Consider the following 132,761-nt stretch of genomic DNA (forward strand, 5'->3'; position numbering starts at 1 on the left):
ATTCTTCAGAGGTTCTTCAGGTTCTCCTCACTCATTTGATCTGCAGTCTCAGTCCATTTGAAGAGAAACATTGGTGTTACAGCAGTGGCATTTAACAAGGAACTTGATCCTGTACAGAAACTCTTCGTGGACAAGATTAGAGAATATAGAACCAAGCGCCAGATATCTGGAAGACCTGTTGATACTGGCCCAGAGTAGCCAGAAAGACCTGGAGAGGGAGCTTTTTAAGCTTAAGCAAATGTATGGTAAGGCAGACATGAATACGTTCCCTGATTTCAAATTTGAAGATCCCAAATTTGAAGTCTTGGACAAACCCCAGTTCTGAAGAAATAATGTAAAATTTATGTAGCAATTTGTCCTAGATTAGTTGTACAACCGGATCAGAATAAACTTCTCAACTGTCAAATGTTCTTTTAATTCTGATACCAAATAAATTATTTGGTGATGTTGGGTGTAAAAAAATATAAGTACTATGAGGGTTCTACTTTAGTTGACACAAAAACTTTGGCTCATGAGAGCTCTAAGCTATATTGATTAGACTCTATTGTTACTGGGCAGGTGAAAAAAATCAAACTTTGGATTCCTGTGTTTTAAAGCTCAGAAAATCAATTCTTTCTCTTTGACACATCTTTAGAATTGTTTTCTATTTTAGTACAGACTCTTTCTGGACTGTGGAAATTCTCCTACATAATGTAGTGCACATTCACTAAGATAGCTATCTGCAGCACGTGGGAAAACTGAAAGAACAAATGAATGATAACCAATTGTCTGCCTATACAATTCCACGGCGTTTGGCCCTGCCGGAGTGGCCAGCCTCTGATGAAAACACATTTGTGAGGTTCCCAGATGATCTCCCATGACTGTGATAATTGTCACGTGCCTATTTATTTTTCCCTTGAGAAACTGAATGAGTTAAAAAAAAAAAAAAGATCACAACTAAACAAAAGCATATCAATAACAGGAAACTGTTGGTGAGAAATACCCTGATGTTCCTGTAAATTCACGTCACCAGATTCCCCAGGGACAAAGGTGCATGAACTGCATGGGTAAATAATTATGATTTAATACAGAGACCTTGCAATGCTGTTTACAGTAAAACAACAAAAAAGAATTGTTTCTGGAGGCGCAAATAAGCAAATAATAGAAACACATATCAATATAATCAGGAAGTGGTGATGTTATGTCTAGGTCAGCTACTGAAAACAATCTGTAATCTATCAAAGTATCTCCTTTGCAATTGCAAGCAGTAGAAGGTGGGACCTTAAGAGGAAGAATCATCCCCAGGGTGATTAGAAATCAAGGACAAAAATGGAATATCCATCCTGGAGAATTTCTAAAAAGGTTTCTGCTTTGTGATACCTGTCTGTTTGCAGGGTTTTATTCTCATAGATGATAAGAGAGAGAATGACTCCATATTCTCCTTCCTTAAAAGGATTTCCAACTCGAGAGCTATGTCCACTTGAGCGTGCATGCGCGTAGGTGCATGTGTATCCCAACTATGAAAAGAAGGGAGTGGTGGTACTTCAACTGCTCGATTATGTTCGCCTATTTGAGGCCTTGTAACATCTCTTTTTATTATAAATGATGCTTTTCTCAACAAAGATGGGAAACCCACAATATTCTACTTTTCCTCACAATCTACATATTATAAAAAGCATGAAGGCATTTGTCTAGTAGCCTGAAGAGAAACCTAACATTTTGCTGGGAGTTTGGTCTTAGGCAAGAAGGGAAAAAGCCAGCAAGGAGTGAAAGTCTGCATAGAATCCACACCTAAAATCTCTCTGCTTTGCTTGGGTAATAGGATAAAACTCTGCAAGTCTCATTCTCAGGGTCTAAGCAATTTTTAAAATTTGCCCAGCTATTCAGCCAAGGGTAATTTCACTGTGATGTACTCTGCTACCATTTCTCCATTCTTAAAAGATTCTGTGGTAGGCAGAATAATGAACCCCCAAGGATATCCCATGCTAATCTCTGGAAAGTGTGACTACATTACACAACAAGACTACCTTACACAACAAGATAGACTTTGCCGATGAGATTAAATTCAAAACCTTGAGGAGGAAAGATTATTCTGGATTATCAGGATGGGTCCAATATAATTACAAGGGTCTAGGATGCTTGTAAGCATCTGAGAAGAAAATGTGACAGTGGAAGCAAGAGAGAAAGATTTTGCAGATGCTGGTTTTGAAGATGGAGGAAGGGACCACAAGCCAAGGAATTTAGCTGGTTTCCAGATGCCAGAAAAGACAAACAGATTCTCCCTTAGGGTCTCCAGAAGAAATGCAGCCCTGCCAACACCTTGATTTTAGTTCAGTAAAGCTCATTTTGGACTTTTCATCTCCCAAATTGTAAAATAATAAGCTTTTGTTGTTATAAGCTAACAGCTAAATTTGTGATATAGCAGCAATAAGAAATTAACATAGATCTAGGGGATCCCTGGGTGGCTCAGCGGTTTGGCACCTGCCTTTGGCCCAGGGCGTGATCCTGGAGTCCTGGGATCGAGTCCCGCGTCGGGGTCCCAGCATGGAGCCTGCTTCTCCCTCTGTCTGTGTCTCTGCCTCTCTCTCTCTCTCTCTCTCTCATAAATAAATAAATAAATCTTTTAAAAAAAGAAATTAACATAGATCTAAACTGTACTTTTTATGTCTAATGGCAGTAATAGGTCGTGAAATTATTTCTCAATTTTATAGTTTTAATACTAGATTATAGGCTGCATGTTGGAATCATTTAGGATACTTTAAAAAAAAATACAAAGGCCAAGGTTCCATCCCCAGTAACATAGATTTAGTAAATCTGAAATGGAGGTGATACACTGGTATTTTGTGGTGCTGGCAGATGATTCTAATAGTCAGCTAAGAATGAGAACACCATTGTTAGAGGGCTACCTCCTTTACATGATCTCTCGGCTCCTTAAACTCAGGGAATGAGGCTTTCACAATACAAATTACAGGATCATTTTACTACTACCAGCGCAGTAAAAAACAAAAACAAAAACAAAAACAAAAGCATAGTCAAATTTCTTTGGTCTTTAACGTTACATTTGATTTTCGTCTCCATCTGAACATAGTAGATGACTGGGAAACAAAGCCCCCTCCGTCTCCACTTCTTCCAATTCCTCTGGGTCTCATTTTCTATTCAGAGGCAGTCAAGGATGACTCCCCCAGCCAGAAGCCCTCACAGCAGTAGTCGTGACACTTACGTAAAAGAGGCATTGAGTGGCATGGAGTATATGGCAGGGATGGTGTCTTGGGATCAAGAGAGTGATACACAGAGAAGAGTCCACTCTCCCCTGAGCTTGTGTATTCCATAAGGGAAAGATGGAACTATGGCTTGGATATTCCAATTGGCCCTGTTTCCAATGAACATAATAGTGGAAAGGAACATGAACTGGTGCCAGGCAAACTGTGCTCTAATCCTGGCCTTGACACTTATATTAATAATACCAGCTCCTCCTCATTGGCTATAGGCACTGGACTGAGTATTTCACACAGTGATGATCTCGCTCAATCATCAGACATTTACACCTTCATTTTCTTGGTTCAGTTTTCAAAGAATGGACACTAGTGGTCTCTGGGATCCCTGGATGTTTTGGTCATAAGTAAGAGTCGTAAATTGAGATAATTGAAAATGTACATTATGAACTCTCCCAGACGGTAGAATTTTGTATACTCTACCATTCTTTGATTCTATATACCAGTCACCTTCTGACATCTTGTAACAGTAACTGATTTCTGTTGGGTCTTGTAGTTGTTTGGGTTGAGGAAGGAGAGGAAGGAGTTGAAGCAGCTGGCCCATGATCCATTTTCTCCCCATTACCGGAGGTAGAGTGGAAGGAATAGGGGGATGGCCCCAAGGGAAAGAAAAATAAAGCAGGTAACCTCATTGAATCTCTTTGTCAGCACAGTAACTGGAACTCTGGGAAATAACTAATGGCATTTTCTAGGAGGAGAGTCTTTTTCTGTGGATTGGTCTTAACTGGATGTCTTTGGTTTGTTTAGGGAAACATACCTGGGATCTATGTATTATGAAGCACTGTTCCCTGGAGAATGTCTTATAAGCAACACAATTTTCTTGATTATGAAATGGAGGTACATCTTTGTACCTCCATTAAATTCTTTGCTCCCTGTTATGTAAGGTGACCCATTACTGCACTTAGAGACTTTATCTACCCTGGCCAGAAAGTACACTTCTAGTGTGTGAGAAAGGACCTGGGGAGCCACATGGGATAATCCAACCACCCTCTGCTTTGTCTGTTCTTCCTGAATGCTCATATCCTTGAATTATTAATAAAGTTTGATATTGGATAAGATGTTTGATTCATGTGAATTTGATTTGAAAATCTAATCCTTTGCGTTACCTCAGTCTCCTATTAGACCATAAGTTCATGGAAGGCCAGAACTATACCAGCTTATGGACAGTTTTATGGTTTGGATCATTATTCATACACAACTGAATGGGCATGGCATTGTGTCTTTAGTATGGTAGCTGCTCAATAAATAAATACAAATCAATAAATTAAAGAATTGTTAGATATAAGAAATGCAGAAGGTGAAGGGCCAATAAAATATAGGAATATAAATTTGTACAGAGAAATGATGCACTTGCCAATACTCTATTATCATACCATTCTTTCTCCTCTGGGCATAATGTCTTTTAAATGTAAATGTAGTTCATTTCCACATAAAACTCAACATTTCTTTATATGAGTGCAATGAAAACTGTGAGATGGTCTGGGCTTTTAAGATTTTTTCCACTTAAATTGAATTATGGGGCTCGTAGACATATTTTGAATGCTGCTTGACCATTTTGGTTCATAGCAGGTCATCAATCAATGGTTGTATCTGGTAGTGCCAATTTTGACTTCTCTCAGCTTTAACCACATTCGCCATTTGCAGTTCAAATTGATTTCCACAGAGAAAAAGTAGTTTATATCTTTCCCTACTGAACAAAGCAGCTTGTTCAGGCATGGGACCTCCATGTGTTCCATTGTGGTTATAAGTGTAAATAGGAGGGCATATTCCCCTCTTCACATGGGGCAAAAGCCTGTACATATGAGTTTACATGGGTGTTTGGAGTATTTATAGATACTACGTGCCTGAAAGCGTCTCCACTATGGATGATAACTGTACTCCAAATAATCAACTCTCCTGTCACTCCTTTATATCAAGGACTTCTTTCTTATTTCTCTAGAAGGAGTATCTGTAATCACTCAAGTATAATCTAAAAATGGCAACTTAAAAATACAATGGCTTGTTGACAGAAGAATAGGTAATATCTCTTTGGACCTTTCCCTAAAGGCCGACATTTACACAGACTCTGATGCAGGCATTTTTTTCTCGGCAGTGATTCCAGGAATATGGGAGGAGGAAGAGGAGAAGGCCAGACAATGAAGAGAGAAAAGTCATTAAGAATTGTATTAAAGAGAATCACTACTGTTGGCAACTCCAGTTGAAGTTGAAAATCCTGTAAGAAAATTCAAGAAATGCACATTAGGACTATTCCTTTGGGACCAGATGCTTATGCCCTGAGACCCACCCTTTTGCGGCTGAGGGTTTCCTCTGAGGGAGTTTAATCCCTGGACCACCCAGGACACCTGTGCATGAATTAAATAAGCTCCTAAGGCACAGGAGAAAGATCCAAGCAGAGGGTAGCAGGATAGAAGTGCCAGATATGGACATAATGCGCAAGACTGCCCACTGCAACTGCAGGGAAACTCAAGGTGGGATCTGCCTCATTTGGTTCATCTTGTGATCTAGAACAAAAGTGTGAAAGAACAGAGCAGAGATCAGGTATGAGTTGTTTTGGGGAGAGGAGATGGAATGAGGGAGGGAAATGTGAACAAAGTTGGAATAATAGTCCTCGAAGACAGTTGAAGTGAGTTTTCAAAGTCCACAGCTCTAGCTTAAGAACGCCGGGGAGACAGAAGGAAACTGGAGGACATGCTTCGAAACTGGGGTAGAACCTGTCCTGATCCTCTCAGTCCTTCTGCACTTTGGGGATCCTGTCAACATAATGAGAGAGTAGGGCTGCTCTCCCTGGTCTCATCACTCATCATTAGCCTGCAAGTTCCTCAGCGCTCTCTTCCTTGGACTGTTGGGTATATCTGTGTGGGTGTGAGGCCAAGTGTACAAGACCCACCTTTCCATAGCGTGCTGAGCATGGGCACAGCTGCAAAACTGGCTGCCATTCACAACCCCCTTGCTCTCTGTCACCTAGCTCTTAAACTTTCAGGATGATCTGAGCCCCATAGATGTTTTCTCCCAGCAAGCCTATAGTGTTTTATTTGTACTAATATAGTTTTATTTCATTGTGACTTGTATCTCCTTTCTGTTGGATTCCTGGTTTAGGCTTCTACCCAAATTCTACCCAGGCCTTCACATTCTCCTGCTTAAAATGTAGCTGTGGCCTCGTAATCTGTCTACCTGCCTTCCACTTCCCCTCTTCCGACTTTTCTTACCTACTCTCTACTCCATCAACAGATTAACCTTTTCCTAGCAGATCTCAAATCACTCTACTTTCTTGCTCAAAAGTATTTGGTGGCTTTTTTAGTGAAAACCAATCTCAGCACAATTTTCAAGCCTAGAAATCAAGTTTTTTTTTTTCATAAAATGGCCCCAGCCCAACCATATTATGTTTCCCATTATGTCCTACTGTTAACACCACATTAGAAGTTGCAATAGGCCTCCAAGCTACTTACTCACAGTCTGCAGACTTTGTTCAGTTTGTCTTAAATTACTAATTTAAATTGCTGATTAAGATTGTTAATTATTACTCATTTAAATTACTGATTAAATTACTGTTTGTCTTAAATTACTAATTAATTGTTCACATTTAGACACTGAGGCATTTTGGGGCACCTGAGTGGCACACTTGATTAGGTGACTGACTTCTTGGTTTCAGCTCAGGACCTGATCTCAATGTCTTGAGATCAAGCCCTGCATCAGGCTCCTGCTTAGCATGGAATCTTAAAAGACTCTCTCTCCCTTTTCCCCTCTCCTTTGCTCACTCTCCCTCCCAAACAAATAAATCTTAAAAAAAAAAAAAAAAAAAAGAACACATTGAGGTTTCTCTCTCTCTCTCTCTCTCTCTCTCTCTCTCAGACACACACACAGATGTAGGTTTCTAGCTTCTGAAACATTGAAAGATCTGGCAATACTAGGTCCATACCTCCGCAAGGTCATCATCAGCTGGATCTTAGTAGTGGCTATCACTTTTAGATCATCAAGAGAACCCCAGCATCTCCCAGGCCCCTACCCACACATGTCACTTGTTTATATAACCTACTAAGCCTCTAAGGGCACTTGTGTCCCCAACTCTAAACATGCCCCAATTCCATGCTCAACTGCTTAATTCCTTGTTCTCCATGTAAGCCCTCACTTTTTGAGCAAATGCTGTCAGTGCTCAGCCCATAACTCCTTGACACTCATCATTGCCTTAGATATCAGTGACTCTCTACAGAAGTCATTGTGACTCTGCTGGAGGGATTCTCTGACTAGGAGCACCATCAGCCTACACAGAGAGCAGGCCTAAAGCCAAAGAGTTGATGCCACCAAGAGCAGCCCACAAGCAATGGCAATGAAAGTGAATGGAAGTGAAAGCCCACTTTTTCACCCTTCAGCAGGTGAGCCTGTGTGGTATGTTCTATGCAGTATGCAGTCTCCCAAGGTTTCCAGGGAGATCAGTGGCCACAGAGGTAACCTGCTCATGGGACTCATTTGAATGGGCTTCTTTCCCTTTCCTCTCTGACTTCCTCTCTTTTCTACTGAGCTTCTTGTGATCACCTCCCAAATTAACCATTGTATTCAAATCCTTGTCTAAAGATTTGCTTCTGGGGGAACCCGGCTAAGGTGCTTTTCTGCACTAACCCCCTGTCACCCTAGTCCTTGCTAGAATGAACCTCTGTTTTCCCTTATTCCACAAACTCCACTCCTTTTCCATACCCCACCATCACTCTGAGTTGGACTCAAATGTTTCCTCAGCCATGAACATTTCCCTGACCCCTTTATTCCCAATTTGCTTTCCCACTTCTTTCTCTGAATCCCACAAAGCACTAGGCTTAATGTTTTTCTAATGGTCCTTTTTTATCTATATCTTCATAACTTGTATCACTATCCAATTTATTCATTTTGTCAATCATTCCTTATACAATGCTTCATGTCCCCTCTTCCTTAACTGTCTCTTGTTCCAGAGAGTAGTCAGCTCTGTGAGGGCTGGGAGCAGCTCTGTGAGGGCTGGGAGTGCCTTTCATACTGGTACGCCAACTGGATCTTTCCTCATGCTCATTCCAATCTGCCTAGTCTTCAGCTGTGGGATTTCCCTGTGGGCTACTAAGCATGGAAGGCTCATGAACTTTGCTTCATAATGATGCAATCACAACCTAGAAGTGAGGAAAGTGAATCTTTGGCAAATGGAATACAAGAGCCAGTGAATCAACTACCTATCTTTCCTCCCTTGAATCAACTGTCTGTGATGTTATAAGGCTTCTCAGAGGATGATCCAGTGGTATTGCTTATCAGTCTCATTTAATAGCCACTAAATTGGTGACACAGATTGTGCATTGCCTCTTCTTTCTTCCCTGTGAGTCTCCCTTGTCTCTTACTACTGCTCTCCGGGCTTATGCTCCCTAATATTGTAGTAACATAAAGCCTTTGCCTCAAGACTCTGATTTCTGAGTCCTCAGGCTAAGACATCTATCATCTTGTTGACAAATACAGACAGTTCTTTGAGGGAAGGAAAAATGACTAAAGCTCAGTAAGAAAACTGAAACTCCTGGTGTTTTTAACATGCCTTATTCTCACACTCTGTTCCTCAGCTCAGTGGTAGCCTTGGGAGCCACAGCCTGCACACCTGGTACCGGATGGAACAGAATAAAGCCTGAGCTCTTTCAAAGCCTCATTCCCAAAGAACTGCTACTGTTTGATTTGTCTGGTGGTGCCCCCGGATACCCCAACCACAATACTTCCTTTATTTGACCTGACTTGAGAGCCTCCCTAAGACTAAAAACTTTTCCCTGGGATCATTTTTTGACAACATTTGAGGCTAAGTACAGCTATTTCACAGCTGCCCTGAGATGATGGGTGACAGTTGAGACAAATCATAAACAAAAGCTTAAAAGGACATGTTGAAGAACAAAGTATCCATAGGTGCACTGAAACGCCCCAATGTATTCCTGGAAACCTAGATGACCATGTGCATATGTGGGGCTGTGTGCATACTCATGAGTGACACTTGGAGGCCCCAAGCTCTCACCTCTGGTTGACTCTGAGGCTCTTCCTACATAGGAAGTGAAGTAATCTTCAAGGCAGGGTTGTAAACTCAATGTCCATTGCATGGCCCAACATGTACACAGGGCTCCACGGCAAAGACTGCAAGATTTTATTAGTTCCCTGCATTTAAGAAAATCTCTGTCCGATCATTAGCCAATTATAAAGCTGAGTAGAGACTTCAGTGATAACACATAACAAAAAACATATATTTTACAGAATTAGGAAAAGTCACTGAATAAACAAGAACTATAATAGGCAGCAACAGATGGGGGGGGCGGGGAGTGGATCTGATGTCCAGAGTTGTCACATTACATTATTTGAAACATCCAGGTTTCGACAAAATTTCTAAGACATGCAGAGACAAGAAAGCCTGACCCATACACAGAAAAAGAGAAAGAAAAAAAGAAAGAAAGAGCAATCAATTGCAACTCTCCTTTTGAAAGAGGAAGAAAAGCTGGTTGCTCCCCAATTTCAATCTTTTGAGTATCAACCAATTATCTCAGGAAGAGAAAGGGGAAGGTCTCTTCCCTGGAATGCAAGCAAGTGTTTGGCTCCTGAGGAGGTAAGTTTTATTACCCTATGAGTGAGAGCCTATGCCTTTAGATATGATACCCTTTAATTTCCAAAATGTGTCTTTTAACTCAGGTTTTAGTTTCTTTTGCTTGGAAAGTCCTAAGAGCGCAGAAAAGGAAAATATTTCCTCTACCATATCACACTCAGGCCAAGATGAGGGTCACCAAAAGAATGTCTTACAGGACATAATAATTGGATGATCTTACTTCTTGGCTTGCCTCAACAATAACCGGTTATGCCCCTTTTAGCTCAATTAATGCTTGTCAATGATTTGTTAGTGCCTACTTTCACCAGCAAAATCGTCCCAGGGTGATGATTAGTTATGCCATCACCTGACCTAAAACCCCACTGGCGCCCTTTACACATGGAAGGATGAAGGAAAGCCAGAGGGAAGGGGATGGAGCCTGTGGGTCCTGACTAATTCGTCAGCTGAGTGAGTCACACATTCACAGACCCTGATGTTTCACTTTACACAGCCAGTATTTCAAACTTGACCCTGTACTTCCATGTCAATTAATAAAATGAGCTGCTCATGAAATAACTGTGCCATTTTGAATGGAATAAGTCACAAAGTAAGGGAAGTCTAAAGTTCAGGAAATTATAGAAGGTAGATAAGCTTCAGCCAAAGACAATAACAAAGGAAATAGCACAAAATAGCATAGAAATGAACCCGCCCGGAATCACAGGTAAGAAGAAAAAAATAGCCCTTGGTCCATTTCAGAGATGTGAGACAGAGGGGAAAAAATGGTCCCAGAAGAGTTTGGCTTTTAGGGAAGCCCAAGAGTCAGTGAGTTTTGACTCTGACCTGTATTTTTCCTCAGGAAACACTTTGATATTAATGATGCAGTGGAGGGATATTAGATTCTTTGTATTATCTGAGCTAAGCTCCGGTGTTGTTGAATCCTGAGGGGCAAGCCTTCTGTTCGTCAGGAGTGGAATGATCTAAAGTTGAGGAGCTTATCCCAAAGCTTTCTTGTCCATGGATTTCCTTCATAGATGCCTAAAGGCTTATTGGGGCAACATCTCTGTGAGGCTCTTACTAATCTTCTTTGCCTCCTGGTTTCTCAAGCATTTTACCCAGACATCTACTGTAGATCGGTCCTATTTAATTGTTTATATATAGCATCTACCTCATGCACTTACAGGAACAGGGGCTGGATATTATTCACCATGGTAATATCTCAACATTTGGCCTCAAAATATGTCAAATACAGCTTGTTAAAATGAAACAAAAGTAGTAAAATGATCTTATGCCTCTGTTTCCAGACATTTGTGTGCCTTTGTGCCAGAATGGTGCATCTAAGCCTTTAATGTAGCAATGCCTGCCTCACACCTGCTTCCATTAGCAGTCCACCGCTAGGAGATAGTGGCTTAAATTTGCAACCAAAGAAAGCCTGGAGACGAGACATAAAGAAAAGGAAGACCCAGCTGTTAACTTCTCTCTGTTTGACCTTAGACATTTCTTTAGACATCTGTTTTGGGATAACAAGATAGTGGAGAACTCTGAATCCAGCTCTTAGATTCTTTACCCACACATACTCCTTTATCTTTTTATTCAATCACGCATGTGAAATAAGTCCAGAAGTACTAGATGACATGCTGCCACAGAAAGCCATCCAATTTTGTCAATACCAAAAAGATGGAAAATGAGTCACAGAGTTGTTGCTTGGAGGTGAGCCACTCACTCAAGATGACTGGTGTTGGACTGTTGGGATAGCCCAAAATAAATTTACTTGGATTGTTTGTCACAATGAGGAGCCTTCCTGGCCAATGTATCCTGCATGAGATCTCCATTCTGTAGATAGCTTTTTCTGTATGGCAGTGAAAATAGTTGTCACTGCCTCTGGGATGACCTGATTCCAGCAGAAAGAGAGTTTCCTACTCTGTGTCCACATATCAATGCCAAAACAGCTCTAATTATCTCTGATCAATGGCCCTATTCCTTGACCAATTATGGTTTCTAAGGTGATGAAATGGTGTGGTTTAGTGGTTACAAGTATGGATTCTCAAGCCAGACTGTCTGGATTCAAATTAGGCTGTATCATTTTCTATCTGGAATACTTTAGACTGGTTACTTAACCTCCTTATGTCTCCATTTATTCGTATGTAAAATGGGAATAATCAACAATACATTCTGCATTATTGCGAGGAGCAAATGAGTTAATATGTAGAGTTAGAACAGTCCCTAGGAGAGCAAGCACTTACACATTAGCCCAACTGGGTCATCTGTTACTGTGGCTAAGAATGTGTCTATGCTAAGAGATGTTGTAATTGAAACACCAAAAACAGAAATGTATTTGCAGTTTTCAAATTACTTTTTATATCTATTTTCTCATCTGATTCTTGCCTCAGTCTTGCAAAGAGGTCATAGAGGACACAGACCACACAATTAGTAAACAGCAGTGATGAATCATGAACCCAGAACCTAGGAGCTTTCTAAGATACCCTAAGTGATATGGATACCACCAGAGAGGTGGTGAGTACAGGCGCAGGCTGGCCTGAGCAGCTTGATAATGCACTGGATAATACAACACTTTGCAATCTGTGATTTGAAGTAGTTCTCAGGAAATTATTTACTGGATGCTGCAATGCACGTAGCATTCTCTCTACTTCAGGGAGCTGACATGTAGAGGCACTCAGCACCATACTTCCTATCTGCTATGGTGCTCATTGGTTTGATGTTTGGGTGGCTATGGTGTTTGATCTTTGGGGATATTACTCAGTGTTTGTAAGTTTACATAAAGAGTCTCATTAACTCAGTAGCACAAACAGGTTGCAAATACAAAATTATCTGGGCTTACAATATAATCCCTAATTCAAATGAAACTTTGCCATCTCTTTTTTTATGAATCTGAATGTGCTGATTAATATCATTTCATTTACACATAGTATCAGGAGTCTTTTAGCAAGCCAATATAACTACAAGTTAGAGTCAAGAAGTTGGGCACCTGACACAGATTTGATTCTTTGTTTTTGTTTTGAGTATCAGATTGATTGTCCTTTAGGATACATGAAAACAAATAAACTTAAAATACCAAAAAAGGTTAATATGCTCAGAGTGGGCATTAATTTTGGGCATGAGGAATGGGGAAAGGTGCTTGTAGACAAGGTCTTAAAGCTGTATAACGACAGGAAGTGTGGCAGAGAGTCTCTACATAAAGAAGCTGTCACTTCCTTCCCTGCTCACACATGCTGCTCCATCCACCAAGAGATGGGGTCCATTTCCCCTTCATTTGAGTATGAGCCAATCTTGTGACTTATGTTGACCAATAGAATGGGCTAAAGAATGCTTAGTTGATTCTAGGCCTACCTTTAAAGATCTCAGCAACTTTCCTTTCCCTCAGGAAGCCAGAAGCCATGCTGTAAAGAAGTGGACTAGATTACCAAAGGAGGAGTGATTGTGGGGAAAGAAGCCACACGAAGGATCACGAAGGTATCATATATGGTCACATGTCTTGTATGTGTAAGTGAAGTCTTGTTGGGCTGTGTAGCCCAGTCTGGCTGCCACCTAGAGGCAGCTGAGTCAGTGACACCAGCCAATGCCTGTGGAGCAGCCAAGCAAGTCCTAACTCAATATCTGACTCACAGGATTGTGAGAAAGAATAAATAATTATTTTAGCCAGTGTGAGGTGGTTTGTTACAAGTCATGAGATCTTTCAGAAACGTGGAGTATCCCTCAGTAGCCCCTGAAGGGAACTCAACCTGGTCTATACTCTTGACATGAATTCCAGAATGATGATGAAAGGAAAGTTAATCAACACAGAAAAATGTTTCAGGAGGATAGTAGTACTTTCAAAGATGAAGCCTTAGGAGTTACAGCCTCTGCCCATGTTTCTCTTCTGAAACAGTATCTTCTGATCACTGGATAATGGCATTTGCTGAGTCCCCCGAAGTGAATCCAAAAAATCTTCATTCAATTCTATTTAAAAAGTACAGAATAGGCCTCTTCTTTGTACCAAATTCTCTCCTAGGAACTGGAGGCACAGTACTGGACATAGGGACAAGGCCTCTACTCCAATGGAGCACAGATTCCAATAGAGGAGCCTGAGAAGAAATTACAAATATGGTGTTCTAGAAGGCACAAGGAGCAAAAAGTGGGAAGGTTTCTGTGAGGAAGTCCATTATAAGTTGGTACTGGATGAGGAGTAGAATCTGGCAAGGTGCAGGGGTGAAGGGAGGGAGGCGAAGGGGCAGGCGAGGGCCAGGCAGGGGCAGCAAGAGCAACAGAGACTGTCACCCAGCTGAGGAAGAGTGAGACCCAGCTCTCCAGAGCAGAGGCTGTTGTCACACAGTCTTGCACAGGTTTGCCGCACCATGTGGCCATTCCATATCCTCCATGTTCTCATTCTCCTTCCAGAATCAAAGCCTATTCAGGAGCTGGAAATGATTGTTTGGGGATATCCTTTCTTTCTAGTTCAGTCCTTTTTCCCTTCCAGATGTAGGTCCTGTCCCAATTCTCTCAGCACCTCAGGTGACTTGGTTTGCCCATTTAGGCGGATCCGTGGGCTCTGTCCACAGTGACCCTATGAGCAGTTGGCTGTTTGGCCTGGTACTTACACTCCCATTGTTTCCCTCAGCTCAGTCTCCTCCTTGAATCAGCACAAGTGGATTCATTCTCATTCTCTCTCTGTCTTTCTCTCTGTCTCTCTCATTCCCTTTACACACACACACAAACACACACACACACTGGTGACAGCAATATCTTTTCAAGAGAAGAGTTTGTGCTCTTCTTTTTCTTCATAAACCATTATGGTTCTCCTCTGGAAAGGTCATAGCTCTCTGGAATTTCTTTTCTCCCAGAGTCATCAAACATGAACTCGACCACTTACCCAAGATTATGAATCAATAGGTCACCTTTCTTATCTGAGATTCAGTTTCATCACTTATAAACCGGTAAAGAAAAAAAAAACCTGCCCCTCAGAGTTATGATGAGGAATAAATGGATTCATACTCATGAAAATACTATTCAGATGTTATCTCATCACTCTTTCTGGGCAGGGAATCCAAAGTAGCCTGTGTCTGATGACAGCATGAATCATGTTGGAAAGGTTAAAATAACAACTATGAGGTAACACATCAGGCAGATGGAAGCTGATCTCTGTGAAAAGCAGCTTCAGCCTCAGGCAACAATTCTAGATTAGTTAGTGAACATCTAAATGCTAGGGGCACTGGACAGTATGCTTGCTGGGTGGTCAGAATAGCACCGTACAGACAGTGGGAATTTAATGAATATATTCTGCTTCTGTGGCTGTTGATGATGGTGGCAATGATGATGATCCTATCACAGATCATCACATGTATGGAGACTGGTGCACAGAATTGATGCTGACAATTGCAAAGATTTCGCCTGGTAATGATGCTCCCTGAGGTCTTCTCATGTCTAGATTCAATGATGAGTGGGCAATTATTTTTCACTGGTCTGGCTCTACTCTTTGGCTTTCCAATTTATTGCCTGGCTGCAGAGCTAATCAGCAGATATTTGTAGCGGAGTCTTGCTGCTTGGCTGAACACTAGGCCTGACAGCTGGGTCTGGAGGACCACGGGCAATTAGTCACACAGTTTTCTTTCAATGAACCAATTTTCCAGGGACTCATGATGGGCTGATGTCTTCTGAAATAACCTTGTGGGTTTGGACAGAGGACAATGGGCCCACATTTCATGATTCAAGACACACGACCACCTTGACGGTAAAAAGTTCCAGGCAAATAGCCAGAAGATTTTTAGGAGAAAGCTAGAGGAAACAGGATATCACTGCATCATCAAGTGATACAAACCTGTTGTCTTTTAAGTATCTCTGGTGACATTTAAAGCTCCTGGAGAGAGTACATTGAGTTTTCTCTGCCAGGGTACAAGTTAGTGAGCTACTGCTATATTTCAATAAATTAACTCATGCTCTGGTGACAGTTCACATCTAGAGGCCAGTTTGATTCCTGCCTTATTTTAAAGTAACTCTTGTTTCTCAAGGGGGTACAGTAGGGCAGCAGTGATAATAAAATAATAATCCCTGTATCAGCCTCCACAAGCAAAGTCACCAGATCCTTAGTTGTGTCTGCTGCCACAGACGGAAAAATAATTCTCTTTTTTTTCCCCCTGGGCATCGGTGATCTGACACGTCATCAGTAATGGTTAATACCTCTCCCTCCTGGGATCCCTGGGTGGCGCAGCGGTTTGGCGCCTGCCTTTGGCCCAGGGCGCGATCCTGGAGACTCGGGATCGAATCCCACGTCAGGCTCCCGGTGCATGGAGCCTGCTTCTCCCTCTGCCTGTGTCTCTGCCTCTCTCTCTCTCACTGTGTGCCTATCATAAATAAATAAAATAAAATAAAATTAAAAAAAAAATACCTCTCCCTCCTAACTTTTTCACCTTTATTGGGCTTTCCAGTCTCTGGGAGATGAAGCTGCTTTGTACCTTGACCAACAGGTGGTCTAGGAGTCAGTGGATAGGCTTATGTTCCAGCTCAGTGACGTGGCCTTGGGTGTGACCACGCACCCAGCCCCCTGTGCCAAGGTTGGTTCAAAGTCCCCTTCTTCTCTGTTTACATTTTTGCCCTTGGCTGTCTCACAGCTAAAGCTATTAGTCTGCATCAATAATTCAATAGGCATTCAACTAATATTTAGTGACTGCTCACCACATGCCAAGCATCATTCTTAGTGTTTGCTGAAACACACACACACACACACACACACACACACAGCTTCTAGTGTCAGGAGAGGGATAATAAACAATTAACAGTAATTTAGTAAGCAAAGAAAATATGCAGGATGTCAGAGTGTGATAAGCCCTGGGGAGAAAAAACAAAAAAACAGGGCAAGGAGAGTCAGTTCGGGGTAGGGTTACTGTCACTTGGAAGTGAAGGGTTGCAGGAGGCCTTACCCAGAAAATGACGTTTGAGCAAAGTCCTCCAGCAGGCAGGGGAGTGAACCATCGGGATGAGCGGAAGGAGAGGCTCTCAGCAGGAGAAGCACCCCGGACAGAGGCCCAGGCTGTGGGTGGGCCTGGCTGACTTATAGTGTAGGCCGGAGGCTGGTGCTGCTGGAGCTGGGTCAGAGGGAATGGGGTGCTGGAGGGCAAGGTCTGAGGGTGATGACAGGGCTTCTGCCCATCAGGTGGGGTCAAGCAGGCTTCTATGAGGATTCGGACTTTTACTCGGAGTGTGGAGGGAGGCCATAGCCAGGCTCTAGCAAAGGCACAAACTGAATGACATCTTAGAAGGATGACATTGCCTACGGGTCAGGGGTGAGCCGGGGGTGCAAAACCTGAAACAGCCAAACCAGTTCAGAAGCATCTCTGATAATCAGGACCAAAAGCACTGGTGGCCCAGACCAGTTAGTGTGGTATGAGAGGAAATGAAACGAAGTGAAATTCAGGATAGTTTTTAAGTCCCGGCCAGCAGGATGGGCAAACACACATCTCCAGTTGGTTTGTCTCACCACCATCAGCCACATGATTTTAACTCCATCTGGAATGTCATTGTAATGCAACAAGTATGTCAGGCCCCAACCCCCTCCCACTCTAACCACCTCTCCTCTGAATATTTTTTTTTCCTGGACCTATATAGAATCAATCACATGTAAGTCTTTCTTGCTTTCACATATACTAGTCGATAATTCTAGATTTTTTTCGGCATCACCATTTGAATCCATACTTCCTTTCCAGCCCTACTGCCATAATTGTAGTTAGACTTCTCTATCTCCCTCTAGAAGATTCAATTCCTCATGTACGGAGTACCAGTGATGGGCAAGGCCCTGCTGGAAATGCAAGGAGGAGTTGGCTGCAATCCCAGCTCTCCAGGTGGCTGGCTAATAATGAGACGAGACCACAGTGAGATGGGAAGCCTCCAACTGGTCCCACAGCAGCACCCACAGGGCTTAGAGCCCAGCCCCCTGATCGGACCAGGGAGGGGAGGGCTTGCACCACCCACGAAGGCTGAGCTTGGGAGGAGGGCTGGAGCCACATCTCATCACTATTCCTCCCCAGCTCTGGCTCAGTGCTTGCTTGGGCTGCAGCTTCAAATCCCACAGCCATTTTCCCAGAAAGACAAGTCTCAGTGTAGTGAAAGGATCATAATCTTTGAATCATATACTCAGAACTTGCATCTCGGTTCTACCACCCTTTCACTCTAGGCCTAAAGGAGTTGCTTAATTCGCTCCAAGCAAGACTCCTGGAGTTTAAAGATAATAAATATATGGGCAGCCCGGGTGGCTCAGTGGTTTAGCGCCACCTTCGGCCCAGGGCGTGAGCCTGGAGTCCAGGGATCGAGTCCAACGAGTCCAGGGATTGAGTCCAATGTCGGGCTCCCTGCATGGAGCCTGCTTCTCCCTCTGCCTGTGTCTCTGCCTCATTCTCTTTCTGTGTCTCTCATGAATGAATAAATAAAAATCCTTAAAAATAAATAAATAAATAAATAAATAAATAAATAAATAAATAAATAAATAATAAAGATAATAAATATGAAGTGGCCATGTTCATGGAGTCAGCATTTGATAAACAATAATGAATATTGGATGCCAGGTTTTCCCCTCTCCTGATTAACCTTTACAATACTATTAGATTCATTTTCCTAAAATACAACTCTTGAGTTGTTATATTACTTGCAGGATAATTTACCTTCAAAGAAAAAGCCTCGAGGGTAGAGAATTTAATATGTGTGTGTTTTAATACTCATTATTGAGGTATAGTTGGTACACAAGGTTCTATTAGTCTCAGGTGTACAACATGGTGATTTGACAATTCTATTCAGTACCCAGTGTTCCCCAGGATAAGTACAGTCATTATCCATTACCATAGAACATTATTACAATATTATTGACTATATTCCCTATGCTTTGTGACTTATTTATGGTGTGTGTGTGTGTGTGTGTGTGTGTGTGTATGACAGTGGAATTTTACTTAGCCATAAAAAAGGATGAGATTTTGCCATTTACAACAACACAGAGGCACCTAAAGGGCATCAGGTAAAGGAAATAAGTCAGCTGGAGAAAGACAAACACCACACAATTCACTTATATATGGAATCTAAAAAACGGAAAGAGACTCATAAATACTGAGTGTGGGGGACTGGGCGAACTAGGTGGAGGAGATAAAGAAGAACTATGGTCCAGTATGTGTGTGTTTTTAAACTTGAATCCATATCTCTTTTCAAGTCTTTAACACCCTCAAGCCTTTTCACTAATAGAGATCAACTTCTTTTTCTTTAAAGACAAGCAAATGGAAGGAAACCTTTTTTTATCTTCTTATTTCTCTTTAGATAACTCAGTAAATTTGAAAACATTAATTATGTGTCTGATATGTTCCTGGGCTGGGCAATAGGAATGATAAAGATAGGGTATTTGTTCCTTGTTTTGGGGGGTCTTATAGTCCAGCAGGGAAAGCTGGATTCATATATGAAATGATTAGAGCAACATAATGGCAGAAGAAAATTTAAGAAATGAAATGATCATTTGGAAAAACAAAGAAAGCACCATGGAAGGCACGGACGTTGCACTGAGCACCAAGGATCGACTAGCACCAAGGTGGGAAGTCAGGGAAAGGAAATTCCAATTGGGATCGATGCTGCCCTATTCCGTTCTCTTTAACAGATATCTCTGTTCTGGTCTACTTCCCTATGGAGTGTCTCATTCTGAAGATTCTGCATGAACACTGATACACTTTCTTGAATTTGAAAATGCACTCTAGAGGCTTCGTACACTCTCTCCCGCGGGAGCCCTCTACAGCAGCTAGTCTGGGAATCTTGGCCTTCTATCTAATTTTCCACTAGTCCCTGCTGAAATAGGACCTGCGACAGGCAGACAGTACCTGATAAGGAAGCCGAGGTCACATAGCAGCTTTTCTTCTCTCTGGGAGTCTTCAAACCCCCAAGTAAAGCAGTTTTCCCCCATGGAACCCAAACGGTTTCAGTTTCCACTTTAAAATCAGAAGGCTCCTCTTATGCAATTTGTTCCCACTATTTTTCTCACTTGCCATTGGAATGTTGATCTTAGGCAACTGTCTCTTCTACAAAAATACACAGGGCATCTTTTAACACAGTATCCCTTTTTATTTCATTTGGCTGGGTAAAGGCAGCTTTGTAAAAGGGAATTTAGAACTTGTCAACTGGATCTTGGTTAATCCCACTTGAGTCTAAAGAGACTAGATTACTGTTTCCCTTCCGTTTCCTAGAAGTGAGACCTAAATTCAGTCTTATTTCATAGAACTCTTTGGATATAGATTGCATCCAAAGACAGCACTTTAAAGTAGCAGAAAGTTCTTTTCTTAAAACCTGATGGCGCCCTCAAGTGGCACATCCCATTTCAAGATCCCAAATCTAATGACAGCCCTTTCAGAAGCTTTGTTCCTTAGAAATTGGAGAGATTATTTTTCTAACAATCAAAATTACCGGATAGGGTTATTAACTTTTAAGATGACTACCCAAATTCTCCCTTATTAGTCGTTGATCCCTGGAGCACTTGAGATATTCCTTGCTACCTGCTGCCACGAGGACAAAACTTTCAGAGGCATACACAGATGCTGCAGAGCATGGTGAACAGTCTCCTGGGAAGGATGAAGTTGCTCCTATAACTAAGAGATTCATGCTCAGCTGATGTTTGAATAACATATTTTACCTAGAAAAAAATAAGTAAGGGCTTTGAAGCTAAGCATAGTGCAGACCTCTTCCTCCTACACATACAATCTCAAGAAGCCACAGTGATTTATACTTTACAGGGTGGCAAATCATGCTTCATTCTTTGGTTTCCGCTGAAGTGTCAGTGGTCAAGTTACTGGTAGGATGAAAGAACCACTCTAGTCATTATTTTTGACGGCTGACTTTGAACATAAAATCTTTGAAGCATTCTAAGTAGACACTTTCACAGCTTCCCACAGATTGGCCAATCATCCACCAGACCTCTTCACAACCCCCAGCACAGTAGGAATGAGGTAGCTGATATGAGAGACAGGAAGTCAGGGGCCATGGCTGGACAGTTCAATTTCTGTTGCATGGGTGTTTTATCAGTCACTTGAATAAAAAATTTAGCCCTCTAGAGGCTGGGAAGTACTGCACCGCACCCCCCTCCATCCAACAGGCTGGGTGGTTTGATCAGAAGTCAGCAGAAACCTAGCTTGGCAAATGTGGACATGATCTATGGACTGGGAGAACAAACAGCTCCCTCAACATCAGCCAGAGAAGAACCTAGAATGAGTCTCAGGCTTACACTTGCCCAATAATTTTGGTGTTTTATACACTTCACGTAAGGATCAAAGCAATTACCCAGGGGCTTAAAAACTACAGAAATAAGAAAGAAAAGCTCTAATAAAGCCCCTTCATTGTTTTGAGAATGGATGATCAACTTCAATAGGATGTCATAGAGATTTATGCTCAAGTAAGGATGTTGTCCGTTGGTTTCATAGACACCAGAAGGAGATTGATATTGTTGCTAAGCTCATTAATATTCCTAGGAGAGTAATGAAGATATCACTCTGCTGGTTTGGGGAGTACAAGCCCCCACACTGATTTGGTGTGTTTAGTTGGCACAAAAGATAAAGATGTCCCTGGTTTTCATGCTCCTTTTTTTTTTTTTGTAAAGATTTTATTTATTTATTCATGAGAGACACAGAAAGAAGCAAATACATAGGCAGAGAGAGAAGCAGGCTCACTGCAAGGAGCCCGGGATCACACATTGAGCCAAAGGCAGATGCTCAACCACTGAGCCACCCAGGTATCCCTTCATGCTCCCTCTTCAGGAAAAGGAACTTTGTACCTTTCTCTTGCCCCACAAAACTATTTCCCTAAAGTTAACAGACTGGGGAATTGAAGGAGTTTCATCATGAGGAGAGAAGCCTCACACTCCATGCTTTTACATAAATTCATGCGCATGGAGGAGACGACAGTACCTGTCAAGGATAGGACTCCCTTCCAGCTCTTCCACTGGCATTGAGCAGACAGTGGGGGAAAGATTGAGATCTGGAGACACACATTGGATTTAGGCTCCTGAGATTCACAATAGACACTGGAGGGTGCTCATGGGACTTAGACTTGCCATTAATCACTTCCCTGCAGCACCAGGACTGCAGGACTTCTAGCCATACAGGTGCAGCTCCACATATAACAGGGTTTCTCAACGTCTGCAGGCATTACCCAGTTAAACCCTAGATCCAGGGCTTCCAGGCTATGATATAGGTGTTTATCCCACTTTCTGCCTCTGCACCAGCCTATGCTCTCTCTTCAGAGCCTTCTCCTCCAGCTCTGCCAAAAAGTACAGACTTTTAGGAGGTGAGGCATTTTGTCCACTAATTTACACTAAGATTTGTCCTTCATCTTGGAATGTTTCATCACATTGTCATACTGAGGAGTATGTGCATTTGAATTGAGAGAATTGCCTGAAAGAGGGAGTGGTTTAAATGAATCTCTAACAGTAGAATTCCAGGTACCATGGAATCTATAAAACGGGGATATTAATAGCACTTATCTTATAAAGTTATAGTGTGGATTAAATGAGTAAAGCACTTATAAGAGCATCTGGCAAAAAGCAAACACTCTCAAAATACTAATTTTTGTTGTTATTATTACTAATTTTTTTTTATCAGTCCAAGAGACATGTTAGAAAGAGGTAGGCTAGCTTACAACCTGAACCAACTTCCCATTAAACTATTTTTGTCTCCACAGTCTGACCTGCATGCCTTTTCTAGATACCCGGAATAGACTCACCCAGGAGCAGATCTCCATGTGAAAAATTAAGCCACCTTGAAATTGTCCCTCTGGAGTCACTTTTGAATATTCTACCTGGGAATCCAAAAATCATTGAATGAGTGAATAAATAAACTATAGAGAAAAGGGAAACAAAAATTTGAGAAGCACCTACCCTCTGCAAGGTGCCATGAGGCTATCTAAAATATTAGACCTATCTGTGTGCTTTATAGTAACGATGTGGGCACTCAAATCATCAGGAAGCAGCAGAGCGAATGACAGTGGAGGAGCGGTTAAGGCGGACTGTATGGCATGACAGGAGGAGTGACCCCCACACAGCAGTTTGCTGCAGAAGGCATGTGACTGGTTGGGGAAAGAATGCACTGAGCCTTTATTTTCGGGCCCTGGGGTGTGATTGTGTAACCAGGAAGCCACGGCCCCTCAATCACAGAATCCCATACCCACCGCAGTGGGAGTTATTCATGTACCATTTGCGCAGGAGCATTTTTAGGATGTGAAACCCCAAACTCACACAAAGACCAAACAGCCTTTTCTGAACCTTCCAGTCATGCATACAGCATTCATGTTCTCTATTGTTTCTGAGAACTGCTCCATGGAGGGCAAATGAACTAAATCACAAGTTTTGCTGAGCCAGAGAAATAGGAGCCTCGTGAAAGTGCACACTGTTGCCTAATGTTCTCTGTTCCTTCCTATTCAAGCGGAGAAGTGTGTTGAAGATCTGTGTGCCTGTGTGCATGTGAGAGAGTGAGAGAGAGAGAAAGAGAGAGAGAAAGAGACAAAGAGAGGAGGGGGAAAGGAGGGAGTTACAAGAGAGAAATAGAGAAACAGAAATTGACAGCTAGTTGCTGTCAAGGAAGGTGAGAGCTACCCATGAGTGAGGGCCTTAAGTGGCAGCACTAGAGTCAATGTCATATTGTCCTTAGATTAATTTATTTTAGAATAACTTGAACTACAACTTTTTTGTACAAGTTCACTGTGAGCTTCATACGAGAGGTGATTAGTAGTTTTTGAAAATCACAGGGTTAGGGGATCCCTGGGTGGCGCAGTGGTTTGGCGCCTGCCTTTGGCCCAGGGCGCGATCCTGGAGACCCGGGATCGAATCCCATGTCAGGTTCCCGGTACATGGAGCCTGCTTCTCCCTCTGCCTGTGTCTCTGCCTCTCTCTCTCTCTCTGTGACTATCATAAATTAAAAAAAAAAAAAAAAAAAAGTATTTGAAAATCACAGGGTTATTAGTTATGCAGAATACTAAACAGAAATCTAAACCCCAGAAGTCGATTTCAGGGCACTTAAAGTATTCTTATTGAAATAAAACCTTTTAAAAAGGTTATTTTTAAACCTTTTATTTTAAACCATGCTAATTATTATTATTATTATTAAAAGGTTTTATTTCATGCTAATTATTATTTCATGCATGCTAATTAGCATAAGGGATGTCAGATAATTATGTGTTAAGTTTCATGGTGTGAGATAGAGTTTGATTTGGATTCTCTATAAGACTCGCTGTCCTTGAGGGCAACTGGGGAGCTCAGTGGTTGAGTGTCTGCCTTTGGCTCAGATCATGATCCCGGGGTCCTGGGATTGAGGACTCTGGGCTCCCTGCAGGGAGCCTGCTTCTCCCTTTGCCTGTGTCTCTGCCTCTCTCTCTCTGTGTGTGTGTCTTTCATGAATAAATAAACTAAATCTTTTAAAATTCTTTTTAAAAAGGTTCACTGTCCTTGAATGAACAGTGTTTAAAATTCTGCAAAGCCCAGGATTTTAATAATTGGTTTCCAGATCTAAAATCTCTTTGGACCTCCTTCCGAGGGCTATAAGGAGGGCTTTATCACTGGACTTAACTGTAAAGATGGGCACCCATTCACCTTGGAACAGGCTTTCATGTGAGGGTGGCTGTGTGACCAGGGCAGACATGGGGCCTCTTCTCCCCTACACAGGCTATGGGACTGAATTGTGACTTTGGGTGGAATTTGTCCCTTTCATTATCCCACCACCTGGTATTGGGTTATGATGAAGGTGGTGTCTATCCACCCTGGACCCCTACTTAGAACCACTGAAAGATCAGCTTCCAATATTTACCAAAAGAGAACCAGACATTTGCTGATGGTCAAATAAATTTACACCCATTTTCACAGTGTAAGCAGCCCTTCGATGGTGGTTCAGGGGACAGGGTGCTGCTCAAGAGTTCTCATTTGAATGTCTCTTGAGAAACCAGGCTTCATGAGGAAGGGGATCCCGCACGTTCTGTGAAGTGAATAATGGAGTGAGTCACCACCAGGAGGATCTCTCCAATCCTAAAAGTTTCAATAAGGAGGCACAGGGCAGCTTTCCCCCAGAACACACACTGTGTGTGGGTCCCAGCTGGCTCCTGGATACTGTTTCATTAGGTGACATTTTCCAAGCACCTGTGGATGCTCTAGCAGAGTACGTGGCCCAGTACAGCAGGTACGGGACCCAGTGCAGCATGACACCTCAGGGCCTTGGTTTTAGAGAGACTTGGCTTTTAGTCCTAACTCTTACTAGTGGACAGAGGGAGATTCATCACTCATCTCATAAGTTCTTTAGTCGCATTTCCCCCTAGATATGTGTCTTTCCCTCTTTTGATGTTAAAAACAGAAGCATCGCCCAATTCCTAATAGGAAGGAGAGATGGGAGGGCTAGAAGCTAGAGGAAGGCAGAGAAATGCAGATACATCATGAAGGTGTCACTTGGATTACCTCCTCTCAGTTTCAGCAACTGTTCTGGCACCCATGTGGCCACAAGGGTCTTCGGTGCTGCTGGTATTTTTGGGCTCACCGGGAATCTATTTTGGGCTAAAGGAAGCACCTGCTACCTCCCTGAGTCTCTGGAGCTGACTCTTAGAGGAAATAGAAGAAAATTTTCCACTGACTCCTATCTGTTTAACTTTCTTCCATCATTTTAAGGTCTTGCTCACCAACACTCTGAGAGAACAGTCCTTGAAGTGGCCAAGGCTGATCTCTATTTCCCAATGGGAAATCTCAGCTCCTATCTTCAGCATAGGTTTTCATTATGAGAAGTCATGAAGACAGCAGAGGAACAGAAAGGTCCCATGGGAGGAGGGGCAGGGCTGGCATTTTGGGGTAAGAGGAGGCATACTTCACTGATGTCTAAATTTTTCCTGGGGTCCCTGAGTTCTGCTGCAGAAGGAATTCCTGGCTCTCAAGTATTCTCCCATGAAATCAATAAACTGGCAACTCCAAATTGAAGAAAAGACTTCAAATTCATCCCTTCATCAAATATGTATTGAGTACCTGCTATGTGTCAGCCACTGTTTCAGATCCTCGGGATAGCCCACAGAGATGATGGTGACAAGTGTTGGGGAGCAGTAGCTCTGCAGTGAAGCAGGCTGATTCAGGTCACATTTATTTATTTATTTATTAAGACTATCTATTTATTCATAAAAGATGCAGAGAGAGAGGCAGAGATATAGGCAGAGAGAGAAGTAGCTCCCAGCAGGGCGCCTGATGTGGGACTCAATCCCAGGACCCCAAGATCATGCTCTGAGCCAAAGGCAGACACTCAACCACTGAGCCACCCAGGTGTCCCGGGTCATGTTAGAAGGAGAGAATCTGGGATATGAGGAACAGAGACTAATGATGAAGGCTGATTCCTAAGGTTGGACTTGAACCACTGGGTACATGTGGCTTTAGTTACAGAGATGAGGGAGGACCAGGTTTGGGGGCACAAGTGAAGGCTCCTATATTCATCATATTAATTTTGAGATGCCTATTTGATCTCTGAGAGAGGAGGCAAGTAAACTTTCCTTATGCAGCTCCAGGCTGCTATTGCAAAATACCATTGACTGGGTGTCTCACAAGATACACAAGTATTTCTCACATTTCTGGAGGCTGGGAAAGCCCAAGATCAAGGTGCCAGCAGATCTGGAGCCTGATCAGGACTTGCTTTCTGGTTTGCAGACAGCCCTCTTCTATCCACACATGGCTGAGAGCAGAGATAGGAGGACAAGCTTTCAGGTTCTTCATAAGTGCACTAGTCCTATCACGAGGGCTCCACCCTCATGTCCTAAGCAACTCCTCAATTCCCCTCCTCCTAATACCATCACACTGAAGAGTAGGATTTCAACACACGAATGGGGCCAGGGGTGGGCACAAGCATTCAGCCCACAGCAAGGCTTTAGGCAACAAGAATAAGGCTGAAACCCAGGGGAAGTTTCAGAACTAGAGATAGGAATTTGGGAGTTATTTCCATGTAATGCTTCAAACCAGGATGGAAAAGAGTTTGCAGAGGGAGAAGAAAAGAGGAGGCAGGGCTGACCTCTGGGGCTTATATTCCTCCTCTCTCAGCACAAGGAACCAGCAAAGGAGGCCATGAAGATGTAACTATGGAAGCAGCAGCCCAACCAGGAGCCTGTGCTGTACAGAAGCCAAGAAAGGTCAATGATTCAAGGAGGGAATCATCAACTTGAATGCCCCCAGAGGTAGGATATTATGAGAACAGAGACATGCCGTTGTGTAATCACTGGTGAGCATGATGCAAATAGATGTTGGAGAGCAGGGATGAGGAGGCCAGGTAAGAGTTGGCCAAAGAGTTTCCTTTTACTGTTATAGGAAGGGAGGCGTGTTCAGCTATAGAAACAGGATGAAATTTGGAGTCAGAAGACCAAATCCTAGGATCAAGGATCAGTACTCATGGATGTATTTTGAGCAAATACTGTTCCACATCTCAGCATCAATCTGCAACAATGATGCCTGCTCCACAGGGTTCTGGTTTTTGTTTTTAAATATTAATATCCTTTTTTTACAGCCTTGATCTCAGAAACTGAGCATAGCTTTCCTGCCCAACAAGAATTTTCCCATGTGGGAAACAGGCAACTCCTCTACTTATAACAAGATATAGTTACTCTCTTAGAATATCTCCCCAATTTGATCATGAGGACTTATCAAAATTCTCTGAAGACAGACATTGTGTTAATACTCTTAGTAACCTACTCATTCATTTATTTATTCACTTAAAAACTCATTATGGCCCAAGAATGGTTATAGACACTGGAGTTGTTGCAATGCCCAAACCAAGTCCCTGCCGCATGGAGTTCACATTATAGCGTGGGAAGACAGACAATAAACAAAGACACATGTATATCAGGTGCAGAGATAGGTGTTATGGAGAAAAATAAAGCAGGTTAAGTGGGATGAGGAGTTATTTTCCAAAGGTGACCAATTAAAGGATGTTTCAGCAGAGACCTGCAGGCAGTGAGGGACTAGCCATGAAGACACAGGAGTATCACAAGCAGAGGAAACGGGGAGTGTCAAGCCCCTGAGGAGGAGATGTACTTAGGGTAATTGTCTAGTGCAGAGTTGACTTTTCCTTATCACTCCACTCCAGACATATCTGGTGTCTTGTTCTTTAGAGCTTCAGGTTTCACAAACTGCTACTTAGGGGAAAGAAACAGAGCTTAGTAAAATGATAGGTTGCTGGAGTTTGACTAGGAAGCATTGTAATCTCTTTAAAAAGCCCACAATTGCCACTCCTTCCATGTGGCCTTTTGATGTTTGCTAATTTAGGGCTACCATATTTCCCATCCTCTGGCGATCCCTAGATTTCCCCTCCCTTGCCAATCTCAAGGTCCCTCTACCTCTGTCCGTGTTTCACAGAAATCCCACATCCCTCCTTTTGCATAAGGGCCACTCTCAGGTAGTGGTAGTTGGGGTCCCTCTTAGTTGTAAAACAAAGTTTTAACTTTGATGTGTTAAGGATCTGGGCTGCCGTATTTGCTGAACTTCTAGGCACTTCCTTCCTTCCTCCTTTCAGCAGTGAAATCTTCATGTAAATTCTAAGGCCATCTCCTTTTCCATAGAGGAGTAAACAAGGGGGAAGGGTGGAAGGTTGGAGGTGAACACATGTTATATGGGCCTTTGTAAATCCCTAAAATCATAAACTTTTCTGGTCTCCTTACTTGTATGTAGGTCACAGAAGCAGTATTGATGGATGTCATTGTCCTCATGCTACTCACTTGTTAGACTTTAAGATCTAATGAACACCTAGCCTTCTACTTCAACTTTTCTACCTAGGAAAGTGCCAACATTGGGTCAATATTATACTTCACCTCCTCTGTATCTGATGCAGGAGTTTGCACTAAGGAGAAAAGAATACAGGCTGATGAAAGATCAGTCTTTCACTCTCTCTCTCTCTTAAATTTATACTGATCCAACTGGGACGCTATATTGATAGAATGGTTACTATAAATAATTAAACCGTGAAAATAGACATATACCAGGACTGTCTTGGACATACCAGGAGTAACATCAATGTACAGACAAGCAATTTTATATTACCAAAGTGATATAGGAATGTCGAAGGGCATCCATTGTAGAAAGGCTCCACCTTTGCTGTTTTCCTGTTGGGCCCTGTTTACTCATTTTCTATATTTTACCTTGCATCTAGGCAAAAACCACTATGTTTCCACTCAAGGGAGGAAGCAAGAAAGTTAATCATTCTCTGAGTTTCTCCTAAACCCCAAACATCTGATAACATCCAAGAAGAGTTAAGTCCCAAATATATTTCAGGACTTTAGCTTCAAATAAACTCCAGTTAACATTGGCATCAGTGACCCCTACCTTCGAAGATTTATAAAATAACACCTATTGTTCACCTGTCACTCTGATCAGAGTTCACCTATCTCTGATCAGACCCGACCTTCGATTCCTGAAGGAACACGTACCCTGGACCTCCTTCCAGTATAAATCTCTAGCCCCAAGTGACGAAGAGACTCATTCTGCTTTCCTTTCTCAGTCTCCCAGGTACTCCATCTGCTATTCTCTATCTGTCACTCAAGCGATGCACTTTTTCACTTTTCACTTTTTCTGTTTTCACTGTTCACTGAACACTTTTCACTGTTTTCACTTTTCACTGTTTTCACTTTTTCTGGCTCGAGTTTGATTTCTATCCCGCATGAACCCAGGGAGCTTCTTGGCTGGTCCTGTGGGAGCCCTCTCTGGGTCCTTAGCCCCAGCCTGCCTGCATTGAAAGGAAAGGGAATGAGGATCAAACCAAGGATAATTCTAAGCCCTTCTGGCCTGTACTTAGCAGACACCTTTCATCCCATCTCATAGAAAAGATTGAGGCTACCAAGATCAATTCTCCTGCTCTGACCTAGACACTTGCCATATGCCTAAATTCATCTTCCCTTCCTCTCTCTCTCTCTCTCTCTCTCTCTTTTTTTTTCTTCCCTTCCTCTCTTTTTGTTCAGGACCAATCTGTACTTGTGTCTGGATCCCATTTCCTCCTGCCTCTTCCAGGGCTCACCTCTAGCGTCCTCTCTCCTGGGATCTTCCTTCTCTTCTTTTCGATTTCTCCCCACCTAAGAGCAAGCTCAAGTTCTAAAAAGGCCTTTCCTGATATTATGTTCCCCTCATTCCTACTCTTCGGTCAAAACACTTAGAGCGTGATCCATACATGATGTCCCTTCTTTGTGTCCCATCCACTCAGGGCACTATAATTTCTGTCTCCCACTGAGTTATTAGAACTACGCTCATCAAAATTAGCTTTATCTAAGTGGCCAAAACCACTGGATGGTTTTCATCTTTATCTTACTTGATTTTTTTTTTTTTATGCCTTTAGCACAGTTGAGCATTTGTAATAAACATTCTTGGCTTCTTCAATCCCCTATGCAACTAGAACCCCCCGCCCCCCGCCCTTGGCATCTTTCTCAAACTATTCCTATGTGGTGTCCTCCAGAGTCACTGTCACCAGTACTTATGAACTAATACCAGAGGAAGATATGAAATACTTGGCCATTTCTACTTCCTGCAGGTGGCACCAGAGACATAGGATCACAGGCAGGTGGGAGGAGAAGGGGCTGTGCAAAAGTTGGTATCACTCTTCATTGCTGCCTTGAAAATAGTGCTCTGGATCTGGAGTGGAAGAGCCACGTGGCCTAGGGGTCTCCTTAGGGCAAGTTTATCTTTCAAGGCTCACCAGTTGTGGGTGGAGGTAGGATTGAGTCACATGTATAGCTTGCATAAGGGGGAGGCCAAATGTAGCAGTAAATAGTCTTTGGAAAGCAGAGTTCAACAATTTAAAAATCAATTTTTTTCTTCTAAGATAGCCAAAAATGGTTACTCGTGGTTTCTTATGTTTCTTTAACTAGGGTTACCAGAACACAGCTTTGCATTAGAAATGCAAGTTCGGCAGAAATGTGTCTTCCCTAATGAGGCCTGGTGCCTATTGGTATTGTGTCTGAGTCCCTGGGGCTGTTCAGTGGGGGGTGGTGGCACTCTCTGATTTTCCAGTTGCTGAGAAGTCCACAGGCCTCCTGTGGACATTTAAAGTGGCCATAAACTACCCTGGAGCTTTGGGACTCAGCAACAGGGCTTCCACATGGGGCCTGACTCTACACAGGCCCTGTGGGTGGGTTTGTGGGGAGAGCTTCCCACTTAGAGCTGGCTGTGTGGACCCGTTGTCACTTGGTGGGTAACTTTACATCAAAGCCTGTGGCCTGATGGAGCCTTGATTCTGAATGAAGCTAAGCAGAAAATGGTGTAGTTGGAAGCAGAGGATTTACCACTTGTGGGAAGGTTACAAGAATTCCATTGTGGCTACAGACAAGAGTCAGCTTTGTGTGTTCTGAAAGGCCTCTGTAAAAGTCCATTTGTTCAAGGCAACATGGAATGTCAGAACTGGCAGGGACCTCAGAGACCAGCTAACCCAACCTTCTTGTTCTTTTTAATATAGGTTTCAAAATGCAGACTGTGGCTGGACCCTTATAATTGCATCCAGTCGCGTGACTTCAAAATTTTTTTACATCCCTTCGATGTTAAGCTATTTGTTACTGACAGTCAAACAAACAATGCCAGCCAGGTAAAACATGGGGATTTCTGAAGCTAAATTCTTTATACTGACTGCTTCCAGGACATCTCTCATTTCTTTATTAACCCATGGCCAGCCGATTTCTGTCCTCACTCTCTATAAAAACAGTTTTCAAGGCCTTTGGGTACCCCTTCCTCTTGGGTTCTTATGCCATCTCCACTGACCCATGCTTCAGAGTCTACCTCAATAACTAAAAAGGGCCTCTGCTCACCTCATGTTCATCATCTATGGCCTTCTGTTCTAGTTAAAATCCCTTTAGAGGGGTTCTGTTCCTTGCAAGCAAACTAATATGGGGGAGTATTATTTTTTTAATGAAACAAATCCCTGCATCCCTCCACACCCATCTATTTCTTTTTTCCCTTGGTCTCTGTATGTCATTGAACTGAATCATTCAAGGAGAGGATAGCTCACTTTGCTTAAAGGTAGGAATAGTTAGCAATCCAAAATGCTGCCTCCCATCATATACAAAGCACATTATGTAGATGGTCTCATTTAACCTAGAAATATCCATATGGAAGTAGATACTACACCATGTTCATATTTTTCAAATGATAAAACAGAGGCATATAGGTTAAATAGCTTGCCTTGCTGAGCACTGGAGCTGGGATTTGAACCTCTCACTACTCACCAGCAGAGGTTATAGAACCTACATGAAAAGCTGCCTTCACATGTTATCAAATTGCTGCTCAGATGTGTTATCCTTCTTCTCCCCTCCTTACAATTACTATTTAAACTTGGGCTAGGAGTTCTTTGACCTCCTGGGCTAAAAAGGGCTGAATGAGCATAGGTCCTGACAGTCAGACTGGCCCAATTCCAGTCTCAAGGTTTCCAAGCCTCCCCTGCCAACTACTGGCAAACATGCCTCAGCTTCCACATTATGAACTGTGGGTTCACTTCTGACGTAGAATCTCCCATAAAGTGTTTATCTTCCTACAACCAAGGAAGAGCAAAAAAACATTTGCCCTTTCCCACTTGGAGGAATGTCCCTTCTACTCAGAACAGCTATCCTGAAACAGTCACCTTGGGCTTGGCAGAGCTGTCCTCTGGCCTGGAAGGGAGACTCTGAGTGCGCCCCAGGCTACTATGGTATGTGAGTGTGGCATTAGTTTTGTGGGTTTGGCAAGGTAGGAAGTGACCTCTTGGTTGCTGGAGGTCTTTGGTTTGGCTGGAATCTCTCTGTCCCCCTTATGCAGTTCTGCTCTTTGAGAAATTCAGAATCCTTGACAGAGGTCCTTACTTTCCTCAGGCAGCTTTCTAGAACTCGGAGAATTTAATCTCTGCAGCAAACTAACAAGGTTGCATTTGCCCCTTCTTTCTGTTGACTTCCCAGGAGATTTCAAGCATCCTGAGATGTTCTTTTAAAAACCGGTATTCCTGAAGTTAGCAGTGACTTCTCAGAGTCCGCCTCATTTCCGAATATCAACCCTGCTGGGGTCACAGTCATTGCCTCAAAGAAATTGGTGCAAATTAGTCACCTTTAAACTAATCTGGGAGTAGGTTCCATGAGAGTTATTAGCCCTCCTGCATAGGCTCCTTAATATGGCAAATACAAATTCCAGTCTACATCTCAGATTTGCAAGAATGATAACTTTATTTTTCAATAATCAAACTCATACTTTTATATCCTATTCTGCTGAGTGACTAGCCTCCATCTTGATCTATGCAGTGTTTCTTCTCAACACCCAGCAGGCTGAGAGGAATAGAGTTTCCTGCCCTGGGAGAGCAGGATAATCAGAGAGAAGCAGTCAGAATGGTGGCATTGATGGATCTAAAGAAAGACAGGGCCCCATGGAAGTAGTACAATCCCTATATGTAGATTTATGAGCCTCAGGAAGATAGTAAAACACCAGGAGAGAAAATGTCTGTGGTGAGTCTTGGCAGCCAAGGCCTTACTCAACCTTACAATGAGTTCTACACCAGACTGGCTGAGAACATGCAGAATGGCTGGGGAGAAACAGAAGTTTCTGACAGAGCCATTCATGTGAGAGTGAGACTCTTTCTATGGAGCCTCTATGGACTCACATCCAAAGCCCACACGGGGTGATGAATATCTCAGAAGTCACACCCACAAGGGCACTGAACTGCAGATAACCCCCACACCTCTTCCTTCAGCTCTCCGTGATGCCTTGGCATGACATATGTCCCACAAGACTTCAGTACAACTTGGGGAGGGAGATGCAGGAGCAAAAATCTCAATTGACTGAGGCACAATTTTGCGTCCACCACAAATTGGGAGGTCAAAAGGGAAAGCTAGTTGAGTTTGGGAAAAATATAGAAATATGATCATTCATACACACCTGAATTTGTGAAGCTAGAGTTGTATACAAGCTCTAGTAGAGTGTGGATTTATCAAAAGAATTCAAAAGAATCTCATGGAAACAAAATTCTGGAGGTATAGCTGGGCTTCACGGGAATGAGAATGCCACTAGCAGCTACTGCAGGTGGCTCTGACTGTCCCTCATAATCAGCTTTACTCTGGGACATGGTACCAATGTCCCCTTTGCAAAGGCTGAGACAGAGGCAGGTGGCTTTCTCTCTGGACTCCTAATCCCTATTTCTCCATAACATTGGTGGACATGGGGTAGCCCTGGTGGCGCAGCGGTTTAGCGTCACCTGCAGCCCGGGGTGTGATACTGGGGACCCAGGATCGAGTCCCCCGTCAGGCTCCCTGCATGGAGCCTGCTTCTCCCTTTGCCTCTCTCTCTCAATAAATAAATAAATAAATAAATAAATAAATAAATAAATAAATAAATCTTAAAAACAAAACATTGGTGGACATGGGTCTTTGGTTGGTGCTCACTAAGGAGCCATCTCCGAGCCTCGTATTGGCTCTGTGACTGCTATGAAAATCATTGCATCCTTAGTGTCTCCCGGTTGAAAGTTTTGAGAGGGTATCACCTCTGACATTCTTGCCAGTTTGCCAGCGTAATGCCCTTTAGGTCAGGAACCCACCCTGCTTCAAGTCCGTGGGGTCGGAAGGTGAGGAATCAGTAAATCGGACATCAAACCAGTCATCAGAAGTAGATGGGTTGGAAAGTTTCAGAGAAGAGGGTCTTAGGCCCAGAGGCCTGGCCCAGTCTCTAATTTCCCTTTGTTAAAATTATTGCTGCACGTGCCTTATATCGCTCTCTACCTTATAACATCTGTGAAAGTAGAAGTTCTGATTCATTTGTGTATGCACCATGACATCTTTGTGTGCCTTTGGCATTTGGGAGAATTCAATGAATATTTGGTGAATGAGTATACATCTCTCTCCTCTTAGCCCTCTATTTCTCTATATTCATTCTCTATTCTTTATACCTTTTTTTCCTAGTGGGCAGTGTCCAGGTTAAAACCCAAATAGAATAATTCTCATTGCTGAGGAGTAATAGGTGAGTGCCAGCCAAAATGACTAGATTTGAGTGTGACCCTTATGCAGATGGATTTCCTGACCAGGCACTATAAAGAAACATCCTTTGCATCACCATATCTGTAATTGGGCTTTCCCTGACAACTGAACATCTTAATTTCTCATTATTTTAGAGCTGTCTTAACTGCTATGGAAATTGGCTGGAGACCACTTTCAATGTTTGAAGCATTTAAGTGATAGATTACAGCTAATTTAAAGAAGAGGAAGAAGTGGCACTCTGCAGAAGATCACTCCTAGTCTCTTTCTGACACTTGAAATGATTTTTCTAAATTAAAAGCTTCAAGTTTATTAACAATCATTGCCTTTGATTTGAGTAAAGAAATCCAAATATTTCAAGTTTCTCTGTGAGCTAAGTAAAAGAGCTCTATTTAAATGGCAGGGCTGTCCTGATGCCAATGATGACAAATGAGAATCATAAAATTTTGGGCCTGGAGTTTACATTTAATCCAACCCTTCCATTTTATAGGGGAGGACACTGAAATTGTTAATAAGATTTGTGATTGTCACCCTGCTAGAATCAGAGCTAAAATTCCCACCCACCGGGTCCAGGGTTCTTCAACCTCAAAAAAATCAGAACTGCTATGGGCAATGGGATAATGCTAGAAATTAATAACATGTTGTGATTTGTGATTTATAGTAAGAAATAAATAGATTGTCTTAATTTTTTACTTGTCCTAAGAGCCTTGAAAGTTCCTAGGTGATGAGAATGATAAAATGTATCCCTTTTGTTATGTTAATGAGGTGACTTTTGGAAAGCCCTAGGTAACCCTAAAGCTAGTGGCTGGTTGCCAGGGGAACTGATCATGTGATTAGATGGTAGGACCTTTCAGTCTCAGCCCCAGACCTCCAAGGAGGGGAAGGAAGGCCAGAAATTGAGTTCAATCACTAATGGCCAATGATTTCAGCAATCATGCTTATGTAATGAAGCCTCCACCGAAAACCAAAAGGAAGGGTTTGGAGAGTTTCCAGGTTGGTGAACTGGAACGTTTCCATGTGCCACTGGGCAGGGCCCCAAACTCCACCAGGACAGAAACTCCTTTGTGACCTTGCCTTATATATCTCTTCACCTGCATCTTCATTTCTATAACAAGTTGCAAGTTCAAGGTGATTCCTACAAGTTGATTCTTTCAAGTTCTCTCTGTGTAGCTGGGGTACCGGAGTACAAGAGTCCATGGCCCCAGGGGTCCCAGAAAGACCAGGTTCAGCCACTCACCACTGACAAAATCTGAAGGCAGAGAAATGAGTAGTGGTGAAATCAGAAAGGAATTTATTTCAGTGAGGCCAATGCCGAGAAGACAGTGGATTAGTGTTCCAAAGACAATCTCCAACGGCTGAAAATACTTTCCAGTGTATTTAAGGGAAAATGTGGGACAAAGATCGGGTGGGTTTGCACAGGTGGGCAGTAAAAGTCTGGTTAATCATTGTCTTGGAGTCCATCACAAGGAGTCTTGCTGGCTCAGGGCAGTCCTCACTGTTTGAGGGGGAAGTGTCGGTTGCCATCAGGGAATACTTTGCCCACAGGGTCTTTGGAAGGAGACTCAAATCAATTAGAAAGTTTGAGGTCAAAATGGAGGTAGTTGGAGTCCTCTTTCATGTGCACTAAGTAAAACAGTCCCTTCATATCCTTTAACATCTTTTGTAATTGAACAGGTTCAGGATAGGCCCTCCTCCCCAACCCTCCCTCCACCCCATGTGCCATTTTGACATGTAGATTATTTTGAGCTGAAGGCATTCGAGATCCTGCAGGTTCAAGAGATACTTCTGCTTCTCCCTTAACCGCAGAGAAGAATCTAAATTGGGCTTTTTTTTCCAGAGTAAGAGTTACAAACAGAGGTAAATTTTATCTGAGTCACCCATCTGTACAGTAGGGCAAACATGTAATTACCAAATATCTGCTTTTCTTATCAGGAATCATGAAATGCATTCCTTTCCTCTGAAATCCCAGACCCCCTACCCCTTTCTCCTTAGTTCAGAATGACAAACACTTCATTTTGCCTGTCTTTGGAATTTTCCGTCTCTATGTGGACTCCGTATATGTAAGCCTATTAATTTGAATTTCTCCTGTTAATCTGTCTCATATCAATTTGATTCTTAGTCCAGTTAGAAGGGCCTTTGAGGGAGCAGGAATTCTTATTTCCCAACATAATAAACCAGAATTTAGTGAGTAAACCCATTTCCTGAGTCCTGTGAGCCACTCTAGCAAATTAATTGATCCCGAGTAGGGGGTCATGGGAGTCTCTGATTTATAACCAGTCAGAAGGTCACGTAGCAATCTGGACCTGTGATTGGCATCTTTAGTGGATGGCAGTCTTGTGTGACTGAGCCTTTAACCTGTGGAATCTCATGTAGCTAGTGCCAGAATTGAGACCAGCTGAACCCAGCTGGTGTCAGAGTATGCCTGGTGGTGGGGAAAAAAAAAAACCACACGTTGACATCAGTATCAGAATTGTTACATGGATAGCATGAACAGTCTTATCAGTATATATGGCTAAGCTCATGGAAGGAAAATAAGACAGTCCTCCATCCTGAAGGAAAGATAAAAATGACTCATTTTCAGGACTGTGTATCTCTCCAGGGATGCTCAGAAATTAGCCAGAGAAGCCCAGCAGACCTGCCTGGGCCCCAAGGTGGAATGAACCAGTCACCGCGCTCAACAATCAATCCTCACGAGCTAGGTAAACCACACAACCACTAACTAGTACCCAAGCTGGGATCTTCACTCGGATCTCTTAAAGTACCAAGCCTGGGCTCTTAAGCAGAGGTGACATTTGAGTAGAGCCTCCTTGGTGCACACCGGGGCCTCTCTGGGGAATCTTGCTCTGCACCACCCGTATTTTAAATGTCTGTGCATACCTGAGCCTGCCAGGAGAAATTCTGCATGCCTGGACCAGTCTGAGCTGAACTGGCCTTTCAGCCCCAGGCCGACTTATATGATCAACTTCATCTCCAGCTCTTTGGCAGGATAGTGCCAGCCAGGTCCGGGGGGGGGGGGAGGCAGGGCAGGAGAGGGGCAAAAAGTAGGGTGCAGTTCCCCTAGAGAAGTAGGATAAAGCCGCTAGGAGAATGGAGGGGGGGGGGACTGTTGAGCAGGTGAAATGTGCTCAAGATCCAACAAATTACAGATTGCTGACAAAAAAGTCAAAGTTGGATTCTGCGCTTAAAAAAAACAAAACAAAACTATTACAGAACTAAAACAGGGAAAGGAAGGGGATATGAAGTCATCCTTAATTTTATTAGGAACAAAGTATCACTAGCATTGATTGCCCATGTAGCACATTCCTTGGCATTTTATTTTGTCAAACACCAGTGTTGCAGAGAACACAGCCAGGGAAACTCACCCGGCAGGGAAGTCGATCTAGAAGGCCCTTGGCTCTTATTGATCAAACCCTGTTGTTGCGGGATCCTGCTCAAGTCCACGTTACCAGAAACCTCATACCCGAGTGGAGGCTCTTCCTGTCTCGGAGCATGCGTGCGCCCCTAATCAGAAGGTGTGTATCTGCACACGACTCCTGGGCCTCGATTCATTCCTCTGATAGAGCCTCCAAAAAATTCAATGAAGAAACTTGAGGGATCGTCCTTTAAATACAAATGAGGTTCACATTTGATAAGGAATGATGGTGCCATCTTATCACCTCCCACTCTTGGTCATTCATCCACCCCGCATTTGCTGGTGCCAACGCGCCAGGTGTACATTGAAGATACAGCAATAAGCCCAACAACCAACCCCCCGCCCCCCGCCCTCCTGGATGGAGCTCAGTCGGGGCCGGGAAACCCGCTGCCTCAAGGCCCAGGTAGGGTCCCACCCCCTCCAGCAATCCTTCCCCGGCCTTCCTGGGTCACCGTCTCCGGCCAGCACATCTCACCCTCCCGGCTGGGCGGGGACCAGCCACCCCCCGCCCTGGGCGCCGGGCCCCGCTCCCCGCTCCCCGCTCCCGCCCGGTTTGGTAGGCGGCCCCGGAGGAAGCCCGGCCCCGGCTGGCGCTGGCGGCGCTGGCGGCCGCGGGGCGCAGAGGGCTCTCCCCGCCCCGGCCCAGCCCCCGCGCAGGCCTCGGGCTGTGGGCGGGGCAGTGGGCGGGGCAGTGGGCGGGGCCGCGGGCGCAGACGTCTCTCCCGGCCCAGTCCCCGAGCGGGCGTCCGGCCCGTGGGCGTGGCCTCGGAGCGGGCAGTGGGCGGGGCCTCGGGGGTCGGGGCAGTGGGCGGGGCCTCAGGGGCGGGGCTGCGGGCGGGGCGGCGGGGCGGAGGCGGGCCGGCGCAGGTGGCTGGGCGGCCGCCGGGGAGCGAGCGCGGGCGCCGGGCCGCCGCGGCGGGATGGGGCGGCTCGGGGCCCGCCGCCTCGTCCTGCTCGCCGCCTGCCTGGGGCTCTGCGGGGCGCGCGGGGCGCTCGGAGGTACGCGCCTGCCTTCCCCGTCCCGGGCCCCTCCCCGGCCGCGCGGCGCCCGCTAGCGGAGGGTGGGCGGGCCGGGACCCGGGGACCCGGGGGCTCGGGGAAGCCGCGCGGCGACCGGGAGGGACCCCAGGCCGGGCGTTCCTGGGCTGGGCGGCGGGAGGAGACGGCTCTGCCCTGCGCGGGGGGTGGGCGCCGCCTCGGGAAGCTTCCAGCTCCCGGCCCCCTCCCCGCGCGGCGCGGCCCGCCAGGTCCGGGGAGCCCCGGGGAGCCCGGGGGTGGGGACTGCCCCCGAAGGCCGCGCGGCCCTCGCCGCCCATCGGGGTTTCAGAGTTGGGCTCTTGGTCGCGCTCGGGCGAGCGGAGGAACGCGAGCGGCCGGCCTCCCTGCTGAGCCGTGCACCCTGCGCCTCCCGGGCCCGGGGACGGGTACTCGGCTGCGCCCGACCCGCCGGCCTTCGGGGCCTTAAACTCGTCCCGGGACTTCTCGGGTCCCGGGCCTGGCCTGTGTTCTCTAAGTACCGCCACAAGCCCACCCACATTTTCTGATTTACTGGGAATGGCGCTTTCCAAAAGTCGAGGATTACTAATAAAAGCATATTTAATTGTGTACGACTCTTTACAGAGTCCTGCACGTGGGCCTTCTCGTCCTCTGTGGCTCCTTGAAATTTAATTTAGTTCAATTAAAGACTTCCTTTGATGCTTTTTTTTTGTTTTAAGATAAAACATTCTTAATCAACGGCCTTATATCTCTTTGTAGGATTCGGATTAAATCCTGAACACTTATTTGCTTCATTTTAGGCATAGAGTAGACAGTGCCATTGCGGCCTACACCGCCTGATTTCACCAGGAGCCTGAGTAATGTTGCAGCCACGATGGCATCTGTAGTATGGACACTTGACTCTTAGCCCAGCTGCTCAGGGTCTTACTGCAGTTCCCCCAGCTCTGCTGCCACCCTGCCGTATGTGGGCCCTTCCTAGCTCTTTCTCCTGATTCCTTCCTGGCCGGAAGGGTCGATTAGGCCGGGAACTGCAGGTCTGGGGCTTTGATGTGGCTTTGAGAGAGAAGATTCCAGTTGCAGAACAGGGAGATCTGGGAGCACAGTGAATGGTACTGATTGGGTGGTGATCCATGATGGACCAGCAATCCAGTAGTGCTCAGTATAGGGTGATGGCAAGTCCATAACCTTAGAGTCAGAAGGACTAGGGCTTCGACCTGGGTGCTGTCATATGTTCTCAGAGTGGCTTTGGGAAAGTGACTTTTCCCTATCTAGTCTTAAATCTGTAGAATTGAAATAATAACTTCTGCAGAGAGGCTTGAATACAATAACTGTATAAGACTTCCTTACAGCCAGACAACTACGCAGTAGTGCTCATTTCCCTCCTTTTCTACTCATTAGCCTCTCTCCTCGTCATCTGTGCAATTACCTTGGGTATGAGGCTAAGAAGCCTATGGATTAGATACTTCTCATTGAGGGGCCCATGATGTGGATAGGGAGAGTTTCTTGGATAAAGAATTCCATGGCATACACAGCAGTTCCCCCTTATCCACGAGAGATATGCTCCAAGACCCCCAGTGGATGCCTGAAATCACAGATAGTACCAAACCCTATATGTACTATGTTTTTTCCTATACTACGTACTATAATAAAGTCTATTTTGTAAATTAGGCATAGTAAGAGATCGACGATAATAGCTAATAAAATAGAACAATTATAAAAATATACTATATTAAAAGTTATATGAATGTGGTCTCACTCTCTCAAGATACCTCATACTGCATTCATCCTTCTCATTGTGCTGTGAGATGGGAAAGGGTCTATGTGATGAGATGAACCAGGTGAATGGCGTAGGCATTGTGACGTAGCTTTGGGCTGCTATTACTCTTCTAAAGATAGGTCAGAAGGAGGATCATCTGTTTCTGGACAATGATTGACCATAGGTAACTGAAATCATAGATAAGGAAAAACTACAGTACTTTTAACATATATACTGTTCCTCACCCATGGCTCTTTTTTTTTTTTTTAAGATTTATTCATTTATTCATGACAGACACAGAGAGAGAGAGAGAGAGAGAGAGGCAAAGACAAAGGCAGAGAAGAAAGCAGGCTTCCCTCAGGGAGCCTGATGCGGGACTCAATCCCGGATCCTGGGATCACAACCTGAGCCAAAGGCAGGCTCCCAACCGCTGAGCCACCCAGGTGTCCCACCCATGGCTCTAATTGCAACACAAATATTGGATGCTGAGGTCTTATCAAAAGCTACTTTGAGATGCTTTGAAGAATATCTTCTTGACTAGCTAGATGTGTTATCTGATTTTAGTTTTCTTTCTTCCTTGGATGATTCAGGCTGTTGCTTTGAATAAATCTAATTGTCAAACATAGGAGAACTCTGTTCTCGGTGTTTGAGGGACATCGGGTGATGTGTCCTCAGCTTGGAGAGTCTCACCAAACAGGGAGCCACTTTGCCTGGTAAACAGATCCTGTCTCAATAAGAATATCCGTAGCATACACCCTCCGCACATCCCTATTTGCAAATCAAATATCAATACTACTATCACTAACCACTTTCTCAAGGTACAACATGTACTTAGCACTAGACCCATGTTGTCCATAGTTCAATGTCTCATTTTTGGCTCCCTTCTTATCAGATCCCATTAGAATATTATTGCTTTGACCTTGTACCAGCGCTGATGAAAAGCCTGAACAGGAAAAGAAGTGCCAGCACTTCCAGTTCCTTTTGCATTTACTGGTCCTCTCATTATTTCTATGTATTTTTAAGCTATGGCTGATTTGCAGGAATTTGAAAAAGCAATGGATCCTGTAAGAGAGGATTTGTTTAGTTAAGGTGAGATAACACAACTGTAAACCCCGTTGGCCAGGCAGATCCATGCGTGGTGTGTCACTAAATGGGAAAGAGAGTTCTACAACCTTCTGGGTTGTAGAATTTGTACTGCTCCCTCAGGGAGACTTGTGTACCTAGCAGGTGAGACACATGGCTAGGCTCACATGGGCAACTGAGGCAGGATGCCCATCAATCTGTAAATTAGATAAGAATAAAGAATTCTTATTTTTTTAGATGAAGGTAACCTGTGAATTCGTAATATTTTCTCCTGACTCCACAGTGAATGTCTTGGCACCCCACTTTGCCATTTCTGGTTTTTTTTTTTCCACTTTGCCATTTCTACCTGAAGCTGTGATGCCCAAACCCAAATGCTCACCATGGCCAGTGTGTCATGGTGAGCCAAGCAACAGCTGGTGTGGCAGGAGCTGCCAATGAGTGGTGGACCCCGGAGCTGGGACATCCAACCCTACTCATGGCTGCTGTGCTATGGGTATCAATAGGTCCCAGGATGGCCCGATCAGCTGACTCATGTGGGGAAGCCCAGAAGTTCAGGTGTTTGATTAAAATCTCCTTTCTTTAAAATATCTTAATTTAATATTTTTATTATATTAGAAATAGAGCTGCACCTGCCTTACAAACTCAACCAAACTCATAACCTCTGCTTCTGGGGACTTTCCCAGTGCTACGGCTTTATTCGGCTCCATCTTCCCAGCACTTAGTACAGTACCTACAAATGACAGGTGCTCAATCAATCCGAGCACCTGAAGGACAGAACACAGCTGGGGACCAGAGAAGACAGAATGACAGCTCCCCAGGGAAGTTCACATCGTGATTCCCAGAATAGAGACTATGTTGCTTTACATGGCAAAAGGGACTTTGCAGCTGTGATCCAATTAAGGATTTTGAGATGAGGGATTACATGGGATCATCTGTGTGGGCCCTAAGCAAACACAAAGTGTTAAAAAAGGGAGAAAATCTGCTGGAAGCAGGGGTTGGAGTGACATGATTGCTGGTGGGGGCCACAAGCCAAGAAATGTGGCAGTCTCTTACAAGTTACAAAAGGCCAGGAAACAGATTCTCCCCTCCAGCTGCCAGGAAAAAAACACAGCCCTGCAGACACCTTGATTTTAGCTCAGCAAGACCTATTTTTGGACTACTAGCCTCCAGAATTGTACAGCAGTAAATCTGTGTCATATGAAGCCATTACATTTGCGGTAATTTGGTGCAGCAGCAATAGGGGTTAAGAGTGGGAGAGTAAACATAGATTTGCACAAGGGCCACATGTGTCCAAGATAGGACATAGGTACTATGTCATGAAGAGGGAGTTTTCAGCTCAGTCAGTACCCAGCTAGGGACTAGGGCTGATTCCCCGCTTCATTCCAGGGGTGCTATGGGAAGCTACAGAGTCCACAGGAATAGCTACCGCTGGAGTGATGCGGGACACAGTCTACTTGACCCTATGCAGCAGGCATGAGGTAGAGAATGCCCCACCAGGAGAAGCTTGGTAAGTGCTGCTTTGCCCTTTGCCACCTGAGCAGTTGGCATGGCATGTTTGGAGGATGAATGAATGAAAAGTGAGAAGGTGTTGGGTCCTGTTCTACAAGAAGAGTAGAAGAGTTGCAGGGCCACAGATCACTTGGGCCCCACCTAAAAACCCAAGAACGGGCATCTTCATGGTGGCCCTGGGCCTACTACCAGTCCTTTCCCGCCCTCCTACAGTGCCAGCAACACATTTAACAGAGATGTGGTGCCAGAGGCCCCTGTGGTCCCCCAGCCCACTAAACAACAGCCCATCCCTGCAGCCATGGAGCAGACACCTCCTCACTCGTTGACTTTGTGTCCCAACTTCTATGTTAGTGGACCTGAGTTTTGTGGGAGAGACTCTTAGAGTTTCCCTCATTGGGGTTTGCTTCTAATGGACAAAGGAGGTTGGGCCTCTCGGGCAGGTTAGGTGTTTGTGCTGAGTTATTCCATACCTGGAAGTTTTCTTTCTCAGAGTGTTCTGGATGGTTAGCTATCTCTTGAATAAATGTTTGATTTGGTTTGGTTTGATAAAGCATGCAACGTCAGTGCCACAGTTAAATACTATAGATATTCCTCAGAGCAGATTTGTGAAGTAAAAATGTGGCTTTCCTTTCCAAGTGCTGTGACTCCCCTCACATGGTCAGCATGAGGAAGAGCTGCTTTATAATGCTGGCCCTCCTCCTAGCACCTCGTCTTAGACCTTTATATGAGGCCAATGCGGTAGCAGAGAAGTTCGTTTTTGTGGTTTTATATTTTAACTTTTAAAATAAGCTTCTATGCTTATGATATATCGTCTGTAGAATACATTTCAAAGAAACGCAATGCATAAAAGGTGCAGCGTAAAATTGTTGATAATGGGGCAGCCTGGGTGGCTCAGCGGTTTAGCACCGCCTTTGGCCCAGGGGCTGATTCTGGAGACCCAGGATCGAGTACCATGTCAGGCTCCCTGCATGGAGCCTGCTTCTCTCTCTGCCTCTTTCTCTCTCTCTCTCTCTCTCTGTCTCTCATGAATAAATGAATAAAATCTTTAAAAAAAAAATTGCCGACAATGTTATATTATGAAAAGGCAGCTGTAGTTTCCCAGGAAAGCAAACAGTTCCGAAATCTCTTTCTTGGGAATACTTTCCTAATTACTTTCTATCTCACTCTTGCTTTGCCCTCACACAGTCACCAGGCCAATCTTTCTAAAATTCAGAACTGATGTGTCTTCTCCCAACTAAAAACTGTATCTTCCCCATTGTGTGAAGAAGGAGATGCAACCTTTTTGAAGTGGTTTGTAAGACTCCCCTGCCCCTGTCAGTCGGTCCCTGACCATGAGGATCCAGTTGGCCAGTCAGCCATTTTCTCCCCAAACGTTCATTGAAAATCTCTAGTCATATATGTGCCAACAGAACAAAGCAAAACAAAACCAAGCTTCCCTCCTAGGAACCCTCTCTCCATAAGTGGATACCTAGCCAGAAACCTGGAAATTCATCTAGATTGCCCCTCTGTCTTCCCCTTCTCCCTCCTAGACAGTCCAGCTTTTAAAATCTGTTGAACCCACCCACCTACTTCTTCCCCTGCCTGCCTCCCTCATTGGGTGCCTCCTATGTGCCAGACACTCTTGTAGGTGCCAAGGATTGAGCAGAGACCAAGACTAGTAAAGCCTCCTGCCCTCAAAACCTCACATTCTCTTTGGGATGGTATGGGAGTGGAGCTGGATAATAATCCAGGAAACAAAGAAGGAAGGTAACTGGAGCTGACAATAAGGCCCTTGAAAGTTTAAACTGAAAGTTCAGGGAAGGCCTTTCAGCCCTCTGACCATTTGTCCCCTGCCCCCTCATACCTCTGCAGCTGCCACCCTCGCTGCTCCCCCCTCACACTGTGCTTGGCCAGACTGGACCTTTGGTTTCCTTGCCTCCTATCTCCCCTCGTTTTTCTCCTCTTGCTCTTTCCTGTTCCTCACTGGGTCTTTCTGGAAGCCCCTCAGTCCATCCCCCTTGACCTGGCTGAGTCCCTCTGTAGTGCTCTCGGTTTCCCAGGTACTAAGCCACTGTAGTTGCTTGATTGGCTGTCTATGTCATTCACCTTTGAATCCTTATATCTGTGGTATATTTGGTATATTTGTGGACAGCATAAGTACATGTAGGGTGGGCCACTGAAATCTGCTAGAGAGAGACACTTGATAGGCACAGTGCTCCTTCTTGCCTACCCCAGCAGGGCCCAAACAAGCTACTGTTGTAACAACTTTCTAACAGTGCCTGGATCAGACATACTCTTCTTTTTGATCAGCTTTCTCTTCTGATAGACTGGAAGGCCCCTTAGTCTCAGTAATTTCTTACCTCCAACTCCTGATAGTACCTGGCACATAGTAGGTGCTCAGTAAGCCATAAACCAAAATACCCCCAAACAAGGAAAACCAAAATCAAACAAAATAAAATCCAAGGAGATGTAGTTTGGAAAAAGAAATGTGAACCATTTCTAAGGTAGATAAAATGAGTCCATTAATCACCCCTGTGGGAGAAATTATAGAGGAATAGAAATGCTTACTTTCCCTGAAAAGTCTTTTACCTACCTTATTGCCAAACTTGGCTTCCATTCAATCATTTCACCTTTTTACATGAGCACATAAAACCAGGACGTTGCTCTGATTTCTGTTCACCTTGGCTTGCCCTACCCATGTAATACTGAAATTACACCTTTTCCTTTGCTGCAGGTGGAGATCACCTTTCTTTTTCTAGGACCCAGTTTTTCTTGTGCTTCGATTCGCTTCTTACTGTTATTTTGAGGTGCTTCACTAGGAGCCATAAAAGTTGAGGTCAGTTTGGAGATGTGTGAGGACATAACTGGTCGTAGGCTGTCACACCGGAACCTGCTTCCTTGTTTGTTCCCTGAGGCAATGGAAATTTCTAGCCACCAGCTGATCCTGGAATTGATTTAGTGCCAGGGAGGTGAACTGTGGGAAAATATAATATTACTTAGTCATTCTCAGCAGTAGATTTAATGATTTAGAAAACATTTCCTGGTTTTGAGAGCTTAACAATACAGCCTCTACGTCTGTCAAAAATCAGAGTGGGGGGTATTCAGTAACCGGAAGGCCAGGAGAACACATACACTACATAGGATTTGTAAAGACTTGTTTCGTCTTTCTGACCTAATGGCTACATTCTCGTTTTACCGAATTATTAATGGTAGTTTTTAACTAGAGAAGCATGCTTATACCTACGTGAGAAAGTTTGTAGAGATCATATTCATCTCTGTATCAGCTTCTTGTCTTGGTGAAAACACAGGATCGGAGGTGGGGAATGCTTGGTTTTTGTCTTAGCTCTGTTTTGAACTAACTGTTGATGGTACATGAGTCCCTAAGCCTCTCTAGGCCTGAGTTTACTCAACTATAAAGTGAGGGCCTCCTAGGTTCATATAGTTTGGTTCAAAAAATGCTTGTTTGCTACTGCTACTCATCTTAGATTGGGTTCCCTAAGGAAAGTGGCATAGGCAAGGATTCTTGTGCAAATAAATTGCTGAGTGAGGTGACCAGGAGAGAGCTGGAAGGAAGGAGAGAAGCATGATACCAAGCAAAGATCTAGTTTTAGCTGATCTATTCTCAGTCTGATCCCAGAGAAAACTCTAGAATATGAATGGCAACACAGAGCTCTACACATTTTAAATGTCTGTCTCAATCAGTCATTGGTTATAGGTTCCCCTCTAGGGCAGGGGGTGTAATTTCACTGAAATTCCTGGATAACACAGTGAAACAGCTGAAGGATGGGTATACCAGCTTGTTAAAAGGGATCTCAGTGGGCTACCAACAGAACCTATTAGGCACCTGTGGCCAGGCACTGTGCTAGGTATTGGAGAGGGAAAGATTAAAAAAAAGAGAGAGAGATGGTTCCTTATCATAGGAAACTCATGGAATAGTCCAGGAGATAGATGAATAAGCAAGTAAGTTCAGTACAACATGGTGAATGCTGGAATAAAAGAATATTCAGAGTGTTGTAGGAATTCAGGAAGGATTCAGGAAGCAGAATCTAAGATGGAGATAATCATGCTGGAGCCTTATTGAGGACTGTTCTTAGGATCAACATTTGCTCTCAGACGCAGATATTATATCTCCTGGAGACCCAGCAGGAGGTGTTTAAAGATCTATAATTTAAAGACCTTTAGAAGTAAAAATCTTTCTTTTGAAGTCTTAGAGGATAGAACCTCACTCCAGAAAAGTATTGCTTCTGAGCTAGTGATTCAATTGTACCTCCGTAAGGTTGTCCCAACACTCTGTCAGGTCCTATCATATATAATAGATGTAATATATGTTAGGACATTGGATCCTATGATCTTAGGTCCATTACTACACCTTCCTTGGAGTAAAGGGCATGTCTTTGGTTGGTGTGATGTTATTTGGCCTCCTTTATTAGTGGATTAAACACTCCATGAGCTCTTCATATAGGGGTGCTATCTGAGGCAACAAAGTCAAATATATACCCAGAATATGTGTTTATTTTATTTTTTGAAATGAACACTGGCCTTTCTGAGGAAGGGTTTCACTGAAGTCAGCTCAACATGAAGTGGACAGTTGGCCTCTCTTCAAGGGATAGTAACATCTTGGGAATTGGTGTTGGACTCTGTTGGAGGCATGTTGGGCATTCAGCAGTAGCAGTAGCTAGGAAAGCATTGGCAAGAGGGAACCCAGACTATTGGTTGCATATATAGTTTCAACACTGCCATCATGGCTACCTCTTTGTACCAACATATGGGGCGTAGATGACAGAGGCTGGCTGATGTAAACAGACCAAGTCACTCTATCTGCCTGGTTGTTTGACGCATATTCTGTGGTAGATGTTTTCTGGTGGGCATTAACATGCAGTATAAAGATCTTCCCACTTCCTGTGTCAATCCCAGACCTCCATATTCCTACTTTTTCAGTCTTTTGCCTCCTAGGTTCTTGACCATCTGGCCAGGCCATTTGCTGCTCTCTATCAGCCTTCATTTATTTGAACCTCAGTCCACTTCTCTCTGTGCGCAAAGTGGATGCTTAGGTGTTCTACCCAAAGTTCTTCCATCTGCTGGGAGGACTTTTTCTTACTAGTGTTTTCCATGACCACCACTAAGAGGAGCTATGGTGCAGCTGGAGTCTATTTTCATCATGAAGCCATATGATGAAGCTGACTCATCTATGAGCCATGCTCAGGTGTTTTGTTTCTCCATCAGCTGGTACCACAGGATTCGCCCATGCAGCCATATGCATGAGCTGAGGAAAGGTGCTGGCATAAAAATGGTAATGACATGGGGCTCGGGGCTACCATCTTGCGCACTTGCTTGTGCCTTCTGGTCCTATTTATGTTCAATCCTGAAGTACCACTTTCATCTTTTTCATCCATCTGTCATGGTAATCTGTTGTGTCTGTCTCACAGTGGGTTGTTGCAATTTCTGTGCATCCAGGAGCCACTTTAGCAGAGAGTTCACACCATTTCTGGTAGTCTTTGCCAGAGTGTTCTATCCTATATCCTTGGAGAGTGATCCCAAACCTATAGACTCTTTCTTATCCAACGTCATGCTTTGCCCCTTGATCAGCTATCCTGAGTCATATGTGTACTCTGGCAGCTACAGGTAGTAGAATACACATGGAGAGGTCCTGTGGCTACAGTAGGCTCTAGTCCTTTACCACCTGTATCAAGCCCCACATGTCCCCACACAGGTTGTGACTTACTTTTGGTTTTGGTCTAGCGGCCAGGAGGCCAGGTGAAGAGATGGGGATGTATCTTCAGAGGTCAAATGCTGCTTGTGGGTAGAATCCTCTGCCACCTCTTAAGCAAGGGGCATGCCAACCTTCGTAGGGGAATAGGCCACTTCTGTAGGCTAAGAGGGTTCAGAGGGATCTAGGGACCCAAGGTATTTGAACGCATCAACCTAGATGTCTCTAATTCCTTATGTCAAGGATCCATTCTTTCCCAACCAGGGCCTTAGCTTTGTCAGAGCAAACCTAACAAAGATGGGACTTTAACTCTATTTGTAGTTGACTAGTCTAATGATTAATTCCTGGATAGGAGTCTTATCTTCCACTGGCTTCCGGCTGTAGGAAAGGAAGACTATATGCTACCAGGCAAGCCCTCTTGCTTTTATACTTAGCTTGTAATTGTCAACTAATCTCGCCTAGCTTTTCCTTATCTTTTTTCAAAGCTTCATTCAAATTTAGCAATACACACCCAGTTCCATAGTCCTCATAGCTGCTATTTGCCCTATATTTTTCATAGCTTGATCTTTGTTGGCTGGCTAATGTGTTCCCTTCTGCTTTTATACCAGTTCACCACCAGTGGTTTGGGATTATCCCTGTGACAGGGCAAGAAGCAGGATTGGGTACATGGAAAAGTAGACTTCCAATTCAGTTTCAACAGAAGCCTCGACCACTTTCTGAGAGTTCTGAGGAGAAACTGGCCCATCAAAGCTGTTTTGAGTTGGGACAAGAGAACACTGAGCTTTTGTTCCCTGACATTGAATCTGTGGGCTACCCCAGGAACCATTTGTGGCCTTGGGTAAGGCAGTTTTCCTCAGCAGGATCAATCCCTGAAGGGAGATGACACTCTAAAGTGGGATTGTCATTGTGTCATAAATTTACTAATTTATACTCCTTTTGAAAATTTTTCCCTAGCATCTTTTTATGGTGAAAGCTATGTGGAGCTCAACATCATAGAAGTTTCATCTGAGTTATCTCTTCAATTAAAATTTCAAACCAGCAAACCACAGGGATTACTTTTTCTTGCAGCTGGAAAGAATGACTACTGTATAATAGAACTGCTATCAGGAAACTTACGGGTAAGATTTTCTTAAATCTTTAAAAATGTGTAAATATTCAATTACTAGAGGAAAAACCATGAGAGAGAGAGAACAAAATCGCTATCCATTTGATTAGTGTTATTTTATTAGAATAAAATCACATGCCATGTGAAAAGTTGGGATCTCCTCCAATTTTACCAGCATGCCTGAAATATTCTGACTCCGAATTTTTAAACCTCATTGATGTAGTCCATACATTATGTGGAAAGTGGTTTCAAGTCCAAGTTTCTCTCTCTCTCTTTCTCTCTCTCTCTCTCTCTCTCTCTCTCTGTGGGTGGCCCTGTTTTTGCAATAAAATGCTATGAGATAAGATTGATTAATTGTGATTCTTCCTCTTTCAGGTGAGGGTGAATTTTGGTGCAGGCGAACAAGTACTCCTTTCTGAGCAAAGACTTCGTATGGATGACCTGGTTTGGCACTTAGTGGAACTGTACTGTTTTAAAAACAGTATCTCTCTGGTTATCGACAAACATTATGAGACAACTGGCCAGATCGCTGGTGGGATGCACAATTTGCACTTTCAACATGGAATCTATATAGCAGGCCATGGTGGACTTGATGTCGCTTACCTAGATGGAGAGCTCCGCAATTTCCGCGGGTGTATGGAGGATGTGGTATTTAACCAGAGGGAGATCCTTGCATCCCTTAGATCTTACCCTAGTTTTAAGAAGGTTTATGAGGTGTCACTAGGATGCAGTGATGAATTTTTTGCCGGGGAGGATGAAGCCATCAATTTCTTTAGCTCCAGATCCTATGTCACCTTCCCAGAATGGAGGGTGCAAGGGGAAGGGCTGTTGGAATTTGCTTTGCAGACTGCAACTCCACAAGCTTTGCTTTTATTTCAGTCAGGAAGAGAAGGAAATTTTGTTGCTTTGGAAATAGTTAATGGTCTGTTGAAGGCTCACGTAGGAAGGAGCAAGAGTAATACCCAGCTCTCTTCTTTTAGCTTAGTTAGTGACAACAAGTGGCATGTTATTCAACTCAAATTCACTGGAGGGTATCTGGACCTGATGGTGGATGAGCAAGCGGTAAGAACACCGCTGCCTTTGCAAAGCAAGTCATTTGTCTCAGAAGGCCCCCTCTTTGTGGGAGGTCTTGATAACCATAAGGGAGAAGAAGTTAAGAAGTTGGAACTGGCCTCTGTGCCCAGGAAAGCTGCTCGAGGAATCTCTTTCAAAGGGTGCTTAAGAGGCTTGGAGGTCAACTCAGAAAAGAAAGCATTGAAGAGTGCCCTTGTGTCCAAAGATATAGCTGTTGGGTGTAAAGTGCAGAGTAATGATAATGAAAACCCTTTCATTACGACAACAGAATACCTGCATCCATCAGAAGTTCCCCTTTCCACTGTAGTCCCTGAGGCAAGCAAGCCTTTTATTCACCATGCGAGTAGCTATTTCTTGAGTCTGAATAACTTGGAGGTCCAAGAAGGTGGGCGAGCCTTTCTGGAACAAAGGCATATGAAAGTGGATGTGGCATCCGAAGATTTGGGTATCCATCATTCTCAAATACTATTTAAAATAGAGGAAATGCCCCTGCATGGGTTCCTTCAAATCGATGTTTCCCCTGCGCTGGGAATGGAGAAGGCTTTTACTATGTTAGATTTGGGGCAAGGAAAAGTTTGGTATGTCCATGATGGTTCAGAAGAACCTAGGGATTTTTTCACATTTTCAGTCTCTTCCAACAGCAAGAAGGAAATGCCATTACGTCTGCAAGGACATGTGCCATATGTGTTTAACGTTACTGTCCTTCCAGTGAATGATCCCCCGTACCTGAAGCTCCCTGAAGGAAACATGCTTCTCCTGTTTGAGAATTCTAAGAAACGACTGACTCCGAATATCATATATGTGTCAGACCCTGACACAGATCCTTTGAGTCTTAGTTTCTCTGTTCTTGGCAACTTCAATTTAGATGCTGGGTTTTTAGAAAACACCAATCATCCTGGGAAAGCCATCAATAGTTTTACACATGGGGATTTAAGAGATGGCAACATTTTCTATGTGCACAGAGGTCATCGGAACTCCCGGATCCTTCTGCGAGCAAGCGATGGAGAGCTGGTTAGCAATACGGTAGTGTTACGGGTCATGGCTGTTCCCTGGGACTTTGAAGTGGTCATTAGAACCGGTGCAGTGGTCCAGCAGGGTGGCGCGGTTCTGATTACACAGAGTGACTTGTCGGTGGAGGTTAATGGTGAACCCCACGAGATGGAGACCCGCTATGCTATCACTCATCCACCCCAATTTGGCCAGATTCAGCGGCAGGGATCAAGTGGTGAATGGAAACAAGTTAGTACCTTTTCTCAGCGTTCCATCAATCGGGGTCGGGTCCGGTACCATAGTACATTTCGAGGATTACAGCTAGAAAATATTACAGATCACTTTAAATTTAAAGTTAACATAGAAGGAAAAATCAGTGAAGAGCTGATGTTTCCTATTACCGTCCACTGGCTTAAGTTTATACTTCTGAAAAATGTTCCTCTCAAGGTCAATAAAATAAGCAGACAAATACTGAACTCTGATCATTTGCAGGCTGTGACAGAGGGTGTGGACGTAACTCAGAGAGAACTGCATTTTAAGTTACTGACCCCACCTAAGAAAGGAAAATTGCTGGTTGGCAATACAATTCTAAAAACAAACTCCATCTTCAGCCAACAAAACATTTCAGACTCTAAGATAAGTTATGAGCCACAGGAGAGGCTCAGGGAAGACACACAAGATAACTTTAGGTTCTTGATTATTGCAAAGCACATAGAATCAAAAGATTATACTTTCAGAATAAACTTTGAAGCAAATAAGACACGCATTATTGTAACTAACAAAGGATTATTTGTAAAAGAAGGAGAAGAGAAATTAATTACAAAATCAGAATTATTTGCTCAAACACTGGACAATCGGACCTTCCAATATAAAATCACCAGGAGTCCTCAACATGGAAAGCTGAAACTGGTTAACTTCTCAGATCCTCTGGGAAGTCATGAGAGTATCACTGAGTTCACTGATCAAGACTTAGAGGGTGAGCGACTGATGTATGTCCATGATGACTCCGAGACTCAGTATGATGAATTCCTCCTTGTGGCCTCCACTGCAGGACAAGGCCAGGAAGGAGTGGTCAGGCATCTTGACACAGAACATTTATCCATAGAAATCAAAGTTGCCATTTCTGTAGAGTTAAGGAATGATGAGAAACCAGTGCGTGTGGTAGATAAGGTCTTTCATGTCGTGAGGAATGGCCAGCGCCTACTGACCCTGGCAGATCTCTGTTACCATGACCCAGACTCAGATTTTGATGATGGGCAGTTGCTCTACACCCGACGGGGCATCCCAAATGGGGACTTGGTGAGAGCCAGTGATCCCACTCAGAAACTCTACCAGTTCAGGCAAGATGACCTGCGCGAAGGGCGAGTGCTCTTCAGGCATAAGGGTGCCGACTCCGCCCGCTTTGTGCTGTTTGTGACAGATGGTGTCCATTACACATCATCCCTTCTTGAGGTCACTGTGTCAGACCCTTACATCCAGATAGCCAACAACACGGGCCTGGTTGTACAAAGAGGAGAGGGCAGCAGCCTCACAGCATCTAACCTCAGTGTTACCACAAACCAAGATGTTAGAACAGACCATGAGATTGAATTCCACATGCTGCAGCCCCCAAAGCATGGCAGAGTGCTGGTCAACCACTCAGTGTCCCACACATTTTCCCAGCATGACCTGAAGCAAGGACATGTGATTTATAGGCATGATGGCAGTGGCAACTCCGATATGTTCAACCTGAGAGTGAAAGTTAAAGAGATCTATGTAGAAGTGAGCGTCTACGTACAAGTGTACTCAGAAAGTCACCAACATCACGCCCAAATTCTGCTCATCAAGACCCTTGTAGTTGAAGAAGGAAAACCAGTAAAACTGAGTCGAGGAAGACTCCAGGTAGGTAGTTGTCCAAGTATTCTTTCCCTCCCAGAGTAATCTGCATCTAAGAGCTATTTTTGTGTTGATTTTACTTTGGTATTGAGAATTACTTTTTTCTTTCTTTTTTTTTTTTAAATAACCTTAATTTCTAGAGTAGAAGCTCTCAAATTGTATCAAACAAAAGACCCTGTTTACACATTTTTTTTTTTTTTAATTTATGATAGTCACACACAGAGAGAGGAAGAGACATAGGCAGAGGGAGGAACAGGCTCCATGCACCGGGAGCCCGACGTGGGACTCGATCCCAGGTCTCCAGGATCATGCCCTGGGCCAAAGGCAGGTGCTAAACCGCTGCACCACCCAGGGATCCCGAGAATTACTTTTTTCTAAATGTAAATGCCATCGAAAAGAAAAGCTGGAAGGTTTTATGATTTCGACACTGCTAATTTCCCTATAGTTGGCAATGGAATATAAGTAATACTAAGCCTTATGTTAAAGCCGAGTACACCCCAGCACACAAGTATATATGTTTGTTTAGTGTAGGATGAACTGGGAATGAGGAGATGATGCACATATTATAGCAAATTAAGAGATCTTTACTTTTTTATCATTTTTTATAGAAATACTGTCAATATTTCATTTGATCTAAGTTACATTTGTTGTGATAAAGCAGGGTATAAAAATTTAGAGCAACTTAATCATAATCATAAAAAGGATCCCTAAAACAGCAGAGGATGCTGTCTTACACAGTTAATTTCCTTAGCTCTGAATATGGCGTCATTTTGTTTCCTAAAATTGATGGATAAAATTGACCCAGACCAGTGGAATGCCAGGGGGGAGACCTTACACCAGAAGCTACCTGGTTTCCTGAGGCTCCTACTTAGAAACTTCCAGCAGGCAAACCTTTGCTGATCACAGTTAGAAGAGAGTGTTCATTTTAGGGTAATCCTGTACAGGGTATGTAAACTATGATTCATGACAACTGGCCACAAATATGGGCTATGCTGAATCTACCCTCAGGACTACAAAGGAGTTTACTTGTTTGCTGAATGCAGCCAATAACACTGAGAAGAAATTAACTCAAATCAAGAGCAGTTTACTCAATGAGTTTGTCTAAGGAAATGCGGGGTTTACCAATATTTCTCAATTCTTTTTTAGGATCTTGGAGAGTTTATGTTTCACCACAAGGGGGCATGTGTAGGTCAGTGACTATAAATCAGTTACAATGACAGTTTTGACATGGATTTTGCTGAATCAATAAATTAAATATATTATTGAAATACTGAGCTAGTTAAAATGGAAGAGGAAAAACTTTCCTATAAAGTCTTGCAATTTTAGTGATTCAGCTTCTGCTTCTTCAACCATCTTTTATTCTTTCTTCTTATACCATTTTGTTTCTTTCACTTCATCTTGCTGAGTCCTGGGTGTCTTGCTTGCTGTGAATAATGCCTTGTTAACGCATTAGTAGCTATTCAAGTGTTGTTGACCCTTACTTTTCTTTGCAACCGTGGCTAAATGCAAATATTGACATGGTCACCAGGCTAAATGCAAATATTGACATGGTCACCAGAACAGACCCTGGCTGAAACTCTGAATCAACCCTGATTGTAACTTAAGCCATTTGTAGACGTTAATAGAGAACAATTTGGTTCATCAAGGGTCTTGACTCTTACAAGTGTTGACATGTTCTTCTTTTTGTGTCTGTGTGCTGTGTATGTGAACTCAAGGCTGTCCACGAAGATAATATTCCTTCAGAGGCAATGTTCACCGTCAGAATTCCGCCAATGCATGGATACCTCCGGAAATCTTTACCAGAAGAAGGCAGCTTGGGTGGAGATGCAAAGTCCCCTCTGACTTTTACACAACAGGATATTGATGATGGGGATATCTTTTATGTTCAGACAGTTCCTGGCCAACAACAGGACCGTTTTTTACTGGATGTGGTGAATGGTTTCCAAGCTGTGAATGGAATTGAAATCTTAGTGGATATTGTCCCTAAGCAGATTCCTCTGGAGGTACAAAATTTCACAGTCCAAGAAGGTGGCTCCAAAACACTTCTGGAGGACTATCTCAAAATTCCAAACAAATATTTTGAGGGAGTTGACTGTGAATTTGTTCTCCTCAAACCACCAAAACATGGTTATGTTGAAAATTCTAATTTTCCAAGAGTAAAGCTAATGAAGTTTACCAGGAAACAGGTAATAATTCTCAGTTAATACTTTTGGGTATGTGGGATAAGAGAAAAAAAGTGTGATTTATTATTTACATTAGTGGACTGAGGAGTGATGAGACTTGAAAGGGTATCTAGTTTAACCTTTTAATAGATGCTAGAAGCCCCTTTTATGGTAATTCCATAAAGAGATCACCTAGCCATTGCTTAAATATATTCAGTGATAGAGAATTCACTACTTCATGCAATGGGTACTTCCAGTTCTAAAATACTTCAACTGCTAGAAAGTTCTTTCTGTTGCCCTGAAGTCTGCCACTTAGACACTTCTCCAAAGTCCTGGTTCACAGAACAAGTCATACCTCCTTTTCTAAAAGCTCTTTAAATATTTGAAAGAAAAAGTTATCAAGTTCCCTTGGATTGTAACTTCTTTAGGTTAAACATCTCTAGGTTCTCCTACTTTTGCTCACGTCATGGATATCTAGCCTCTGCATCATCCTAGCTGCCCATTGCTAGAGGAGCTCCACACTTCACTGTCCCACTCACAATGTTACACCTAATATTTAACACAGACACGCTTTAGTCATTAGTGGATTTACTCATTTATTCATTCCATTAGTCAATCAACAGATGTCATGCTCCTTGTAAACATAGTGATATCAGTGGCTAAATGGCCCAGGCCCTACAATCAAGCACTGGATACAACTTCCAATCTAATGTTCAGTGTAAAATAACCAATCAACTCTAGGCTGCTATCATATTTCTTTGCTTTGGGCTAGGTTGGTATTATTTTGAGACTTAGCTTTCTTATCATGAATAAAAGAATGATTTCTATTACTTTCTAGGTATTGAAAGTAACTTGCTACCATTTACTTTATAAGCTCCAAGGAATATGCGCTCTTCAGGTTGGAAGCCATTACCAACCACCTGGCATCTCTGGGTATCTTTGTTCAGTTAGCTGTAAACCTATGTGGGCTGCTTTATTTTGCTTGTAAGGATTTCATCTTAAAAATGGACTTGAATCGATTTGCTAAGCCCTTCTTCTGTTCAAGTTGCTGTGTAAGGTCACCATGATAAGGAGCCATATTCCTTGCCCTCAGGAGATCTTGGCCTAGGGCAAGGGCCAAGAGAGAAGAGCAAGTGAACAGGGCGGGGGGTGGGAGGTGGATTAGGCACACAAGCTTTAATATTAGTTCACCCTTCTGTTGCTTCACAGAGCATTCTCACAGTGGTGCTAAGAAGTGCAGAGTTGGCACATCTGACTCTAATTAAAGAGAATAGGGAAGACCTCACAGAGGGAATAACGTTTTAGCAAGATTTGAGGAAAGAAAGAGCAGGGAGGTAACAGAGAAGAAACAGAAAAGAAAAAAGCAACATGAGCAAAGGAACAGCATGACCAAGGATATAAAGGCATTAAAGTGAATGGGTTTGGGGCCTGGGAAATAGCCCACAAGACTTGCAGGTGGGCTCAGGAGCCATAGTAAGAACTAGGGCCAGACTGTGGAGAGTCTTGAATTATATGTTGAGAGGGTTAGACTGAACCAGGGGGCATTAGGGAGCTGTTGGGAGAAGCAGGGTATCCTTAGGGCAGGAAACAACCTTGGAAATCAGTGCTTTTCTACTGGGGACTCAGGGAAGGTGATCCTTTAGTGACTTCCTATAGGCATCTCTTCATCATGGCTTCCATCTGAAAGGTGGGACAAACCATCCAAGATGACTACTTGCTCCGGGGCAAGTTCAGTTCAATACTGTTTACCTCAGATACGCTAGGTAAGAGACTGAGCACTAAATTTTAGTCCTGTCCTGGTCAATTTATTGTTGATTGTGCTTTATGAGAAGTGTGCATTTAGAATGGTTGCTTGAAATCTGTATGTCAAGTATATGTATTCCCTCAAGGATCCATGTTATTGTGTAGCCTTATTCACAGTTAAGGTCATGTGTCCCTGCTCTTCCAGATGACCCCTTTACACTTTCTCTTCCTATATGACTAAGGTCTCCAGGTTTTGAGACATCATTGTTTACACGTAAAGTGGCACTAACCCCTAACAACTAGTAGCCTTAGTGTTCAGTGGCTTGAGGAGCCCTTGGCCATGTTTGCCATTCATTCATTCAGCAAATAGTTTTTGAGTATCTATTATGTGCCAGGCATGCCAGCTTTAGGTACTGGAGATACAGTGGTGAACAAACCCAGCAATAATCTGTGCCCTGATGCCCAGGTAGGAGAAAGAAGGAGGCAGAGAGAGGCAACAGATAAAATAAGTGAAATAAATGGCATGTTGAGTGAAGATTTAGTGCCATGGAGAAAAAATAAAGCAAGAAAGGGAGCTGGGAAGCGCTGGGGCCTTCAGTGATGTGTATGTGTGTGTTCAGTTTCAAATCAAGTGGTCGGGGGAGGTCCCATGGAGAAGGCAGCTTCTGAGCAGACACCTGGAGGAAGCAATGGATGGGTGAGCCACGTAGACCTGGAGGGAGAGCATTTAGGCAGAGAGAAGAGCAAGTGAACAGCTGTGTGGGGAGCAACAAGGGGTTTAGTGTGACTGGACTGCATGCTATGGGAGGAGAGCTGTACATGAGGTTTGGGAGGTCCAGCACGGGAGGGACTTCAACTTCACCTTTGACCCTGAGTGAGATGAGGAGCAAGGAGAGAGGGAGAAGGTGGGTAGAGGGATGACACAGTGTGCTCCGAACATGATTGGTGATAGGGGACTGAGTACTTTTCAATCTTTCAAGATTTTCTACAAATCTGTTACATCTTTTCATTTTAAGTCAGCAGACATTTTTCTAGTGTTAGAAGTCTAGGAACAGGCAAATTCCCACCAAATCTTCTCTTTGCCTTGATATTAATGCATATTAAAAGGCATGTAATTTGGGGGAGTGCCGCTCCTTTGAAAAAATTATGTATTTCTCCAGGAAAGATATTGAGGAGGCAACTTGTATTAAATACTATGTTCCTAAGGCATTTTAGGCACAAATTCCCTCATTTTTTTTTTTTATCAATACCATCTTCTGCATTTATTTTCAAGTAGCTTAAAACAGCATGTTTCAGAACTTGTGGTTAGGCCTATGGTCTGGAATTCCTCTGCTCACAGAACTCCAAAGAAATTCTCAGCACCTGTGTACAAATGGCCACAATTTTCCCTTGAGACTCTTCGTGAACTTTTCAACTCTTGTCAGAAACACCTCTGAGAGATCAAAAGTATTTGCCCAAAGGAAGTGCACCATAGGAACCGGCAAAGTTGAACTGTTAAAATTTTTGGCAGTATTTTATCAAAACAAACACAACCCCAGAGGCTTTTTCAGAAGTTCAACTACTCCTGTTGGGCTTTGGAAGTTCTCTGCCATTTTATGTTTGGGTCACAGACTCACTGAAGCCAAGTTCCCTTCTAGCTTTAAAATTCTCTTGGTCTCTAATTATGATCCTGTGCTCTTCAGTATTTTCTGTCACAGCCTTAAAGACATGAAAGGCATTCTGATCAAATTTGTGGCTATTACAAATCCAAGAGGAATAGTTAATTCACTTGATGACCATTTCAGAACAAAAATTAGAAAATGAAATCTAACAGGGATAAAAGTAAATGTTTGCATTTGGGTTATTACAGTAAGGGAAATCTGCTTTGATAGAAAATTTGATTTTGACATATATCATTATGTCTACCGAGATGTATGGTAGTTATGGATATCATCTGTCATGAGATGCACCAAAAAATTATTCCGTTCTGAAGGAGGAGGAATAGGATTAGGACATAGCGTATAGTCTCTCATACAAAGAACAATTAGGGAATAATGCATGCTTAGTTCAGAAAAGATAAGTCTGGAGAAACTTCATAGTTCCCCTGGTCCAGATGTCTCCAAACAACAGAAATTGAGCAAGTGGGTAGAAGCTTCAGAGCTAAACCTAAAATTCTGAATTGTCTAACAAAGTAATCCACAACTTCAAAAATTAGTCACTGTAAATAAACAAGTAGAGTCTAACTTTTAGTGGATAATCTTCCTTTGGAAGAACAGCTGGGTTGTATCACTTACCTACAGCACATTTTATTATTAGAGTTAGTCTTTGACTCAGGTCTCCTGATTACCAGTGCAATGGTCTCTTTCCTGCCCTATGTGCTGTGTCACTCCATTTCTCCTTAAACTTATTCCTAGGATGGGCATCACTTCATAAAAACTATCCCGTCCATCACAATTTCCACTCTAATTGTCAGAATCAAACCTCACAGGATAAATACATGCTTCTGTGTTTTAGAGAGACATTAAAATTAGGATTATAGCAATTTATTCATGTTTTAAAATCACATTTCAGTAAGTTGGTGATTTTTGTTGCTGGTGGTTATAGGTGGAAAATGAATTGATTTATTATGTGCATGATGATAGTGAGGAGCTTCTCGACAATTTCACCGTCTTTGCAAATAGCTCAGAGCTTGGAAAACAGAGCTTGCCCCAAACTCTTTTTGTAACTGTGGAATCGGTAAATGATGAGGCTCCAGTAATAACAGTCAACAAAATCCTTCAGGTAAGTGCTCTGTGCTTTTGGATTTATCATAAAAACATTAGGGCTACCAATTTGATTTTCTTTTATATTATTTCTAATGTTAAATAATAAGACATATGATTATGTATGTATGGTTAACATATTCCTGCTGGTTTTAAATAAATGTTAGTTGTTACCAGGGCATTCTGTTGGATAACTGTTGGGAGATGATGAATCCCAATGAGTTGCTGTTGTGTTATATTTCGTGAGTGGGTGTCATTCACACTATATTCCCCAAGGCATGGCCTTTTCTAGTTAGGGTGGGAAGGGAGAATCAGCTTCCCAGTATTGAATGTGTGACCTTGGGCAAGTTATTTAATCCTTCAGTGTGCTCTCATCAAGAGGATGGGAAATGGAGACAGAGTTGTGAGTAGTAAGAGATAAAATGATGTAAAACTCTCCCACAGTTCCTGAAATGTGGTTGGGATTCAATAAATGGTAGCATGATTACCGAAAAACACTAAGGCTATGCTAGTAATAGTGTTTTTTTTTTAAAACCTCACTATACAATCATGTGACAGTATTTTTGCTGTATCTGGGAACTTCCATCACCCTTCACTCTTTCTGAAAATCCCCTGGGGGTGCGTCTTAGGCACTCATAGATAAATATGTTTTGGCTGTCACATGGTGTCCACCATTTGGCTCCTGTCCTGATCTGGCGCCCTAAAGCAATGTTTGCTGCTTGATGCACAGAAGTTCTTCTGCTTCTGGCTCTTATGGCAGGCACCATTTCCTCCTACACCAGCACTACCAATATCAATGCTAGTGAACTCATTTGTGCCGGTTTACGCTGAAGTATCCCAAAGTTTTCATTCAGCAGGTTTTCTTGGTCTTAAATCACTCCTTACTGTCCCTTCTCCTAAAGAGTTGGGCATGAATTTGTTGTTCTGGCCCAGAGAATAAAATTATGGCTATTAAAATAGTAAGTGCTCAAAAAATAATTGTTAGCTATCGTTGTGTGCCAGTAACACTCTAAGGGCTTATAATTCACTGAGATATGTGCTACCATTTCCCTCGTTGGACAGATGAGGAGATTGCATGACAGCTGAATGACAGGCTGAGGACAGATAGAGTGACAGCACAGGAGCCTGATGGCTTGTTCATGCCTCTTTTCATACTATTCAGCAATGACGGACACATAGTAAACAAGAAATATTTGTTGAAGGGATGAGCAAATGAAAAGATAAACTGTCAAGACCCCCAATAGTGGCTCATCTTTCAGAGACCAGGTGTGTGCCTTGGCTCTTTCTTCCTTTAGTACAGCTGCATTTCCAAAAGGATCCTTGGCCCCTTGCACATTTAAGCCCCTAGGGAACTCACTCATTAGGTATGCCCAGACATGGGCATCTGAAGGTGTTCGCTTTGAAATTTGGCAGAGACAGATCTTCCCACATATGTATTTGACAACTTCTGCCTTCTTTATGCCACTTGTGAGAGTAAATAGTTAATAATAGATTCTTTAGAAGTCCAGAGGAAATTAGGTAGTCAGAAGAGATGTGGAAGAGGTGAACATGAGTAGAGCTCATCGGGGGCTAATCTAACTAGACAATTTTATGTTGTTAAACATGTAAACATGCTGGGTTTTAAAAAAATCTGTTCTTATTTGCTCAAAATAATTGGATTTAGGAATAGCCTTTTTAGTGCTTTGTGTCATTTCACAGCTTGGTTCATTATTCAGCCTCTATATTTCAGGTGAAAAACCAGTGGTGTTTATACCTTCAGAACTCATCGCTTTATCTTTAGTTTACTCTACAGTCACTCTCTGGGAATGAGATGTTCTAACTGGTCACATTTGTAGGCCTACAGGTTCTTGTTGTGTTCATATCTACTGAGCTCATTCTCAGCAAAGCGATCAGAGAACTAGGTTGCTGGCTAGAGTGAGGGATCAGAGGCGTCAATGATTATTCAGCATAGTTATAAAAGTTTATGTTTATTATGTGTTTATGGAGTACTATCCTGTACTCCATAGTGGTATCATTTTCACAACCCTACAAAGCAACTGCTGTTATTAATGTGCTCATTAAATGGGAGCACTGAGGCCCAGAGCAGCACCAAGGGAAGGTGTAGAAAGTCTGTCTCACCACCCACCACACCACATAGAGTGTGGTGGGTGGTGAGACAGCATCCATCCATGTGACCACTCTGCACCCATGTGATCAGAGGCATCTATCCATGTGACCACTCTGCATCCATGTGATCAGAGGCTGTCTTTTTTAGGAAGAAAAAAACCCCAAAGCTGTTGTGTCTCTTGCTCCTGCTAAAGTGGATTTCATGGAATAGGTCCACAGCAGTTGTATTGACACATATGTATTCACCCAACAACCTCAGCAGAGGATTTCGGCATTTTGCTGTATGGTGCAAAACTGCACGATGAGAAAGATTCAGGGGAGGGTCCCAAATTCCAGACAGATACAGGAGAAGATCTGGAGCTGGCTGAGGAAGCGGAAGACCAGAGAATAAAGTAGGGAACTCTTAGGCTTCCTTCTGCAAAGGAATCGAAGCCCTATTGTGGGTTTGGCTTTCATTTCTGAGGTGCCATTAATTATAAGATGCATCATCAGCTTAATAATAGCTTTATTATATTGAAATATTCCTGTCAATTTAAGATATTCAGAACATTGAGTTGTGAGAGGAAAAACGTGTATACTGGCCTTTGTCTCTGTCTTCCCTTTATTTTTTTTTTAATTTATTTATGATAGTCACAGAGAGAGAGAGAGAGAGAGAGAGAGAAGCAGGCTCCATGCACCGGGAGCCCGACGTGGGATTCGATCCCGGGTCTCCAGGATCGCGCCCTGGGCCAAAAGCAGGCGCCAAACTGCTGCGCCACCCAGGGATCCCCTCTGTCTTCCCTTTAAATGAGGGAAATACAGTCTCTGCCAAGAACCTTGAGCTTGCTCAGGTAGTTGATCCACATACTCTCCCCACTATCCTTGATTCCAGAGGGCTTCTCTCAAGAAAAAAAGGAAGATTTGCTGGGGGGGAAGGGCCATTTCCTTTATGCTTGCCTTCTTTCCTGGGAAGCCTGGGTCCAGGCCAGGAGGGTGCAACTTCCCAGTTTCAGTGGATGCAGCCATTTGACTCTGGCTCTTTCTGAGTTTATTCATTTATTTATCTTGTAAGTCCCTCATTCTTTGCCTTAAAAGTTTTAAATTAAAGGTAGAAGACTGGAGTTCAAGGTTTGTAAATTTCCCAGCTTAAGCAAAATTTCTCTGAACATCGTCTTCAACAGCAAAACCATGCTTGAGTTGTGGATTGGTGTGTGTGTGTGTGTGTGTAAAGAGATAGATAGATAGATAGATAGATAGATAGATAGATAGATAGATAGATAGATGTATTTATTATGAGGAATTGGCTCATGTGATTATGGAGGTGTGCAAGTTCCAAGATCTATAGGGTTAGTCAGCAGGCTAGAGACCCAGGAGAGCCAATGGTTTAGTTCCCATATGAAGATCAATAAGAAGAGCTGATGTCCCAGTTCAAAGGCAGTCAGACAGAAGAGAATTCTCTTTATTTGCAGGAGGATCAGGGTTTTTTTGTTGTTGTTGTTCTACTTAGGCCTTCAACTAATGTATGAGGCTCACCTACGTGAAAGAGAGTAATCTCCTTTACTCAGTCAACTGATTTAAATATTAATCTTATCCAAAAACATTCTCATAAGAATACCCAGGATAATGTTTAACCAAATATATGGGTACCCATGGCCTAGACAACTTGACACATAAAATTAACCACCATAGTCTTGAGATTCTATGCTGTCTTTGACTTTTCAAACAGAATTTTCTCAAGACCTTCAGATTATCCTATATGACCACCCACTTTCTTTTCTTGTCATCAGAGCTTCAAGCAAGTGGCAAGAAGGATTATCTCAGTCTACTTGGGAAAAAGCAATTGGGAACATAGACGGTAGACCAGCTGATAGCATCTCAGACTCTGGATAGGAGTTCAAAGGCAGATACCTGAATGCTAACCATTCTATGCTAGCATTTCAAATATATTTCTTTCTGCAGAAGTACTTTAAACAACATTTCATTAAGCCAGAGAACTTGTGGCTGGCTGTTCTCCAAAGTCATTCAGTGGTACAGGAAACCATTTCCGTCATGACAAACTGGGGTTAGATCAACTCTGGTGAATCCTTTGCATTTTACTCTAAAATATATTCTATTGAGTACTTTTGTATTCAGGCATCACCAGAAATTTTCGTGCATACCAGATCAAATGTATTTGTGTCCACAAGGGGGCTTCGTTTTCCTGTTTTTTGACTTTGGCTTCCAACACTGTGCGTTTTGTTTTGTTGTTGTCTTTTATACCAAAAATAGAATCATTTGTTTATTTCTGATAACCACTTGTCATCACTAAAAAGAGCTTCAAGAGCTAGGGGCAGTGGAAGAATTAAAGCAGCAGAGCTTGAGTCTTTGACAGAAGGCCCAGAAGGGACAGATAGTGGGATAGTAACTATAAACATTTCACATCCCTCATATGAGACTCAAAACAAAGGTCTGGGTTTTTAAACATTAGAAGCATAGTTAGGATTCTATTGGATTATAATTAGGTTTCTAAATCCCATTGACCTTCTGTTTAAGTTAAAGGCAAATTTTTAAAACTGTGTTCCAATTAATGGGCTATTTTTTTTTTTTTCAGATATCTAATCCTTAAACCCTTATTTCTTGGGCTTTGGATTACTTTTAATTCTGCACTCAAGTTTGGGACCTTTGTTTTTCTTTTCCCCATCTATCTGAAGTTGCTATTACCAATGACTGGGCACTAAATCAATTCTCCCCCAAAGCAGCAGGGCTGTTCATTGAACTAAATTTGGTTTGAGTGGAAATAAAGACCTGAAGTTACAAGGTCTTGTTTTGAGTGGCAGGTTTTCCACTTGGTTTGAAAGATGGTATATTCCAGAGGCAAGAGGGGGCAAAAGCAGAGTTGCACAGAAGAGTAACTGCAGTGGAAAACATGCTTCATCCAGCTTTTGTGTGCACGGTGCTGGAAAAAATGAGTATCTACGAGTCACGAGAAGAGAATGGCAGTACATTTCCAAATCAGCTTGAGTTCTTAAAGAAAGGAAAATGAGATACATGGATAGATTTTAAAATGTAAAAAGTGAAAAAGTAGAATCAAGGCCTTGGAATTGTGTTAAATAGTCCAATTGTATATTTTAGAAACACTGTAGCCTTGCCATGGATTAACTGAAAACCAAAACCTTATAATTTGAACATTAGGTTGATTAGCATTTCTGGTACCTATTAAAAAAACCGATGTCCTTAGAGTTTAAGGCTGAAAAATCATTAATGGCCGTATTCCAAAAGCCAAAATATAGGAGCATCCACCGAGAATACAATCATGAAATTCACTCCAAATTATGGAGAGATGCTGTGAGATGAACATGTTAATTAACAGTACATATTACAGAATGGCTCCAATAATGGTAATCATGATACTCAAAATGACTTTTAAGTAATATTTAAAAAATCATATTTATCTTCAGAACCAAATCTGATGAAGAAGACGGATAACATAGAGCTAGTATTTATTGAATTCCTACTAATGCCAGGTGAAGCTTGTTCTAAGTACTTTACACATGTTAAATCATTCATTATACATAATAATTCTATCATTCCTAGTTTACTAATGAGGAAATTAAGGCTCAGGGAAATTAAGAAATGTGTCCAAGGTTTCATTGCTAATGTGGTGTATCATGCCTCATATGAAAATGTAGGAATCTTAATGCATTTTCCGATATTCCTTTCTCAAATTCTGTTTAGTTATTAGATAATGGGTGAGCATGAATTAAGATATTTCACAAACTCCCTATGTTTCTAAGAAAACAGCCTCTTAGACCGGAGAGATATCTATTAAATCACTGAGGACTGAATTTCTAAACAAGTTGGTAACAAGCATAGATGTTAAGGCTCTAGTCAGAGAGCAAAGAATGACATAAGCTGAAAAATATGCGTGGTGTTTCTATAGGGAAGACATTTATAAATACAGATAGAAATGTGAAAATTTAGGTAGTGATAATGCCACCCATTTTTAGTTAGTGAAATACCATGTGACTGTATGACTATAGAAACTGAAAACAGCCTTATTCCATCAAATGTGATTTGATGTCTAAATAAGCATTTTCATCTCAACACATTCACAACTGAACTCCTGATCTTCTCAGATCCACCCTCTCTGCAGCTCTCCTCATTTCAGTCGATGGTAACTCTGTCTTTTTAGGTGTTGAGGTCCCAACCATGGAGTCATCTTTTTCCTTTCCTTCTTCCACACCTCACCCAGAATTTGACCACTTCTTACCACCTCAACAGTTTCCAGCCACTCTCTTCTTTCATCTCTCTCCAGGATTATTGTAGTCACTTCCTAACTGGTCTTCCTGCTTCTACCTCTGCCTTCCCATGGTTTATTCTTGATACAGAAGCCACAGGGCTTTGTTAAGACCAAGCCTCCTCACCTAAAGCTTTATGATGATTCCCCATTGCACTTAAGTAAAAACCAAAGTTCTTACATTGGCCATGAAGATGCTGCAGGATTTGACTTTTCATTACATTTTTGACTCATCTTCTTGTCCTTCTTATCTTACTTGCTCTGCTCCTGCCGTACTGACTTCTTGCTGCTCTTCAAACTCCCACCTTAGGGCTGTTCCCTCTCCCTGGATGTTCTTTCCCCAGATATCCACGTGGCCCCTCCTTCACCACCTCCTGATTTTTCTCCAGATGAGCCTCTGATTTACATTCTTCCACTCCTGAGTCCCTTATTTAGCTTTATTTTTTTAGTGCCCATAACCTTCTAACTGACTACATAGTTCATTTCTTTATTATGCCTTTGTTTCTTCCCTGTACTCCTTCATCCCCTCCTGCTGGAACGCAGGCTCCATGAGAATAGGACTCTGTTTTGTTCACTGATGGATTGCAAACACCTAGAACATTGCCTGGAACATAGTAGATGCTCAATAAATGATGAATTGTGGAACTAGGATATTTAGGCAAGGTAAATAGATCTTTAAATGTAATTGGAAAATAGAGACTATTACTCAGAAATAATTGCAGATGAGCTATCAGCACAGCAGACCTTGCAAGGCCATAGACACCAGATATGTGTTTTCCTGCAAGATTGGTAAAATAAAGGAAAAATTTTAAAATGTGCAATGTGTGTTTTCCCTCAAATACTTAAAAGGTGATGAAATCATTACTTCTTAAAACAATGAATAGAAATCCTTAAATCAACCCCCTGAGGTAGTTTCTACAATGATCTGATATTCCATGTAGAGTCTATTCTTATGCTTCCATGCTTAGCATGGGCCAGGCATACAGAAGGTGGTTAGTTACCATCAGCTTTTATTGTTATTATACTTTATTAAAAATGCACTTTAAATCATTACTTTTGAATAAATAATTATGAGCATTATTTCTTATTGGGACCTCATAAACCTCATAAATTAAACAAACACTACAGCATGCCCTGAATTTCATCTGGTATTTAACTATATGCCTGTTTTGAATTAAGAATCCTCATGTTTTAAACACTCTGGTGAATTGCTTTAGGTTCTAAATCTCTGTGCAAGAGGCCAGAGTAGCATAGCTCTCAGGTTTGCTGATATGATATGATTGGAATTAGTCTTTGCAAAATCTGTGCTTCTTTCCTTTTTTAAGGTGTGGGCTAATTCTGTCACTGAGATTACCAGAGGTGACCTCTGTGCAGAAGATAAGGACTCTTCCCCGCAGGACCTCACCTACTGGGTCACTCCACCCAGCAACGGGCATTTGGCTCTCCAGTCCTTTCCTGGCCAAAGCATCCAGAACTTCACCCAGGCTCAAATCAACAAGGGCCAGCTCATATTTGTACACACTGGTATGTCATGGAGAAAAGTAACAAGAAACTAAAATGTGTTTCAGAGGTTAACATGATCATCAAAACTAGTAGTTGCTGACTTGAAAACCACAAGCCATCAAAAAGCTTTCTGGGGTCTGTAATTTTTTTTTAAGTGGCATGTTGTAGTCAGGCTAATGATAGCAAACATCTGAGAGTACCTATAACTCGCACATGGCTTACTCACATGGCCATGTAAGGTCTATGCTCAAGTGTAACGTTCCCAGAGAGCCTTTTCCTGACCACTCATTAAAACAGCATCTCTTCTCTCTCCCTCTGCATCCCTTATGGACTTCCCACCACTGTAGTATGGATTGCTTTGTTTGTTTGTTGTCTGTCTTCCATACTAGACTGTACAAGAGCAGGATCTTTGTTTTGTTTGCTCTGGTATCCTCAGCACCTCAAAGAGTGACGAGAACAAGTAGGTGCTTAATAAAAATGTGTTGAAAGAAGGAAATAATTCTGAGTACCTTTTATGTGCCAGGTCATGTTCTAGATGCTAGGGGTACTTGAGTGAACAAAACAAGCATATTTATTAAACACATGAATGCATGAATAAACAAATGAATGAATATAGCTGTGATTCTAAGAGACTCTGTCATTAGAAGGCTTTTTTTTTTTCTTCCTTCTGTTAATCAGTAAGCCAAAGGGCTACTGTAAACCTGAGGAAGGGGTGATCTAGTCTGGCTTTGTTTCTGGGCTGCCCCTATCTCTGGACAGAGAAGGGAAGGAACCCATTCCCAGGCTGCAGGGGCGGATGGGAGGGTGCATGTGCCAGGGGGCATGAGGGGAAAGCAAGCAGGCATAGCTGGTCAGCCATTTTTATTAACTTCTTTGAAAATATGGTAAAGAAAATGAAGATTAAAAAATCTTCTCAATTCAAATCTAGTGATTTCCTGATATCTTTGCAGTTGATGCAAAGAATCCCCAAATAATTTGAAAATAATTCACTATGTGAATGCTCTCAGCTAGTGATTCCAACCTGTGGCCTGGGGACTTGCAGGGTTAATTTTATTGCAGTGAGATACTAAATCTACCCACATATCTACTGAAGCCTTGTTTCTAGACTAGATGATCTTTTCCATGGATGTATGTCCTCATTTTCTAAATGTGTACACATGTGCTGATTAATAAAACACAATTCATTTAAAGAGGATTTAAAGAGGTACTGAAGTAATAGGAAGTTTCCTCCAATTATGTGTGGTTTTGATTATTAGATATCAACAATCCAAGTATTATTAGATGAGGGCCTAGAAGGGTTTTTATTTTTTGAAGGATTATCCTATTTTCAAAATGGAGAGAACTGCTCTGAAGACTCCCCCCAAGGAGAGTTTCAGATTTCTACAGTGATGCAGTTTGCAAGAAAAAGGAATCCTCGCTCAGGCACATGCTGGCACCCGGGGAGGTGCAGTCACATGACTCAATTTCTGTTACACACATTTACTCTGCAGAAGTCCTCTGAGCCACGTGAAGCAGTGATCCCATTTTAGAGATGAAGAAACTGAGGTTCAAAACGATGTAAGCTATGCTGACCCGAAAGCTGGGCTTTCTCCATGGGCTGCCCCCCCACTGAAGTATAAAGCAGGTTACAGAAGTACACTTATTATTTGTGGGACTAAAATGAAAATTAGCTCTCTGGATTTATTTGTCAACTACCAGGTCCATGTTCAGTTTTGGCTGGTAGAGAAAATAATTTCACCTAAAAAAGGCAGGAAAGAGAGTTAAAGACAAGCTCTTTGAGAGTCAATCGATTACATTTTCTAAATGGCTGTAGAGGCAGTAATGGCTCTCAGAGTGTCTGGAGCCCCACCACAGATGAGGCTGTTGCTGAGACCAGCTGGTTCTCCTTGCTGCATCTGTCCATCATGAGCCCCAAACAAAGGCCTACATTTAATTAGTCTCCCTGACCATTTATATTTGCAAAGTGCTCTACCGTTAATCTAATTCATTTTTCACCTAACAACCTAAATAGGTTGATAAGGCCAAGATGTGGGAGTCTGTGTGATTGAAGGCTGCCCTTTGCAAAGTACTGTCAGAAAGATCTGAGGTTGTGCAACAGAAAATCTACAGGTCTCCCCTACTTTCATGTTTCCCTCCTTTCTTCTCTTTAGTCATAGTGTGACAGTGTGGGCATTTCCAGGCTTTTATTCTAGGATGTATTTTGATAGGATTCCTTTTGATTCAGTTTCCCCACTATTTCTGGATTCATGAAATGTTGAAAGTGCCTAGTGGCAGAAAGCATTCTCTCCCTAATTTCATGTTTCATTAAATACAACTTTCAAAGTGCTATTTCTAGTAAAAACAAGCAAGCAGACAAAATTTGATTGTGGGACCCTGTTCGAAATTAGGCAGACTCAGAATTTACTCTCTCTCTTTTTTAAAAAAAAACGATGACTTTTGAGTGCATCGGGAAAATGTTTTAAAGTCTGTAATCTTTTTTTGTGAGGACTCGGAACTCTGGGCGTGTGTAGATAACAGAAACTGGAGAGGCTGTCAAGCCATCGACCAGTCTTTTATTAAATTGTGTTATTAAGGGAGTACTTGTACGTAATTGCAAAGTCTGACCCTGCCTTCTTTGTTTCTTGCCACATGTCCCTGAGGGCAACAAAGAGGACATTTCTACCCATTACATGATGCAAAGACCTGTGGGCCTCCAGATTTACTGCTGGCTGAACATTTTCAAAGGGCGATGGGAATGCGAACATCAGGCTCTCTACATTGTGAGCTTGCCTGGTGCTTTGTGAGTCAGACTGGTAAAGTACTCCTGGGAACAGGATCGATAGGGGGCCGTCTCAATTTCTGTTACACACATAAGTTAATTTATAACTTTATTGATATCACGAATCCTATGACAGAAGTGTGAAAGTACAATTCTCTTCTAGCCGGAATTTAACAAAAGCCGGCCTGGATCTTTCCCTACTTTTTATCACCTCAGCAGAAAACAGCTAGTTCGAGTTCAGTGAATAATTAGAAATTATTGGGAGGCAGGGGCTAAGTGTTATTTACTTCCCTCCTGTTTTTGTTTTTTTAAGATTTCATTTATTTATTTGAGAGAGAAAAAGAGAACATGAATTGGGGGGTTTGGGGAGAGGGAGAAGCAGACTCCCCATTGAGCAGGGAGCCCAATAAGATGTGGGGCTCAATCCCAGGATTCTGAGATCATGACCTGAGCAGAAGGCAGATGCTTAACTGACTGAGCCACAAGACACCCCAACTTCCCCCTAGTTTTGGTTTTTGGTATTATTAAGTAAGCACGATCAATATTTCAGAAATGGTATATGTGTGCGTGTTTGTGTTTGTGTGTGTGTACACACACCACATGCATGTGTTACATTTGCTGGTGTAAATTGATTCCAAAATAATAAAATGCAGGTGATGTATATGTTTAAAAATATTTTTAAAAATTTTTTGCAGGTAATGTCTTTGCTTTCTTTTATTAGGTCACAAGGAGGGGGAAAGGGGGGGGGAAGAGCATGCATTTTAGACCTTTATTAACGTTCTTTTAACTTCACATGCTGGCGGTGCTTGGTTTGGTGAGCTCAGTGACTCTATTAACACATTCTCCAGTTGATAGGTGTTGCTCTGCAGGGGGATCAGGTAGGTGGGAGAGAGGGCAAAAATGGGTGGTTTCTGCAGAACACCCCAAGTGACCAGAGTGTAATTCTTCTTTTGAAGGAGCCATGTCAGGAGGCTTTAATTTTCAGGTTACTGATGGTTTGAACTTTGCACCACGACAAATTTTTAGCATCACTGCTCGAACCCTGACTCTTAGCTTAGAAGTAAACCGAGGATTGAGCATCTTTCCAGGTAAGATTTTAACTTGACTGCATTTGGGGAGAAGTGGTTTTCAATTTATTTAGAAAGTTCTACCTGCATGGTAAAAAGTATCATCGTTTCCTATAGAGTGATCCTAACAACAGTTACAAAGTCCCAGAAAGAGTCCTCTCTGCAGGAATTCAGCAAAAGCAAGGCTGGCTCTGTCCACCCGCCTCTTTTCCCTCCCTTGTTCGTCCAGAGAGGGTGTGCTGGTAAAGAGCCATGGGACAGGAGTCCTCACAGCAGCCATGATCCATGTGCACTTTTCCCCTACTCTCTCCAAGGGTCCTTGATGAAGCAAGGAGAGCCAGGTTCTGCAGTGATCGTCTAGATCTTGGAATTTCTTTTTCTGAATATAAAAACCCTGTGCATCAGGGGCTGTGAGGGATTTCACTGAGTGCTGGCCCTTAGAACCCTGAAGCCTCTGGACTGTTGGTTACCAAGAATCTCAGCTTGGCTGAGATGGAAAAATCAAAGTGAGCATTGCTGGCTCAATACCCTCCTTGCAGGGATAGGGAAAAATTTACCCAATGGCAGAGGTAATAAAAAAGAATGACAAACATTTAAGCTTGTTATTTAGAAAAAAAAAATGTACTGAGGTAGACCAAACAGAAAATAATAAAATTTATGTTACAGTTAAAAAAAAAAGAGTCTTTACACAGTGACTTGTTTACTTGATATGCATTACCAGTAAAACATAGATGGAGAGAGATAGTAATAATTTAATGAGTTATGGTTATTCTGTGGTCACTCAGGCCAGTTACTCGCAACCAGGAAGCTTCTAAAAATAGCCATGTCTGAGCCTCACCTTACCGCAGTTGAACGCGAGCCTCTGCAATAGGGGCTGGCCATCATTATATTTTTTTAAGTTCCAGGTGGTTCTGAAATACAGCCAGGATTGAGATCCATGGGACTGGGCATGGTACTAGTCTTTTATTAGTGACACGTATGTGAGGGAGGTGATATATTTACAGGAAGCTGGCAGGATTTGTGGTTTAGAAAGATGATGTCATTTGGCTGTATGATCGGTAAATGGTGGATAAAGCTCACATACTTCTAAAGAAGACCTAGAGAAAAGTCACTGTAACTTTAACAGAAACATAGTTTTTTTTGTTGTTGTTTTTTGGTTTTTGTTTTTTTAGGAGAAATGTTGCCATTCTTAGTTGCCTTAAGCACTTGAGTTCAAGAAAAGAAATCTTATTAAAATCCAATTAAAGATACATTAACCCAGATTCTTCTACTCCAAAATCTTTTTATATTCCATAATTTGTCTCTGGGAATAGCTGTGATGTTTCCATCGATTTCTGTAAGGCAACGAGGGTGCCATTTAGTGTTTAAAAATAAGCAAATTACTATACCCTAGTAATCTGAAAAATGTAGTAATCTACTGGAAAAAAATGTTCTTAAAATCAGAGTAAATCTGGTTCCTGCAAAAGATAAAATATTTTCCATCTATTCTGGCTAAACTTTGGTATAGTAATTCTTGACAGTTGTGTTAGATTGAAGGGGAGTTATAGCCACTACAGCTTAGAAGTTTTGTGTTTCTGGCATCTCTTTTACTGAATATTAGTTTAGCAAGAAAAATATATGAAAATGGCCCGAATTCTCTTGTCACCTTTGTGGAACTATGCAAAATATATAGTTTTCATAGCCCTCTGTTTAGCATTTGGACCCAGCCCCAAGTGTGCGGTTCCTTTTCCCTACCAAAATGCACTCCACCCATCCTGATCTGTCCCCACTGGCTCTGAGAATCCTGCACCAGAACTTGCGTGTTATCCTCACACAAAGCAAGGGCTCCTTTTTCCAAGCTTCCCTCTAACTAGCACCTGAGGTCTGTTATTCTTGGTTTCCATGTTGGCCCCCATCCCCAGGCTGTGACTTATTTCCAGCTCCAGTTTCTGGCCAGTAAGAAGGAAGATGGATTTTCTTTCTTTTATTTTCTTTTTTTAAGATTTTATTTATTTGACAGAGAGAGAGAGAGAGCATGAGCAGGAGGAGGGGCAGAGGCAGAGGCAGAGGGAGAATGGGAGGCAGAGGCTCCCAATGGGTAGAGAGCCTGATGTGGGGCTCGATCCTAGGACCCTAAGATTATGACCTGAGCTGAAGGCAGACACTGAACTGACAGAGCCACCCAGGTGCCCCAGAAGATGAATTTTAATGTACATTTCCATTATGTGGCTGTTAGGGCTGATAAAATATCCATTTGGGTGGGTGTGGAAATGACTACTGGAGAATCACAGATTTTAGAGTTGGAATGGACCTTATGGGTCGCTCGGTCCAGTTGTCCTCGGTGTTTTGCTTATCCTAATGTCCCAAGTGGTGGGGGCCCCACTCTGTTCTGCATCAGAAGTCCCCGATGTGGGTGTGATTCTGATGACCACATCTCCTCCTCTCTCCAGGGACACAAGTGAGCCTTGCTCAGCTGGCTTCTACAGTAGCCACTGGAGGATGTTGGTCCCTGCTGCTGTGTGAAGTTGTGGGGGGATGATAACAGATGCCCCACTCTCCATTTTCCCTCAGGACCGCCCCCTCCCCATCATGACAGGTCCTGCGGGGAGTAGGCTCTGAGTGACCTCTGCCTCCCTCATCTATTAGGTGGTACTTTGGCTGAGAGGGAAGGGGGGCACAGAGTCTGACTCCAGGTGTCAGCTGTCAGCTACTGTGGCTCTTGCACACTCCAGTTGATCTATTTGTTCTGAAATACCAGGGAAACCGTATTGCTTTTTATAGAACAATAGATTTTATAGAACCATAATAGCAGGAAATCTATTCCTGTTATAGAATGGACATCCAGATACTATTAATAACTGTGTTTTTATTGTGTTTTACATTTTCATTTACTGCATTGGATTGTTTTAAGGATTTAAATGAAATAATGTATATTCAAGTAAGTTGCATCATCCCTATTTGGCATGATGCAACGTTGATAGAAAACACGGGCTCAGACAGCTTCAGAGTCATATAACTAACAGGAATCATAAGCCCCAAGACCAAGTGCCAACTCCAACTCCAACCTCAAATCTTGTGCTGGAATCACAGCAGCTTCTCTCCTTTATGGACATGCCTGTGTTCCAGGGCTGTCTCAATTTAGAATACCAGTTCTCTGACAATGCAGCCATCATCTTTATTTTGTCTCCTTGATATTATTGATGGATTGATATATACAACCAGGAAAATATGCATAGCAGTTTAATAAACAGCAATGATGGTGTAGAAATTTTGTATGTTTTTCACTCTCTTGGAGTAGGAAAATATTGCAACCCAGCATCAGTCAACTTTTGTTTTTACTCACACTGATCCCATACCAGTTGGACTTTTTCCACCAGCCTGGCAGACTTTGGCCAGGCTGTTTTGCCTTCCTCGTGGACTTAGTCTTAAAAAGTGGCCCTGACTTGAGACCTGGAAGAATTTGTAGGGTGAGCCAAAATACTTAGAAGAATACTTAACGGGTGGATATTTTAAGGTTAACCAGAGCTTCTGCGCCCTGCCAAACCTGAAAGTCATTTTTTAACTCAAGTTATTTTAAAGTAGGAAGGACTGCAGTTCTAAATGAACTCTTTTTGTGTGTGAACTAGGAAAATAATGTCTACTCAATGTATATTTTCATTTTGTTATTGTGTGTGTATATATATATGTATCCATAAATGCACATACACACATATGTGCACACAGATACACACACCTTCGTTCTACTTCTTCCTGCAAAATTTATTCCCCAGGAAATTTTATAACCAGTTTTTCACCTTGAATGCTACCATCAGATGGGTTTATTTATCTTTAGTTGTGACATGTTAGAACATATTGTGGCCTTAGGACCTAGTTTTCCTGCATATCCAAATGGTACTTGGCTCTTTTACAAAAAATGTTGAGGAGGGGTTGACCTTGAGAGACAAGCTAGTCTAGAATATAAGCTTACACAGTAGCTGATCAGTGAAGGGTATTCAGAGCCGACTGTGTCACTTCAATCCCCTTGGGGTTCAGGCATGCTATAGAGGGAATCACATCTCACTGATGGGCCATCTGTCCTTTGTGGTGGGAATTGAGGGAGACAAGAAAGCAGAAGGAAATCACAGTGTGTTGTTAGAGTTTAGAGCAGAGATTTATAAAACCTTTTAGTTGGCTAGTCTTGCAACACTGATTTGAATACTGTTAAGACTTAGTGGGAGATAAGACCTGTGAGAAAAGATTGTCGATGCTTAAGGAAAAACTTAAAGGCTTACTAATTGGGGAATCAAGAGACTTATCCTCAAGAGTACACTAACCATGCAAAACATATGCTAAGGATCCAGTGAGTGGTGTAGACTGGGTGAGCCACACAAGTTTGGGGCGGGGTGGGGCATAATTTCCCATAGACTGCAACAGTCAGCAAGAGCTTGTTGGCCAGGCAGGTCCTGAGCTGTCCTTGCAGAACCAATAGCAATTCAATAATGGTGACAAAGAGGGGTGAGCATACCAGATAATACAGTATGGCTGCAGTGGTAAGGACCAGGGAAGAGGTTTGGCAGCATGTTCAGCAGGTGGAGAGAAAAATCTATTAGATTGGTTGAATGATTCATCACATTTCCTAGCTCAGTTATCCTTCCAGCCCTGAGCTTAAAGTAGTACGGTATAGACAATGTAGTGTCAACTTTAAAAATACACATTTAGGAGTCAGGGAGACCTACATTTGACCATTAGGCAAATTGTTTAACATCTCTGAGACTTGCTATCCCTTCTTAGTGAGGAAACAAATCTGCATTTGTTAGGATTATCATGATATCCAAAAGGAATGGCAAGACTGTCTGTGCTGTTTCCTAGTGTATCTCTACTCCTCATTAGGACTTGTCACCGACCCACACTTGATAATGTCCATTGAAGAAATGAGCAAGGCCTCCTATGCTAGTGACCCTGAAACTCTTGCTGTCATGGAGGTGATTGTTTTTCATGAAACAAACATAATAGGATATAAGTATGTTTGAGAAATGCTGTATTTAAAAGAAGAATAAAGTAGATTTCTTTACTCCAGGACTTAGAGTCTTTAACATGCTGATTTGCTTTTCAAATCTCCAAGAGGTGCATATGGAGTGAGGGCTTGCCAAACAGATATGGTTATGAGCCCTTTTATTAACACACTCCTTGTAGGATGGTTATTTTATGGATATACAGTTAGGTGGCACCTTAGAGAAACCCTTCCTAAATTAAGTGCCTGGAGCTTAGTGATGAAACTATAAATGCTTGGATAAACTGAAGTGGGTTGGGGGGGGAAATGATGTTTGGCTTTCTGTGAATTGGCCTAAACGATAAAAGATACTCATCAGGCAGCTACAGCTTGGAGCCAGCTAGTCTTGTTGCCTGAGCATGCCCAGATGACTGATGAATAGGACTTAAACCCTAGAAACCCTCCTAGGTTAGATAGCCGGACAAGGGAATGAGGGGTTGGTGTACCCTGACTGAGGAAAAAAAGCACTTTTGGCCTGGAACATCTCTGGTCAGTCCTCTCCCCCAAAAGGCTAGGACAAATTAAATGATATTATTCTATTTTTTAAAAAAGATTTTATTTATTTATTCATGAAAGACACACAGAGAGAGAGGGAAGCAGAGACACAGGCAGAGGGAGCAGGCTCCATGCAGGGAGTCCAATATGGGACTCGATCCCGGGACCCCAGGATCACACCCTGGGCCAAAGGCAGGAGCTAAACCACTGAGCCCCCAGGGTTCCCTAAATTATATTATTCTAAAGAAAGAGTCCCTCCCATCCCCTACCTGCCAAAGGTAGCCCTGGACAGGGAGGAATAAGTGAGAAGTTAGAGTCCTTTATAAGAAGGAAATAAGAAGGCATAGTGGGACAAGGTCTAAAAAAAGCTGAAGATAGAGAAATTTGGATGTCCAAAGAGTGCATACATAAAAACATGATTCACCTGACAGGATGAGGGAGCCCTACGTTGGCAGGTAACAAAGAATGGGTGTTAGTTTTGACTTTATGTAACACTGGCTGAGGGTACAGAATAATTCCCCTTGGCCTCCCCAAGTGACCTTGGATCCTGGGCCCCCAGCTCCAGAAGCTGAAAGAGGGCTGTGACATGTTATTGTATTTTATAATATTCGCAACCTGCAGGGGATTGGGGGAGGGGAAAACACTGATCCTTCACCACAGAGCAGTTGAGAACCACTGCTCTAACCCACATCTCCCCAACCCTCTCTAGCTTTTCGTTGCCACATTTGGTGGCATTAGCACACAGACTCATGTGTTCCTGGTTCTTCCTTCCTTGGCATTTGCACAACCCCTTCCCTCCCCACAATGTCCTTGTGACCTGCCTATCTGGGGTCCCCTGGAGATGTTTCATGCTTGCTCAAGAGCCACAGTCTCCTCCAGATGCCCACAGATGGGCACTCCATGGAGCACCTGCAGCTACATCAGGTCAGGGTGAGTCCATCCTCCCAGGGCGGGGCACTGTCCCCTGTTCTTTCAGGGCACACAGCCAGTTCCCCTTCCTGCACTCTGAGCCAAGTCCAGTGCCACACACACTGGCATTGCCTCTTTTCTCTGGGGATCAGTGGGCCATGCAGGACTGGGCAGGGACTGAGGAACCCATCTTATCTGATTTTCCTCCTTCATCTCCAGCTCCAGGAGCAAATCACATCCTTAAATAGATGCCTTGGGGATCACCAGCCCCTCCCAGCACAATTTCGAGTTAGAGCTAGCCAGTCCCCAAATGTAATCATGTGTCTTCCAGAATTTTCAAGGGTCTATAAGAACATTTTGTTAACCGGCAGCCTTCATATGCTTCATACTTAAGTGCGTGTTTTAATCTTCATTTAGGTTCCATGAAACCCCTTTCATCTGGTGACCTGAGAGCTGTGACCAATGACGCAGACAGCAAAGGAAACAGAACTGTAACTTTTACGGTTATAAGTGCCCCTAGACTGGGGAGGTTGGTGCGAGTAAATTCTGATAACAGCACAGAGGATGTTTCCGTGTTCACACAGAATCTGGTGAGTCCTGACATCCGTGGGCAGGGCTGGGTGGCCCTGCAGGGCGGCCCCTTACTTGTCCTCATCCTGCTAAGCCCAGCTGACGTGCCCCTTTGCCCAGGCAATGACTCATTTCAGCTGTGCTGGTTTTCAAACCAGACACTTTGCAGTGAGCACAGGATGACACAATTGTCAGAAAACTCTAAGCAAATTCGAACTCTGGGTCTAATAAGTGAAAAAGAATCCTTTTATCATGAAGACAGATTTAAAAGGAAACCCACATTATAAGGAAAAGGAGGGAAACTGAGTGGGGAAAAATTAAAGAGGGAGACAAACCATGAGAGACTCCTAACTCTGGGAAACAAAGGGTTGCGGAAGGGGAGGAGGGTAAGGGATGGGGTAACTGGGTGAACACTTGATGGGATGAGCACTGAGTGTTATACTATATGTTGGCAAGTTGAATTTAAATAAAAATATTAAAAACAAAAAAATAAAAAAATAAATAAAAGGAAACCCGAAGCCAAGGTGCAGGAGTAAATCCTGCAGGATATGTCTGGGTCCATTTAGATTTAATATGTAAAGTTATATACATTATTTAGCATAGTATAGTTATGTATATATATACATAACTCTGTATGTGTGTGTATTTAATGTGTATCCAGAACCATCTGTTTTAGACTTCACTAACGTTTTACCACCACCACCACCATCCACATATCTTTTTATTTAAATGGATAAGCCTTCAAGCCTTTTGATATATATTTTTTTTTTCTTTTGCATCCTAGGAATGTGACTGGCTGGGTTTGTTTGCTTACATGTGATTTCATTTTTCTAGAAAGTCTGTGTTCCCAAATGATCTTTTTGGGATCATATTCAAAAATTCTTAGTTCTAATTCTAATTAATTCTAATTCTTGCTTGCCATTCAGCCTTCTTTTTCCATTCTTAAACAGTGTGTACATGGATTTGATTGATGATTTGGCTGTGGCTTTACATTTTAAGGAATAAAAAACATTCCAAAGTCAAGTTTAGAAGAAATAGCAAGAGTGAACCACATGTCTGCCTTTGACCTTCGAGCCATTTCTCTCCTATGTGATGTAGCAAAGCTGAATTTGGCTTTTGCCTTGCAATTAATTGCGTTTGTCTGTGATGCCTTTAAGGGACCAGATCATGAGGCTAGCAAAAGCTCTGAATGTAGCACTGAAAAGAGGAAGTATGAATTCTCTAGTTTACAGATGCACTCTGGAAGGAAGAAAAAATAAATTAGGATGAAAACTATTTTCTGTGAGAAGTTTAGTGTGCCCAAGGGCATCAAAACCTGTCCAGAGTCAGTGTGCATTTTGGATAATGACAAGAATGATATCAGCTCTATAAAGATGCCTTGGCTCTGACCCTAGTTCTTTAAAAAACAAAACAAAACAAACAAAACCCCACTTTTTTTTAAGAAGGTGATCATTTCAAGGATTAGTTTCCACTGCAAACATTAATATTTTAGATGAATATGATCTAACTAAGCTTTAGTGAATATGGTAGCCAGGATCTACTAGTTTATGCTGCAGTTACCAACAACTCCCAAACCTCAATGGCTTAAGATAACAAAAGTTGATTTTTCACTTATACTGTATATGGGCTGTGGAGAGGCTATGGGTCTGCTCTATATCTTGCCTTCATTCCAGGACCCAAGGTCAAAGGGCAGCCCCTCTCTTGGGCATTGGCTGTTTTTGCAGCAGAGGAAAAAAGAATTGAGGTTAGAACCACATGATGACTCTTAGAGTTTGTGCTCAGATGTGCCATGTATCATTTATGCTCACATCTCATTGACTAAAGAAAGTCACGTGAGCAAGTCTGCTGTCCGTGGAGTGGGGGAAGGACACTCATCTCACAGACAGGAGACCCTGAATAATTGGAACCATGGAACAATCTACCACAGTGAGCTAGCCTGGTAATCTGAACACTCTTTGTAATACATTTTCCTCTGAAAACAAACCACTTCTATAATACCACACAATTATAAACAGGAATTAAGACCCCAAACTAGGGTGCTTGGATGGCTCAGTTGGTGAAGCATCTGCCTTCAGCTCAGGTCACGATCCCAGAGTCCTGGGATTGAGTCCTGCATCAGGTTCCCTGCTCAGTGGGGAATCTACTCCCCTCCCCTCTCTAATCCTTCCAGTGTTCATGCTTGCTTTTTTTTTTTTTCCTCTCTCTCTGTCTCAAATAAATAAATAAAATCTTTAAAACCCCAAACTAGTTATAAGGCTCTAGGGCAGGCAATAAAAGTCTTGAGTGATTAAAATCCAATTATCTTAAGATTTTATTTTTCCTCTCATTATTCCTTCCACCTTAAGAACCAGGAGGCAAGTGTCAAGAAAATGTATTAGCAATGGCAGGTATTGGCTGGGCGAGTGAGGTGTTAGGTTGGAGCTCAGGGCTGGAAGAGACCTGCAGAGGGGTGTCTGGGATCAGGATCCTTGGGCCCAACTGTTGGTCTTTCCTGTGGAGATAGGGGGAGGCTGGTTTGAAAGTGCAGGCTGAGCAGTGCCACAAATCAGGTGTGGTGTAGAAGGAGGTCCATCCTTCTCGAATGGACCAGGTTTGTGGCTCTTCTCAACACACAGGGCCTTTCTCCTACAAGGCCAGAAGCCACCATACCAGCAGCCCAGCCTAGTGCTTTTGTCTCAGAGGACAAAGGCAAGCTTCTTTTATTATCACAAGGCACCAGACTGTATATCAGACCTTTTATGAAATTACACTCCTGGACGTGACAAGTCCTGTATCTTAAAGCATCATCTAACATATAGTTAGAGTCTGTAGATATTCAGCTCAGTAGCCCACACTCTCCTCTATGCCTGTGGTGTGAGTGTGAAGCCAACACCTCACTTAGGAGTCAGGAGCCCTGTTGCTGCTCCTTGATCTCCTACTGACTGCTGGTGGCTCAGGACAAGTCCCTTGGCCTCTAAAATCAGACCTGGATTAGCTCTGTGAGTTAGAGCAAGTTGCATATCTTTTAAGCCCCAGTTTTCTCATCTGTAAAATGAGGAAAACAGTAGTAATGATAATTGAAGCCGTTTTGAACATTCACCATGTCCCAAGTGCTGTCCTAAACTTTCTTCTTTACTACTCATCATCTTACAGGCTGGGAACCTAAAGCACAGGAAAGCTAAGCAACCTGCCCACAGCTACACAGCTCAGGGGCAGCAGAATCTGGATTTGAACCCAGGGCCTCTGATGCCAAGTCATGCTCCTATCTACCAGGCTTTCCTTTCTTCTAGGAGCTTGTGTATGGATTAACATGGATAATGGATGCAAAATGCCTAGCACATTGCTCCCCATGCAGCATGAACTAAATGCTAGCTAAGGCTGCTGATACTATCTTTTTGTTCTTAGAAATGTGAGAGGTTCCTTTCCTCTCCCAGTAGCCAAAAGACTGGTTTCACAGGAGAAAGCAATTTTTCTGGGACACCAGAATTGGCTGCCATGTTTATCCTAATGTGCTACAGTGATTTAATGAATGGAAATGAGGTCATTAGAAGGGAATGACATTTGCCTGCCACCCCATAACCCAATTACTGTTTCCCTTTGGGGAAAAGCCCCTGGTGTTCTGGAACATACTTCCCTTAGTGATGATGAGAGCAGGGGGCTGATGAAACATCGGGTCCTCATGCCTGGGGTGAAGCATTTCAACCTTGAGCAGGACATAGGCTGGGAGGCAGAATGAGGCCCCAGGGCTAGGGGCGAGGAGGCTCCAAAGATCCCATCCCAGCGGCCAGAGCGAGGAGGACCCACTGAAAAGACTCTTCCCTAGAGCAGCTGCTGTGGTGACCTTTTGCAGGATATATTTTGCAATATGTGTTTGACTAAATGCCTCTGAATAAATGTCATTGAAATACCCTAACTACCCCTCCACTTTAGTAGTCATAAAACACATCAATAATGTGAGGAGAGGAAAGAGTATGCTGAGAAAACTCTGTAAAGCTAGAAACCAAGTGCTAACTCTGACTGTTTCCGTGTGTGTGTGTGTCTCTGAGTATGAAAATAACATGTGCTTCTTGTCAAAATAAAATTAGAAAAGATTAAAGCAGTGCATTTATTTTTTTTTTTTTTGTTTTTTTTAAGCAGTGCATTTATATTGGAAAAAAAACAGGGTATCATCAATAAATTCAGTACAACCGACATTAATCTGAAGACATTCCGATCGTGTTTAGCTTGTGTGTTCAAAAACACAGTTTTATTTGTGACTTGGGAAGAGAAAGAAACTTATTATTTATTTTCCTAGCTTTCCCATTTCCAGATCCTCTCTCCTTTTTCATATGCAAATGGAATGTAAATCTTTTCCTAAAATCTGCAATTTTATGGCCTCCTGTCTGAATAGAACCCTGGTTGCCATTTCATTAGGGCTCGGATTTACTACCCAGCAGCTCCAGAACAATTTGGGACATAAAAGAAGTGGTGGAGGCAGACTTTGGAGGTGATGAAGATAATCAAAACCTTTTCTCCGAAATTACTTAACGAAGACATTTATTGAGCATGTACTACGTGCTTTGATCAGCCCTCTTCAGTCTGGTTGGTGGAAAGAGATATGACTCAGGCAGGAATCAAGTTCAATTTTAGGAGTTGGAACTATTCAGCCATGTTCATGTAATCAAATGGCTTTGAATGCTTTTTGGCATTCTACACCAGTTTTCCTAAATTCAGATATTTCTAATTTCAGTTAGACAATGACCTAAGTGTCCAACTGGGAGAATGTTTTAGGCAGTTGATGGTTGAGTTTGCTTTCACACCTTTACCTTAAAAGATGAAATTGTTTCCAGCCCTCTACCACCCTCAGTGGGGAGGCAAAGCCATTGTATCATTTTGCACATAACCCATACCTTTTCTTACTTTTTTTGATGGATAAAGAAAAATGACCATTTAAATCATTGACTCTAGATGGTTATAGCTTGTGAGAGAAACCTAGATACTCCATCATGCTTAATATCATACACTGGCAAAATAATTGTAGGAATGCATTTGTTATGTTATAGCTCAAAATATTTTCTTATCTCAGAATAAATTCACTATTTTTTAAACCATCCCACATCAACCTACCAAGATCGTCAAGTAACATTCTTGTTTCTCACAATCATATCCCATCTCCCTAAATGGGAAAAGCTAAATCATGAAATTTGTGCTGAAAATCTTATACCCTAAATAAATAAACACATGCAGACACAGAGAAGGTGAATCATCAAATTTTATGAAATGAGAACTTTTTACATATTGAGACTTATCATTCATTTCAGAAGAATGTGTGAACAAAGTATGATTTGAATTCCATAAAGCACTCCAAGTAGAGCACAGGGCTAATTGAGTGATTTCCATTCCAGTGAATGTTTAGATCATTTGGAATCATTAAAAAGCAAAGTGTTCTGGTTTTGAGGTTTCTGATGTCTGGCCTTTTTGCTTTTCCATAAAGCCAGTAACTGCATTTAAGCCACTGTGCCATTGTGGAGGGAAGACCGTCCATCTTCGTTAATGTTACTGCAACACAACAAACCCAGCTTTCCAGGGCCACACTTAGAAAATAATACAATGCATTCTATGCTGTGAATTTTGTCCAGTTACCTCTTCTCCTGGAGTCTAAGTTTGTTGCTCAAGGTAACACTGACATTTTAAGAAATTGCAAGCACATTTCCCATAGGATAGAAATTAATTTATTACAACTTAATGGAGAGCAAATGGGATCATTAAACTTGGGCCCTTTCATTTTCTAAGCAGAGAAGGATCAGTGTTTTTGTGTGAATGATCACATTTGCCCTCCTTGCCGCCCCCCCCAATTTCTTAGGGTCTCTTCAGTAGCAAGCTCCGTGGCAACTAGACTCAGTAGTCATTTTGGACATTTCTTACCAGTGTTTCATTTTGGCAATTTTGGTTTTGCAGTTGCAGCTCACTGAATTATGTGCATATTTTCCATGTGTAGAAATATTCAGTTGTCACTTACTCACCTAGTCATTGTTCAGACTGGAATTTGGCTCATGGGTCCTGGCCCAAAGGGTTTGAATAACCAGAATGTTTCTTTTTTCTTAGAACTTTTGGCTTTCTTTGAAAAAGCAGGTACAACTAATTCCCATTTCCATGAGAGTGGTTTATCTTTTCTCTTTGTATTAATTTCCTATGGCTGCTCTAATAAATTGCCACAAACTGGTGGCTGAATGCAACAGAAATGTATTTTCTCATAATTCTAGAGGCCAGAAGTTGGGACTCCATTTTCACTAGGCTGAAATCTAGGTGTCAGCAGGGTTGTTCTCCCTCTGGAGGCTCTAGGGGGAATTCCTTCCTTGCCTTTTGAAGCTTCTGGTAGCTGCCAGCATTTCTTAGTATGTGCCTTTATCATTCCAATCTCTGTCTCTATAGTTGCTTTCCTTTATCCTCTTTCATTTGTGTGGAATATCCCTCTGCCTTCCTCTGGTAGGGATGTCTGTGATCACACTTAAAGCCCCCCGGATAGCCCAGAGTAATTTCCAATATCAGGATCCTTAATCAGATCTGCCAAGGCTTTGACAAAGAAGGTAATATTCACAGGTTCAAGGGATTTGGATCTGATATTGGGGAAGGGGGCATTTTAGCCGTCTACAAAACAGCAAGATGCCCCGTACTACCTCCTGCTGTTTCCTAATAAATCACCTTTTCTATGATCTCATTTGGTAGTTTTATTAAAGGTTTCCCTGCTTGTAATGGCATAAAGCCCATGAGAATCAATGTTTACTTCTATATAAATGTGAACTTGGACTTTTCTGTCGAGTAGGGCTATAGATGGCTATATTGCTAGGCCCTTTAAAAGCTTTCTGATCTAGCATTTTTATGTGGAGATTGACTCCATCATGGAGGGGCATGGGTAGTATTTGGACCTGGTTTTCAGTTGCCCATTTCTAGGAAAAGATTTCCAAGAAGCACCATTTAGGAACTTAGGCCTTCTAAAATACCTTTTCTATCCATTTCCATTAAGGAGAATCTTTTCTAAGACTTAACCCAGTTTCACTTTATTTAGCATTATACCTGGGTACCCTTTAAGCTGTCACTACCTGGGCTGGCTGGCCCAGACTTCTGACCTCTTCTGGGAACCTTGAACCCTCCAGACCCGGCTGCTTTCTGTACTGATGGTACCAGTCCTGGTAAAAGTAAGAAAGGGCATGTAAAAAGGAGTCATTTATCTGAACTTATCTTTCAGGAGGACAGGACCTTATTGTCTTCCAAATCTTAGTTTATAGGACTTTTTGGTTAACCCATATGGAACCTTCACCTTTCTGAATTTTTTGGCTTTCTTCAGTCTTCTTTCTCCATGAATAATATCTGCCTAAGATAGAGTTTCTGGCCAGCTCTGGTTCCCTTGCTTCTTCTGGACAATAATTGTCCTGTGTAGAGACTGGGACCTTTAACGAAGCCATCATGTTGTGGAGAATCAAGTGACTGGACTGCTTATCTCCCTGTCTCTCTCCCTTTTTCATCTGACTCCAAGATAATTTGATTACTCTCTTCTCCAGTGGGAATTTCAAAGCTGTGATTGACTTTTAAGCCCCACCATGGGAGAGATCAGTGTAAAAGACTTATGCTCTGATTTTCTTAGCTGAATTTGACAATTTTATTCTCTTAACACTCAGTCTTGTCCACGTGTACTTTTGTGGATCTACAGTATCTACACGGTTTTAGGGAAAAAAGTATCAGATTCCATGTCATGGCTGACTCCAAGCATGGTGTATCAGAGCTCTCACTTCACCCCTGGGTTCATCCAAGGCACTCATAATGACTCTTTGTAATATTTCAATGTTTAAGAATTTTATCTTGACAAAAAGAGAGAGAGAGAGAGAACTATATCTTGCCCAACCCCACAAAAATATCTGAAGAACACTGAGATTTGTGTAAAATCATGCAGTCAAATAATGAGAAACTTTAAAAATGCCTTCAGGGGACACCTGGATGGCTCAGCGGTTGAGCGGTTGGCTCAGAGCGTGATCCTGGAGTCCTGGGATCCAGTCTCACATCGGGCTTCCTGCATGGAGCCTGCTTCTCCCTCTGCCTATGTCTCTGCTTCTCTCTGTGTGTCTCTCATGAATAAATAAATAAAATATATTTTTTAAATGCCTTCAGGTTTAAAAAGCTTAGCTTGAAGAAAATGGACATCTGTCAGTCACCTTGGGGCCAGAAAGGAATTACCTTCAGCCTTGATCCAGGTGGAAGCTCCTTTCCCCCTCAATCTACCTTCTTTTTTCTAAGGTCCTATGAGACATTTGTACCTGATATACAATGACAATAGTATAAAAGAAAATATACAATACATTTTCTCTTTAACTTTCCTTTTGTAATAAATACAGCATATAAAATGACCTGTTTCTTTGAATCCTTACAAGCTCTGGCCAATAGTGATTGTGTCCTAGCCAGGCCAGACCACAAAATGGCATTTGTCTTCCCTAGCTATACCTACCAACTGACTTTTTGCATTACTAAACTCCTTGAAGTTGGAGCACATAATCTTGTGAATTTCTTAGTTGCCTAGAATCTCATTGAGCTTTCCATAATGAAGGAGCAGTGCAGTAGGAAAAACATGAATTCTGGAGTTACATGGGACTAGATTAAACTGAGCTCTCCCATTCATTGGCTATGAGTGAATTATTTACATTTTCTGAACCTCAGGGTTTTTTTTTTTTTAATCTGTCAAGTGTATATAATAAGGCCCCTAAAGTAAAATGAGTTACATAAAATGCCTTGCAGAGTGTCTGGCACATATTTAGGGCTCAGCAAAAGGTATTGGTTGTGTTTTTGTTAAATCAATGGGTAAGAAATGTCTTGGATTGCCTTATTCCTACAGCTTCATGATATAAACATACTTTATAATTAAATTTTGTAAAGCACTTTTTAAGTAGCTTATTCATTAAACAAATATTTATTGAAATGTCAAGTATAGGATGGTGAACTAATACTTATTTACAAAGCAACTGGAAGTAAGCTTCTAGAGTATGTGCCAAAATTCCAGCCTAACTATTTCTTGGTTTTATAAGAAAAGATTTATTTTATTAGGCATATTCTAGAAATTTCTAATTGCTTAATATTTTCATGCCATGATCCTTTTAAAAAATAAGTATAGCCTTCCATCTTAACTGGAATCCTCTGATGTCCTAATAAGGAATTGATTAGTGAGGACTTAGATGCTTTCCTAAAAGACTTAGAAATGCCCAGGGTATGCCGTTTTGAACATTAATATGGCAAAAGACTAATTAGGTTAAATGCATATTTACAAGTGAGATGTTATTCTGTATTTTAATGCAGAAATGGAGGGTCAGGGAGATTAAATGACTGGCATAAAAGCCACAGAACTGGCTTTTTATAAAACACCTTTTCTCAAATTTCACAAGTTGTTTCAATGAATATCCTCTGGAAGAATATCCTAAAGAAAAAAATCCACAGCATAAAACAGGATTTAGTTTTCAGGTGTCATTGGTCTGCTTTAACCTGAAAGCATCCTGCAGTCACACTGACTTTTGTGACGTGGCCATTTTTTGAGGAGAACAGGCCAGTCATTTATAGAATGTTCCTCAGCTTGGTTTTATTGGACATTTCATCACAGTCTTATTCAGGTTGTGCATTTTGGCAGGTCTGACATGAGAGATGCTGAGCTCTCCTCCAGCCTCAAGTCAGAAAGCACTGATGCTCACTCCACCCTGTCACTGATGATGTCTCCATTTAGTCAGGTGCTATCTTTCAGGTTTCTCCTTGGCAAACTTACTATTTTCCTTTTCGCAATTAAGTATTTTGTGAGGGAATACTTTGAAACTATTTAACTACTCTGTTTTTCATCACAACTAAAGTAAGCAATCATTTTAGGATTCTTACCTGTGAAATATTTATTACCGGTGTGATTGACAAATGGTGATTTTTCTCATTCTGTTTTTCCTTCCACATTTACTAGCTGGAATTCTGCAAAATTTAATTTTCTTATTAAAAAAATTTTATTTATTTATTTAAGAGAGTGATCGAGAGAGAGCACAAGGCGGGGGAGGGGCAGAGTGAGAGAGAGAAGCAGACTCCCTGCTAAGCAGGAAGCCTAATGTGACGCTTAATTGATCCCAGGACTCGGAGACCATGACCTGAGCCAAAGGCAGCCACTTAACTGACTGAGCCACCCAGGCGGCCCCAAATTTTAATATATAATGACATTCCAGAAAGACTCCATCTGTAAAAGAGAAAATATCTGGGCTAATCTAAATCCATGGGAAATAAAAACCTCTTCTCTCCTCTCTCTATAATCTCTGAGCCCAGGTATCCAGTAAGTGGCTTATCTATCTATATTTAATACAGTAGAAATATGCAGAGCTGTTGGAAATTGTTCCTAGGGCCACTTTCTATTTGAGGTAACAAAATTCCTAATCCTGTCTGAGATCCTTTTCTTCTGAGGTTTACCTTACACTTTTTCCCTTAAAGTCTTGGTCTTGTTCTCCCTTTATCAGCCCTCTCTCACCACGCACACAAACACACACACAGACACACACACACACACACACACACACACACACACACCCCCCTTAGAACCTGGTCTTATTTTATTATTTTTTTCAAGTAGGCTCCATGCCCAGTATGGAGCCCCACTTGGGGCTAAAACTCATGACTCTAAGACCTGAGCTGAAATGTAAAAAAAAAAAAAAAAAAAGATGCTCAACTGATGGAGCCACCCAAGTGCCCCTAGAACCTGATTCTTAAAGCTCTCTTTCTTTAAACATTAAAGACTCTATTCACCTCAAAGCTCCTTCAGGGCATGGCTGCCAAGTTGACATTCCACAGACACACTCATTCCCTTTTGCTTCTAGCTCAGCACTTTCAATTATGTACTGTTTAGTCTTGAAGCTCAGACACTCAAGATGAATCTAATTTGATTCTCTCACTCTCCAGCATAAAATGAGTCAATAAGGTATTCACAATTTCTCACTTTTGTAATGACTTCAAAAACAGAACTTATAGCAGACCTCTCTTTCAGGAGTCTTCCAAAGTACACAGCTATGATCAGGGCTCCTTTCCAATTAATTTCCTTCAGATTTCTGACTTTCATCTCAACTGTTCTCATCTTTGAGAAGCATTCTTTCCCTGAGACAATTACTATTCATCCTGTAGACATCAGAAGATCCTTAGATTATTCCAATAATTATATTTTTCAGAGAAGTTAATTTTTACTTAGCCCAAAGAAGCAAAGGACAAGATTGGCTGCTTTCAAGAAAATTTTTCCTTTTAATCAGTAGACTATGTTACTTTTAATATTAAGAAGCTGGATGTCTCTTGTCTTATAATATGCCTCTCTCAAGCAGAATGGGAACCTTTGGAAACCATTCTCCAATCCAAAATCCATGGCACAGTTATTTATTTCTAGGAAGAGGAATACATTTATGATGAATATTTTATCGTAAATCTTTAGCTGAGAATAGAAATAGTATAACTGCTAAATAAAACTGACTTATTTCCCAGAAACTTCTAGAGCATCAAGTTACTAGTCAGTACCAGAAATTATCTTTGGGGAAACCAATTTTTTATGAATGACCTTGCTTCTTTATGAAGAAATGTGGAGAAACGATACTTTCTTCTTCCCATTTAAAATCCCCAAATGACAGCATTTCCTTGCCTTACCCTTGAATAGGAAAGGAACAAAAAACTTGCCAACAGCTTTTGGACACTGTGGAAATAGGAAGCTCATATTTTGTAAAGCTCACTAGATCAGAAGCTTTTCTAGAACTCTGATTCTAGGCTTATCCATTGTACCAGTATTGAGCCAGAGTGATACATCACCAAACTTTTGTTAGTTAATACAATATTTCCAAATACTGACTGATGAAATAGACTCAACTGCTCTGTAAATTATATGATAATTTAGGCATTTTTGACGGACACAGATACCTTGAAAAAACCTACCTCTAAGTTCAGATACTATAATAGAAGGCAGGTCAGAAAAAGATGTAACCTACAGGAATGAAAAGATTAGATATTTTTTTCTCTAGCCTTCTCTTCTGTGGTTCGAGATTGAGAACTTTCAATCACTGTTGTTAGAGAAAGGACTACTCATATGGTATCTGGACAACAAAATACTGGGTGAAGCCCATCTCCATCAGTTGAGCTAGAAAAGACATTCATTGGCAAGAGACATCAGGGACTTAGATCAAATCTTGAAAAATACCCTAAGCAAGATGGGGAAATTTGAACATCAATGAGAATAACAACTGCAATGGAATGAAGTACATCATATGCTAAAACTCATAAGTTTATAATGATCCCAAAACAAACAAAACAAAAACCAATGGGTATATTTGGATCATGGAGCCAGGGGACTCATTTTTCCAAAAATTAGTATAAAGAGAAAGAATCAAGTACTTATCCTGTCTTTTCTGCATACACTGTACTTCAGTTTAGCCAAATAGCTGATGAGAGAAAATTCTTCTTTGTAGAAGGATTCCAGAAAAGAATGAAGAAGAAATGATTAAAAATATCAATGCCTTGCCACTGCAAAAAATAAGGAACTTAAGCAGTCATCTCAATGACTCTGTAAAACTATCAGATGATAAGGGTGATGGGGAACTTAAAAATAGATGGATCAATGTGGCAGAACTCGAATTCACCTATTAATCCTAACATTTTCAAAAAAGGAGCAGCCTTGCAATGAGATGCAGAGGAAATATATAATATAACCTGAAAAACATTTTTAAAAAAACCTAAATCTGATTCTTATTACATTTCTAGATTTAACTCCTAGTGTATTGGAAATATAGAGGGCAGAGGAACATGTTAAACAATACCATTGGGATTCAAGCAGCAAAATCTAGAATATAGGAAGCTCTATAAGACAAATGACCCAATATCTTCAATAAATAAATCACAAGAAAAAAATTAGAGAAAGGGAACCTACAGACTAAGAGATACCTATGAGAAGCATCAAACAAATGTGACATGGGGACTTCTAAAGATCCTGACTCAAACAAAGCAACTATGTCAAAAACAAACAAACAAACAAACAAACAAAAAACCCTCACATATACTAGGTCATCGGAGATACTTAAATACTAATTGGATATTTGATGATATTAAGTAATTATTGATAATATTTATATGTGATAATGATATTGTGATTATATTTTTAAAAGAGCCATCTTTGGAGCACCTAGGTGGCTCAGTGGTTGAGCATCAGTTTAGGTCATAATCCCAGGGTCCTGGGATAGAGTCCCACATCAGGCTCCCCACAGGGAACCTGCTTCTCCTTCTGTTTATTTATTTATTTTTTCTCCCTCTGTTTTCTCCCTCTGTCTCCACCTCTCTCTCTGTGTCTCTCATAAATAAATAAAGTCTTTTTTTAAAAAGAGCCATCTTTGTCAGTATTTACTATAACATTTACAGATAAAATGGTGTTTGGTTGGCTTCAAAATAAGCTGTTGAGCAGAATGTGGGTAGGAGTATTATATGAAATAGGATTGGTTATAAGTTGATAGTTTTTAAAATTATCAGACAGGCAAATGAAGGTTCATTATATACTTTCTAAACTATACGTACCATAGCCTTCATCATCTCAAAATCATTGTGCTTTTCTTTCTCTGATAAATAAACTATTTTTGCAATAGAACACTGAAGTTTGACAAACTTAAGTTACCACATTGTTAATGTTCTTGTGTTTGCATAGATATGTGCACAATTTGGGCATGAGAATAAACCCTGAAAAGACTTGTGTCTTCTTCAGTTAGGATACGTGTTGTCCTCATATTATCCCTGAAGCCAGGGGCTGATTTTTCTTCCTGTCTATACAGGTCAGTGAACAGCTCATATTATACCAACATGTGGACCGTGAAAACACTGGCTGGACTGCAGAAGACTCTTTCACGTTTACGACATCCTCTCCACCAGCAGCTCTAAGCCCTGAGGAGTTTCATATTACTATTTCATATGAAGTTACAGAACCAGGTCGGCAGAGTCGTCTGCTTGCAAATACAGGTAAAGCCACCAAAAGACATGGCTTATCTATAATTATTAAAGTAGGGACAATTTGGAAGTAAGTATTCCTTGATTAATTGGAAATGCCACGATATCATAACAATGCCACGATATCAACCTTTGAAATAAAACTTATTTGGTTATAAAATTTATTTCTTTATATGTGCTCTTTCTCTGGGCCTCTTCACTTTCCTCTCATAAGCTTTAATAGTAGTAGTTGGGGGAAAGATGAAAAATTAGCTCTAAAGAATTTCACTTGGAGACTTTACCATGCCTATGACTGAAAACCACCTATAGAAAATGAAAATAACAAATAAGTCAAGTTCCTTCATGAAAAGGGATATTGAAAGCTGCACCTGTTTCCATGGCAAGAGGAAGTCCAGTAGTAGGTAAGTTAAGAAATTAACATTCTATGGATGAATCTCAGGATTTTGAAATGCTCTTGCCTGAAATATTGATTTAATAGTTAGGATATGTATACTTAAAATATAATTTGTTATATGCTGTGGGTGGGTAACAGTGCTAATTCAGGTCCTTGAACAACCAAGACGTTTATAGTAATCCATTGGGATATGGAAATTTGAGAGAGAAAGAGCTTTATAGGTGTCATCCCAAAGTTCTAATGAAATGCCACTTTGTTCTTTATATTTACACTTTTACAGGAGCTTTTGTCAAGGAGGGAGGCAAAGTTCTCATTGACCAATCTAATTTAGATGCTTCCAACCTCTTACTGAAGTTGCCCAAATCTCAGCGATCTTCCTATGAAATCTGGTTCCAGGTTATATCTCTTCCTCATCATGGAACCATTATCGTTGGAGAGAGGAATATTACCAAAGGAAAACCCAATTTCTCCCAGTATATAGTTAATAAATTTGGAATCATATACCTTCATGATGACTCTGAATCACTGGCTGATAATTTTACTTTTGCCGTTTGGCCAAAACAAAAGAGCAAGTCCACCACCAAGCCGGAGACTGACTTCCTTGAAGAGATGTTTAACATCACTATCTCTCCTGTTAATGACCAGGCGCCAGAAATAAAGACAAAAGGGCTTCGGTTGAAAGTTCTGCAGGGAAATAGTTTGGTTGTAGGACCTGAAAACCTAAGAGCGGAAGATCTAGACAGCCCTCCAGAGGAGATCAGATATATGATCATCCGTAATCCTAATAATGGCTTTTTGGCAATGACTCACCATCCAGACATACCTATTCACCATTTCACGCAAGCCGACATTGATAACTCTCAGGTATGGTTTGTACAAGATGGAAGCCCATCCTCAGGTGTGTTTTACTTTAGTGTGACCGATGGCCAACACCGCCCACTCTATAAGCTCTTCCACCTGGATGTCATCCCCATCTCCATCACCCTTGTGAACCTCACTGACCTACTTCTCCCACAAGGCCAGACAACTGTCCCCATCACCAATATTCACTTGTCAGCAACGACCAATGGGAGAAGCCCCCAAATCACTTACAAGATGACATGGCCCCTCCAACATGGGCATCTGCTCATTGAAAACCAGATGGTCATCAGCTTTGGGCAGGAAGATCTGTATTCAGGGAGACTATTTTACCATATGACAAATCTCACTGCCTCAGAGGACCAGCTATATTTCTCACTATTTACATCAGAAAGCAACTTGACTGGACAAATGCTGAACATCAGAGTGCAGCCTTTACTGTGCGTTATGTCAAACCTGACAGTTACCAACAGAGAGGTTTATCATCTGAAAAGAAAGGACCTTGATGCTACTGAGCTTGCTAATAGGACTAACAGTGATCCCGAATTTGAAGTGATAGCATCCCCTGCTCATGGAAGACTTGTACGAAGAGTAGGCCAAGGCATGGTAATAGAAAACACTACTCTATTCACTCAGAGCGACATTGACCAAGGGTTGTTGATGCTTCATCCATATGCCAACCTAACAGGCATCGATATGCTAAATGACTCCTTCACCTTCTTGCTCAAGGCAGACCATGTACAGCCAGCAATAGGTTATCTTCCCTTCACCATAGTGCCACCTGACCCCCTCTGTCTGCAAACCTTTACTCCTGATGTTTCTTTATTGGCTACTTCAGATAATCTTGTGACTTCAGATCATTCTCAAGAGAAGCCCGTGGTTTCCTCAGGACCCACAGCAAAGACAGAAACTCTGGGGAAGCTGACCCAGACCATGCAGCAGGAAGCAGATCCATGGGGACAACACCATGGTGAAGAGCCTACTCTGGATGGCAAGACTTCTCTAACCAGGGTCATTTGGCCACCAGACACCACCAGTGCCAGTCCTGGGGCACCCACCCAGCCCAGGGAGAATAGTTATCCTCTAATGGTCATTGTACCCTTGGCTATGGTGGTCTTCCTGCTGATAGTAACTGCAGTGGCCTTGTGTGTCTGGCTGCTGGGCCAGAAGGTAGAAAAGACAAAACCTCTTATCAAGCCCCAGACCAGTCTGGAACCTACAACCCCAAGTTCTAGGCCAGAAAGGAGCATAACTGTACCCACTGTCACAGTGACACCCCTTCTAAAAAGCTCCAGCAGTCCCCCAGTCAGTCTTTTCAGGGACCCACAAAGTGAGCAAATAGCTTCTCCAGCTACTGAGCCAGTGGAGAAATGTGCTCCTTGGGAGACATGGATGAATCTGGATCCTGATATGGTCAACCTCTGCCGACAAACCAACCCAACACTGAAGCACAACCAGTATTGGGTGTAGACTAAGTGCTCTTGTCCTTGACTGACCACTTACTGTACTGGGATAGGCACAGAAATGTTGGGATGTGATACAAAGGCAAAGATGTTGGTTGGATCAACTGAGAAAAGTCTGGCCCTGCCAGTCACTCAGTGCTCAGTTATGGCCCCATGGCTAGAGGTGGACGAGTGTTTATTGTAACTCATACAACACTCATCTGATGGGCTCTCCACAATGAACTTTGCCTCCTTCTGGACCTGACTCTGAGTATAAGATTTTGTCAATTTTTGAACCCTTTATCAAGGTGCTACCAAACATGCTGGTCCAACTAGGAGCAGCAGTATTAACTTGGGTGCTAGAATTAATGGAGGAAGGCTTTGAATATTTTTCAGTAAGGATTCACTCTCTCTAAGTGAGTCAGCAAGAAAATATAGGAATTGTATCAGCAAGCAGAAAAGGTAACTTATCAAATCAGCAAGTTTGCTTCTTGTGTATTTCTGTAATGTCTTTTCCTCCGTGGAGTCTCTAGACTTGACTTCCCATGGCAGGAAATGGTGCTCTAGATAGTAGGACAATCTGACTCCCTTGAAAGCATTCACTGAGCATATTGTGTTTCCTCAAGAGGCTTTGTCTATTCTGATTTGCAAAAACACATGTGTAGTACAAATATGATTTGAAACCTTAATGAATAGAAAAGTCTGTTAAATGTTTTGTGATGCCTCAATTTGGCTTAACTTTATAATGAATTGAAAAAAATGGCAAATTTGTATTTGACTTCTCTGGTTGAGCCTACTATTGGCAGATTCAAGCTTCAGTTTCTATAGTTGTAAAATGAAGATACCAGAACTAATATTAGTTAAGAGTGCTTTGGGTTGCAAATCACGAGACATTCGCTATGAATGGTTTAGATTGGGGATTGGCAAACTTTATCCATTCAGGGCCACGTAGTAAATATTTTAGACTTTGAGGGTCCCATATGTCTGTTTATTTTTAACAACCTTTGTTTCTTAACAACCTTTTAAAAATATAAAAAACAATTCCTAGTTCCTGCATTTGACCTGTAAATCACAGTTTGCCAACTATTGATTTGGCTAAACAATAAAAGTGTTGAATTATTTCAGCTAATAAGCAGCCTGAGGTGGACATTCCAAGGCTGATTCAGTGGTTCGAAGATGTCATCAAGCACTGAAGCCCTTTTGTTCCTTCTGCCCTACCTTCCTCAAGCTGTTGTGCATTTCATTTTTTTGTTTGTTTGTTTGTTTTTTTGCTTAGTTCCTTGGGATTATGAGGGGCTGCTAATGTTCCTAGCAGTACCATCACATTCAAAGACAGACATTCTAGTGGGGAAAAAAAACAGATATGGCAAAAAGACTTTTTTTTAGAGAGGATCTTATTATCTTATTTATTTATTTATTTTTTAATCTTGTAAGGGGAGGCCTTCTCAAACATTTCCCCCTTTTATGTCTCAATCTAGAATGGGGAAATGGACAAAAGGGAATGGAATTCTCATGACTAATGGTCTCTCCTGGGGCTGGGAGAAGATTCTGCTATGTCAGAGATCAGCGGATGAGCCCACCATATAGTTACAATAGGATTTGCTAAAATAGTCTTCAAATATGAAATACTTGGGAAATAAGAATTTTGATCTTTCAAATGGATGTCTACTTTAATGTCTCCTTTTCATATTTTAATGATTTTCTAAAAGCCAGTGGCTAGTGTTTCTAGGGTGGAAGGAAGAATTGCCCCTGGAAGGGGGCCATTTGGCAGGGTCTGAAGACATTTTTGGTTTTCACAACAGGTGCAGTTGGCATCCAACAAACAAAACTGGAGGGAAGACTCATTTCTTTATATTCCTTGATAAAGGAAAAGATTTTACCTTGTACTAACAGGTGGAATACATCAGGAGACAATAAAAGAAGGGAGGTAGGATATTTACAAAGGTAAAGATAAGGTTGAGGTCAAAGGGTCCCCAGAAGTCGAATGCCTCTGATATGTTCCATGTGGACAAGAATTTTTTCTCATCCTTTCCCTTTTCTGCTCCTCTAGGTTGCTTTTCTGTCCCAACCCAGTTTTAACTGCTCTTTGTGGAAACAGACTTCATAATCTGAAATATGAAATAATCTGAAATATGAAAGCATAGCATACTTGGGCCTAGAAATAACTACCCATGTACTAGATCCCTGGCTCTAACGCTATGGACAGCTGGTACTAAAGAAAACTTCTCTTCTCCCTAAAGTGATTTTTTTCCTGTCTTTCTGTATTCCTGAGTTATATGTAGCCCCTTTTAAGTATTTTCGTACTTGACCCTTTTAGAAAGGAGGAGGACTGAGAATCTTAACCCAAGGTTGATTTGATCACTATGCAACTCAAAATTATTCTTAAGTTTGTTCTAAGCAGCAGAGTATTCTGAAGGAACAAAATAGCAGTGTGTACTTGAGTCTGCACGCAGAAAGGTAAGGTTAAGGAACATCTTTGCATCCAGTAAGAGGATTTTGTTTTTTCTTAGCTGGGCAAGGAGAATGCCTGTTCTTTGTGGAAGAGCCAGATATAGTTGGCTCTATGACCATGTTGGCCTCTTCCTTGCTTTGACTATAAGATCTGTGAAGTTAAGATTACCAGCCTGGCCAAACAAAAAAGTCCAATTTCCCCTTCTCTTTTTCCTTTTAATTCTGCAACTTTATACAAATAAAATTAGTGTCCGTGTTGGAATGAAACAGACACTGATGCTTTGAAATGATAATGCACATTGTGAGTGTGCGTGCTAGAGCAGGAACATCAGCATGAGATCCAGATGTCAAAACTCAGTAATTAGTTGAGTAATTAATATAGAACTTGGAAAGTTTTCTTCCAGAACATCTAGAATATTCTTCTGATTTACAGATGGATTCAATTAAAAAAAAAATGCCTACCATTTGGTGCTGGCTCAAATATAAAACTAAACAAAAAGCTTTGGCAAATCCTTGTTTAGTGTTAAAAATTAAAGTTTTGGGAATTGAAAATCAATTTGAGATGGTTTCTCCCATACACAGAGCTACAACTGCATAGTCTCTGTCATAATGAATTCAGTACCACTTAACAGGTGGCCAGACCATTAATAAGTGGATACCAAAGGTTAATGTCAGAAGAATGGCTGATTTTTGCTTAAAAGAAAGTATACCTTGGGATGGGCTGGGAGTGAAGGGTCTAACACTTTTCCATATCTGTAGGCATTGACAAATTCTAATCTTTCAGGGACCCTGGTCAAACACCTGGTGCGCTTCCTTAGAGTCCTTCATTAATTAGGTGGTGTGGGACAGGTGCTATCCCTACTCTCTGGTTTTTCAGATTTCCAGGACTGTAGTACAGACACATGTGGAGGGTGGATGTAGGTAATGGAAGGTGATGGAACAAATCAGATGATATTCCCTAAGTTTGACAATGGGACTGTGCTATGCACCTCTTGTATGTTTCAGTAGCATTGTTATCAATAATGAGTTTGATGTTGGCCATGTATAGGGACAGATGTCGGGTTGAAAGTGGGCATGGAGTCTACTGTGAGGCATACTCAGTGATGGAACCTTTGGCTTGGAAGCTGAAGAACACCACTGGCTGCTTGACAGAGGCCTGGAAGAGGCTACATTCTCATAACGATTGGCCAACATTTATTAGGCACCTACTGTATGTGAGCAGTACTAGATACTATTCCTAGATACTGAAGATGCAAGATGTGGTCCTGAAAGAATCTTTCTGGTCTGTTTCCTCTAGTGGGTTCTTCCAGAATCACACAGGGAGTGCCAGGAGAGAGGATGGTATAGGAAAAGATGTACAAAAAGAACTAGAGGTCAAGAAAGGGCTTTGTGTTTTCACTTGAAGCGCTTTTAAGCCAGTACTGCCCATCCAGCAGTATAGTGAGAATGAGGGAGCTTGCTGACCCACTAAGCACCACCTGGTACCATCTGTCTCTCTAGGTGCCCCACAAGGCCCAGTGACACTGCATCTGCTTTGGACCCTGGCTCTCGGCTTCTAAGCGGTGTGGCTTTGAGTAACATATTCAGCATCTCTGAATTTCAGTTTCCTCGGCCAAAAATTGGGGATAATATTAGCACCTACCTACCTGTTTGGGTTTTGTTAGGATTTAGTGATGTTAATATCATCATCATCATCATCATCATCATCATCATCATCATCATCGCCATTGTCATCATTCATCTTCATCTTTGTACAATATTCTCAGTGCATCAGGCACTATACTAACTGCCACAAAAAATTGTCTTACCTACAGTTTTAATGCATTTTAAAAGAATTACTGGGTTCTTTAAAGGGTGCCTCAGTGGCAGGCTGAGACCTCAAACTCTTGGTTTCAGCTTCACATCATGATCCTAAGGGTTGTGAGATTGAGCTCTACATCAGGCTCCAAGCTCAGAATGGAGTCTGCTTGTCCCTCTCTCTCTGCCTCTCCCACTCATGCTTTTTCTCTCTCTAAAATAAGTAAATCTAAAAAAAAAATTAAAAAAATAAGTAAATCTTTTAATTAATTAATTAATTAAAGAACTAGTACATTAAATCACTTAAGTAAACCAGAGGCTATTCATATTCTACCCAAAGCAGCAGGTTACTGGTAGTAGAATTTCAGTGGGTGATTTAAGGATAGATGACGTATTCTTTAGAGGAGCTTCCCAAATGCTCATGTTCCACTGGGCAGGGAATCTTTCCCCTTCGTCCTTGGATGGAGCTTTGGCAAGAAAATGGATGAAAGAAAGAGCATGCCAGGAACACTTGCAAGGGCCAGCCCGGAGCTCAGGGGTTTTGATGGTTCTCTATCTTATATGGGGTGCTGAACTTATGATGAAAAACCCTGCTTTGTTCCCTTCCTGTCCCAACAGGTTCAAAACCCTACATCAATCAGGCCTTTGATTTTAAACCTATATCCCTTCTCCCACCTCCCATCCCATTATTCTCAGTCATTCATAGACCAGTGATTTTCTTTTTAAGTCCAGGACAAGGATTGCCACTTAAAAATATTAATATCATACCTTACCAAAGGTAAGGTACCTTACCAAAATAAAAAGTGCTATTTACCATCACTATAATTTCATTTCTTAAGGAAAAAGTCTTATAATAAAGAACCTTATGGGGGAAAAAATAAACAGCTTTATGAAAAATTTTCTCCTTTGCCCAGATTTGACCATGGCTTGGAAAAACTCAGCACACACCAGCAGAGTCATGAACCCCCATTGAGGCTTCACTTATAGTTACGTGGCCAGAGCTGACGGAGAGACAGGGAAGAGAGCTCCTCGATGTTGGTGTTTCTTCGGAAGATGTGGTCAGGTGTCCCTGGGATGTGTGTGTGTCTGTGTGTCTGTGTGTGTGAGGTGAGATGAGGTGAGACATGGGGATGAGGAGTAACTTGCTATTTGAGAGTCCAGACAAGGCCAGCTCCTGGGCATATGCAACCAGTGCAGCCACACAGGGCTCAGGAGGACTCTGGGCTTGGCTTAAGGCTCTGCTGTAACCATCTTGAAATTCCAATAATTTTTTAACAAAGCGCTCACATTTTTATGCCTCACTGGGCCCTGCTAATTCTGTAGCTGATCCTGAGATGTCACAGAACCTAGTGGATGATTGCATCAGACATCTCTTAAGCATTGCTTCAAATTCTCTCAACTTGGCTTCTTCCTCCAGCTACGACTGTGGCTACCAGTTCTGAGCATATGTACAGCTGCCAATGAATGTACAGTGTTCCCCAAGTCCCTTTGTCCCCATGCCTGTGGGAACCTGTGCTTGCACAACCCAGAAGTGAGAGTTACTTCCCCACTTACTGCCCTTACCCAGCAGCAAAGAGAAGCTGAGGAATAAATACTTCTTTTTTTCAACCCAGGGGTAAACAGTTCTAAGATGCATTCTGTGAGGCTTCTCAGAATGTCCTAAAGATTAAAGACAAATCAAGACAAATCACATGGTTGTGTGGACATTCTTCCTCCCTATGTATTAACCCTCGCTCCTGTTCCCACTCACAGATGAGCCTTTGCTGTTAAGGAAACCCAGGCTAGGACAATAGGCTAAAATCTAATTCTCCTTGTATCATGTGCGCTGGGACTATGAGCCCTGCTGCTAGGTGTCCACTGCCTCATGGTTCTTGCAGGACCTTTAGGAACAGTTAATTCTGGGTTACTTACCTTGAGGCCTGCACCCAGTGGGATCCCTTTGGTCACACAGCCCAGGTCTACTGGGACACTGCTGTCTGCTGGGAGCCAGGAGGCCTTGTAGTAGTGGCAAACCCTAACCCGAGGCTGTTTTGGGATCAACCAAAGAGGAGCCAGGGCTTTACCAAACCACCATCTAGTTAAAAATCTCACGCTTCATTGTAGGTTCTCTGCTGGTTGTGTTGGGTTTAAAAAACAATAACTCATTAACCACAACTTTTAGCAAGACCAAATTTACTGCATTTTGTATTATTTGAGAAATGGTCTTCTGCATTTCATTTCAGCACTGCTCATGGCTCCTCAAAGTAAAGACTACCTCCGCGCTTGTTTTGGTAAGGCTTTATTGAAATATTATTTACATACCAAATAATCCACTCAGGATGTACAATTCAATAGTTTTAGTATTTTCATGGAGCTGTGCAATCATGTACATGGCCATTTGTACATCTTCTTTAAAGAAATGTCTATTTTTTAAATTTAAATTCAATTTGCCAACATATAGTATAACATTCAGTTATACTGAATGTCATCTGAAGGTCATCACATCACCTGCTCTGCTTAATGCCTGTCACCCAGTTACCCCATCCCCCCACCCACCTCCATTTCTACAACCCTTTGTTTGTTTCCCAGAGTCAGGAGTCTCTCATGGTTTGTCTTGCTCTCTAATTTTTCCTCACTCAGTTCCCCCCTTCCTTTATGGTCCCTTTCACTATTTCTTACATTATTCATATGAGTGAAAGGAAACATCTATTGAGATCCTTTGTCCATCTTAAAAATTGAGTTATTTGCTGTAAGAGTTATTTACATATCATGGATAGTAATCCTTGTCAGATATGATACTCAAAATTTTTCTCCCATTTTGTGGGTTGTCCTTTCACTTTTTTGTTGATGTCCTATAAAACACAGACCATTTTAATTGTGATGTCTATCTATTTTTTTCTCTTGTTACTTGTATTTTTGGTCTTGTATCTAAGAAACCAACTCCTAATCCAAAGTCATAAAAATGTAGGTCTCCACTTTCTTTTAAGACTTTATAGCTTTAGGTATAAAATTCTCTCTTTGATTCATTTTAAGTTAATTTTAATATATGGTGTCTATGGTATGAAGTAGGAGCCCAAGATCATTCTATTGTGTGTGGCTAATTAGTTGTCCCAAGACTGTTTGTTGAAAAGACTGTTCTTTCTCCCATTTAATTGTCTTTACTCCTGTATCAAAAATGAGTTGACCATAAATGTGAGAAATTATTTCTGTGCTGTCAATTCTATTCCATTGATTATCTATATATGTATCATATATCACATATATGTCATATATATATTACATGTAATATATATACACACACACATACACACACACACACACACAGTCATACCAGTACCACTTTATTTTGATTACTGTAACTTTGCAGTAACTTTTGAAATTGGGAAGTGAGTTCTCCAGCCTTGTTCTTCTTTCTCAAGATAGCTTTGGCTGTTCTGGGCTCCTTTAATTTCCATACAAACTTTAAAATCAGCTTGTCAATTTCTGCAAGGAAGGCAGCAAAGATTTTGAAAGAGAGTGCATTGAATCTGTAGATAAATTTGAGGACTACTGTATCTTTTTAAAAAAATTATTCATTCATTTATTTATTTTCAGTATAGTTAACATACAGTGTTGTATTAGTTTCAGGTGTACGATACTGTGACTCAATAATTCTATACATTACTCAGTGCTCATCATGATATGCATATTCTTTAATTCCCATCAGCTATTTCACCTACCTTCCATCTGGCAACCATAAGTTTGTTCTCTGTATTTTAGAGTCTATTTTTTGGTTTGTCTCTTTTTTCCTTTCTTCATTTGTTTTGTTTCTTAAATTCCACATATGAGTGAAATGACATGGCATTTGTCTTTCTCTGACTGACTTATTTCATTTAGCATTATACCCCCTAGGTCCATCTATCATTGCAAATGATGAGATTTTGTTCATTTTATGGTTGAGTAATGGTGAGTCTTCTGGTCCATGAATATGGGATGTCTTTTCATTTATTTAGGTCTTTTTAAAATTTTTCCCCTAATAATGTTTTGTTGTTTTCAGTGTACAAGTCGTGCATTTCTTTTGTTAAATTTATTTCTAAATATTTTGTTCTTGGTGATGCTATTGTAAATTGAATTATTTTCTTAATTTTTGTTTTGTTTACTGCTAGTGTACAGAAATACGACTGATCTTTGTATATTGATTTTGTAACCTGCAAGTTTGTAGCAGCATTTTTATTTTGTTTCTTAGTGGATTCTTCAGGATTTTCTATGTACAAGATTATTTCAGTTGCAAATACAGATAGTTTTATTTCCTTCTTTCTAAACTAGATCCTTTTTATTTCATTTTCTTTCCTAATTACCCTTGCTAGAATCTCCAGTACAATGTTGAATAGGAGTGGTGAGAATGGACTTCCTTGTCTTGTTCTTGATCTTAGGGAGAAAGCTTCACTGTCTTGTCATTAGGTTATTGCTAATTGTAGGTTTTTTTGTGGATGCCTTTTATCAGGTTAAGGACATCTCCTTCTGTTCTTAGTTTGTTGAGTGTTTTCATCAGGAAAGGAATTGAGTTTTGTCGCATTTTTTTCCTGAATCTATTGAGATGATCATGTGGTTCTGTACTTTATTCTACTGGTATGATATATTACATTAATTGATTTTTTTTTTAGATATTTAACCAACCAATCTTGCTTGGTCATAGTATATAATCTTTTATATATGTTGCTGGATTCAGTTTGCTAATGTTTTTTGAAGATTTTGCATTCTGTTAGCACTCTTGTTATAAGCTTCTCATTTCAGGGGAATGAGCTCAAAGAGAAGAATGTATATTGAATGGAAATCAAACAAGTTTTATCTGAGAAGGTTTTTTTTTTTAAGATTTTATTTATTTATTTGAAAGAGAGGGGAGTGAGAGAGAGCACAAGCTGGAGGAGGGGCAAGGGGAGAGGGAAAAGCAGATTCCGCACTGAATAAGGAGCCTGGTGCAGGACTTAATCCCAGGACCTTGGGATCATGACCTGACCTGAAGGCAGATGCTTAACCAACTGAGCCAACCAGGTACCCTAGGAAGGTTGGCTTTATTGTGGAATGGAAATAGAATGAGTTGGGGCATTTGAAATGTTTGAACCTATAAAGAGAAGCAGAAATATTTCATCTTGGTTTTGTGCACAGATCATATTTGGAAAGATAACTGGCATTTGAGTAGGCCTCTGGGACAGGAAAATCCACTAGAACTATACTGGAGAAGTTGACCATGCATTGTTCCACCTTAGGAGGCTATGTCTGCTGCTGGCCCTATCCCAGCTCACCCCAGATGATTGTTGAAGTTTAGGTCGTTCCAGCAAGTGGGAAGAGCCGGAGGGATCATACAAGCTTTGTTTCCTTTGAAGATGGATATCCAAGCATCACAGGATGTTAAAAGGGAAGATTTGACAAAAACACCAAGTCAAGAGATGCCACAGCTGGATGTAAAAGGCTTTGCTATGCTAAAATATTTTCAAAAGAAATGACAGAAAACAGGCCAGATGACTCTTAAATTCCTCCTCCACATTCTCGGTGGAAGAGTCAGGAATTGGAAACAGGTAAAGAAGAATTTTAGAGCAGTTGTTTTGTTTGTTTGTTTTTGTGTGTTGTTTTGTTTTGTTTTGTTTTTGTCATGAGTCCTACCCCTTTTCTTCCTTTAAGAAAAGGGATGGAAGTGTCTGAACTTTTAACTTAAGCTTAGGGAAAGGGGCTTCAAGAGATCTACATTGAGCTTAATATATGTTCCCTGCACCTGAGGAGCACAGAATAGTCTAAAGTGTGAGTTGTTCCTGGAGATTCAATGAAACAGTTGTTTTGATGATACAATGAAGAGATACCCATGACAGGAGGGAGGTGAGCCCTTCCAGAGTCTGTCAGGTCAATACATGAGTGACTAGAAGTGGATCCAGAGAGCAAGCTGGCATAAGGTCATCTTAGGGCCAATCAAGAGGGTGGCCTAGAGACTTAAGACTTAAGCAGAGAGAGAAGCTGAGGAACTCCTAGATTTCTAGAAAATGAGGGGGGAAAGGAAGTGACCAGCCAGGAACACTTGCATTTTGCCCTGCCAAGGAATTGCAGTTAAGAGGGAAACGAACTAGGGGTGGTGGAAGGGGAGGAGGGCGGGTGTTGGAGGGGAATGGGTGACGGGCACTGAGGTGGACACTTGACGGGATGAGCACTGGGTGTTTTTCTGTATGTTGGTAAATTTAACACCAATAAAAATTAATTAAAAAAAAAAAAAAGAGATCTCCAAAAATCTTTGAAGAGCCATGTCAAAGCTCATGAGAAAAGTCACTTTAAGCTTGTGCAAAAACAGAGATTACAAATTCTAACTTTACAGGTAAGTAGGAACGTTTCCTGGAGAGGCTGAAACATGATTAGTCAGAAGAAGAGATGTGAGAGAAGAGCTACCCTTTTCTTCCTTGACTTGAGGCCCAAATCAGAGGAGGGGAAGAAGGCTCAACTTAGAAGCAAATTTGAAATTTTGACTAATATATAAGGCTGACATTTTAATGCTAATCTGAAATTGTAATTTGTGACTTGAAATGACCCTAGAATTGTGTGTATGACCCAAGAGTGACTAGAAAATTCTTGAGAACTTCCCCTACCTGACTGAAAACATAGTAGACACGGACCCACATAGTTGATTGAAAGGGTCAGTAGAAGACAAAAATAAAGTTGTTTTCTTCTTATACTTTATGTACTGTTTGTTCAACATAACTTTTTTGTGAGAATGATGAATTTCTGTTTATCAGAATCTCACCTCCACTACAGGGCTGAGTGCTGAATGCTGTTTAATTTTATTCCAAATCTGATTTCACTACAATACTGCCTGTCTACCTTATTCTTCCTCCAAAAGGCCTTGTCTGATCACTCCAGTTAGAAGATCTCAGTCCCTTAATGGACATTTATCCTTCTTTCTGGCTGCTAAGCATACTTATGACTGGGAAATCTCCTATTTTTTGAGGTAAAGCTCTCTCTTCCAGATACAGAAGCTGAAATGTCAGATACTCAAGTCCCAACCTTCCTGCAGCTAGCGTGCAAACATAGCCACCCCTGGGAGGAAGCAGGGGCTGTCCCAAGTCCACCAGCTTTCCTGCTTAACACACTGTGACACCTGATGGTAGCAGAAGTGACATCTAGTTTCGAAGGCAGCGATGACAGATAAGGGCCCAGTTTGTGGTGTTGGTGGTGAAGCCTGTAGTGTCTGCGCCCAGCATGGGCTACATAGTCTTTGTTGGTCCAGTTCTTTGGGCCAAACACTGTGGGTCTGGCAACAGTTCCTGGCTCTGTAGCCACCATAACTGGTCCTCTGGTGCTCCTGGAGATTCAGTGAACTTCTCAGTTGTCTTTTTTTTTTCCTTAAATAATTATAAATTTTCAAAAAAAGTTACAGAGATAGTACAGAGAGTCCTCATGTACCCTTATCCAGCTTCTCCTTATGTTAATATCTTATATAACCGTGGTACATTTATCAAAATTAAGAAACCGTGGTACATTTATCAAAATTAAGGTGTGGCATTATTATCTAAGCTACATACTTCATTTGGATTTCACCAGCTTTTCCACTAATGTCTCCTTTCAATTTTTCCAGGATACAAATCAGGATATCACTTTGCCATTGGTTGTCATGTCTTTTCTGTCTCCCCTCATCTGTGACAATGGCTTATAGTCTTTCTTTATTTTCTAAGAGGACTGATCAGTTATTTATAGAATGTCCCTATAGTTGGACTTATTGGGTTTTTTTTTCATTTTTTTTGACAGGAGTTAGGAATTTCAAAGCAAAAATACCACAGAAGTGAAGTGTCTTTTCCCTTCAAGGGGTCACTATCAGAGGGTACATGAAATCTACGTGACTTGTCACTGGCGATGTTCACCTTGATCAGTGGTTATAGTGTCATCTGCCAGGTTTCTCCACTCTAGAGTCATTATTTTCCCCCCTTTTTTAAAAGATTTTATTTATTTATTTATTCATGAGAGACACACAGAGAGAGGCAGAGACACAGGCAGAGGGAGAAGCAGGCTCCATGCAGGGAGCCCGACGTGGGACTCGATCCCGGGACTGTGGGATCACGCCCTGGGCCGAAGGCAGGTGCTCAACCACTGAGCCACCCAGGCATCCCTATTTTTCCTCTTTTTATTCTATTTGTTAGAAGGGAGTCACCAAGTGCAGCCCACACTTAAGAGGAGGGAAGTTAAGTTCTATTGACTGAAGGAGGAAGATCTTCATATATTATGTGGAATTCTTCTGAAAGGAAGATTCGTCCTTTCTCCTCCATCTATGTATTTATTCATTTCTCAATCAAGCACAACAATAGAGCATTTGTTAGTAAATTTCGGGGAAAATTTCTTAGAGTCCAATGGCAGGAAGGAATAGCCAGCATGACAGAGTTTGCACAGATATTAGAAGCCGAGACAAGAGACCACATGGAGAAAACAAGAAAGATGTTCTCTGCGGTCTGCTCTGTTATATCAGCAATGAACTGGCTTCTGCCGCAAAGCACTTAGTTTTACTTTCCTCATGGCTTCAAATAGCCGAAGCCTCTAGAAGGCCTAAGTCTCTCCCTGCTGCCCGTGCCGCGTGACTGTTGCTGTATGGCATAACATCATTTGATGACAACTGGGGGTTACCTGGCTCCAATTCTCAAGAGGAAGAAACTTGTTTTCTCAGCCTAGCCTATGGATGCATTGCTCCTGGGCCAGGTGTCTGCTGGAATGCAGTTAGCTGTGGCTGTGATGGGGTGGGGTTGCCATCAGCAGCCCCCTCTGCATCAGCGCTCCAAGAACTAGTCCATTCTAAAAGGAGGAATGTGGCAGGCAGGTGATGCAAAATGCTCCCACTGCACTTGCCTTCAGCTCTTCCCAGAACATGGGTTCTTCAGCTAAAATGGCACCAGGCTTGCATTCATTTCCAGTCTACACACCAGCTTTTCTGCTTAACACACCGTACTCTCTGGCAATCCTCTCCATTCTCTAATACTTTGGAGTTTCTGCTGAAATTTTTTTTTTTTAAGATTTTATTTATTTGAGAGAAAGAACACTAGCAGGGGGTGGGATGGGTAAGGCAAAGGGAGGGAGAGAAGCAAACTCCCTGCTGAGCTGAGACCTCCCCTCCTCTCCCTGGCAGGGCTTGATCTCAGGACCCCGAGATCATGACCCAAGCTGAAGGCAGACGCTTAATCAACTGAGCCATGTCAGTACCTCCGTAAATTATGTTAAGTAGATAAAACAGAGCTACTGTTTTACTGAAGCATGGGGGATTATCCTGTCACTCTCCCCTTCCTCACCCTCCCTCTGGTGGCTTCCAGAACACAGTTTAAGGCAGGCAGAACCCATAAATGATTTACTTCTCTTGATCTCAGTTTTCAAGTTGAAGAATGAAAAGTCACTGCTTTCATACAACCTTCTCTTCCCTGAGAGAATATGGAGGGACCCTGGGAGATGCAGAGTCCCTATGCCCAAAAGCATCATAAAGCTGAATTGGGTGATAGAGGCTTCAGGGTCCCAGGAGGGACACCAAACTATCATCTATCTCATCATGGACTCTACAGAGACGTGGGCAGGATTCAGAAAAAATAACAAGTATGGCTCCATATCCCCAGAGCTTGCAGCCTTAGGAAGCCATCTCTACCCCACAGACAGAAAGGACAAAAGAAAAGAGTGGTTCCAGGAGTTGGAGAACACATGGCAGTCTGGCTGTGGCCTCCAGGGGATAGAAGTGGACAACCTTCTAGAGTAGGAGGAGGAAGCTGGAGAATCAATGCCCAGTCCACCTCCTCCCTCTGATCTCCTTCCAGGGGCTTCCATCCACTGACCCCAACCAGAAGCTGGAGGGCCTGGTTGCCCTTGATTCAGCCCTTGGGGAGCAGCCTCTCAAGACAGCAGGGTGGAGAGGGTGGAAAATGGATCTGAAAGAAACACAAGAAAATTCTCGAGCACAAAGTCAGATGGTTTGTGGTTGAGCCTGGCCTCGACCCCCTTTCCTGACTTATATCATCATTCTCCTTCGTCCCTTCATCTTGCCTTCTTCTCATTGTCTCCTATCTATCAGCACTCAGGGCAGGCACTTCCAAGCTTTTCATGTCATGGATGAAGAAGCAGCTTAGTTTTGCAGACTTTGTAAGGCCTCGTTTTGGACTGCATTTCACATACTCTCCCACAGTGAAAGACCTGGGCTTTCGCTCCTGCTTTTCTTGGGTTTCTGCCCAGCTCCAGAGGCCACAAGTCGATGTTATGGCCTCTTGATCCTACCCCGATGGACTTACTTCTCCATAGAGTGCTTTGCCGAGAAACCTCTCCCGATGAGCACAGGAAAGCCCCCAGTGATTTTTGTTGTTCTGCAATGGAAAAAGAAGCCTCAAATTACTTTCTGAGTAAATGAAGTTTGCATTTTTCCTGGAAAGAGTTTTCTTCTCTGAGGCTGCTGTTGCCACGGTCAATTGAAAACTAGGAAGCTGCTTTCAGAAATGCTCGCCCAAGCTGTGGAATGTAATTGAAAACAACTGTTTTATTGAAACACGTAGGGAGGGAGTGGGGACATCACGGTTCCGAGAGGAGGGGAGGATGGTAGTTGGGTCAGGACAGTGAGAGAGAAAGGGCTTATTGGTTAGAGGAAAGGCAAATAATCTGAGGTTTCCACGTAGAATAAATTTCCATCTGACCTGCCCTGATGACAAAATAGATTGTGGATGAGAAACGCTGGATGGCTTTCTAGAGTGACAACATAGCCTCAGATCCAGGCGTCCGAAGGTGAGTCCAGAGCAAGACTGGAACTCTAGTGTCTTTAGAGCACGTCAATTTGAGACAGGTATTTCCACTTCCCACTGTAAAGAAGAGACAGGGAGGCTAGTTCACAAAGCCACAGGGGATAGTTCCCAGAAGACACAGAGATAGTGTCTGAGCTTTCAAAAGGAAAGTTCCCATGAATTTTTCAGGGATTGTCTCATTTTGACAAAGAAGACTAGAATAATCACCCCCAACATATCACCCCCTTTTGTTTCCTGCAGGCCCCATATTCTCTAGCTTTATAGGCTTTCTGCATGAATCATAATTTTCTTCCTAAGCAAATGGTCCAGACCGAATGCAGATGCTGGCTGAGTCTCTGCCAGCTAGGTCCACACATGGAATACATCCCTCCCCAAGCAATGTACCTTCCAGCGCTGCAGAAACAGGGGCTGGGGCTTTCTCCAGGAGGCCTGACAAACAGTCTTCCAGTGCCTTAAAAAATACAGAGAATTTGGGAGCTCAGTTCAGAAGACAGGACTCTTAAATGTCTTGCCTTATAAGAGATAGAACATTTTCCCCATTCTACTGGAGAGAGATCAGAGCTGATCACATTCAGAAGCACTAACAAAGACGTTTTAAGGTAAAATTACAGCAGTTTCTTCTCAGGGCTTTTTATGGTTGTAACATTAGAACTGAATGTAAACTGGTTTGAAGTCCTTCATGCGAGGCATTTTGGCTGGGAACCTGGGCCCCTGAGGAATCACAGCAGACCAGTCCATAGGTAGGTTTCTGAGGGAGCATTTTGCTCTTTTCTGGTCTCCTATAAGACTCCCATTAAGGCTTTTTAGATGTGGAATCTTTGGTGAAATGCTGAGAGATGAGCCACATGCTTCCCATAAAACTGCATCTTTTTGACCTGGAAAGAACATTGGTTCTGCAACCCTTTGTTATCTTCTACAGATGAGGACCCTGAAGTATGGAGGAGGGTAACCTAGTGGCAGAAATACCTCTGGAACCCTGGACTGCCATTCAAGGGCTCTTTCTATTGTTCTGGTCTTCCACTGTGAAATTGCATGAAACATACCCAATATTATGAGTGTGCCACAGATGATTAGTGCATAGTGAGTATTCCATGTATTCCTCTAACAATTCCCAGCTTCCTTTCATTTAGGTTGGACTCACATGACCATCTAGCATCGGACTATGAGTAAAAGTGGAATGCATGCCTATTCTAGTGAGTTCAGATCAATACTTCTTTTCCATCCTTCACATGCTCTGCAGAGGAGAACTTGGAGTTCAGATGAAACATATGGCAAAGGTACAAGATGCAGGAAGGCCCCCCAACTCATATGAGATGTTACATGAGCATGAAATAAGCCATCACTCTCTGAAAAAGCTGAGATTTTAGGAGTTTGGCCTTTGAAGCAGCTAGCATCCACTACCCCAAGTCAATGGGCTTCTATTTCAGCCATTCTGCCCGAGAAGGACATAATGAGCAAGATTTGACAATGGTGGCCCACAATTTGGAAAAAGTCAACAGGAGTGTGACACTCATCACTTGAACACTCATTGCTCAACTCAGAAGCAGAAGGTCTGAGAGAAGGCAGGAGATCCGAGGCTGAGAGAAAAAAACGAATTGCTAGGTGAGTACCCCTCCCCACTCTTCAGGAAATCAGGTTTCCACAAATGTAGAGAAAGCTGAGTTAGGCAGCTCTGGTATGTTCTACCTTAGTTCTCTTTCTACATCTACGGATGGGTGGTGGCCACATTGCCGGTCAGCCTGAGCCCAGCTGCATCCCCTCCCACAAGTGTGTTAGGAACTTACAGGAGGAACTGAGTCAATGCAACTTCTCTGTGAAAGCTTTGCTGCAGACCAGTCTTGTGTCTCCACCTGCAGTGGGCCTCTCAGGACATGGTTCTGACTTCCCCTGATAGGCGTAGTGTGACTCCAACCCAGGCCCTGAAATAAGCCAGAGGAAAGGCAGGGCATCCTTTCTGCTGGGATGTTGGTTTTATAGCTATCATTGGGTGACTTGTGGCTCTGGGATCTCAAATTAAAAAGTAAATTGCTGGCCTGTGTTGAATTCTGGTCAACTGCCATGAAGCCTGGCACACTCACAGTGGTGAGACCGTTGAGAGAGTCCTGAGCTGCCTGTGCCATTCTCCCTCTGCAGCTGGCATCTTATTTCAGAGTGACTCCCCACTGGATGATTGTGAACATACATCCTAGTGCCAGCAGGTCCAAGGCCAGGCTTTCATATTCTCACTTCACATAGCTTCAGATAGGGCCATTTGTTTGAAGTCACTGATCTGTTTCATTGATCTCTTTTTTTTTTATACATCATTCAAATCCAGAGTGTTTTAATTACTGTGGCTTTAAAGTATGTTTTGATATCTGGGAGGTCCAATCACCATTAATTAATCCTCTCACACATTTACTCTTCCAAATGAAAGTTATAATCAATGTTGTTTCCCTATGCCAAAAAAGAAAAAAAAGATCTTAAGACTTTATTAGAATAAAAGTTGATCTTAAAAGTTTATTAGAATAAAATTGTGTCACATTTATAGATTAAGTTGGAAAGAATTGAAATTTATATGAGATTGACTCTTCCTAAGCAGAAATGCATTTTTTAAGTCCTTTATGTTTTTCATGGAATCTTAGAAAAATAGAATTAAAAAAGATCCCATTTACAATTGCTTAAGACTATTGTTGGAACTTTGTAAAATATTTAGGAATATCCAACACATTTCTTTTATATGCATAGTTGTTTGATAGTTAAATATTTCTCTCTTATCTGAACATCTTAAACTTTCTTAGTTCCGTTTTTGAGGTACAATCAAATAATCACCATGTGTCTCTTCCTTTCTGATATTTTAACCTATCTTATTGAATTGGTTAGGACCTTCACAAAAATGTTAGATAAGAAAAAAAATGTCAGATAAGAGTATAAAATTGGTCATATTTATACTACTTCTGATGGAATCTACAACACTAGAGTTCTCTCTATGTGGTCTGTGTCCTATCTGTTTGACAAAATCTCTTTGCTAAATAAAGGAAATTTCCTTCCTTATCAGCTTTATAAATTGGTATGGACGCATATATGTATGAAAGGGCAGAATTTTCAGGGTAAGGGAGACTGTAATGTTATTTTTCTTGAGCCTGGCATTTAATCCCATTTCCTTTCCTCTCTTCGCTAAGAATAATACAGTATTTTAAAAATGTGTTTAATGAGCTGGTAAAAGTCAAGATAGTTCCTACCTCTTCCCTTTTTACTTCCTTGTACCTATCTATTCTACACGCAAACCACCCCTGTAAGACTGGGCCTCTATAGGTGCTTGCCTTAGCTTATTTGCCTGAAGTGAGTTAAACAGTATCTCTTAAAACTGATTCAACTGGTTTTTATTTATTAATTTTTAATGGTGCAGAGAAAGTTTACTTTCCTTTTCAAATTCTAAGATCAGCGACATTTACGATTCCTCCATCCTATCCAATTATTTTCTAGTAATTCAGGACTTTCCCTGCTTTGTGTACATTTTGAAGAATTTCTCTGGATTATTCTTCCTATTGTGGAAAAGGCGGTGTTCTATCTTCTAATCTCATCCAGCATCTTCTTCATCACTCTTGTCTCTGTTCCCTATCTTACCAACATTGTTTCCCCACCCACCTTTTCGACTTTTTGAATGCCATATTTGTACCTTAATCAGGCAGGAATGGAAGGAAAGAAATTTTGTGAAAGAGGGACTACAAAGAAGAGCTCCAGCGTAAGGAACTGAGATGTAGATGAGATTATCCCATTTTACTAAAATGTCACCAGTCACCTACAAAGGCCTTTTCTAGCTTGGATACCTTGACTGTACAATCCTTGTTTGCTTATTTGTTTTTTTGACTCAAAACTATCTCTTCATGTGACATCTGGTAAGTAGAGCAAGTTAAGAAAAATGAGTTGTGGGCAGCCCCAGTGGCCCAGTGGTTTGGCGCCGCCTTCAGTCCAGGGCGTGATCCTGGAGACCAGGGATCGAGTCCCATGTCAGGCTCCCTGCATGGAGCCTGCTCCTACTTCTGCCTGTGTCTCTGCCTCTCTGCCTGTGTGTCTCTCATGAATAAATAAATAAAAATCTTAAAAAAAAAAAAAAAGAAAAATGAGGTGTTTTTTGTTTTGTTTGGTTTTTTTGTTTCTTGAAAACCAACATGGGGTCCAGATCCTCACATACTGGGGCTCTCCTGCCCCCCAAGCCTCCACTCTGTTACACTGCAACCTCTGAGAGGTTGTACGCTGTACAACTCCTGACAATCTGCAGAATATAGTTAAAAAGCTATTGTATTGTGTGGGCTCTGAGCTCCCTCCCTGCTCTGAAGCCCTGTGTACCTGCCTTTACCTGTCCTTCCCACCTATCCAAGCCATGCCACCTTTCAAAGCCCATCTTCTCCAGCCCACACCCCTGATCTCATACAAATATTTTATCTTTCCCTTCTGTGCTCTTTTGCCAACTCCCCTTCCCACCTTTCTTTGGTCCTGAAAAGGGTAGAATTTTCAAGTAACAGGTTGAATTCCAGTTTGCCTGGGACACAGGACTTCTGAGGGAAGATGATAAGGAAATTGTGTCCAGATCATAGAAAGTTAATATGCACCTATGGTAGCCACTTTGTCTGGAGTAAGAGATTAGCCTCATACACAAATGTCAACCAGCTTGTGTAAAAATGATTCCCCAATTCCTTTCCAGTCTAGCAGCCCTGACTTAATGGTCAGGGAAGTCAGTAGGTCTGAGAGCAGGGGACAGAGTGAACCAAAGCAGGCAGGATCGGGACCAGGGGGGCCAGGGCCAGAGCATTCTATTCCTTGGCCTGTAAGCTGCATGGACTAAAAGCCATAAAGAAGGCAGTGTCCACTTAAGAATCTTTCCTCTGTCTTTTTGCGGTGTGTCTAAGTGGGTCTCCCATCTCTCCACAACTTTGGGGAATCTGAAATCACCTGAAGGAAGCACTGAGGCGACAGATGGTGCTTTCAGACTCTTTGCCTCTCTGTTTCTCTACCCGTGCACATGTTTAAACACTCACCTGGCATTTGTTACTTCTTGAAAGCACTTCCTCATCCACGGTATCATTTTATCTTTATCACAACTTAGTAACGGGAGAAATTATCTTCACTTTACAAAGGAGGAAAATGTTACACAACTCAGGAAGATCAAATGCAATAACTGATGTTAGTGCAGAACTGCAGTGGAAAGGCCCGGGGACAGGGAGCCACGTGCACACTCCTATTGCCCAGACGACTCTGTGGGGATGGCCCCCTCCCTGCCACTGTGCCCACGGCCACGCTGGAGCTGCACCCCCCCGGAGAGTCACCGTCCACTCTGTGTGAAGATCTCCACCTGAAAGAAAATGTTTTCGGACTAATAATCTTTGCTTTCCAAGATGTGGATTTGGGGGAAAATTGGACATTTTGAATGGCTTAGGAGCTGGCACAATCAGGACAGAGCAGGCTTTCAAAATCGATTGGAGGCAAATAGTCCAGGAGAATATGGGGAGCAGATTTTGCACATCTAAAATACATTCCTATTTAGGAGAGACTTTTCTAAATCAGCTCAAAGCAGCACAAGATGGAAAGGAAGGTCTGGTGCCAACACGCCAGCCACCACACAGTCAGCTGGGTCCCCTGGCAGTCGCCCCCTGGGGACGGGCTGTCTCTCATCCCGGCCCAAGCCTGCACCCCGCCCGGCCAGGCCACGGGCCCTCTCTCCTGGGCGGGCCACGTTTGGAAAAGGAAGGCCGGGGTGTGGCGGGGGCGGGGGGGGCCCGGGAGTCCTGGGAGAGGGTGTGGGACCCGGGCTGTGTGCTCCGAGGCCCCGCTGACGTCAGCCCTCGCCTCCCCCCGGCTCACTCTGGAGCGAGCACACAAAAACCTCCCTTTTGCAGCTGTGTAAACGGTTCCTGCCACACTGCAACATGCCCACTGCTCCCCCCAGCGCTTCCAAATCCCCAGTTTCGTTGGCCACCTTCACAGGGAAATAAAAAGCCTATTTCCCAGTTGGCCCTTTTTCAGCCAGACGAAATTAAAATAAAGCTTGAAGCTTAAATGAAATGTTCTTCCCGTTTATTGCCCTGGAGTTTCCATGCTCCTTCCACCTCAGCCTGGTTAGGGCAGAGCAGGCCGGCTGAGGGCTTTTCTTCCAGTGTTTGCTAAGGAACATCCTGGAAAGTTGGCTATAAGGCTGCATTTCTATCCACTCTGCCTCTGCTTCAGGCTCCAGACGTGCCTCCTTCCCGCCATGGGGAATGTGGAACAGTAGGAACCTATTCTACAGGCAGGCCCTGTAGAGGGAAGGGGAGAAGAGGACGTTCATCAGATGCCCTCTGTGTGTCTTGTGAGGACCTGTTGCCCCCAACAGTCAAGCATTACACAAACTGCCCCCGGGGTTCCGTCTCCCTCTCTAAGGGACCCCACCTCCGAAGGAAGGCCATTGTCCTTGGTGGGAATGAATGTTGGGATCTGTACCTTTCATTGGAAGCTCAGGTGAGAAGGGATGAATCATCTCTTCCAAGCCCCTCGAATTGTGCTTCTAGAGTTTAATTAATATCAGGAATGGTATGAGGGACACCTGGGTGGTTCAGTCAGTTAAGGCTGCCTTCAGCTCAGGTCATGACCCCAGGGTCCTGAGATCGAGCCCCATGTGGAGCTCCATGTTGAGCACCCTGCTCAGCAGGGAGTCTGCTTCTTTCTCTCCCTCTGACCCTCCCCCTCTGCTTGTTTTCTCACTCATTGTCTCTGTATTATATCTCTCAAATAAAAAAATTTTTTTAAAATTTAAGATTCTATTTATTGATTCATGAGAGACACACACAGAGAGGCAGAGACACAAGCAGAGGGAGAAGCAGGCTCTTCAAGGGGAGCCCGATGTGGGACTCAATCCCAGGACCCCAGGACCACGACCTGAGCCAAAGGCAAACATCCAACCACTGAGCCACCCAGGTGCCCCCAAAATAAAAAGTCTTTTTATAAGAGGTGATATTAGAGGTTTGGGAGCAGGTGAAATGTGGAGCTCTCTTGGGTTTTTTTTATGTTTTCAAGTATCCTGTAAATTCCAGTAGTTTGGGGCATGTATTGGAAACATCTATGGAGTTTTCTAGAAATAGAATTACTATGCTTAAAACCCAGATTTTTTTTTTTAAGATTTACTTATTTATTCGAGAGAGAGAAAAAGAGAGAGCACAAGAAGGAAAGGCAGAGGGAGAGGAAGAAAGAATCTCAAGAAGACTCCACGCTGAGGATGGAGCTCAGTGTGGGGCTCAAACTCACAACTCTGAGATGAGGACCTGAGCTGAAACCAAGAGTCAGATGCTTAACCAACTGTGCCACCCGAGTGCCTCACAGAGATATTCTAACTCAGTAGGAAGGAACACTGCAGGGCCTTAGCAATTGTGTAGTTTGGAAAAAGTCTACAGTAATTCTCCTGCAGGTGGTTTCATATATTTGCCAATATCTTCAGCTGGGATGTGGATCCAAATCACCCCTAGGGGTAGAATTCTAAAATCACTGGGGAAAAAAAAAATCTTTTAAGTGGAGATCTGCAGAACACAGGTAAGAGATAGCCAGTTTTAAAAGACTGAAGGATATAGGGATGCCTGGGTGGCTCAGCAGTTGAGCATCTGACTTTGGCTCAAGGTGTGATCCCGAGGTCCAGGATCTAGTCCCGCATCAGGTTCCCTGCATGGAGCCTGTTTCTCCCTCTGCCTGTGTCTCTGCCTCTCTCTGTGTGTCTCTCATGAATAAATAAATAAATAAATCTTTAATAAAAAAAATAAGACTGAAGGATATAAAACCAGGAAGAGTTATAGTACATAGGAATAAATGTCTCCTGGAGACAAATGGAGTAAGGCTGTTCCCCTACAGCAATAGCCAATGGATAAAATCAATTGCACTCTAGCTGCAGAGATAGAACTCAGGTCAACTCAGAAACAGTCATAACAAGACATGGCATCCCTGGAGGTCAGATAGGTAATATTGAACCCAGCCCTGGACTCAAGGGGCAGGGCTATATGTGGCCAAACACTATATAGCTCTGGAAAGGAACATGAATAAATAGGCCAATATTTTGAGCTCTCATTTTCATTGATATTAGACACCTTGGATATATTCTGACTGTCATGATTTTCATTTATTCCATCACTAAATATTATTGACCACTTGCTAGTTTACAATCATCAGTGCTAGATTCTGGAGGGACAGTGATATTGCCACTAGAACTCTTTTTTGGATCGTTTCTCTTCTTGCTTTATTTTTACTGGGCCTTAGTTTTTCATTTAGAAAAACTTTCTACATAGGAGAGAGTTTGCTTTCCATGGCCACTGATTTACACCCTTCAACTTAAAGAAACTCCAAGTAAAAGGGTAGCTCATTTTTCTCAGCAGTTATTGTAGGGGCCAAGGGCAGGCCACCCTAAAATGGGCCACTTTGGCCTGAACATTACTTTCAGTTAAAGGTAAACAAAACCCCGCAGATGCTGAAAAAGCTCTCTTCTTAGTCTACAATTACCTAAATGTACAGTGGAAAAGAGAGCCTGTATCAGGAAGAGAGCTATTAACAGGCCTTTACTTGAAAGAATTATCTGAATAATAGAGCAACTTTGTTTTCCAAAACACCACCCTGGGGCACCTGGGTCACTCAGTGGTTGAGCATCTGCCTTTGGCTCTGGTCTCTGGTCGTGATCCCTGAGTCCCAGGATTGAGTCCCGCATCAGTTCCCTACAGGGAACCTACATCTCCCTCCCCTCTGTCTCTCGTGAATAAATAAGTCTTAAACAAAACAAAACAAAACAAAAAGTAAATCCATCTCCTTTAACCTTCCTGCTAATGACCTATCTTGGCCCTACCCCTCTTTTTAGCTCAGACAAGCTTCCTGTTGCCTCATTGTCTTTGCAGATTCCCCATATGTTATTTTATCTGTCTGATTTTCTCCTGTTAATCTGTTTTATGTCAGTTTGATTCTAAATCCAGCTAGAAAGACCTTGAAGGGCAGAGGAAGTTCTCCCTCCCCAATACTATCAATCATTCTAAAGCAATTTGTGGATTAGCTCTGCTTAGAGACCCAACCATCAGCCCAACCATGGCAGGTGGCATTTCCCATGCATGGCTTCTCCTTAAAGAACCCCCCACCCCAAGACTCTCCTTGTTAAACCAGCTTTCAAGCTCAGCCTCCTGAGTCGCATAACCGAAATTCAACTTGTGCCCAAACTTTCCTCATAACACTTTCAAAATTTCATTTCTTAGACCTCGCTGAACTGAAAATTGTTGCCTAAGCAATAAATCTGAAAAAAATAGACATATATTACATAGGTCATACTAGACTACTCATGAAGTGGCAAACAGAATTAGGAAAATCCAGATCTTTTTTCATCTACTATTGGTTATAATGACTCTGGCGTCAACTGTTGACTTATATATTCATATACGTATTGTATATGATAAAATGTTATGTTATAAGTATAATATTTTATGTTATCAATATAAAAGTGCACCTCTTCCCTTAGCAACAGTCATGGGAAATCATCCTGGGATGATTGCTGTGGGCTGTGGGATCTCTCTAGCTTGTCTGCCTAGCTACCTTTCACATCTCTCTTCAGTAACACATTTGCAGCTATGTACCTGCTGTAGAGCAAGGGGAATTTGCATAATTGCAGGCTGCACCTTAATCCCTTATTAGCAAGAGAAAATATGTCCTCAGTATGTTAAAACATGGGTTTGTTGTTGTTTTAGTTTTGCTTTTAAAAAAAAAAAAATCCGTCAAAACAGGGGTGCCTGGGTGGCTCAGTCATTTAAGCAACTGCTTTCCATTCAGGTCATGATCCTGGGGTCCTGGGATATAGCCCCAAATCAGGCTCCCTACTAAGTAGGGAGCCTGCTTTTCCCTCTTCCTCTTCCTGCCACTCCTCCTGCTTGTACTCTCTCTCTGTCAAATAAAAAAAATCTTTAACAAAAAACAAAAAGATTCAACCAAAATATATTCTCATACTTTATTGTGTGTAATTATTTTCTGACAAAAATTCCTATATCCCATTTTGAAAGCCATTAGAGAGGCCGGCAACTGGGCTTTAGGATTAGGGGCTGAGATATGAAATAATAACACTGCATCAAGACTCATCTATAAAGTAGAAACCAAAACCAAGCAGACATTCCATTCTTGTGTCTGTGAGAAAGGCAAGCTTTGGGAAAGAGGGAAAAGGTGAAGGTCACTGACCGCAGCTCTCTGGTGGGACGGTGGTCACAGAATAGAATGTATCCTCTGGCCCATTTTCCTTTCAAATACAGAGATTGCCAGGAAATGTAGGAGAATACATTTTGCCTCTCCCCCTACGTTAAATTCCTCATCTAAATCTGCATGGGGACGGGAGAGATGCAGCCCACTTCATAACTGAGAAGGATTGGATCCTGCTTTCTGAATATGTAGTGGGAGTGCTCAGTTATGTGAATCTTGGCCAGGTTTTTAAGTATTCAATTTTTTTAAAAAAATTGTAACATTTACATAGCAAAACATGTATCATTTTAACCACTTTTACAGTTCAGTAACTTAATGCTGAACACGCAATGGTTGTGCAACCATCACCACTGTCCACCTCCAGAACCTTTTCATCTTCCCAAACTGAAGCGGTACTGGTTACACAATAACTGCCCAGACCACACCCTCAACCCCTGGCAACCACCACTGACCTTCTGCCTCTAGGAAGTGGCTTACTCTAAGGACCTCATATAAGTGAAATGGCACCTATTTGTCACTTTGTGGCTGCTTATTTCACTCAGCATTTCCATATTAAAGCATAGGTCAGAGTTTCTTCTTCTTAAAGGCCGAATAAGATTCCATGGCATGTAGTCTCCACATTTAGCGAGTTTCAAAGCAGGTAGGTTTTCTCCAGTAATAATCCTCAGGACAACCTTTGTGGTTTCTATTATCTTCTCAACATTAAACATTTGTTTAAAGATGACTTGCTTCTTCTACAATTTATCATTATATCTGGGTGGGTTTTTTTTGTTTTTGTTTTTGTTTTTTTTTTTATTTATGATAGTCACAGAGAGAGAGAGAGAGGCAGAGACACAGGCAGAGGGAAAAGCAGGCTCCATGCACCGGGAGCCCGATGTGGGATTCGATCCCGGGTCTCCAGGATCGCACCCTGGGCCAAAGGCAGGCGCCAAACCACTGCACCACCCAGGGATCCCCGGTTGTTGTGTTGTTTTTTTTTTTTGCCCTTCCTATCCCACCTCTTTCCTTCCTCCCTTTCTATGTCTCGTTCTTCCTTCGGTCTCTCTCTCTCTACTTTGTAATAGCAGGTGATACGTACTGCTTGTATCATAACGATGTAAGTACTTATGTCTCCTACCAGATTGTCAGTTTCCTGAGCGCAGGAAGCAAATCCTACCTCATGGGAGGCCCTGAGCAAAGCTGAGTAACTGCTCAGTAGACAAAATTTGAGTTTGACTTTCATACTCAGGAGATAGTCAGTTAAGATCCCATCCACAGATTTCTTAAAATCACCTAAGCAAAATGCAGATCCATATGTATCTATCCATGTATTCATTTTCTAGGGCTGCCATAACAAACAATCACTAATTCAGTGATTGAAAAACAATACAGATTTGTTATCTCATAATTCTGGAGGTGAGAGGTTCAGTATGAATCTCCCTGGACTAAAATCAAGGTGTCAGTGAGCTACATTTCTTTCTGGAGGCTCTAGGGGACTGGATCTTTCCTTCTTTATTCAGCTTTTGGGAGGATTCAGTTCCATGTGGTCATAGCATGGAAGGCTCTGTCTCTGCTGGCTGTCAGCTGGGGGCTGACCTCAGCTCCAAGATGCTTCCTCCAGTCTTTGGATATAGCTCCTTATGCTCAGAACCAGCAACAGAGCATCAAATCCTTCTCAGGCTGCCATCTCTCCAACCCTTCCTGTAATATTATATCTCTCCCACTGAAGCCTGGGAAGATTCTGTGCTTTTTTTTTTTTTTTAAAGATTTTATTTATTTATTCATGAGATAGAGAGAGAGAGAGAGAGAGAGGCAGAGACACACACAGAGGGAGAAGCAGACACCATGCAGGGAGCCTGATGCGGGACTCAATCCCCGGACTCCAGGATCATGCCCTAAGCCAATGTCAGGCACTAAACTACTGAGCCACCCAGGGACCCCGATTCTGTGCTTTTAAGGACTCGTGTGATTAGATTTGGCCCACCTAAAAAATCAGTCTCAAGGACCATAATCACATCTTCCAAGTCCCTTTTGCCATGTAATGTAACATATCCACAGCTTGGAGGGATTAGGGCATAGACATCTTTGGGGGCCATTATTCTGCTTACCACAATCTGCAAGCATCTACTCCAGACCTTCTTGCTCCTAATCTTCTCATCTTTCTCTCTTTAGAGCCCTGCCTTGCTGGCCAAGGCATTTGCCACTTTCCATGGGTCCATGTATATTCCAACCTCAAGTTGCTTCTTCTGTACAAAATGGATGACCAGTTGCACCATCCAAATCTGTGCCCCCTGGGATAATTTCCCCTTCCCACTCTCTTTTAAAGCAGTCCTGAATGGGGCTATGATACAGCCACAATTCATTTCCATTGTGTACACACATACTGACCTGACCCTTTGAGAACCAAGCTCAGGCTTTTTTTTTTTTTCCATTAACAAGACTTCAAGGAGCCCATATGTGGCCACAGGTGGGAGCTGAAGGATAGGTACTAGAGTAGAGTGATGGATGACACAGTGATCTGGGCTACCTACTCATATAGCTGGCTTGTGTCCTATTGCTACCTGTGGACTTTCCTGGATGTAGCACTTTCACCGTGTGATGATGGATTGCTGTAGCCCCCACCTGACTGTAAGATTTTATGAACAAGCACTGTAGCCTGGACCTACTACAAAGCCATTTCCTTCTGGACCTAACTCAGAGCTGGCAGCCTTTCATGTCACCCACTCTACCAGTGACAGCAATATTTCCAGGTGAGGACTATTCTGCCTCCAGAATCTGAAGTGTTGTTATACTAACAGTTGTTATACTTACTTTTTAATGGTTGGAGATACAGGAAGTATGTGTTAATTTATTTGTTTGATTGTTTGTTTTGCTTTGGAGAATATGTCCTCACTGGCCTTTGGCTTTTGGGCACCTGAAAATTTTACTGATGTAGCATGCCCTAGAATCTTCAAAGAATTTATCTGACATTCTCTAGAGTACATGAGTCTCACTCACCAGGACCTCCAATGAACTGGCCACTTCATGCTCATCTGGTTTGATTAATATGATGCCATCCATAGAGTAAACAAATGTGAGGTTCCAGGGAATACCTAGGTCTTTTGAGACTATATTTTAAGAGAGGAGAGACCTGGAACAAGATAGTGAATACATACCATCATACATTCCAAATGAATATTAACTATGAACCTCTCTTTTCTGAGAAGGTTGTAAAAGAATATATGACCCATACCACAAGCATAAGACAATATTGATCTGCTCTAGCTATCACAGCAGCTGCAAATGGGGTTTACTCAGTTGAGTTTGTGCCTATCCACTGTCATCCTTCAGGATCTGTCTGGTTTCTTCTAGAGGCAAATTGGTGATTTAAATGGAGATAAAGTGACTGACACCTCTATAAGGTGGGAGAAGAAGGGTTGATTGATTTGGGAGCTTTCCCAGAATATAGCACTAAATAACCTGGAGAAGGCCCCAGGAGATGTTTTGAGCATGATGCTAGGAAGGCCCAACCAAATAAGGTAAAGAGGCTAGATATTGCCAAGGCATACAGTGAAAGGGGAATTAAAAGGCTCAGAGAAGAGGGCATGCTAGAGTGAATATGTTTTGTAGAACTGGAAAATCCAATCATGTTATGACTTAACCCTATTTATTGATCTAGTGGCTAGGAGGGGAGTAGGAGTAGATTCTGGGGTAAGGAAGTTGCATGTTGCCTTATAGGAAAAAGACCTCTGCATCCTCTTCAAGAAAGGCAGGCATATTATCCCTTAGTAGGAAGCAATGGTGCCACTTTTGGAGGCTCAGCAGGTTAGGAGAAATCTGGGGAGTCTATATTGGTGGGGAAGGGAGAGCATTAACCCAGATGTCCCTATCACATGTGTCCAAGTCCCATTCTTTTTCAACCAGTGCCCTGACTGTGGCTCAGTACACTGTCTTGGTTGGGAGTTTAACCTTTTCTGAAGCTCAAATACTATGTCAAATTCCTGGGGCTCCTCAGCTTTCTCAGCCCTCCCATTGTAAGAAATAATAACTCTTTACGTGCTGCCTCCAACATTCACTATTAGCTTATAATTATCAGTTAATTACACTCAGCTCTTCATGATCTTTTTCCAGATCACAGAGCTTACCAATAACCATCCAGTGCCAATGTCCTTAAAATTATCATTTTCCCCATATTTCTCAAATACCTGATCGATAGCACCACCTAATGAAATCCTTTCCAGCAGTTTATCATCCCAATTCATCACAGGTTGAAAGTCTTAACAACTGCGTTGTTGCCAAGTACCAGGGTTTATCTGTGCCTCACCTACCACCAGCAATGGGGTCCCCTTTGCCAGGTAGGTGTAGGGTAATTAGTCTCAGTGCTTGACATTGAGTGCTTCTAACTACAACACTTTCAGTGGCTGGCGGAGGAAAGTACTTCATTCCTAAAGATGGCGGGTATTATCACAGTGTCTATCAAGTAATCCTAAACCTTTCTTACAAATCAAAGCACTTTGATCCTACTTCAGAAGAGCCTGTTTCAGGCAACATCCTTCCTCTGGAAGGCTCTTGAGAAATAAGAGAATAAGAAGGCTTCTGTGAAATAATAAAGCAACCTTGTGGATCCTTGACCTTCATTTCCTTGGAATAGCAGAACCCCTTGGAAGATTATAGCTCATAGGCAAATAATCAGTTAATGGGGCTTATTAGTTGGCTACTATGTTCTCAGTCACTCTACTCACCACAAAGGGAGAAAAAAGAAAATCTTACAAGTTTCTAAATGTGTCTTCAAAGAAGCAATGTGACTTTTCATCACTGTTGCCAATATTTAGGCGGAGTTTTGAAGTAGTAATCCCACTATGATTAAAAGTTAAAGGTTTGGGGTTTTTTATTTTGTTTGGTTTTGGTTCTTAAAGGATGCTGCTTAACTTTGGTAAAATTTTCAGAGTCTGGGGTTCATACTGGTAGGTACTCTTGGGCAGGCCAAAGTGCCGATCAAATGAAAATTGGCCAGCAGTGGGTCCTGGAGAACATCACGCAAAACATCAATCTTAATTCCTCCATCTTCTCAGAAAAGTAGTGAGTGTGTGTGTGATAGAATTGCTTCCTAGGGACTTTCAAAGAGCCAAATATCAAGTCTAGTGGTGTCCTCCTCTCCTTCTATTTGTTCCGTTGTTCTCTGATGCATCTTACTGCCACACCACCACGCACGCACCCTGAGACACAGTGGCCTACCTGATGACCTGGGACAGCAAGAAGACAGTCTTCTCCGGGGCTCCCTGCAGATATCATGGCGACTCCAGTAGACAGCAACCACTCAAACAAGGCTTGCGAGTGCCTCTCTTCTAAGGATGTTATGGTTTTCCAGGTAGGTTTGCTCTACCTAGGGAAGGAGTTCTGGAGTCAGGGATATTTGTTCTCTATCAAATTGTTATTTGACCGCATGATTAAGTTAACCTGTCTTCTTTTGACCAAATTATCTTTGATCCATTGTTTTAGCTGGATAAGCTTCTCTAAAATAACTCAGAACCAGGTCCCCTTGGCTTCCCCATTGCCTAATCATATAAAATATAGAAAAAGTAATTGTCGAGTCATCTATAAAATTATCGAATATGACAAAGATCTCTCTATCCCCACTCCCACCCTTATCTATTTCCCATCCTCTGATATTACTGAGAACATTCTTGCTAAGAAACAAAGTATTTTATGGAAATAACTAAATTCTAGCTTTAAAATTATCATGGGAGGAGGTGCTTAAAAAGAGAACAAAGAAAAAAACTGACCATATCTGCTTTTTTCTTTGAGATAGCCTTTGCATAAAATGAATTAATACAGGTAAACACACTTAAATGGCGTATATTGAATGCCTCTTATGTACTAGATACTGTTCCATTTGTTATTATTTTACATATTGAAACTATGGCTACTGTCATTTTTTTTTTTTTGCTACTCTCATATTATCATTTCCACTCAAAGTACATTAAAATGTACCAAGTAATAAGTTGTTTAAAATTCACTTAATTATAACCTAAGTGATTTTATTTATGTAGATGCAAATTTGATGCTTCACTTTGTTCCTGCCTAAATAGAATGACAATATAGTGTATTTAAAAATCCGGAAATCACTGTGAGTTTCCTCAAGAAGTTAACAATAGAGCTACCCTAAACCCAGGAATTGCAGTACTGGGTATTTACAAAGATACAAATGTAGTGACCTGAATGGACACCTGTACCCCAATATTTATAGCAGAAATGTCCACAATAGCCAAACTGTGGAAGGAGCCAAGATATCCTTTGACAGATGAATGAATGAAGAAGATGTGGTATATGTATACCATGGAATATTATTCAGCCATCAGAAAGGATGAATACCTACCATTTACATCGACATGGCTGGAACTAGAGGGTATTATGCTGAGTGAAATAAGTTCATCAGAGAAAGACAATTATCATGCTTTCACTCATATGTGGAATATAAGAAATAGTGAAAGGTACCATAAGGGTGAGGAAAAATTAGAGAGGAAGACAAACCATGAGAAACTCCTGACTCTGCGACACAAACAAAAGGTTGCAGAAGGGGAGGTGGGTGGGGGGATGGGTAACTGGGTGACCGGAGGTGGGTGGGGGGATGGGTAACTGGGTGACCGGCATTAAGAAGGGTGATAACTCTGGAGGATGGTGTTCAAGTCAGTTAATTTAAACACACAAAATCCTCAAAAAATACCATTGAAGGGTGAGTGAAACATTTAATGTAGAAATATTGGATACTGAAGCTTAATAATGCAAAGAATTTTAGGGATTTTGTCTATAATGGCCCAAATTCTGTCCCCTCAAATTTGTATGTTGATATGTTAACATCAAATACATATGAGGTCATTAGGGTGGGCTCTAATTCAACATGACTTATGTCCTTATAAGAGGAAATTTGAGAACACACACATATAGAGGAAGGACAGTGGGAGAAGATGGCCATCTACAAGCCAAAGAATTCCAAGGACTGTCAGCAACACCAGAAGGTAGGACCAGCAAGGAAGGATCTTCCCCTTTGAGTCTTCAGAGAGAAAATGGTCCTGAAAATACCTTAGTGTTGGACTCCTAGCCTCCAAAATTATGAGAGATTACATTCCTGTTGTTGAAGCCTCCCAGTGTATGGTACTTTGCTGTGGCAGCTTTAGTAGACTAATAAGGAGTATCACTAATGTTCTTCTAAGAAGCCCTAAATCTGTGGAGTCTGGGTTAACAAGAAGGGTGGGGATTGAGGAGGAGGGGACAGGGCTCCACGCTTTTCTTCCTCAGTCAATACAACTCAGTGTTTGTCAATATTGTATATCAACCTCCAAGAAGAGCTATTTTTCTGGTAAAGATTTGTAGTGAAAAAGAAACTAGTGCTCTAATGTTACAGAATTTGTCAATATTCCACCCCCACCTCAAGGATCCTTCACTGTTTTCCTCTCCAGGGCTTCCTGGATGCTTTCACTCCCAACAGCCTGTATCTGGGTCTTTGGCTGAAGGCAGCTCTCATACTGGAGCCAAAGCTCACTTTGCCTGCACATGGAGAACTGGACCAGAGGCAGTCCATAGTTAGTGACTGATCGACTGGGTTATAAACACTCCAGTGCCTTTGCCTCTGACCAGGATGACTCTGAGGTGGGAACTGCACCGTCTTCAGAGCTTCCCCATTGGCCATAGCCTGGCGCCTCACCCTTGTCTGGCCCTCTACCTCTCTCTTTTCTCCCTTTCCTTCTCCTTTACAGATTTCCTGGGAACACTTCCCAATAAATCACTTAAATACAAGATTCCTCAACTTCGGCACTGCTGACATTTTGAACTGGATAATTCTCTGTTGTGAGGGCTGCCTTGTGTGCTGTAGGATGGTTAGCAAATCTCCATTCTCGCCTCCTCTCTCCATAGTTTTGACAATAAAAATATATCCAGACAATGTCAGATATTTTCTGGGAAACAAAATTGTCCCATTCAAAAACCTCTGTTTGAAGATTACAAACAGGGATCCTTGAGTTCTGGGAGTCTGCTAAAGTAGAAAAGAAAGGATTAAAAGCTGAGCTTCCTGATTCCCAGGCCACTGGTTATTTCTTTCTACTACACTGTGTTTCCCAAACTTGGAATGATAAGAATCACTGGTGGGGGTGGGAGCAGGACAATTGCCTTTAAATGCAGATCCCCAAGTCCCTTTCCTGAAGAATATGACTCAGAAAGCCTGGAGATGGGTGATGGACTTCAGTGATTCTTTCAATCAAGCCCAGTTTAGATACTAAAATAGCTGATTCCCAGATTGTAATGTAGGAAGGAATCATTGTGTGCATACAAAAATACAAATTCCTGGGCCCTGCACTTGGAGATTTTTGACAGTTTTAATAATTTTTCCAAGTTTTTCTGATATAGGTGGTCTGAAGCAATTGTTACAATACTTTCCATTAAGTTCTTTGTTAACACACACAGGATAGAGATATGATAAATGAACTCCCTCAATTAACATCAATATTCTCAGAGAATGCACTAATAGTGTACTTTAACTCTTTGGTATTTATTAATAATTTGTGTAATGTTAGTCTTCTTCTCTAAAGCACAAACTCTATGAACTCAGGACCCACTTCTGTCTTCTATCTGGTTCTATTCCTCAAGTCAGCACTAAGCCTCCCCCAGAGTGAGGCTCAGTAAATGTCTGTTGAACAAATGATGTTCGATGGTAGGGGATGCAGAAAATGCCCCCCAGAGATGTTGCCATTCTAATCCCCAGGAATTTGAATATGTCCAATATGAATATGAATATGGATGTTACCTGGCAAGGGTGAATTAAAGTTGCATACAGAGTTAAGTTTACTAATCAGCTGACCTTAGAATAAGGGGATTATCCAGGTAGGCCTACCTACAGTAATCGTAAAGGTCCTTTAAAGGAAAGAACTTTGAAAGAGGCTGAAGAGGTCAGAGTCAGAGAGAGATCTGAAATGCTACACTGCTGGCTTTGAAGATGGAGGGAGGAGCCATGAACCAAGGAATGCAGCTAGCCCCTAGAAGGTAGAAAAACCAAAAAATGGATTCTCCCTTAGAGCCTCCAGGATGAACAGAGCCCTACAGACAGCCCCCAAAGTGGTGAGAGTTGGGAGCCTGATCCAGGGCTTAGGTCCTTCCTGGGGAGAGCCTGGAGAGCAGAGGGAAGCTTAGAAGCGTTCTTTTCCCTGGGCGCAAAGCTTTCCCAGTTCTGCTTCCCAGTCATACCCCTAGACTTATCATTTCCACCTTCTTTTAATTTCAATAAAGGATTTTCAAGTTTAACTTTTTCTTCTCTTTCTCTGGTCAATTTTTTTCTATGAGAGTGCATGTCCCCCACATATTTCACATGGCCTGAATTTTTATGAATCCAAGAATAAATGCATTTTTGGCTAACAACTAGGAAGTATTTTTAGACTCCTAGGGCTGTATTTTTGTCTTTTGCAGAGCATAATGTGAAGCAGATGCATTTACATGCAGCACTCTCATTCTGCACCCGGTTTCAGATGTCCTGCCAGCACACTGCACCCCTTGAGCAATACATTAACACTTTAATAATAACTGATCTGATCCAAAGTAGCCCAACCTAGGGGGATGAGCCAGCCAAAGAACAAGGAGCTGGGACCTTGCCTGTTTATTCGAACTACTTTGGGTCAGCTGGATTTTGACCTTTGCTTTGCTGGGGAGAGGCTTTGCAGTGATGTTCAGCAAGCAAGTCAAGGAGAGCATGGAGGGTGGTAGGAGTAGGGGTGAGGTTCAAAACTAGAAGAGACTACTGAGAACAGATGCAAACACCCCCAAACTAATCACTGCTGTTTCCGGCTATGACTCCCAAGTCCATGACAGAGCAAGACCACATCCCAGGGGAATGCACATGACAAAGAGAAGGAACCCTACCAACATATCCTGCTCACAGAATCTTCCACTTATCAGGGGATCTGAAAGCAACCTCTGCTATCATCTACTTCAACATCCTTCTATAGCTGCACTCAAGGCCTACATTCAGGTCTAGCTTTGCTTGGTACCATTATCATCTGAGTAGGTTTCATGAACAAAATCGAGACCCAGAGAAGGTAAATCTCTTGTCCAAGATGACAGAGTTCAGAGAATAACATACTCATTTCCATACAGTCCAGCAGGCTTGCTGTCAGGACCAATACAGAACCCTAGAATGTTTCCAGTGTGAATTCAGACTGGGGACTCATTTTCTTCCTGCTGACTGAATGAAGGTAAATCTTAAAAATATGCCAGTGGCATTTCATTACTCTGCAAATAAGAATTCTACACATTTTATATTGAGAGATCCCAGATCCCAGTAGATGAGAAAGATTCACAAGGCCAGCAGGGCTAAGCCCGTGTGGGCATTATGAGTTCTCTTAGTTCACTGTAGAGAGTGAAAGTGAGGTGGTGGAGGGTTACCATGGTTAAACTGCTTTAAGGTAGAAGGTTGTTTCAACTCTGTTATGATTGGAGCTAAGTAGGCATATTTGCTCCAACCCAAGAAAATAAAGAGTAAAAGTTAAGACCAGTAATAAAAACCATGGACAAGCACTGGGATGTAGCTTGAATAGCTGGCCGCTATGGGAGGACCTGATGGGGGAGGTGATAAACCTTCTCAGAGCTTTGTTTTCTTCGCATGGAAGAGACAGTGACTACACTTCCCTCATAGAGTCATTAATATCAGCCTGATTGATGGTATAGATGGATATTTAACAATAATGGCTAACATTTTTCTAATATCTACTAGGTGCTGAGGCACTATCCTGGGTTGGTTGGTTGGTTGGTTTGATTTTAGTCTAACTTATGTCAGAAGCAGCTTTGGGAAAATTATATATCCTTTATCCCTTTAGTCTTTTTTTTTATTCTTTATGGAAAACAAACCTCTGGGAATGAATAATTTTGCTCACTTCACAGAGTCATTGTGAAGATTCAAGAAGCTAATCTATGGACATGCTCATTCAAGTGTATGACCTGGCACATCCTTAGTGAACATGAGCTATGGGGACCTACTGTATCATAGTGCTTGAGCCAAACCACATGGAAAGTCCTTGTGTGGGTGCTCTGGTCTTTTACTAAACCAGGCTGAGTGTTTATAATCTCTACATAAGGGTTCATGCAACATCCAAAGAGCAGGTGACTTACATTGATCCATCTTGGCGTTGACCAGAGCCAGCTCAGATCTTGAGAGCAGGTTTGTCTCCACAAGGCACCCCTAGCCTGGGAGCCCGAATGCCAAGCCCTGGCTCCATGGCCCACAGAATATTCTGTGAGAGAGATGCTGCTTGCCTTTCCCTGCGTGCCACTGCAGAGGACCTGAGGACGGCCCTGGGGCTAGGCCTCTGAGTCTGTCCCAAAACATCAACCAGAGGAGGTTTATTGAA

General features: G+C 42.2%; 1 protein-coding gene and 1 pseudogene across 6 annotated transcripts; both read left to right on the forward strand.

Moving 5' to 3' along the window:
* Positions 1–375, forward strand: part of LOC112928793 (ATP synthase-coupling factor 6, mitochondrial-like) — a 378-nt pseudogene extending 3 nt beyond the window's left edge.
* Positions 376–39,050: 38,675 nt separating this feature from the next.
* LOC112928292 (chondroitin sulfate proteoglycan 4-like) lies at positions 39,051–106,683 on the forward strand. Of its 6 annotated transcripts, none has more exons than XR_012001249.1 (11): positions 39,051–39,160; positions 50,146–50,309; positions 50,672–54,241; positions 55,951–56,421; positions 60,724–60,900; positions 68,568–68,766; positions 72,460–72,591; positions 79,400–79,572; positions 93,352–93,535; positions 94,198–96,679; positions 105,691–106,683. XR_012001249.1 is itself a non-coding variant. In XM_072756924.1 (10 exons), exons 1-10 carry the CDS (start codon positions 39,082–39,084, stop codon positions 96,243–96,245), a joined length of 7,197 nt encoding a protein of 2,398 aa, XP_072613025.1. In that variant the 5' UTR covers positions 39,051–39,081; the 3' UTR covers positions 96,246–98,939. The 6 variants fall into 6 exon arrangements, 3 of the variants coding, with proteins under 3 accessions (XP_072613025.1, XP_072613027.1, XP_072613026.1); XR_012001248.1 differs by lacking the exon at positions 105,691–106,683 and adding an exon at positions 101,380–104,745; XR_012001250.1 differs by lacking the exons at positions 72,460–72,591; positions 105,691–106,683 and adding an exon at positions 101,380–104,745.
* Positions 106,684–132,761: the final 26,078 nt, after the last annotated feature.

This window comes from Vulpes vulpes, chromosome 4 (genome assembly GCF_048418805.1).
Source record: "Vulpes vulpes isolate BD-2025 chromosome 4, VulVul3, whole genome shotgun sequence".
NCBI classification, from domain to species: Eukaryota; Metazoa; Chordata; class Mammalia; order Carnivora; family Canidae; genus Vulpes; species Vulpes vulpes.

Coding starts and splice junctions, on each gene's coding strand:
- LOC112928292 (XM_072756924.1), top strand. CDS start 39,082: ATGGGGCGGCTCGGGGCCCGCCGCCTCGTCCTGCTCGCCGCCTGCCTG. Junction 50,310..50,671: donor TGCTATCAGGAAACTTACGG/GTAAGATTTTCT, acceptor TTCCTCTTTCAG/GTGAGGGTGAATTTTGGTGC. Junction 93,536..94,197: donor TCGTCTGCTTGCAAATACAG/GTAAAGCCACCA, acceptor ACACTTTTACAG/GAGCTTTTGTCAAGGAGGGA.